The following is a 143374-nucleotide window of genomic DNA, read 5'->3' on the forward strand; positions in this document are numbered from 1 at the left end:
AGATGCCCAGACCACCCTCATGCAGACCCTCTACCGCCTAGAGGTGGAAACTGAGAAGGACCAGAGAGAGGGACCAGTCCAAGGTCACAGCAAGTACAGAGCAGAGCCAGAGTTTGAATCCAGGTGCAGTTGCATGCACTTTCCACTAAGCTGTGCAGCATCCTACACTGGACACCTTGGTCTGCCCCCAAGAAGCACAGTGAGGTGAGGACTGGAGCATGACTGATATTTATCTAGAGGCTTTCTGTATGATGTCACAATTCATCCTCATCATAATCTTGAAAAGTAAAGATCCTCATACCCATGTTATAGAAAAAGAAACTGAGGCTTAGGAGGAGTAATTAAATCACCGAATGTCCCGCAGTAAGGAGAGAAAGAAGTAGAACCCAGTTACACCCTGTCTTAGGGTCAGATTCCCCAGGAAACAGACTCTGAGGTTTGCATGGGAAGTCTCTTGGGAACACCTGTGACAGGTGAGGAGTGCAGGATCGGGCAGGGGGAGGAGATGAACGGAAATGCAGTTACAACAAAGGCCTCAGTAAATCCCAGGGGAAGCTCTGGAGCTGGGATGGCCCTTTTATTTATTTATTTATTTTTCCGGTACGTGAGCCTCTCACCGCCGCGGCCTCTCCCGTTGCGGAGCACAGGCTCTGGACGCACAGCCTCAGTGGCCATGGCTCACGGGCCCAGCCGCTCCGCGGCATGTGGGATCTTCCCGGACCGGGGCACGAACCCGTGTCCCCCGCATCGGCAGGCGGACTCCCAACCACTGTGCCACCAGGGAAGCCCGGGATGGCCCATTTGTTCTGAACTGGACAAGGAGGCCAGCCCTTGGGGCTGCACATCAATCAATTACTAGACACAGGCTGCCCCTGGGAAGAAGCGTCACCTTGGGTGAGGCATCTCCCTTTGGCTGAGAGCAAGTCTTAACAGGTACCCGGCTGTGAACTGTCAGCAGCCAGTGCCCTTGGCAGCTGGAGACGTAAGTGCCTCAGTCCTGAAGCGAGGCTGAGGCTGGAGAAGCTGGCAGAAACCAGAGCACGCTGGGCCTTTTGGACCTCCACTCTTCCCTGAGGCACCTCTTCATGCTGCCCCACCCTCCTCACCCTCCACTCCTCAGCTGGCAACGCAGCCCCAGCGTGGTCCCCTTCCTTCGCACACCCTCTAGTTCAGGAGGGCCAGTGGGGTTAAGAGCCCTGGGTTCCACGCTGGAGCGACCTTGCTGTGAGGCCTTGTGCTGTCCCTTCCCCAGGATGACACTCTTTGTCTCGCAGTTCCTTTAGCTCCAGTAGGCCACGTGGCTGGAGCTGAAGTTTAGAGGTCTGCGGAGACCAGCTCCCCAGTGGCCTTGAATGCCAGGCTCAGAGTCGAGCGTTCGTCCCAAGAGCCACGGAAAGCCACGGAAGGGAAAGAACACTATTGCTTTGGCATTTTAGAAATATCACTGCAGCTGCAACTTGCAAGCCGGACTGTAAGGGTCTTAGAGTGGATGCAGAGAGACCAGGGAGAAGGCTGGTGTGATTTTCCAGGTGAGCGGTGGGAGTGACATAGGCAGAGGGTACAGAGAGGGGATGGCATCAGAAAATATAACTGAGGCAGAATCGCTGTGGCTGTCATAGTTGGGGTTCCTCAGAAGCATGACCAAGATAAAGATTCAAGTGCAAGTACTTTTATTTGGGAACAGGCAGCACGGTGTGGGAGGGGGGAGATAAGGCAGGGAAGGGAGGCGGCCAATGGAGGGAACATTATCAGGCGAGTGATCTCTGTGCATAACTGGGGCTCCATCCCACTGAGGACTGTAGAGCCCACTCCTCAGTTGTCCCACCCAAGGGGGGAAGATCTGGGGTATTTATACACAAACTCCCCAACAGTCAGTGGCTGAGAGCTGCAGCCTGATGGCATGGGGCAGGTGGGTAGGGTGGGTAATTCTCTGGCAGTTCCTGCCAGCCACGTGTGAGCAGAGCACACTCCAGCTGCTACAGAAGGCACCCCTCCCTCCGGCAGGGATGCAGATGGTGACAGTTGGAAGTCAGCCTGTTGGGCCCTGCAGTGATGAGGCCACAGGAGATATGGGTGGGGTACCCACAGCCACTGCTGTCGTGACCAATTGGACATGAGGTCTGTATCACGCTCGTGTTGAAAGACACAGAAACCGAACTCAGACTTAAGCAAAAAGTCTCTTAACTCTCATGTCGGAGACGTCAGGCAAGATCTTGACAGAGGCAGATAGCAGCCCTAACAGGAAGGAGGGCACTTTTTTCCCAAGAGTTCAGCCATAATCCCAGGGCCGACCCTCATTGGCTAACAAGGATCCTGTTCCCACCTCTGAGCCAGTCAGTACTCAGGAATGCAGGGCTCTGATTGGCCAGGCCTGGGTCATATGTCTACCCCTGGGGCTCTGGCATAGGACTGGCTCCACCTGGACCACAGGAGCTGAGCCTGAATCATTTTCCAGGCACAGTGGGAGCTGTTACGAGGGGAAAGACAAGGAAGGTCAGGAGAGGGAAGAATTCATGGAGGTGCCAAGGTGTCTGGCTTGAGCCCCTACTGGGCGACATTGAAGCATTTTACTGATAGGGGGATACTATGGGCCTTCTCAGAGCCCTGGGACGCACCGGTATTTAAGGTGGGGTAGAAGGATAGACACGCAGGGCCCCAGAAGTCAGAGACTATTTTAACAATGAGGATCCAGTCCCAGGAAGAAAAGCGGGGTCGTGTGAGGTCATTAAAGTTTCTAGCTGGTATCTAGAGGTCTCCCTGAGGCTGGCAGCCCCCACTCGCCCTCCTTTAATCCCAGAGGCACCTCCAAGGCAGGGGCCTGTCTAACTCTTCCCCCCACACGCCAGGCAAGGGACCTCATCATCAAGACCACCAGGACTGAGGGCAGGGTTTGTCCCCCAGGGAATGAGGATGTGCCAGCACTTCACAGTTCACCAAGCACTTTCCTACCCCCTTCCTCACTTCCTCCTTTGGCCCCAGTTGGCAGATGCATAGCCTGAGGCTCAGGGCCCAGGTTCCCATGGTCCTCCTGGGTCAGCTCTGGATTCCTGAGGTCGGCAGTGCCTGGCATATGAAATTGAAGCCAGCTTCTCCCTGGGGGGGCTGGAGAAGGTGCCCCGGTCTGGGAGGAGAAGTGTTGTGTGCACTTCTGGGGCAGGGCTCTGCAGCTATCTTCTGCTCCTGGGGACCAGCCCTCTCCACCTCTGGTATTTCTAGGGAGTCAGGCCCCTGCCAAGTCAGCGAGCCAGAGGGCTGTGTTTGCAAACTCTTCTGAGTTTTCAGTATCATTGGCCTTACTTGAGTGGGCATCAAGGACATATTGCTGCACACACAGTTCTCCAGCTGGAGAGCCAAGGAGGCTGGCCTCTGAGTCCAGGGACATGGCAGCCCTGAGGGGATGCAAGGAGGCCAAGAAAAGGCCAGGAGCAGGAGGGATATGAGGGTGGTTTTGCATTTGCCTGAACTTGTCTTCAAGAAGAGGTTTGCCCAGAGGGAGCTGCTGCGGGCTGGAGTGGAGGAGGATACTTGACAGTCTGGGACACTGACGGGGTGGCTGAAGTCTGAGTTACCTATTTCACCTTGGCTAGAACTGCTTCTCTCAGGCTCAGTTTCCCCATCTGTAAAATGGAGATAATGGTCCCCCACCACGTGTGGCTGTTGTAATGAAGATAAAAATGTGAGTCGGCAGAATCCCTCTCCAGGCTGGGGATAAATACTCTGACAAGTCACCTGGTGGAAGCAGAGATGCTTTCGATGTGGCTGTTCAGCTACAAGGACCATTGCTAAAATGCTCTGGACTTCAGGAGTAGGGTCCATCAGGCTCCCAGGGGCAGGGAGAGGCTCTGGCAGAGAAGAGGGAGAATTCCAGCCAGTGGACTCTGCAGAAGTCTCAGGGCTTAGGAAGCCTTGGGGCACATTTGGTCATGAAAATGTCTAGGTCCAAGGAAGTAATTCTCAGATCCCTGAGGGTCTTAGGGCCAGCAAGCTCCAGGTGACAGTTGCAAGGCAGCTGTGCAGAGGGATAGGAAGAGCTGTGGGTCTCAGCCCTGCCTCAGCTACTGAACCCACTATGTGATCTTGGGTAAGTTCATTCCCTCAGAGGGCCTCAGTTTCCCCATCTATAACATGGGGGTTTCACCTAGGCCAGTGTTTTTTATGCAGTGTTTGGTGGGGTCTGGGCTTTGCCTTAAGAGCTGCCCTGTGGGGTGGGAGGGTGTCTCGGACACCTAAACTTATGCTTGGTGTATGAGTTTCCTATTGCTGCTGTAACAAATTACCACAAACTTAGTGGCTTAAAACACACAGGTTTATTATCTTACAGTTCTAGAGATCAGAAGTCTAAAATGGGTCGCAGGGCTGCATTCCTTCTGGAGGCTCTAGGGGAGAATCTGACTCCTTGCCTCTGCGGCTTCTAAAGGCTGCCCGCGTTCCTTGGCTCATGACCCCACATCACTCTGACCTCTGCTTCCGTCATCACATCTCCCTCTTTGACTCTGACCCTCATGCCTCCCTCTGACGAGGACCCATGTGATTAGGTTGTGCCCCTCCAGATAATCTAGGAAATCTCCCCATCTCAAGATCCTTAACCATATCTGCAGTGTCCCGTTTAACATGTAATGTATCATAATCACAGGTTCTGAGGATTAGGACTGGGCATCTTGGGAGCCATCATTCTGCCTCCCATACCTGGCTTCAGCCAGAGCCCGTCCACTCTGGCCCAGCCCCTCTGAGATATCCTCTGCCCCCAGTGCCCTTGGCCTCACTTGCTCTGTTCCAGCCATACCACCAACTCCTTGCAGATCCTCAGCACACCAGGCACACAGGCCAGACCAATCCTTGGGACTCCTCCAAGCATGAGTAGTGGGGTCCAGGGCTAAGAAAGCTTGCTGACCTCCCCCTCTGCCCCATGGTACAGATGGAAAGACTGAGGCCCAGAAAGGAAAGGGACTTGCCCAAGTTTGAGACTGGCATTTCCAGGATGGTTCTGGCTGGAAGGCCCATTTTACAATAGAGAAACTGAGGCACAATGGCTCCACCTACACGCCATCCTGAGGATATGCTCCTGCTATTGACTTGCTGGGAACTCTGTCGCAGGCCAGGTGTCATTGATTCATCCCAGTGGGAAAGGATGGGCTGATGGGCTTGTTGGCCTGTCTGATGGCTGCAGCCCCCAGCCTCTAGCCCAGGGGTCACACTCAGTAGACTTTTGTTGAGGACAGAGTGGGTTTTTACAGAGGGTTTACATCTGACGTAAGGATTCTTCTGCTAAAATAGAGTTGGACAGTACTGCCCTCAGACCTGGGGAAGAGGGGCCCCGGCCCCAGGCCCCACTCTTTAGAAGGCCTCTCTGGCCCTCTCTCAACCTTGTTGTTCCCCACGAGGCAAGGAATGTTCAGAGGCCAAGGGAATATGCCCACCCAGAGCCTACATCCCCCTTTCGGCCACACTGTGCACCCTGGGCAGACCCCAGCCTGGAATTCCCTGCCCCAAAGACCCCAGGCCTGCTTCCAGGGCCAGCACAGATCCTCCCATGGTGGCCTACACTGCCAGTGGGACCAGCCCTAGGGCTGAGGGGTGGCTGTTTGGGGGGCATGTGGAGTGAGCTGGGGGTGCACACATGGGTGGGGCTTCTCGTGGTGAGGAACAGAGACAGGAGGAAAATGGAGGGCAGGCAGCTTCCCCGTGACCACGTGCTGCCATGGAATTCGGAGGAGACCAAGAAGTCTGAGTTCGAACCTGACTTTCCAGGTTATTGTGAAAATATGATCGTCAAGGTAGGAGAGTAGAACATACTTTGTTTAAAGTCTCGCTAGCCTGAAATGTTGCTTTTATTTATCCGTATGGTACGTGGGTCTCCATTTGTACTCGTGATTCCCGACCCACAGTGTTAAGGGCAGGCCAGGAGTCTTCAGAAATCCTTCCAACCTTGAGATCTGCGGGGGTCTGGCTGACCTTCCCAGCATCCTATCCCTTTCAAATCCAGCTGACGCCTGTCTGTCTTCTCTCCCCAGATTAGCTGCTGCCCGGGAGAGGAGACCCGGGCAACGCGCTAGGGCGACGGCCCCTGCCCCGAGGGCCGGGATCATGAAAGGCCTCGGTGACAGCCGCCCCCGCCACCTGTCCGACAGCCTGGACCCACCACACGAGCCCCTGTTCGCAGGGCCTGATCGCAACCCCTACCTGCTATCGCCCACGGAGGCCTTTGCCCGCGAGGCTCGCTTCCCCGGGCAGAATGCTCTGCCAGGGGACGGGCTTTTCCCGCTCAACAACCAGCTGCCACCACCGAGCAGCACCTTCCCCCGCATCCACTACAACTCCCACTTCGAGGTGCCAGAGGAGAGCCCCTTCCCCAGCCACGCCCAGGCCACCAAGATCAACCGGCTGCCCGCCAACCTCCTGGACCAGTTTGAGAAGCAGCTGCCTATCCACCGCGATGGCTTCAGCACTCTCCAGTTCCCCCGCGGGGAGGCCAAGGCCCGGGGCGAGAGTCCTGGCCGCATCCGCCACCTGGTCCACTCAGTCCAGCGGCTCTTCTTCACCAAGGCGCCCTCCCTGGAGGGCACGGCAGGCAAGGTCGGAGGCAATGGTGGCAAGAAAGGTGGCCTGGAGGACGGCAAGGGCCGGAGGGCCAAGAGCAAGGAGCGGGCCAAGGCTGGGGAGCCCAAGCGGCGCAGCCGTTCCAACATCTCGGGCTGGTGGAGCTCCGACGACAACTTGGATGGTGAGGGTGGCGCCTTTCGCAGCGGTGGCCCAGCCTCTGGACTGATGACACTAGGCCGCCAGACAGAACGCAGCCAGCCACGCTACTTCACGCACGCCTACAACACCATCAGTGGGCACATGCTCAGAGCCACCAAGAACAACACCGCCGAGCTGACCGCCCCACCACCTCCGCCGGCACCCCCGGTCACCTGCCCCAGCCTTGGGGTGGGCGCTGACACCAACTATGTCAAGCGGGGCTCCTGGTCCACTCTGACCCTCAGCCACGCCCATGAGGTCTGCCAGAAGACCTCAGCCACCTTGGATAAGAGCCTGCTAAAGTCCAAATCCTGCCACCAGGGTCTTGCCTACCATTACCTGCAGGTGGGTCCCTGCCAGGGTCAGGGTAGGGTGAGGGATGGTGGGGAAGGCAGCAGTTTGAGGCCCAGCTCTGTCACAGATTAACTTGGAAAGTTGTTTCACTCAGGCCTCTGTTGACTCGCCTAGGAAATGGGTGACTGGTGGTGTCTTGCTAGTAAGAGGATTCCTTCCACTGGTCATGCTCTCAGCAGACCGGCCCTGAGTAGGGACCAAAACACGTCCCTTCCCTTTAGAAGAAAAATATGGAAGCTGTGCCTTCTATTCCCTCCGAGGACCAATTGCATGGCATTCTGCTTGCCAGCCTCCTGCCTGGTACTGCCCCCAGACTGGGGGCTCCTTGAGGATAGGGACCATATCTGGTGCAGCTCTGTGTCCCCAGGGCCCAAGACAGGGTCTGTCATACAGGAAGTGCTCAAGAAACATGAGAGGAGAGAGGGGTAGATGAACAGATGGACCCTTGAATGAATAGAGTGAGAAATAAATAAGACATAGTCCCGATTATCAGGATGCTGGGAGAGAAAGACACATGAGCAGACATTCCTGTCAGCATGAGCGGAATGTGATGGAGATGAGCAGGGGGACTGCAGGAGCCCCGAGGCCCTAAATCGGTTTGGGGGACTAGCTTTTTTCTTTCAAACACTAATGTTTATTGAGGCACTTATTATGCACCAAGGCTGCACTCCTGGAAAGTGGCAGAAGGCTCAGAGACATCTCTGCTGCTACACTTGTGCTGGGTCTCTCAAGGGCAGGGTGAGTGGCTGAGAACTGGATGGCTCCCGGGACCAGAGCCCAAGCTGTGGGTGAAAGTTACAGGAAGTAGATTTCGGTTCACCTGCAGATGGAAGGGGCTGCTTCAGTAGGTAGTGAGTCCCTCATCCTGGAGGGCGTGTCAGCACAGGCCTGGCCAGCCTTTGGGAACACATGAGATGCATTTTTTTTTTTTTTTTTTTTGGTACACGGGCCTCTCACTGTTGTGGCCTCTCCCGTTGCGGAGCACAGGCTCCGGATGCGCAGGCTCAGCGGCCATGGCTCACGGGCCCAGCCGCTCCGCGGCATGTGGGATCTTCCTGGACCAGGGCACGAACCTGTGTCCCCTGCATCGGCAGGCGGACTCTCAACCACTGCGCCACCAGAGAAGCCCCATTAGATGCATTTTGAACCGGATGAACATCAAAGTCTGACCTGAGTTCTTGTCATTCCATATAAAATTCCAAAGACAGTGAGACTATGGGGGGAGAAGGCTGTTTTTTTCAATAGGAGGGAAATGAAATCTAGGCAGTGTTTTATATATTTAAGGCTTTTGTGGCTCTCAATCTACTTCCTTAGCTTAGAAACATCAGAGCGGGTGGGGTGTGACCTAGCTCCCTCTCAAATGATATGGTTTAGGGCTTCCCTGGTGGCGCAGTGGTTGAGAGTCCGCCTGCCGATGCAGGGGACATGGGTTCGTGCCCCGGTCTGGGAGGATCCCACATGCCGCGGAGCGGCTGGGCCCCTGAGCCATGGCCGCTGAGTGGGCACGTCCGGAGCCTGTGCTCCGCAGCGGGAGAGGCCACAGCGGTGAGAGGCCCGCATACCACAAAAAAAAAAAAAAAAAAAAAAAAATGATATGGTTTGGTTTGATCACGTGAAAATGCTTCAGAAACACGGTGAAACGGTGGCCCTGCAGGCCCTGGAGTGGTGCTGCCTGCTTGCTCAACAGGAAGTAGGTGGGTAAGGGCTGGGGAAGCAACAGATGTTGAGCAGGGATATACAAAGCCACCTTCCCAAGGGACAGGTGGAGGTAGGAAGGATGGACTAGCAAATGGTTTGGGGTGGAATGTGCAGGTCCTGGTGACTGGCTGGGCAGTCAGTTGGGGAGGAAGGTGTTAATGGGAAAGCTGCAGGCGGGGGGAACCTGGGATGGGAATCCCAGGCAGGGACCCTCCCTCAGCCAAGAATCAGCCACTGGCAACGTGGGAACTGAGAAGAACGTGGTCTCTCTGCAGGCGTGGTGATTTGGGGAGTGTAGTGTGCATGGCGAAGAATGGGTGTGCTGTGTACACTGAGAAACGTGTGCCTGGGTGTCCACGGTGACATATAGACCCAGTGAAGGTGTGTGCTCTGTATGTGTTGAGGCGGGGACACGGTGAGGAGGGGCAAGTTGAGACGTGTCCGCGGCGCAGTGGTGGCTGGTGTGCACGTGAGGAGGTGTGTACGCTCTGTGTTCACATCGTGCACTCACTGAGGGGCGGGCACATGATGAAGTGGCTGGGGTGCATCCCTGGGGACAGGGGTGTGTCCTTGGGGAGAGGGGTGTGCGGGGAAAGGGTATGCTTGCTCTCTGAGGTGCATGTACATGGCACAGCGTGTTCACCCTGTGCTTGGGCTGAGGTACGTGTGAGTGCTGAGATGAGCATACTCCATAAGGAGGTGAATATCCACTGTGTGGACACATCGGTGGGTATCAAGTGAACAAGAGTGTAGACAGTGTGTGTTGCCCCGGAGCAGCTGGCAGAGCCTGGCCTCAGAAGGGCAGGGGAGGTCCCCTCCGTTGGTCTCTGCCACTGTAACCACTGAGGACCAGGGCTGCCCTCACAGCTGTGACCTTACTTACCCTTATCACAGCCCCCTTCCACAGATGGGGTCCCTGGAGTTCAGATGGGAACACTGAGCCCTTTTTCCAGCTCACCACATGGCTGCCAGACCCCACAAAGCCCTAGTGCTCTCTGTATCTCAGTTTACCCACCTGTAGGATGAGGAATATTGTTTGGCCCCAAAGACCTCACCTCCGTACTGGTGTGCTAGGGTCCCCTGACTCATCCTCCCCCACCATCCTAGGGTCCAGGGACCTCTCTCAAGCCTGCTGTTCTTATCTGGGCAGTGGGATCATAAGCCATCCACTGAGATAGCAGGGGAAGTAATGGGAACACAGGGGTTGCTCAGAAGGGTAGCTGCAGTGGAAGCCATTGTGATCATTCTGCCTGGGCGGTTTTGCTGGGGCACACTCAGCCTGGGATCCACGGAGATCTGAGGCTGGAGAAGGCCACATAGTGAAGCTGTGGCAGAACTGGCTCTGGAACCCAGGTATCCTTCCCAGCCCCGGCTCTGCCCTGCTGATGGGTGCCTTTAGTGGCAGTACCCAGCACCGAAGGCCGAATTCCCTGAAGTGGGCAGCGAGGGAGCTTCAGGGTCCTGGAGATGGGGGTTCTAGCGTGCAGCTCACTCCCCAGGTGATGAGCCTGAGGCTGGATGGCCGGCGGCGTGCTGGGGGTGTGCGCTGCCCCCCGAGCCACCCTTGCTGATAGCTGTCCGCCCATCCCCAGGTGCCCGGAGGCGGCGGCGAATGGACCACCTCGCTGCTGTCCCCGCGCGAGGCGGACTCCACGGGCGAGGGCCCCATCCCGTGCAGGCGAATGCGCAGCGGCAGCTACATCAAGGCCATGGGCGACGAGGACAGTGACGAGTCCGCCGGCAGCCCCAAGCCCTCCCCCAAGACGGCGGCGCGGCGCCAGAGCTACCTGAGGGCCACGCAGCAGTCGCTGGGAGAGCAGAGCAATCCCCGCAGGTGAGCGCACAGTCCCGCCCCCTAGAGTCGCGCCCGCAGGCCAGCCCTGCCCCCAGAAGCCCCACCGTGGGAGAGCCTCTCCGAAGTCCAAGTCCCGCCCCAGGAAGCCTCTGCTCACCAGTGAGTCCTGCCCTCTGGGAACCCCGCACCAGAAGCCCTGGTCACCTGTGAGTTGTGCTCCCTAAGGGGACCACTCCCTTAAAATGAGCCACGCCCGCAGGCTTACCCAGCTCCACTGGGGCCCCGCCCACTTGTGAGCGCTCCTCTGGGAAAGCCTCTTTACACTCGTACCGCCCTGGCTCACAGGCAAGCTTTGCCCTCTAGGTGAGCCCCTCACAGGTATGTCCCACCCCTGGGAACCTCGCCTTCCTCCTCTTCAGCCGCCCGCCCGGAGATCCCAGCCCCACAGATGAATCCTGCCCTCCAGCCTCAGACCCAGGTGAAGCCCCGCCCCCAATGATCCAGGCCCCCTAGGTGAACCCTCCTTCCGGTTAGCCCCCTTCCTGAGATCTTCGTACTTAGGTTGGCCCCTGCACTTTGATGAGTTGACTCCGGAGAGCCCCGCCATTTGGTGAACCCACCCCATAAGCCCCCCACAGCTAAGTCCTGACCACAGGTGAGCCTTATCCTTTGGTAAATCATAAGGGGAGTCTCTCCGGAGTGATTGGCCCAGGTAAACCCCGCCCACGGGAGCTACATCCCCAGATGATTTCCACTCGTACAGGGGAACTGCCCCAGGAGACCCTCTTCTTCAGGTTAGAGAACCCTGCCCTTAGTGAGCCCACCCCTTGTGCCAGCACTGCCCAGGGAAGGCCAGAGCCCCCTCTGCCAGTGCCCCTGTAATTGACCCCTGAGTTGAGCTGAGTTGGGATGAGGGAGGATCCAGAAGTCAAAGGGAGATAGACAGCCTTCACCTGTCCCATCACCCGGCCCGGCATTCCACCAATGGAGCCCCATCCTGTTGCTTTAAGACTGGGAAGAGTTAGTGAAAGTGTGGAAAATGAAACACATGCACACAGGAAGCAACAATTAACATGTTAGAGAGAGAAGTGAGCCTTTCACATGCAGAAGTCACCGTGGGGATTAGAACAGAAAAGAATGAGTGTAAAACAGGTGAAAGTTGGTATAGGTGATGCAGAACCCACTGAGGAAGAGAAACAAAAGCAAGTCAGAAACAGACAAAGGACTTGGAAGAGTTAAAGGAAACCGGCTTAGTCCTAGTTCTTCTACTCCTGGGGGGCAAGAGCCAAAGCTTCACTGGAGGAGGTAGCCTGGGAGGACTGCAGCAGAGGGAATAGAGCAGGGCAGGTGACAGTAGGCTGAGGCAGGGAGTCTCACTGGCTGGGACAGAGGCAGGGAATGGCCTCCAGGTGGGAATTCAGGACACCACCAGCCATTCCTAGGTCTCACCCTCTCTGAGCCTCAGTTTCCCTAGCTTTAAGTGAAGGGGGCTGAGCTAGATGATCTCTAAGACCCCTTCTCCTCCTGAGATCCTGCAATTCCTTGAATGACCTGTGGGCATGGAGGTGGGAGAGGTGGGCAGGACCAGGGCCCAGGCCTTGAATGAGAGGGAATTGATAATAGTAGTACAGGCATACCTCAGACCACCGCAATAAAGTGGATATGGCAATAAAGTGAGTCACACGAAATGTTTTTGTTTTCCAGTGCATGTAAAAGTTATGTTTACACTATAGTCTAAGTGTGCAATAACATTATGTCTTTTAAAAAGTACATACCTTAATTTTAAAATGCTTTATTGCTGAAAGAATATCTGCAGAACGCAGCAAAGTGAAGTGCAATAAAAGGAGTATTCCTGTAGTAACAGTAATGGGGGCCATCTGTTAGCCGTTGCTGCACTCTGGGCTCTCTGCCTGCCCCAGTGCCCTTGAATCTGCATCACTGAAACCTCCTTACAGCCCCAGCAGGCAGGCACAGTGACATCTCCCACTTTATAGGTGAGGAAACTGAGACTTAAGGGGTGACGACTTGCCCAGGGTCACCCAGTGAGGAAGCTGGATTCCAATCCAAGTTTGTCTATGTCAAGACCCTGAGCTATTGGAGGCTTGGACCTTATTTCCAGAGCGGGGGAGTTGGGGAGGGGGAGGCCCAGGGTCAGGTAGATGTGAGAAAGATTGAAGAGCCAGGGCTATGGGGAGAAGTGGTGAGTCTTCAAGGGCCTGGTGGAGGCTACCTGGACATTGTGTCAAAACTGATGACCTTTGGGCAGCCCTGGCCGGAGGTCAAGGCTGTGGGCCTTGACCCATCTCCTCTGTCCAGCCCCTGGAATTGCCCCAGGCCTGCAGAGAAGGGGGCTGTAGAATTGAGCTGGTGTGGCCCACCCCTGGTTTGAAACAGTCAATAGCAAGCTTGTGCTGCCACCTCACGGTTGCAGTGGACATAACAGGTGAGGGCCACTGGCACCCTCCAGACTCACAAGGCCTCCAAAAGCTGGGAGCAGCTCTCCCCTTGCCCATCACCCCCTCTACTACCCGGGATGGCAGTGACTTCCATTTTACCCTCTGCCGCTGGATAACCTTGGCCCATTTTTCCCCCTCTGGGCCTCAGTTTCCCATGCTGAACAAAGGGTGGGCTGAGCCCCATCTGCTCCCCATCCCCACCAGGAGTCTGGACCACCTGGATTCAGTGGACATGCTGCTGCCTTCCAAGTGTCCGAGCTGGGAGGAGGACTACAACCCCGTCAGCGACAGCCTCAACGACTCCAGTTGCATCAGCCAGGTAAGGGTGGCAGGCAGCCAGAAGGTCAGTGGGCTTGGGAGAGCCGCAACTCCCACCCAGGAAAAGGACAGACGTCCAGGTCCAGCCTCTGTTGAGTGGTCCCTGAATATCTGCCCTGTGCTTCTGTTCGGTCTTTGGTCCTGAAGCTGCCTGTGTGTGTCTCTTCCCCACTGACTGTCCTGCGGCTGGAGAACAGTCACAGGGCCTCACGTTGATGGCCTAAGCTGTGGGCCCAGAGGAAGGGGCCATACCACTGCCTTAGACCCAGGAGCCCTGAGGATAGGGTACTGGGGACCTGGGTTTGAGCCCCAGTCTTATCACTGACAGTATGAACCCAGGACAAAACACCCCCTCCCTGAGCCTCAGTTTCCTGATTTACCACCAGAGGGTGATAATTCCTGTTTCAAAGGGTTGTGAGGAATCAATGAGATAATAAACATAATGTGCTCAGCAAAGGGTGGCTCCCTTGATGGTTAGCATTGTCATCTTGCTGTGTGACTTCGGGCAAGTTGCTTCTCCACTCTGGACCTCCATGTCCCACCTGATCAGTGGATAGTTGGACTTCCAGTGCCCAGCCAGCTCTGCCACTAACAGCAGTAAACTTGCTGTGCTATACTATTAATTCTCTCAACCATCAGCTAGCTCCTTGATCCCTCACAGCCACCCCCAGAGGGGGCCTTATCATCCATATCCCCATTTCGTAGATGAGGAAACTGAGGCCCAGATAGGTGGGGTCACAACAGCTAGGAAGAGGCAAAGCTAGGCAACAGCTAGGAAGAGGCAAAGCTGGGCAGAGATCTAGGGCTGTCAGACCCAGACCTAGACCTCAGCCCCTACCGTGTTGTGCACAGTACTTTACAGTTTGCAAAGGGACGACCAGTCAAGGCTTGAGAGCTCCCCCCATAGTGTGGATGGGGAGACGAGGCCCAGAGAGGGCAGACATCTGCCAATAGTAGCACAGTGAGGCAGTAGAGGCAGCCAGGTGCAGACCCAGCCACCTCTCTGGGCAGGAACAGACCCCAGGTCCCACCGTCTGCAGCCCCATGGCCTGGGCTAATGGACTGCTTAAAACTTTCGGATCCCAGCTCCTCACCACCCCATATTCCTGGCCCGGCCAAGCCCCCACACCCCAGCCCCCATCCTCAGCACTGTCGTTCCCACGCTCCAAGGAGATTGACCTCAGATGTGGGGAGAAGGAGAGCCCCCCACCCCCGGCCAGGGGACCCTCCGCCCCACCATCCTCATCCAGGCCCCACCAAGTCTCACCTGTACCGTTGTCCTGGCCTCCGTGCCTGCCACCCCCCAATCTCTTCTCAGCGGCCAGAGGGAGCTTGTAAAAGACAGAAGTCAAATCACGTCACCTGCTCCGAAGCCTCCCATGGCTCCCGCCTCACCCTAGTGAAAGCCAGACCTGTGAAGCCCGGCCTCCCTCTCAGATGTGCTCCCCGACTTGCTCTGTCACTCACTCTGCTCCAGCCACTCTGGCCCCCTTTTGCCCCTCACACACCTCATTCCTGCCCCAGGCCCCCTGCATTTGCTCCTGCCTCTCCCAGGAGCATCTTCTCTCAGATCTTTGCACAGCTGGTTCTTCTCCATGTCCCAGGTCTTGGCTCAAATGTCACCTCAGAGGGACCTGCCCTATCACTTGCCTCAGGGGGTCCCTGGGGCCCTGTTTCCTTACTCTGCTTAATTTTCTTGACAGCACTTCTCACTATCTGGAATTATACTTGTTAGTTGATGTCTGTCTCACTCTTAAGACTGGGAGTTCCCTACAGACGGGGACCTTGCTGTCTTGTCCCCACAGAGTCCCCAGCACATGGCACAGGGCACGTAGGTTTGCTGAATGGACGGCGTCCCTCCCTGTCTCTCCCATCCTGCTTGTTCTCTCATCCCTCAGTCTCCCTGTCGGTCTGTGTCTGTCTCCCTCTGTTTTGCTCTCCCCTCATTCACATTTTTCTCTGACTCTCTCCAGTGTGTCTCATTTCCATGTTTCTCTCTGGGTCTGTCTGTCTCTCTCACACCCACTGTCTCTATCCCCTGCCTGGCCCTGGCACCTGGAATAATTTTGTCCTTTGGCTACACGAAAAGGTACACGGAATCAGCCAGGCTGGGGACCCCAGCAGGTCTCTCCCACTACCCCCTGCCCAGCCCCAGCTCTCCCCTAGCCCAGGGTCCTCTGAACCCCCAAACCCTCATCCCATGAAGCTTGAGTGACCTGAGCCACATATGTCGCCCCAAAGTCAGAGATGTCCAGCTCTGTCTGTGTCTCTGAGGCCTCAACTCCTGCCAGAAGAAACCCCGCTCCCACCAGGCACTGGACTGTGTAAGCCCTGACCAGGGAAGAGAAGTCTCTGGGCTCTGTCCCTAATCTGTACATCCTGGGAGCTGCCTGCCCAGGTGAGAGGCAGCAGACAGGACATCCATGGTCCCAGAAGCCAACCCAGGAGAAAGACTTATAAACAGCAGATTATAAGTCTGCAAGAACACCCAGCCCCAGAAGGAGTGAGCCTCCCACCCCTGGAGGAAGCCAAGACCTCCCAGCAACTGGGCCTCAGCCAGTCTGGGGAGGAGGTTAGACCAGACAGCCACAAGTTCTCTTGCAGCCGGGCCTGAATACCCAACCCTAGCCCCCAGCCTCGGTCTCCCCATAACCCTCCCCCATCTCTTTCCTGCAGATTTTTGGACAGGCCTCCCTGATCCCCCAGTTGTTTGGCCACGAGCAGCAGGTCAGTATGTTTGCCATTCTCTTGTCCCCCAATCCCAGAGGCCAGGGCTGTGTCTCAGGCACCTCAGTGGTGCTGGCCCCTGAGCTGGGCAGGTGCAAGCAGAGCCAGCACCAGGAAAGCCCCCTGCAGTGAAGATGGTGTCAGGGATCACGTTGGTGCCTGGACCTTCCACTCTTTGGCCCTATCGCTTCACTTCTCTGTGCCTCAGTTTCCTCTTCTCAAAAATGGAAAAGAATGGGCTAGGATCTAGGGATGGGGCAAGAATAACCCCAGGATATTGGCATAACATTGTAAATCAACTATACTTGAATTAAAAAAATGTTTTTTTAAATAATAACCCCAAGATAAAGGAAGGTGTACCCTGAGAGCTTCTAGCTCCCTCCTTCCTCTCATCCCCCAAAGCCTGGGAAAGGCCTGGGGAGACTGTTCCATTTGGACAGATCAGGGGCTGGGGGCATTGGCCTTCACATCCCAGCCCCCAGATCCCCTGACTTATCTCCTTTCTTGGGTTCCAATAAGACCTTTAAGGATGTTAGGGTTCTGGAATGAATGCAGAGACTTTTCAAGCTTACCAAAGGTGGTGAAGATGACGCCAGTCCTGGCACTGTCTGCCTGTCCTAAGGGTGCCCCATCCCACGCACACCCATCCTGCCCCTGGAGGTGGTCCTCTCCTCCCCCCCAGGCCCCAGCCCCGAGGCCAGATAGAGAGGCAGGGAAGGTGCTCTGGGCCCAAGTCCTCATTGTGGCCAGGAGTGGCAAGGGACTGATCCAAGGCCACACGGCCTACAGGGCAGAACTGTGACTGGCTCCACATCTCCTGATTCCAGCCACGGATGCCTCATGTGCCTCCCACCTTCATATCATAATTTTTCTTGAGCACATTGTTGCAGAGGGTCTTTGGGGAGCCCACAGTGGGCCTGGTGACCTCTTCCTTCCTTCAGCAGCCTCATGATAAGGGTGTGATATGTTCACATGTAAAACCCCCAGGGCAGTTCCCTGCGCATAGTACGTCCTCAATGATATACATACCAACAGCACTAACCAGCTGGCCTCTCCCTGGGAGCTTGGGAGCATATTAACTGACACTGACAAATCTTTGCACTTGCCCCATAAAGTTGCCTGTAATAACAGGTACAGGTTATCAGGTGCTTAGTGATTAAGCATGTGATTATGAATGATCTCATTTCATCTTGATCACAGTCCTGTGAAATCTGGTCTCTAATTAGCCCCCATTTTACAGATAGGGAAACTGAGGCACAGAGCAGTTAAGTGACTTGCCCATATTCCTCTTGTGAGAAAATGATGGAGCTGGAAATGAAACTCTGGCAGTGTAGCTCCAGAGGTGGGCCATTACCGTGCAGTCCCTAATCAAGGCCTCATCGCCCTTGGCAATCACAGGGGCCTCTCAATATACCTCAGGTTGCAGCTTTGGAGGATAAACACCTATCTTTTTAATACCCTCTCCAAGTGAATTTTGGGTATGTCACATGGCCTACGTTTTAATTTATCAGTGCTGTCTGATAGAATTTTCTGTGATGATTGGAAGTGTTCTATAATCCATGCTGTCCAATAAGGTAACATGAGCAAGTGAAATGTGGCTAGTGTGACTAAGGAACTGAATTTTGTTTTATTTTAATTAATTTAAACCTAAATAGCCACACATGGTTAGTTGCTACCATATTGAACAGAGCAAATTTAGACCTTTCCAAACATATACTCCAAATTGGGTGATGATCAGGAATTCCCTGGCAGTCCAGTGTTCAGAACTCTGCGCTCTCACTGCCGAGGGCCCGGGGTTCAATCCCTGCTCGGAGAACTAAGATACCACAAGCTGTGCGGTGCAGCCAGAAAAAAAATTGGGTGATGATCCATTCAGTCATTTTACCTGATGCAGTGCCAGACGAGTCCACAGGCATTCTATTCCATTTAGATAGGGAAACACTGATCCAGGGGATAGTGCTTGCCTGCCTGAGGTCACACAGCCAGGTCCAGGGCACAGTGGCCCCATATCCAGCTTCATCTTTTCCTCCACATGGTGCTCAGTCAACTTTTGCCCCATCCCGTGTAGCCCAGGTGTCTTCCCGGACCCCCACCCAGTGTCCATCTTTAGCCAGCTGACTCCTCAGCTTATACTCTGTGATCCCCAGGTACCAAGATGGCCTGAGACATGGGTCAGACAGACCCTTCCAGAACCATTGGAGAGTGTATGTATGGTGAGCCCCCTCTACACTCACACCCCCAGCTGCAGATTTGTAGGATCTTGTTTCTAGAGGGACACTTAGAAACCATCCAGATGAGGTTGAACTAGACGTGAGATGGCAAATAGCATATATACCTCCATTCTCCATACTGTCCATGGCAGATGTGAGTAATCAATCCTCACAGCCACTACCCTCATTCCAGTATTATTTTCTCTCACCAGACTATTGCATCAGCTTCATCTCTGGCCTCTGCCTCCATTCCAGACCCTATATCCCACATCCATTCTGTACACCAGGGCTAGATTAATCTTCCTTAAATATACATTTGGAGTATTGATTCTGCTACTTCCTCACTGGGTACAACTGGCAAGTATCTTCCCCTCAGTAGCCCTCAGTTTCTTTGCTTGTAAAAATGAAGGAATTGGACCATAAGATGGTAAATATGTAACACACCTACTGCCACCTCCCCATTCCAACCTTCAGGGCAGACGTTACTGATTATAGCCTTCTTTCTGGCTGAATTCAGATATGACCTCAAAATCTATTAGTTAATCATTCTGGACACACAAGATATAACCTAGCTAACATCCTAGAAAGTATGTTTACTAGTTTCTCCTCCATTGTAGAGATGGGAAAATTGAGGCCCAAAGAGGTGAGAGAGTCTGTATATTTCTTAAGGGCTCCATCTGCCCATCCCGTGTCCTGAGTGAGACGGGAGCAGGAGGGTGGGCCGAGGTGAGGCCCCACAGACTCCAGCTCTGCAGCTGAGCCGACCACCAAGCACCCCATCCCTCCCCAGTGGGCACAGCCGGCCCCTGATGCCTGCTTTTGCCCTGACAGGTACGGGAGGCAGATCTGAGCGACCAGTATGAGGCAGCCTGCGAGTCGGCCTGCAGTGAAGCAGAGTCGACCGCGGCGGAGGCTCTAGACTTGCCGCTGCCCAGCTACTTCCGCTCCCGCAGCCACAGCTACCTGCGCGCCATCCAGGCGGGCTGCTCACAGGAGGAGGACAGTGTTTCCCTGCAGTCCCTTTCCCCCCCTCCCAGCACCGGCAGCCTCAGCAATAGTCGCACGCTTCCGAGTGAGTACCGAGATGGGGGACCCCTGGGACCGTTCCTGGTGGACCGGAGGTGGGGAGGAATCCATGGTTGGTGAGCCAGGATTGGAGGGGTGGCTAGCAAAAGTAGGAGGCCTTGGGGCTGGACTTCCCACCAACTGGTGAACTGGAGCTCAAATGGCAGCAGTGGGGTGGGGTGGGGGCTGTCACAGAGGCAGATGTCAACACTAGGGGTGAGGTGAGGGGGTCGTGAGGGCTGGAGCTTGTGAGATACTTGGTTGCCCCTGACTCTCTAGACCCTGGCTCTTACTGAAGCCCTACTTACCTGTTAGGATTAGTTCAGGTAGGCAAACCTGTGGGGAGGGTGGGCCCCTGCAGGGAAGAGGATGGGATCTGCATTGAGCCTTCTCAAAGGGGTGGGTTTGCAGGTTTCTCTCATATTCACAGTCAGGGACAACCTATCCTTTCTGATACTTGTTCTAAGTTCTCTGACAATAACCCAGGCATGATGAGAGAAAAAGGGGACCCTGTGTCCCAGAGCAAGCCATGACCATCAAGACCCAGGAAGATCATAGCACAATTTCTGGCTTAATAGAACCTTGATCTCACTCTGACTAAAGAGTTTTCCTCCCTGAGCCTCAGTTTCCCCATGTGTAAATTGAGGCATAAGCCAGACCCCAGAGAGCTCTTGGGGGAGATGAAATAAGGCTGTGCCTGGAGAGGTTTAGGTGGGCCCTTGCACATGGTAGGAGCTGACAAGTGTAGCTGTTATTACTGGTTCTCAGACTTGACTCTGAGCCTCCTGACAATCAAAGGCATTGAGGTTGGATTATTGTAGGAAAACCACGTGTTTCAAGCGCTCAGTTGGTGTTTGATATAAATAAATGAGCCTGAATCTTATGGATATTCTATACACAAGAAACCAGCTTGTTGACTGAATGAACTGCAGAGGCAGGGGGCAGAGGAAGAAACCACTTTGTTTCACTATTGCCTTTCAAATCGTGGCTGATATCTGGGCAGATCCCCGAGCTTTTCCAGTCATTTTGAGACCTTAAGGAACAGTCTCATTTTCAGGTATTGAGAGTCTGGTCTCATTTCAAAACATCAGTCTCATCTACTTCAGACCTCACGCACCTGCAGCTAGGGCCTGACTGGGCTCAGAAGCCCACAGTGGGGAGCTGGGCGTGGTGGTCAGTGTCTTCTCTGTCCCTTGTTCATCAGTGGCCATTTCTGGTTCCTCACGTGGGAGGGGAAGGTCGCTATGTTGTCTGGCATCAGGAGTATCTGTGTGACAGATGCCACTTGCTAGCTCTTTCTCTTAGGTGGTGCTTTCAGAGTTTCTCCTATCTTGCAGGGCCCTTGTGGTGTCTTCTTTCCTAGCATGGGCAATCCCCCTCCAGGCCACTGCTGCTTATTCTGCCTCAGCTTCTCCAACCAGTGGTCCCCCTCCTCCGCACTCAGCCTCTGTTTGCCAGGGGACCTGGCCCTGCCAGGCAGGCATCTTGGGCAGACTCCTCTGATGACGACTCCAGCCCTACTGTCTCCCTCAGCTCCCGCTTCACCCATGTGAAAATGAGGCCTGTGCCTTGCAGAACTCTGAAAGTATAGGCTGGTCTGCTACAGTCTTCCTTCTAGACCTGCTGTCACAGCTAAGCCTGCCAGCCTCTCCACATTAGAAGTCTCCAAAGCAGGTGTCGGGATCCAGTTTCTTTGGCCTCCAAATCCAGGGTATCCCTGCCAGGCTCTCCCAGGCACTCTGTTACAGTCTTATAAGAGTCTCAGGTAAAGGATCAGATTCCCCACATCATCAGGCCCAAGGAAAGTTCTCTAAGCAGGAGGTGGACCTGGGGAATCAGATAGCACATCAACAATTTTCTTCAAATAAACCTTCACTCACCAATCTCCCCCGACCCCAATCACTCATGAATGGACTGAAGATGGGTGATGGGCTACACGTCCCAGAACTGTCTGGGTCCCTGTATTGGTCAGCTATTGCTACAATAGTGCTACAAAGCAAACAACAACAAAATCAATGTAATACAACAAGTAACGTTTATTTCTTGCTCCCAAGTTTGTGGATCAGCTGGAATGGCTCTGCTCTACGTGTTTCTCACCCTCCTCCTGGGACCAAAGTGTCCTCCTGGGAGCCGTGGCTTTAGCAGGGCATGTTCTTCTCACGTTGATGGCAGAAGCACAGAGAGCAAGCCTAACTACACAGGCACATTTCAAGGTCCCTGCTTGCATAATATCTGCTAAAATCCTATTAGTTAGAGGAAGTCATAGCTCAAAAACAAGGGATGGAGAACTCTCCTCCCACCGTGTGGACAGAGGAAGGGGTGAAGAATCAGGGTCAGTAATTCAGTTTACTGTGGTCCACGTTCTTGGCCACATTGATTCGTGTCCCTCTCACAGAAAATACCCTTATCCCAAAGATCATGAAAAGACTCATCAATCATAACATCAGGATCTCATGGTACACCTGAAACGAATATAATATTGTAAGTCAACTCTCCTTGAGTAATAAATAAATACATGCATACATACATACATACATACATTTTTTAAAAAGGAAAAAAATATCTCATGATCTGTGTCAGATAGGGATGTGGCTCCTCTTGATCAAGCAACCTAAAATCTAAAATTAAAAAAAAAAAGATATCTACCTCCCACCTCCCAACCCCCCCCCACACACCCAGCATACATTGGTAAAATAGGGACAGGATGACTGCAGTCCACACTCCAGTTCAGAAAGAGGGAGAAGGGGTTCAGAGACTTACTGATCCATGGCCATTCTGAAGTCCTTCTGGGCAGATGTTGGGCAAATACTCTGGGAAAGGGAATGTCTCTTGACTAGGCCCAAGCTCTACGCTCTGGGGTCGATTCCCTAAGCCATGGTTTTCCGTAGCTCTTGGCTCTGCTCTCTGAAAGCCCTTCCTTTTCCATTAGCCTTGTTGGCCACGTCTAAAGAAAGCATTGGAGAATAGGCCTTTGGGCAGCCAAAGAGCCTTCTTTGTCTGCTTCCTGCCTGAAGAAAGTTAGGGACCCAGTGGTCTTTTTACATCTTGAGTGGTCTCAGTCCCTTGAGCCTAAGCTGATCATAGTTTTGGCCACACACCTCCCTCAAACACTTTATGGGTTTTCTATGTATTTGATTCCACTTAACCCCATGTACCAAAAAGCACACCCACAATTATTTTTGAGTCACGTCAGTCTCTCTCAACTCAATTATGATGACTTTGGGTGCATCAGGCTTCTGTGGGGCCATGCTCTTAAGCTTTCTAGAAGCTCTTTTGAGCAGCTGAGAGCATCTACTGAATGGTACCTTATTATTTTAGAGTATTAATAAAAGATGCTGTAACCACATCCTCGAGTTGATCTGACCCACACGCTGTATCTTAAGGCCATGACCTTGGTCTGATCTTTGTCCCCAGGCTGTATATTAATTTGAAACTGATTTACTGGCTGGAGAAGCTGGAGTTGACTGATCTCTTGTCCATGTCAGCGAGTTCTGGGCTCTCTGTATTCCCTCTAAACACTCCCTGTGACACTCCCTGTTTCTTTTATGAATTCCTCTTTCTTCTAAGTCCTTATCAAATTCAGCCCAAAGGAGCCAGCTCTTGCTTTCAACATTTTACCTGGAAACTCTCTTGCCCAAATCCATTGGTTCTCTTCAAGTTACTGTAGATTGACAGTTTTACCAAGCACTTTGTCTCTGCAGAGTATGGGTAACCTTTTTTCAAGCCTCCTCTAACAGTTTGCTCACTGCTCAGCACTTGGTCCCAGAGCCAATGCTACATATTTTTGTTTTTGTTGCTTATACACGCCACTCTTGGTACCAATTTCTGTATCTATCAACTATTATCACAATAATGCCGTGTAACAAACAAGCACATCTAATTTCAGAGGCACACAATAATGCGCATTTGTTCCCATTCATGAGTTTTTTCGTTGGCTGGTTCTGCTCTGCATGTCCTATATTCTCCTCCTGGAACCAAAGCGCACTCCTGGAATCAGTGCCCTAGCCAAGGCATGTACTTCTCATGGTGGTGGCAGAAGTATAAGAGGGCAAATCCCATGGTACAAGCTCATTTCAAGTCTCTGTGTCACACCTGTGAACATCTGGTTGGTCAAAGCAAGTCACATGAACCCAAAGCCAAGGTCCAGGGAAATACACTCAGCCTTTTGTGGGAGAAACTGCAGTTACATTTCAAAGGGCATGAACACAGGGAAGGGTTGAGAATTGAGGCCAAAAATTCGATCACGGCCCCTTCAGCACATCCTGTATGAATAATCCAGCATTTCTGGCTTTAAATGTAGGGATGTGGGGCTCCAATTATTCTCAGTTTGGGGGCTTAAGCCCAAATCAGGATACTCAAGAAAGTACTGGTAGCAACATCTGACACCTACCCAGACATGTGTGCACATATATACCTACTTATGGACATATATAAGGTTCTGTACCCTTAGACCTTTCTCTCTGAAAACATATAAAAACACATGCACACTGATATTCTCACATGCACAAACATACACCTAATCTCTACATACAGTTGCACATGCTCTCATGTATGTGTGTGTCTCCTTCAAGGCTCATGCCACCTCCACACCTGTGAGGAAATCATGCCCCTAACAGATTGGAGCCACCAAAACAATCCCCCCTACCCCGTGTTTCCCCACTCAGCCCTCCCTCCAGGTCTCCATAGTGACCACTACATACGTGCTGCTCTCTCCTCCAACCCCTGATCCCCTCATGCTCAGCAGGTAAACTCACCTGCCTTGCAGGGAAAACCAAAGCCACCAGATTTTTCAGACCTGTGCCCAGAGCTGCAGTTGGTCCCTACAGTACCTTAGTGCTGGGTTAGGAAAGACACTTAACTGTCATCTATTGGAAAATTATCATGATGCACAATTTTTATTAGAATAATGTCCTTTACTGCCATCTGCCGCAGATGTGTCATAATAAATATACAATTCGATTATGTCTGTGTTGTGAACAGCACCCCCCTTATACGTGGCACCCTTCATCAGTGTAAAGCTTGTGCCACCATCCATGGCATTCTGGCCTGTAACCACCTCCCTCCTCACGGATACACCCCACCACCCACAGGTACACCCTCCCTCAGACACTGTCTCCCTGCAGGGGTCGCCCCTGCTCAGAAGGCTGCCCCCTGTCCTCAGCATATGTCTCCAAGAAGTGAGCAGTCCGGGGCCTGTCCCCCACCTAGGGCTGTTCTGAGCCCCCAGTCGCTGAGGGGCATGAAAGCTCTTTGTCACCCTCACACGGGCACATATGCTCTCAGGCCATATGCCAGCAGGTGGGTGGATGCGGAGGCCACTTACTGAGATGGTGAGAGCCTGGGAGGGGCGGGCCCCTCCGGAGTGGCCCTGGGCAGGGCACGGAGCTTGCCCACCCCCCACCCCCACCCCCCGCTTGCTGGGGGCTGGCCAGCTTCCCAGCTGTCAGCACCCCCTCTGTCCCTCCCCTTCTCTGACCCAGATTCCACATTCCAGAAATAGCTCTGGCAGGTGACTGGCAGGCAGGGTCGGCCCCAGCCGGGATGGTGGGGGAAACAGAAGCTTCGCTACATACACATGCCCCTCCCCAGCCAAAGGACCTACCTGGGAGGGCCCACGGGGGTGTCATTACCCCCTCAGTCTGCCCCATCCTGCCCCCTCTCTCTCCACTTCTGAGAAAGAAAAGAAAGAACAGAGAACGCGCTCGTCCCACTCCTCCCTTCTCCGACGCTGCCCATCCCCCATTAGCGCTCATTCTCCTCTTCTCCCTCCCTTCCTCCATCCCTTCCTTCCAGCTTCCCCTCCCCTCCATCATCTTAGCCTTCTGTCTGCCTGTCACCCTCAGCCCCGTTTCTCCCCCCCCCAGCCTCTCTCCCTTTCTTCTCAATTTCTGGCCCTTCTCCCTCCCCAGCCTCCCTTTCTGTGTCTCTCCCACTCACTCTGACTCACAAGGGAGGCTGTGACAACACCTAGGAGCGGTGGCTGCTGGGTGGTACCTGCCACCTACCCCTGCCCCGCACCAACTGCATTCCCCGCAGCTGCACATGGGTACACGTGTGTACACGCGCACATGTGCAAACGTGCACATGTGCACACACGCACATGTGCACACACCTGGAGTCACTCTCTGGCAGTGCTTGGGATAGGTTTCTGGACTGGGAAACACCCTTGCTCCTTGCTCAGGGGCCCTGAGTTCTAGATTCAGCTGCGCTGTGTCACTCTGGGTGGGTCCTGACCCCTCCCTGCGCCTCAAATTCTCCATCTATGTTGTGAGGCTTGGGTTTGGGGACCCCCAAACACCTCCTATCTGAGTCACAGAATGCTCTGTTCTCCCTTCTTTGTCCCCTCTCCCCTCCCCCAGAACTCTCCCAGTTTCTTCTCTGATTTACTCTCTCCTCCATAGACACAGGAAGGGAGGCTGACAAAATTCCAGTAAGCAGCCAACCTTCCAGGCAGCCTTGTCCCCCAAGCCCTTTCCCAGGCCTAACCCTCCACAGTCTCCGGTTATTACACTACAGGTTCCTTTCAGGTTGGACACTCCAATCCCCAGAATATCAGGGCTGAGAGGAACCTGAAAGACTATCATGTCCAGAGATGCAAATAGACTTCAACTCACATGTCATCTCTGATCCCTGGAGCTCAGGACTGAGATTGGGTTAAGCAGAGAGAAATGTGCCACCATCGATTAGTGATGGCTGCTTTGTCCAGGAATGTTGCACTTATCTGACGTTCCTTATTTAGCCCAGTTAACCACACACACACACACACACACACACCCGTTTACAGATATTTTACAAAGAAACTGTAGCCTAGAGGAGGTGAGTGTCAAGTCAGGGTCACCCAGTTAGAAGGTCAAGGAGCTGTTTCCCACCTCGGTCTGCCTGGCTTGAGTTCCCCATTATCCTGTGTTGGGGAGGCCATCCAAGGTCCTGGTAAAGAGATGCAGTGTGGTCACAGGAGTTTCAGGGAGAATTATCTGGCCACATGGGCAAGATGGATTGGAAGCTGTGCAGTGGTCCAGGCAAGGCACAGTGAGGCCTGGGCAGGGGCCATAGAGTCAGAGAGTAATGGGAGGGTCCAGGAGGCCTTCCTAGAGTGAGTGATGAGGAGCCAGAATTCCCACCTCCTGAAATAGGCACCTCTCCACAGAGGGCACTGGGCAGAAGGTGGGCTTCCTCCCACAGCCCCACCCAGCCGTGGACCAGGAAGTTCCTGGTTAACTGAGTTACTCTCCTAAGTCCCATTTTTAGGCAGACCCACTGAGCCTTCTGGGGGAAATAGTGATTGGGCTTAAGAACTGGTGGGCAGGCTGGGAACCCCAGCTTTGAGATTCTTGAACAAGAATAATTCCTTACTCCCTTAGGGGTAGAGAGGTCAGGCCAAAGGAGGAGAGACTAAGGTGCTTAAGTTGAATCTCGGAGGCCCTGAGGCCATGGTTAAGGGCAAGAGCCTTGCAGTGAGGCAGCCCTTTCATTGAATAGATGCTTACTGATCACTTCAGTGGGCCAGGCTCTGCTCTAGGCACCAGGGACACATCAGTGAACAAAAGGGAAACCTCTGCCTTCATAGAGACTACATACTTTTGGGGGGGGCATATGGGGGGAGGCAGACAAAACAATAAGCATAAATAACTCAAATAAGTGTATGGTTTATTGGCAAGTAGTGTAGGGCAAGGAGTACTGGGAGTGCCAGCAGCAGGAGAAGGGTGCTGCAGCATCAACAGGGTACCACGATAGAACTCATTGAGACAGATGTTTGAGCAAGCACTTGAAGGAAGTGAGGGAAGGAGTAGGCTGGGGAGGTACTTCAGGCAGGGAGAAGAGTGGTACAAAGGCCCTGAGGCAGGAGGGTGCCTAGTGCTTTGGAGGAGGAGCAGGGCTGGTGTGGTTGGGATGGAGCAAGACAGAGTCAGGCATGTGCTTTGGGGCTTCCTGAATTTTCCTAAGTAATCAATCTAAAGATAAAGACTAAGTGAATGGTATAGGTGTAGCATAGTGACTGTGAGAAGGGCAAAGTAAGCTAATATTTTCAAAGTGCTTAGTACAGTGCCTGGCATCAAAAAAAGGCTCAATAGCCCTCAGTTGCTTTTGTTACTATTATACCTTTATGCAAGACAGTGGCATTGGAAAGACTGTATCATCTTCTTGAGTAAGATGCTTTTTTAAAAAAATTAATTTTGTAATTTATATTTTTGGTTGCGTTGGGTCTTCGTTGCTGCACGTGGGCTAGAGAAACTAATTGTGGCGAGTGGGGGCTACTCTTCGTTGCGGTGTGCGGGCTTCTCATTGTGGCGGCTTCTCTTGTTGTGGAGCACGGGCTCTAGGAGCATGGGCTTCAGTAGATGGGGCACGCGGGCTCAGTAGTTGTTGCACATGGGCTTAGTTGCTCCGCGGCATGTGGGATCTTCCCCAACCAGGGATTGAACCCGTGTTCCCTGCACTGGCAGGCAGATCGTTAACCACTGCGCCACCAGGGAAGTCCCTTGAGTAAGATTCTTTTCTCCACTTTACATTTGGAAAAGAGCTGCACAGAGAAGGGAAGGGACTTGCCTAGGTCACCCAGCAAGGCAGGTGGGGGAGCAGAAGCTGGATCTGCAGGTAGGCGCAGATGAGGGATGAGACCCCAAGGACCAGGACTGTGAGTAAGGGGACTCGCAGGGGAGAAGTGGGGAACTGGGAAGGCCATGAGCCGTGAAGGGAGTGACTTATGAATTTAGGCAGCTCCTACTGCACTTGGCTCTCCAAGGCATCCTGGATGTGATGGTTTTTACTACGGAGGAAACGAAGGCTTAGGAGGTTGAATGAGTATCTTGTCCAAGGTCACACAGCCCTCCGGAGGCTGAGCAGGGATTCTAACCCAACCCGGAGGACCTCAGGTGAGCACAGCAAAGCGAGGATGGAGTAGAGGGGACAACCAGAAACACTTAGGACGCACAGTCGATAGTACCCGGGGGGCTAATTTGACCACACAGAGATGAGAAGACCACCTCAGACTGCTTGTTCTGAGCCTCAGTTTCTCCCGGGAACAGCGAGGTGACGCCACGGTAAACTGGTGCAGATTCTCCTGGTCCCTCTCTCGTCAGGGAGCATGCGTCTGGTTCCAGCTGGAACCGGTTTGGTGGGGGCGGCTAGAGGGGCGGAGTCCCCCGTGCCTAGGCATGCGCGTGCTGACGTGGGCGCGCGCTCCCTCTCGGGGTCGGGCGGCCTGGGCGTAGGCTGGACTGAGCGCCCCGCGCGCTTACGCACCCGCCCCTCCGCGCGCGCGCTACGGCCACGTGCCGAGAGGGCTGCGCGCGCCCCCGCTCGTCCCGGGAGTCCCGAGCGACGAGCGCGCGCGTGACGTGAGGGGCGGGGAGGGGCGGGGCCGGCGTGGGGCTTTAACCCAGAGGCCCCGCCCCTCGGGCTTACAAAACCGGAGCCTCGGGCCGGGCCGCGTGAGGGAGGAGGGTGAGTGCCCGCCGCTGGCCGCAGCTGCCGCCAGCCCGTCCGTCACTTCGTCGGTCTGTCCGGTCCACGTCGTCGCCGCCGCCTCCTCAGCCCGGACGCCTGGGGCCCGCCCAGCGCCGCCCGGAGCAGCCGCGGCCCCGCGAGGAGACGGGCGCCGCCCCCGCCCGGCCCTGCCCTGCCCCCGCCCTCCTCCCCTTCTGTCCGTCCGTCCGTCCGTCCGTTCCCCCGCCCGCTCGCGCTTCCGTCCTTCTGTCCGGCCACCAGCCCTCGGGCCCGTAGCCCCGCTCCGCCCGCTTTGTCTCTCCCTGGCTCGCTGTCTCTTTGTCTCTGCCCTCGCGCTGCCTCCCAGCCCCTCCCTCGCTCTCCGATCTTGGGTCCCCCTCAAGGCGCTCGTCTCATCCCTCAGAGCCTCCCCCCCTCTGAGCGCCCCTCATCTTTGGGGACCTTTTTATCAGAACACCTTCCACACTCCCCCAAGGCTCTCCTCTGAGCTTCCCGCACATCCCTTGAGGGTCCTCCCTTGCATCTGTCCCCCCAAATCCCAGGGGTCTTGCCTCCTCTTAGCCCTCATTTCTTCAGGGTTTTCCCTCTTTTGGTGTCCCCCGTATACGCTGATACCTCCTAGATCCCTTGGGGTCTCTCCTTGGGACCCCCAAAGCTCCCCAGCTCCCAGACTTCAGCGCCCCTCCCTGCCTTCCCTTGGTTTGTCCCCTGTCGCTGTCTCTCCTTGTTCTCTCTCGGGCCTCCGCGCTCCTCATTCCTCTGGGTCGGGGGCCCCTGCTTTGCTCTCCCTGCCTCACTCTGCCCCCGCATCTGTCTTGCTGGTGTCACCACTCGATGTCTCTTGCGCTGCAGACCCCCTTTTAAGGCGACTCCTTTGCCAGGGCTCTTGCCGCTCCCCCTTGCTTTCTCTGCCCCGGTCCCCTGTCTCCCCTTCTCTCTGCTCCTGTGTCTCTCCCTCTCCCCTTTTCTGTCTTTGCCGGTCTCTGGGTCTCTGACCCCCATCCGGCCCTCATGGCTTTGTGTCTGGAGCTCTTGAAGCAATGTGAGTGGTGGGGTGTCCGGGTCTGGCTGGAGTCCGCCCGCAGGCTGGCCGCGGCCGAGGCTCCATGGGGTTGGCGCTGGGGCGAGGGCTGGCGCTGGGGCAGGAGGCTCTGGGGCCTCCCCACAAAGGGGGCAAGGAGGGAGGGGCCAGGCTGTCTGGCAGAGGTGGGAGTGGGGAGCCTTCCTGCTCTGAGGCTTCTGCTTTAGTTGCTTGTGTGTGTGGACGGTGCCACGGGCTGGGCATCCCTGCCCGCTTGGCCCTGCATGGCCTGGCATTTTGTGATTGCTTGTGGGCAGGCCTGGGCTATTTTGGAGCCAGCAGGATGTGATATCACTTGGGCGTTTATTTAGACCCGATTGGGGGTGGGGACTGCGTTCTTGCCAACTTGAGTAATCAAATTTTGCAGGGGGGGGGGTGCGGCCTCCTAGGCAGCTGGGCTGTAAGGTTTGTGGCCAGAACTTTGCCAGCCACCAGACTGGGCAGGTGAACCAGGGTGTGTGCTGCCTTGGTCTTGCTGAGGCTGTCAATCAGGGTGAGCGGAGAGGGGGGTTGTTTTTAACCTGACCACCCTTGAGGATTGGGTTTGGTGGTCTAAGACCTCTGCGGCCAGCCTCAAGCTGTGTGACCTTGAATGAGACCTTCAACCTTTCCAAGTCTCAGTTTCTCCATCTGTAAAAAGGGAATAATTATGGCAGCCTCACAAGGTTGTCGTGACAATCAAATGAAATATCTGTTAAGACACTTCGGGAACTGTCAGCCTGTCCTTAAACTGAGCCCCACAGAGGGAAAGCAGCTTGCCCGGGGCACACAGGCTAGTTCATGGCAGAGTTGGGACAGGGATTCAGGCCTGGGACTCCCCAGCCCAGAGTTCTTTACCCTCCCCCCCACTCCATTGCCACCTGGTTGTTCAGCAATGCACCTGCCCTTCCAATAGGGCAGGGGGCAGGCTGCCCCTTTTTATGCCCCCATTCCTGGTTGATCTTTGCCAGTTTGTAAAGATAGGTGGGTGTGCCCAGCTGGATGTCTGTGCGGGAGACAGTTGGATTTTCCATGTTCCATCCCATTGTTGTTTAAGGGTGGGCCCTGCTTGGCCAGTGGCACTTGGGAATAAAGTCTGTCAGTTCGTAGTTGTGAGCCCCACCTGCTTTTCCAGCTTCCTGTAGAGTGGGGGAACAAAGGCTCCAGCTGAGAGATGCTCCACAGACAGCTGGGGTCTGCTGTCAAGGAGCCTCAGATGTCCCAGAACTTTGGAGCAGGAGATAAGATCAGCTATTGTAGCCCCCTCGTCTTACAGACAGGGTCCAGAGAGACCAGGGACCCACAGAGGATTTCAGCCAGGACTCCTGTGTCCTCTGCCGTAGCACTGCCTCTGAGGAGGTTGCTCTCTGGCTGGTGTCACCTGCCCACTGGTGTATAATGACAATTTCCAACATCCGTTGACCTTTTACTGTGGGCCCTGAGCTTGACACGCTACACAGACTACTTGCAGCAGGGAGGAGAAAGGGCTTGGTCTCTGGCCTGAAAGTGGAGGGAATCAGGGTTGTGGTCCCCACATCTTACCTCTCAGGGAGGCTGCTTTCGCCTGGGCTTCAGCTTCCTTATCTGTAAAGTGGGAATGATAATCCTTGTCCTAAGGCTGATTCTGAAATCATGGAATCCCTAAAGAAATTCTGTGAGGCAGAATGCCAAGGTTCTATTCTCGGCTCTGATGCTAAGATGCTGTGTGGCTTCAGACAAGTGTCTTCCTCTGTCTGTATTTTTCCTTCAAAAAAATGAGGAAGCTGGTTGTTGTGCTCTCTTAGGTGCTTCCGGCCCTGACATTTGAGGATTTTAAGGTAACTGAAATGCCACCTATTTGCACCTACATCTCATCTCACCTGTTAAAAGTGTGCTTGATCACAAAATAAGAGGCAGAATGTGTTGAGTGCTGCCAGATGTGTGCTGATAATGTGCTGTGGGGTTTCATCGGAGACATATCTTGTCCGGGCAAAGGGATCAAAAAGGCTTCCAGAAGGAGGCAGTGCTTGAGCTGGGCCCCTATACCAGACATGTTCTGCCTCTTATACAAACTGTTCCAGAGAAAGAGTTCGGGTTTTCGGGCCGCAGACACCTGGTCTTGGTTGGTCTGCATCACTCGCTGCCTGTGTAATCTTGGGCTAGTTACTTTCTTTGAGCTTCAGTTTCCTCGTCTGGACGCAAGATAATCATAATTACACTGCAGGGCTGTGGTGAGGATTAAGTGAGATTCTACATTAAAAAATAACTGGTACACAGTAGGCGTTTAATAAATGTGAACTTTCACCTCCAGATAATATCTGGATCCCTTTTTGCTTTGTGGGAACAAGGCAGAGGCCCAGCCTCTCCCTCTACCCGCTGTGGCTGGGGTTCAGGTAGCAAGAAAAGCACCTCCTGGCTGTTCTAATATGTAACAGCAGTGATCCTCTAACCTCTCGCTTGCTGTGTGGGACATTGTGTAATCTGCCAGGCTCTTTCCTTTCATAATCTGCCAGGCTCTTTCCTTTCCATTGTTCCTCCCAACAGCCTTGGGAGGAAGTCAGAAGCCTGTGGAGTTCTCCCTGTTTCACGGGTGAATGAAGAATAGGGGCCCAGGGAGGGCTTGCGCCCAGGCCTCTTGACTTGGCTCCCCCTGCAACCCACAGTGTTGCTCCACATTTATTGCTGCTGCCCGGTAGCCTACCGCTCGGGCTGCCTTCTCTGGATCCGGCGTCTGTTCTGCAAGGAGGGTTTGTTTGGCATTTCCCCAGCCTCTGAGCTCATCTCAAATTTAAATGGGACTAGCTTGAGGTTGGGTGGGGACTGAGTCACCACCTTCCCTGGCTTTCTCATCCTGAGCAGCAGCCAGACACACCCAGAGGGCCACTGCCGTAGACCTGCAGGTTGTAGACCCTGCACACAACAGGCTTTCCTCCCAGAAGCTCGGATGGCTCAGGAATGTCTCCCTCTGGGCTCTCAGGGGAAGGCGGCAGTGGTGGCTCCATATGTATTTCTTCACCTCAGGGATCTGGAAGCACAAGCCACACTGAGCTGTTGTTGCCTGGCCTCTCCTGCTCCAAGCCTTTATTTGTGCTGTACTCTCCCCCATGGTGCCGTCTCGTCCCTTTGAGGCCCACATTGTCAAATGCCACCTCTTCCAGGAAGTCTCTGATTGCTGCCTCTGGAGTCAGACTGTGAATTCGGTCCCAGGTCCATACTTGCTGCAAGTGTGACCTTGGTTGGAGATCACTTTACCTCTCTGTGCCTCAGTTTCCTCATGTATAAAAATTAGGCTCCTCATCTTTACAAAGTTCAGGTTCCTGAGCTCTATCCCCAAAGATTCTCATTTGGCAGGTCTGGGGGCAGGAATCAGCTTTTTAAACCAGCCCTCTGGAGGAGTCTGATGCTGAAAGCCTGTGGGCCGCACTCTGGGTAAAGCTGAACTGAGAGTTTCTTGGGTTGGTGTCACAGTTTGGCTTGTCCCTGCTGTGTGACCTTGGATTGATCGACTTTCTGCGCCTCAGTTTTTTTCCCTGTCAGACTGGGATGGAAATGCCTTCCTCACAGATTGCTCTGAGGATGCAGACTCGTGTCGTAAAGGCCCCTCAAGAATTGGGAACCTGTCTGCTACACTGCCATTCACTGGGTGTCGGGGACTGTGCTAAGCACTTTCTGGCATTATCCTACTGCATTATTGCAACAATCCTATGATACAGGTCCCAATATTATCCCCATTTTACAGGTGAGGAGACTGGCCCCTCATCATGGTCTTTGTTTCAGGCAGGATTGGTTGTTTCCAGAAGCAGATTACCCTTCCCCTGCGCAGTCCCAGCAGCAGACACTGTCAGACCTGGCCAGGGTGAGGGCTGTGGAATTGAACATCTGGGCAGGAATGCAATCCAGTCGTCAACAGGAATTTAATGAGGCTATCGAGGTGTGCTGTGTGAGTGCCTCTCAGGTTCCCAGGTTTCCTCGTCCTGGCTGTGGCTGCCTCACCTCCCTCAGCCTGTGTTGGAATCAGCTGATTCCTCACCCACCCACTCCTGGGAACCAGGGCTACCTTAAAGACAAATAAAATCCATATTCTAGAGCTAAAAGGTTATTGTTTCTTGTCTCACTGTAAGAAGCGTGCTAAGGGAGGAAAAGGGACAGGGATGTGCCTCGGATCCCAGAAGAAGACCATGTCAGGGCCAGGTGAGAGCCATAGCGCTGTCTCCCCACCCAGGTCTCCCTCATTTCTCTGTCCCGGGCCTGGGTCACCCTGGGGAGAGCTGGTGCATGGAGGTCTGGTTTGGCCAGTGAATAGGACAAAAGCAAGAAAAGTGGTCCCAAGTGGTTGGAGCTGGACTTGGCTCAGCTTGGAGCTGAACTGGGCTTGGAAAACACTTTCTGTCCAGGGGCCTGCCCTCCCAGCCCTGGGCCAGGCTCCGAGAGGATGGGAGAGATCAGACAGACAGGGCCTCTGCCCCTGGGAACTTAGGATCTGACAAGGGAGACAAGGCCTACAATTATGAGAGACTGTGTGACAGTCTGTAATTAAGCATCTGCTGAAGGAAAGCATCGTCTGAGAAGGAAGAAGTGAGCATGAGCCAGAGGAAACAAGAGCCCTTTTGAGGGGGGCTGGATTCACAGAGGCCGACATTGGGGCTGATGTTCCTGGGAATGGTTTCTGCAGAGGCACAGGTGTGGGGGCTTGACAGGGTAAGTGCATATTATGGAAGCTGAGTAGACTAGTTTTGCTGATGCATCAGGGCTCGGGGAGGAGCCAGGAGATTGTAGGCAGCATAGAACGTGAGCTGAAGAGCAGAGGCTTTGGAGAGCCATGGAAGGTTTTAGAGCCGGGATGGCACAGCTGGAGGATTTTTTCAAGATGAGTCAGGCTGGGTGAATTGGAATGAATGAAAGTGACAACAGGGAGGAGCTTTGTAGGCAACTCGGAGAAGGGAGAGGGCAGGGTTCGGGTGGGGCCCGTGCGAGTGGGAAGGGCCAGTTGGGGTAGCAGAGGATGTTGTGTTCCCTGAGGAGAGCCTGACTAGGGGGCCTGATGGGCCATCGGGAAAGATGTTGGGTGTTGCTACTTGGAGCAGGAAGTAACAGTCTGAGCACACTGCTCGCACACCTGCTCTATGCCAGGCTCTGTGCCAGGGCCTCCATGGATGCTCTCATGAAATCCTTACAGCGAGCCCGAGGCAGGTGGACTTAACCGTCCCCATTTTACAGATAAGGAACATGTGGCTCAGACCCAAAGCTGACTGTCTGCAAATGCTGGCTCTTCCCACAGTTCAGCTCTGCTTCTTGGAAAGGAACCTCCTACTGTTAGGATCCCAGGAATCTGAGCCTTCTTGCCCCTTGGATTGGGGGCACCTAATACATCCCCTAAAGGCCAGAACCCCCTACTTTCTAAAGACCTGGAAGATTGGGGCTGGGTACCAGCTCAGAATTTCTTCAAGGTGGGAGAGTCAGGGAATTGAGGGGCCTTCACATCAGCAGTTTTACTCACCAGGCTGTGAGCAGCCTCCAGAGCTGGGCCTCGTGTGTGTCTAGTGCAACAGTGGGCATGTCCATGACTGGGCCCACTGGGATTCTCAGCCAGCCCCCACCGGAGAGGGTGGGCCCTGGCCCAGCCACAGAGGCAGGGAGGGACTTGTCTGAGGTACTCTCAGCACAGGAGAGCCAGGTGATGAAGCCTATTTCCCAGGCTGCAGCCAGGGATAGCCACTGGGCAGAGGGAAGGGGAAGGGGACTGGTGCTTAAGAGCGGCTAGCGGGGGAGGCAGCAATGGTTGGCGGCGGTGTGCAGCTAGGAAACTGGTGGCCAGTCATTCTCGGTGTGCCGCCCTGAGCAGGGCCTTGTCCTGGGGTCGTGAGGCCACATGACAGGCACAGCCTCTGTGTTCCACTCACCCCACTCCTCCCTTGTCTCCAATAAACACCCCCAGGATCCTTCTGCCAGTCTGCTTTGGCAAATTCATACCAAAATCAGGACAAAGGTTTTGATGAGGGATTTTTGTGCTCCTTTGGAACAGACACAGCCTGAGAAATGTTCGGCTATTGGAACAGTGAACTAGACTGACCTGTGCTGTGCCTTTCAATTGTAGCTATTCACTTGATTAATGCTTTACCGTTTGCCAGGTGCTTTCTTGTAAATGTGATCATTCTCATATGTATTCATTCTTTTCATTTCGTTTTTAGCACATTGTTTCTGGATCCTTAATATTTGTGTAGCCTGTTTTTTAATTTCAAAGCACTTACATCTACTTTATCTCAGTAGGTTCTTATACAACCCTAAGAGGATTGCTATTCTTGTCATCATCATTTTCCAGAAAGTGACTCGCCCAGGGTCACTCTGGGATTCACTGGCTGAGCTGTTGTTCACTTATTCAACAAATATTTATTAAGTGCCTGCTGTGTGCCAGGCGATGAGCTGGCCCTGGGGATACAGTGGCAAGCAGAGCTGTCTTAGAGACTTAGCTTCTGACCTCCCAGAGTCCACAGAATCATCAAGGTCTAGCCAGGATCCACCCTAGCTCTCCTGACCCCCATCTTGGGCTCTTTCCACTGCAGACCCCTGGAGTTTGGGCCTGAGGCTTAGATCTAGACTGTTGTAGCCTGTGAGTCTTCAGCCTGGAGCATCACGGTAAAGCAAGCCAAGGCAGCAAGTGTCTGCAAACTGAACTTCAAAAGTGACAGAAGAGGTCTTCGGTAATGACTTAATTATTAACGAGAAGGTGAGGAAGGGCATCTCTACAGAAGGCCATCTGCTCCTCCCCAGGGGGGAGGAAGTCGCGCAAGGGCTGCTGTACCTAAGATCCGGGCCTGAATTTTCTGCAGCCTCCAAATATTTGATTACAGTCTGCACAGGTGTGGAGCCCTGTGGCCATGTGCTAAGCTGGGGACCCTCCTTGCTTCCTTTAATATTAAATGAGATGAAATAAAGGCATATCTTAGGATATCAGTCTGGAAAGGACTCTCCCAGCCCCCTCACTTCCCATGAGTGGGAACCAAGTATTGGAGGGGACGGGATCCCATACTGAGAGAGACATTATTCTTTCCCTTCCCCTGTCTTACCAGCCTGACTTAATTTCCCCAGTCCTTCCTGTAGGAACCCTCCCTGCTCAGCTGTACCTACTGAGCATTCAAAGCCCTCTTGAAATCCTTCTTATGCCTTAAGGCCAAGTTTTTCTGAGTCTTCCCTGCTACTTTCTGCCCTGCCCAGAGGCCTGTGCTGTCCAGGCTGCCTCCATCTACTGTCAGAGGCTGACCACCTGTTCTGCAAGACTAGACCAGCAGCCCTTGAGGAGACTTCAAAATCCAGGTGTCTGGGCCTTGCCTCCAGGGAGTCTGATGCCTGAGACCTAGAGGGAAGCTTCTTTGGGTACATTTTGCTGGAGTTATTTTTTTATGTGCAGAAATTATGCTTTTATTGAGAAAGCAATACATGTATGTGGTTAAACATTTCAAACTTTGTAGGAGAAAAAAGGGGTCCAGTGAAAAATTAGTCTCTCTCCCACCTAGGCTCCTAGATAATGACTGTGAACAGTCTTGATGTTTCCTTCCAGAAATACTCTGCATACACGGGCAGCTGTGTCAGTACATCCCTTTTTATTACCTACTGCCTGTTGTTCTGTACCTTGTCTTCTTCATACAAGGATGTCTCTGTTGTCGGTATTCCCTGTGGGCACACACATGACTGTGTGGCAGTCCACTGACAGATGGACCACCCGTTGTTTGTCCAGTCCTCTGCTCAGGGACATTTAGGTCGTTCCCAGCCTTGCTGCTACGAGCAGCGCTGTAGCCAGCACCCTTCCCACCTGGCTGTATACATGTGGGCAAGCATCACTGTAGGAGCCATTCCTTTCTGCAAGTGAAATTGCTCTTTTGAAGAATCTGTGCACCTAAAAGTTTGTTACCTTCTTTTGCATTCTGAAAATCTATATATATATATTTTAACATCTTTATTGGAGTATAATTGCTTTACAATGGTATGTTAGTTTCTGCTTTATAACAAAGTGAATCAGCTATGCATATACATATATCCCCATATCTCTTCCTTCTCGCATCTCCCTCCCTCCCACCCTCCCTCCCTACCCCACCCCTCTAGGTGGTCACAAAGCACCGAGCTGATCTCCCTGTGCTATGCAGCTGCTTCCCACTAGCCATCCATTTTACATTTGGTAGTGTATACATGTCCACGCCACTCTCTCACTTCGTCCCAGCTTACCCTTCCTCCTCCCCATGTCCTCAAGTCCATTCTCTACGTCTGCGTCTTTATTCCTGTCCTGCCCCTAGGTTCTGAAGAACCTTTTTTTTTTTTTCAGATTCCATATATATGTGTTAGCGTACGGTATTTGTTTTTCTCTTTCTGACTTCACTCTGTATTGACAGACTCTAGATCCATTCACCTCACTACAAATAACTCAATTTCATTTCTTTTTATGGCTGAGTAATATTCCATTGTATATATGTGCCACATCTTCTTTATTCATTCATCTGTCGATGGACACTTAGGTTGCTTCCATGTCCTGGCTATTGTAAATAGAGCTGCAGTGAACATTGTGGTACATGACTCTTTTTGAATTATGGTTTTCTCAGGGTATATGCCCAGTAGTGGGATTGCTGGGTCGTATGGTAGTTGTATTTTTAGTTTTTTAAGGAACCCCCATACTGTTCTCCGTAGTGGCTGTATCAATTTACATTCCCACCAGCAGTGCAAGAGGGTTCCCTTTTCTCCACACCCTCTCCAGCATTTACTGTTTCTAGATTTTTTGATGATGGCCATTGTGACTGGTGTGAGGTGATATCTCATTGTAGTTTTGATTTGCATTTCTCTAATGATTAGCGATGTTGAGCATCCTTTCATGTGTTTGTTGACAATCTCTATATCTTCTTTGGAGAAATGTCTATTTAGGTCTTCTGCCCATTTTTGGATTGGGTTGTTTTTTCTTTTGATATTGAGCTGCATGAGCTGCTTGTAAATTTTGGAGATTAATCCTTTGTCAGTTGCTTCACTTGCAAATATTTTCTCCGATTCTGAAGGTTGTCTTTTTGTCTTGTTTGTGGTTTCCTTTGCTGTGCAAAAGCTTTTAAGTTTCATTAGGTCCCATTTGTTTATTTTTGTTCTTATTTCCATTTCTCTAGGAGGTGGGTCCAAAAGGATCTTGCTGTGATTTATGTCATAGAGTGTTCTGCCTATGTTTTCCTCTAAGAGTTTGATAGTGTCTGGCCTTACATTTAGGTCTTTAATCCATTTTGAGTTTATTTTTGTGTATGGTGTTAGGGACTGTTCTAATTTCATTCTTTTACATGTAGCTGTCCAGTTTTCCCAGCACCACTTATTGAAGAGGCTGTGTTTTCTCCATTGTATATTCTTGCCTCCTTTATCAGAAATAAGGTGTAGGGCTTCCCTGGTGGCACAGTGGTTGAGAGTCCGCCTGCTGATGCAGGGACACGGGTTCGTGCCCCGGTCTGGGAAGATCCCACATGCCGCGGAGCGGCTGGGCCTGTGAGCCATGGCCGCTGAGCTTGCGCGTCCGGAGCCTGTGCTCTGCAACGGGAGAGGCCACAATGGTGAGAGGCCCGCGTACCACAAAAAAAAAAAAAAAAAAAAAAAAAAAGGTGTATATTTTTTTTTCAGGGCTACTGATTTTTTTTTTAATTTTTAAAAAATTTTATTTATTCATTTTTGGCTGTGTTGGGTCTTCATTGCTGCACAAGGGCTTTTCTCTAGTTGCGACGAGCGGGGACTACTCTTCGTTGCAGTGCGTGGGCTTCTCACCGCGGTGGCTCCTCTTGTTGCAGAGCACAGGCTCTAGGCACACGGGCTTCAGTAGTTGTGGCACACGGGCTCAGTAGTTGTGGCTCACGGGCTCTAGAGTGCAGGCTCAGTAGGTGTGGCACACGGGCTTAGTTGCTCCGTGGCATGTGGGATCTTCCCCGACCAGGGCTGGAACCCATGTCCCCTGCATTGGCAGGTGGACTCTTAACCACTGTTCCACCAGGGAAGCCCAAGGTGTATATATTTTTAAAAGCACCTTGCCCCCACCCCTGGATTCAAATTCCTTTCCTTGGTTAAGTACTGACAGTACTAATACAGCCCAGCTGAGAGAGGGGAAGGAGGCTGGCCAGTCTTCGCTCAGAAGCCCTCAGCCAATGAGATCTCTCCAGAGTAAGGTGCAGATGGGAGGAAGTGAGGGATGAAGGGAAGAAATGGGCTGGAGGGACATCAGGAGTGGAGCCAGGACTGGGGGGAGGGGATTCTGTTACAGGTACCTGGGGACCTGTTTGTGACTTGGTCTCCAGGGAGGGATGCCCCCCCACACACACACACACATACACTGTGTCCTCCTTCCTGTGCTTCTCAGGTGTGCCGCACCTGCTTGGCAACGGCTGGGCCATTGAGCTTATTCATCCAGCAAATATTTACTGAGCTCCTGAACCCAGTGCTGGCTTGGCCACAATGTCCCTGTGCCTTTCCGAGCCTCAGTTTTCCTCATCTGAGAGGTGGGGAGGCTCATCCCTGCCTCTCTCATGTCACCAGCCTAGAGGAGAGATTTGGTAAACCAGCCAGTGGGAAAACACCATAAAACAGATTACAGTGGTCTTAGCTAGACTGTGCCAGGCACCCTGGGGTCAGCAGAGAGTGAAGTTTGGACCAGTCCCAGGTGGGATGCTGCCTTAGTCCTGGGTCTTAGCAGATGGCCTGGTCGGCCCTCAGGCGGGGAGTTTTCAGGCAGCTGTTGGTGGCTCCTCTTGCTGTGCTAAGACCAGGTCAAGCTCATCCCTGGGGTCTTCCTGAATTTGCTCTGCCCCAGGGGCTGCTCAGGATAAAGGAGTTGAGTTGACAGGCTGGGGAGAGGTAGTCAGAGAGACCAGGAAGGTCTCCACACAGCGGCCAGAGTTTGCCTCGTCCTCCAAGCCAACAGGAAGGCCCTTTTGGGTCCCCCTCTGGTCATTTCTGCAGCTCCTTTTTAGTCCTCAGTGGTGGCAGGGATGAGGAAGGGGACGTTCCATCATTTTTCTAATTTAAAATGACACTTTAAAGCACTAGCCGAATTCCTCCCTCCTATTTTATCAATGGAGAGACCGAGGCAGGGGGTTGAGGGCCTCCTCCCACGTTTCCCAGCGAATCAACAGCCTCACTGGGATGAGAAGCCAGGTGTTCAGGCCTTAACTCTCACCATCTTTCCCACATCGTCCCAGTCTTTAGTTTCACTTTGGGGTTAAAAACCAAAGTGAAAGAAAAAGGTAAAGCAGGAAGCAGCCGCTTCAGACCCAGCCCAGGCTGGGGTGGGCCCCGGGGACCTCACTAGGCCTCACTAGGAGAGGAGCAGGCCTCTTCCCCACCGGCTCCCACCCTTGTTCTGGAGGCCTGGCTGGGGTCGGGGCCGGGTGGGACCCCGCAGGGAGAGGCGCCAGGCTGCAGACCGGCGGTGGCCTTCTGGCTCGGCCTGCCCCTGTGTGGGAGACAGCCAGTTCCACGGGTTCCCCGGTAAAGTCAGCCTCACCTGGGTGTGGCCCCAGGTGGGGAGCTACTGCCTTTGAAATTCCTGTCCTTCTGGGGCAGGGCTGGGCTGGAGGTGGACCTGTGTTGGCCTGGGACATCAACCCTGGCTTCCCGAATCCAGCTTTCAGAGAACAGTTCCACTCTCCCTGAAGGTAAGAGCTAACGTCCTGTCTCCACTGAGAAAACTTTTAAACTTTCTGTCACTGTAGGCACTTACCTCACCCCCTGGCAGTTTCTTCTTAAGGACGCAGATGGCCTGAAAGTCTTCTGTCCTGGTTGCAGTCCCAGGGACTTGGAGAGCACAGGGCGTAAGGGAACCGGAGCCGTGCTTCTCCAGTTGATAGGTGGCCTCCGACAAGCCCCTTCCCGGCTCTGGACCTCAATCCCCATTTGTTTCTTGGCAGGAGCTCTAGCTCCTTCTAGCTCTGCTGTTCAGCCGAATAGACTTTGGTCCCCCAGTGAGACCAAAATCATAACACACGTTTGGTTCGCCTGTGTACTTCAAAGACTAGCCGTTGCCTAACTAGCGGGAGTCTCAAGTTCCTGTTTCTCTGTGCTTTTTCTAAGGAAATTCTCAGCCTTGCCAAAGCAGATAATGGTAGCAATTTTGTTGCTTCAATGAATAGGATTTTCGTCTATCTCTCCTCTGCTCTGCATAATCCCAAGGTCCCCAGGCGCAGAGCTGTGTTCGTTCAAGTCCACTCCCTGACGGCACATGCTGAACACACAGTAGGTGATCTGGAAGTTGTGGCTGAGTGACTGCACTGATGATCCACACCTAGCCATGCTGCTCCCCTGGGGGGCAGAACCTGGCACTTACAAAGCCCGACTGTGTACGAAAGCCCACACACCAATGGTCAGGCAGCCCCGTAGTTAAGAGTATAGCCCTGCAGTCATGCTGCCGGGGTTCAGATCCTGAGCTGCCACCTGGAGCTGTGAGGCTTTAGCAAGTTGCTTAACCTCTCTGGGCCTCCGTTTCTTCACCTGCAAAATAGAGGTGATGATATTACCTGAGTCACTGTGCGAGGACAAGAGAGAGAATGTGTGTGTGTAAAGCACTCAGGACAGTGCCAGGCACAGAGGAAGCACTTAAGAAATGTTTGCCCCTGCTCTTCTTGATATCCAAGGGGAGACAGAAGACTTGAAATATTTAAAGACTGTGCATGTCCCATGTCTGGCAAGATGCAGGTGCACTTGGTATTTGGAGAGGAGTTAATCATTCGCTGGCTCTTTGTTGAGTGTGGGGCTCTGATGGGGAAGATGCAGCGAATCAAGGCAGGCTTTAGAGAGGAGGTGACCTTCAGGACCTCAAAAGCTGGGTAGGCTCCAAGTGGATGGAGATTTTTAGGGGAGGCTTCCCTGGAGACAGGAGGGGAGGCAGGGGCTGGTTGTCCAGGGGCCTGGGGAGCTGAGATCAGGCTAGAGAAGCCTGCCCAGGGCCGTCAGAGTCCACCAGGCACTCAGAGTCAGGGTTTATCTCGGCAGGGTCATCACTACCTTGGGCAGTATCCTGCTGGGGACTGCAGTGAAGAGTCCGCTCTTGAGTGTGTTGTGAATACAGTAATAGTTCAAGGCTCTCCTGGAACTTTCTTGCCTTCCCAAGCTTCATGACGTGCCTGTTGGCCCTGCACAGAGCATGGTAGCAGTCAGGAGGTGTTTGCCTGTGGGGTAGGGGGAGCGGGGCTTGTCTGACAGCACCTATAAAGGCAGGGCTGCCACTGCTACTGCTGCCCCAGCAGTCTTCTCAAAGGGGGTGCACGCAGCAGTGCGTGGGAACAGCCCAGGGGAAGAGGACTTGGGTTCATCAGCCAGCTCATCCCCACCCCGCCTCCACTTTCTTCCCAAACAATCAGCCATTCATCCCCGGTGCTGAGCCAGGGGAAGGAGAGGGAACAAGACAAACCTGGTCTCTTTCCTCATGGAGCTTGGAGACTTCATCCAGCTTGGAGACCCCATTCAAGCAGGTACAGACGCACAGCATACTGTCTAATTGGGATGAGTCCTGGAGGAAACGTAGTTGCCGAGAGGGACTTTATTCGGAGAAGATGGGGAAGGCATCTCAGGGAAGGTGGGGTGGGGGATGGGAAGGAGGCAGTTAAGGCAGACTGGGAACAGCAGGGGGCAAGACCCTGAGGTATAAAGTGTTTGGTGTATTTAGGGAACTGGGAGAGGTTCGGGTTATGTCTGGAAGGGTCTGCAAGGTCAGGCAGGGCCTGGCTGGGCTTGGCGAGCCTGGGTAGGTCTGAGGCCAACAGCTTTGCTCACCCAGAGGTGTGATAACGAAAGTGTTACAAGTGATTTTTGTTTTAAAATTAACATCAGAGCTTCTGGATACTTAACATCATCATCATTATTATTATTATCATCATCATCATCATCAGGTTTTCATACTGATCATTAGTCATCAAGAAAAGGCTTATTCGCACTCCCTACTTATTGCTAATGCCCTTTCACATACTACTTCACAATTCACAAAGCCCTGTTGCTTCTGTTGCTGAGGGAGGCGAGTTGCAGTTATTACTGCTGTTTTTAGAAATGATGGAACAGAGAGGTAAAGTGACTTGTCCAGAGTCACACAGCTTAATCAAGATTTGAAGTCCTGATTCACTACTCTTTCTGTTATACCAACTGCTTTTGTTTAAGAACGCCAATGCAGAAGTTGCTATTTCTTTTTAGCCAGATTGCCATTCCAAAATGATGACAGTTTAAAAGTTTGGGTATAGAATGATGTAACAGTAATTGTGTTAGGGCAGTGGGATTAAAATCACTTTTTAACTGTTTTCTATAATGTTATACAATATATTTATAGTTCTTTTTCAAGTTTTAATTTTTTTAACCTCCACACAATCTCCCATCCAACTCCTTTCCAAGGTTCTAACACATCCATTTCTACCCTTGTAGACCTCCAGTCTTTTTGATTTTCTATTTGAATTCTTTCTTTTTCTTTTATTTCTATTCCCTGAATCTCAGGAAAGAGATTGTAGCAGATTATGAATCAGCCCCTGCTCACAAATACATTTAAGTCAAACCAGAAATCAAAAAATTCATGCTTAAAGTAGCTTTCAATATTTTATTTTGTGACTTCTGGATTTGGGGTGAAAAATCAGTTTAATAGCTGGGGCTCGTTTGTAGAGAGTTCCTCAGTAGACTCCGCACTAGCCCATTTTTTAAAACACCGTGTTAAAGTGCACATAAAAATTTACCACATGGACTTCCCTGGTTGTCCAGTAGTAAAGGATCCGCTTTCCACTGCAGGGTTCGATCCCTGGTTGGGGAAGTAAGATCCCGCATGTTGCATGGCATGGCCCCCCAAAAAATTACCACTTATACTATTTTTAAGTGTGCAGTTCAGTGGTATTAAGTACACTCACATTGTTTTACAACTATCACCACCCTCCATCTCCAGAACTCTTTTCATCTTGCAAAACTGAAACTCTGTATCTATTAAACAACTTCCCATTCCCTCCTCCCCCACCCCCTGGAAACCACCCTTCTACTTTCTGTCTGTATGAATGTAACTACTCCAGGTAACTCATTCATTAGTCCATTTTAAGGAGGTATATTTGAAAGGGAGAGTAGGTTTCATCTGTAAATAATGAACTCTTGGTTAACTCTCCAAGTTAATGCACACTGCAACTCTCAGCTTTATGTGGCTGTGTTCCAGCAGTTTTTAAAAGGCTGCTCATCTCCCAGGAGGGCTTTTCCCACAGGGGCAGTGTTGGTTCCAGCACCCGTGGTGGCTGCGTGGAGCCTGGACACAGCTTCAGGATCCTTCTTTTTTTTTTTTTCTTTTTTTTCAGGATCCTTCTTAACACAGGCAGGTACTACCAATTAACCGGAAGTAGCACACCTGTTGGAACCTGTGCCGTCCACAACCTAGTGCAGTGCCCAACTTTTACAGATGGGTATCAGTCCTAGGAGGGGAAGGGACCATTTGAGGGGCAAGTGATGTCACAGGTCTCTTTGTGAGAGAGGAAAAGGGCCTGGTAGGACAGCCCGAAGCCTGGGGAGGTGATTAGTATGCTTATAAAAACATCAGGGCAGGGCTTCCCTGGTGGCGCAGTGGTTGAGAGCCCGCCTGCCGATGCAAGGGACACGGGTTCATGCCCCAGTCCGGGAGGATCCCGCGTGCCGCGGAGCGGCTGGGCCCGTGAGCCATGGCCGTTGGGCCTGCGCGTCCAGAGCCTGTGCTCCACAACGGGAGAGGCCACAACAGCGCGAGGCCCACATACCGCAAAAAAAAAAAAACAAAAAAAAAAACATCAGGGCAGAGCAGCTCCCAGAGGAGTAGAAGTTGTCAAGGTAAAGTCCGCTTTCTTCAGATGCTCTTTGGGATGCTGGCTTGGGCTTGAGGTCTTTGTAAAAGTGTATTCTAGGGCTTCCCTGGTGGCGCAGTGGTTGAGAGTCCGCCTGCCGATGCAGGGGACACGGGTTCGTGCCCCAGTCCGGGAAGATCCCACATGCCACGGAGCGGCTGGGCCCGTGAGCCATGGCCGCTGAGCCTGCACATCCGGAGCCTGTGCTCCGCAACGGGAGAGGCCACAACAGTGAGAGGCCCGCGTACCGCAAAAAAAAAAAAAAAAAAAGTGTATTCTAGTCAGAGTCTGCCAGCAGAAGGGAGAGACCAAATTTGTCTTTCTATGGTGATTTCTAAGCTTTGTAGGAATGTGTGTGTCAGCCTCCTTGTCAGCCAACTTGTATTTTTGTTGTGAGACCGGATGCTGTGAAGGTTGGGTTCTGGAGACTGAAACCTGGAAGGTTTGCACTCACTTAGCAGATAGAACACTTGCTGTGTGACGCTGAACAAATCCCTCAAACTCTCTGAGCCTCCATTTCCTCAGCAGCACAAGGGGCGATGGTGAAAACATCTCCTTGTGGGGATCAAATATAAGGACCTCGGACAGTGACTGGGCCAGGTCAGTAGCCAGCGATGCCTGAGCAGGCAATAAACACCGGTAACTATGACGATTAGTCGCTAATATTCAGCGAGTCCTTACAGTTGCAGGGTGCTGGTGACTTTCCCTTGGGGAGGTCTTCTTTTAAAAAGATCTTCCCAAATGTCACCATGTTGTGCTTTTAGAGGTGGTTGGGAGAAAACTCGAGTATGGAGGGTATGGAGGGGTGAGGGGTAGGCCTATAGTCCCCGCTTGTCCCTGCACCTCTGTCTTTTGCTTGCCAGGTCGCCCCTCACAGACTTCCCTACTGCTGCATTCTCAAGTCTTCCAGGGGAAGGCCCTGCAGACCTGTCTCACTTTTGGGGTGAAGTCAGAGACAGGGTCCCACGTCGTAAGTGGCAGGAGGCATTTGCCTGGGCACCCCTTCTGGGTGCCACAGGCATGGGAACCTTGCAGTCACTGCCTTCAGGGGACTCAGGGTCTAAACGGAGAAGGAGAAGAGTAAACAGACCTGTAAAACAGTGTGACGGCAGGGGCCTGTGGTACCTCTAAACCTGGGGCGTGACCCAGTGAGGGGTGCCTGGCAGGTGCGGAAGGACAGTCAGGGAAGGCTTGGAGGGAGTAATGCTGGAACGGAGACCCGGGAGAGGCGGTGGGATTAGGGAGGAGGAGGGGCATTGCAGGCAGGGAGCAGCCTTGCAAAGACCCGGGCGCTGGGAACATGGGGCGTTGCCATAGATAGGGTGGCACAGAGAAGTTAGAGGGGTGCTTGGCAAGGCAGGGACACCAGAGGTCACTACCCTAAAATATTAGAATAGTGATACAGATGCGGCATGGGGTGGGGGTCAGCTGCGGTCCTCAGGGCACTGAACTTTCCTGACCTGCCCCAGGCCAGAAACCCCCAGCTTCTGGCGCGTGGAGTCCTTGGAAGGCCTAGAATTAGGCAGCTGCTCTGTGCACCCCTTGCTCAGATATTTGGGCCCCTCAAGTGATTGTAATGATAGTTCCTCACCTGCCAAGCCCTTTCCCGCCTGTCTTCCCAAGAGAGTCTCACAGCAGCCCTAGGGCAGTGAACAGGGTGAGTCAGTATTGTTCCCATCTTACAGATGGGTGAGAGTGAGGCCCAGGGAGCCTTAGTCATACAGTGAGTGAGTGCAGGAACAGTGCTCACTCTCAGGGCCTCCTGACCTACAGGCCACTTGTGTAACTCAGCAGCAGGTACGGCGGGGGGCGGGGCAGAAGGGAAGCCAGTGTCGGCTGGTCTCTTGTTCTCAGGATGGGTTTATCATCTCAGGTGGGAGCTCTGTGCTGCCTGACTGTCCAGAGGAAGGTGTGTCAAGCCCTGACCGTGCTGCCTTCGACCTTAGAGTTAGTCCTCCCGTCATTTCCCCGGTAGCTAGGCCGTTTGAACCTCCTCCTCCCTCTCCTCTGCTAGTTGGTAACGATTCTCTGGAGGCAAAAAAAAAAAAAAAAAAGAAAGAAATTGAACTGTGAATGTCACACACACAAAAATGATGTCTGATGTCACCTCCATTACTGAGTGTGAAGTAGGAAGGCAGAGAAAGAGCAAACATCTCAGGCCTGGAAGGAATCTTAAAGGTCACCCGCGGGGGCTTGAGTCCCTCCCTGCATCCGCTGTGCCTGTGTCTAGCCTAGCTGATCGCCTCCTAGGCAGCTCTGCCCCTTAGAAACTGCCTCCTTATAATGAGGCAAAACCTGCTCCCCCTTAACCCCCACTTTCCTGTCCCCCCTCTGGTTGTGCTGTAATGACCTGGACCACATGGACAATGTATGTGACAGTCTCCTAGGTATTTGAAGACAGTAGCCATGCCCTTCTGAATCCCCTCTTTTCCAGGCTACTACTCCAGTCTCTCTAAGCACCTCCTCCCTTGTGTTAGACTAGGCACGGCTCATGGCGCATGCGTGTCACACCCCATCTGTGGCAAATCTGTGACAGACGTCACCAATCAGTCGCAGCACTCTTGTTCAGTCAGTCCCAGGCTTTCTCCTGCAGTAGTCTATGCGGCTATGCCCAGTCGGTGGAGTTTTACTTTATTGTGAGTTTCTTGAGGTCTGAGGACTACGAACACTGGGTGGGTCCCTAGTGCCCACCCAGAGCCCAGTGTGTGGCCTACTTGTCGTAGTGGGAGGATGGATTAGAGACTTCTCCCTGTGCGACTGCCCCTTGTCATCGGGCTCCAGTTTGGCAGTGTCCCTTGTCCAGAATCGCCAACAGTACCCACATCATTGTCCAGAGTTCAGCGGGGCTGCCCCGTCCCTGGTCCTGCACCTTCTCTGTCAGTGTAGCCTCAGACCGTGTCTGTGATCAACTAGAGTCGCTAAGACATTTTCCCACGTGTCTGTTTTCTGTGTAGTTGTCCAAGTTGGGATCCTGAACTCAAAATCTTAATATAATCTCTGAGGACGGGGCCCTTGTCCCTGTCCCCAGGCCTGGCACCAGGGAAGGCGGCCTGTCCTGGGCTGACCTGAGCTGAACTCACGGCTTTCCCCATTCACTTCTGCTCTGTTCATTTCAAACCATCTCTTGGCCGCGCAGGGTTCTTGGCTCTGGGTTCTGACACCTGATATGCCACCTGTCACTGCAGGCACAGTGAATGAGCCTGTTAACACCGTCTTTCTATTCTGGGATCCGCTTGGTCATTCACAACAATGAAAGAGGCCAGCAATCGAGGTGCACAGGGCCTGGCAGTGTCTGGATGTGGGCCCCTGTGACAGCTTGTAAAAAGCCAGGCTTTTGTGACCCATTACTAGGGTTTGACATCAGCCCTCCAGAAGTGAGGGTGGTTTTTGAGGCTCTTTCTTCGAAGTAGTGCTTCCCAGGCTGGGCTCCTGGCACCTTAGGGCTTTGGAAAGACCACAACAAGGTCCACATGCTAGAGCCAGTATTTGAAAAGCCAAATCTTGGATTCTCCACCCCCGCCCCCCACTCCTCCACCAGGCCAGACAGGGGCTGTACACGTCAAGTTTTTGTGCTGGATTGGAACCACCGTAACAACCCTGTAACTCTGGCCATCTTCTCCTCATCAGCTCTCCTTAGTAGTGTTTATAGCTTTAATGTACGAGAAAATCATGATTCAGGAACTGCTGCTTGGAAGCTGGCGTCTCTTTCAAGCTTGGACTCCCAGGGGTTGTGGTACTAAGGTATCCTGAGGGGTAGGGTAGGGGCCTCAGCAGAGCTGCCTGCAGAGCCAACTCTGCCGGCAAGTCTCTGGGGATAAGTAAAAGGACATTTGCAGCAGATTCCAGCACAGGACGGGCGGCGAGGGGTGAATGTTGTCTGACAGGTTGCTTACTGGATATGGTTGCAGTATTCGTGGAAATGTTTTTTGAGAAACAGCATGCCGTCTGGGGTCCCCGGTCAGGGGCTGGAGGAGGTGGGGCTCAGCCACAGGTGGGTGCCTCCCTGAACGCCTGGAGCTGGTGGTCTCCAGGCTGGGAGTCAGGGGGGCAGAGGGAACACACCCACACTCAGAGCCCCAGGCAAGGTCCCTGCTCTGCCACCTGATCCTCAGGGAGTACATTTGCCTTTCTGATCCTCAGTTTCCTCATTTGTACTATGAGGAGGTTGAATTAGTCTGGTGGATCCCAAAATACCATATGGAGGGAAAAAAAGAAAATGGAGGTGCTCTGAGGGCCCTGGCGGGGAGTAGGAGTCAAAAAGCCTCCCCAGGCCCTCTTGAGGGCCCCCCAAACCTGGTTTGAAAGTCACTGGAATTACTATCTCCTCGGACCCTAGAATTCGGAGGTTTTCACATCCTCGTTCCAGTCCCAGTATGCCATCAGCCAGCTGTGTGACCTGGGACAAGTGGCCTCACCTCTTTGGGCTCTGCCTTGAGGCTGCAGTGAGATTTAGCCAAACTGGGGAAGTCCTGAGTTACTGGGAAACCACGTAGGGGTTCTGGTGTTTCTGGTGGAGGGTCAGAGTGTCCAGGACTGCACATCCAGAAGAGAAGGGCCTGAGGAAGGGCGGTGGGTGGCAGTGATCACAGGCAGGGCGGGCCGCCTTTTTCTTCCACGTGCTGGGGTTCTGGTCCAAGGGCACCAGGCCTCTGACCCCATGGCCAGCAGAGCCAGAGGCAGCCACCATCTAACCCACTCAGAGGATATCGCCAAACCCTGCATGAGGACCCAAGATTAGGGTCCTGACTGGGGAACTGGCCTGGCCAGAATCTCAGCCAGGCCCTGCTAAGTGCATCTAACTCCAGCCCTGGTCAGTGTGGTGAAGCAGCAGCTACAAGTGCTGGCCCTGGAATCAGAAAGCCTGAGCTCAAATCCTGGCTGTGTGACCTGGGGCTGTTCACTTCTCTCTGGGCCTCACTTTTTTCCTCTTTGAAGTGGGAGTGATAGGCCTGGTGAAGAGTTGATGAGCCAACACAGTTCAAGCTTTTCATGGTAGGCCATTTCACGGCCAGCCCTCAGTCAGGGGAGATGCCCGGGAGCTTGTGAAGTCTCCTGACCAGCAGCTTCCTGTCCTCAGAGAATCAGCTGACCTGAACTGTGGGTCTGGAGGGCATTGCTTAACCCCGTCCCAGCACCTCTGGCCTGAACGTGTCAGGACAGAGCCACCTCATACCTTTGACCCCAACTGGTGTGTGAACAGGGCTTCTAAGGAGCAGCTGTCTCTGGAGGGGGTGAAGGGTGTTGTCCCAGCAGCCAAGCTGGTCCCTCTCAGGCAGCTGCTCCAGGCCCATGAAGGGGGGCGGCCATCTGTGCTCTGGATGGGGCTCTCCCACCACCTGCGCCCTGGTGCCAAGAGCCTGCAAGCAGAACTGGCCTGCCGACCAGAAGGGGCTTCTCTGCTTTTGCCCAACAGACCTGAGACACCACCAGAAGGGCCTCCTGCTACCTCGATTTCAAGGTTCCCAAGGGTCTCCTGCCTTTCCAAGGGGGAGGTTCTTGTGGACCGGCTTCCTGGGGAGCAGGGGGAGAGGGTCTGGAGCTTCAGAAGGAGCAAGGAGGTCTGAGGACAGCTGTTCCAGCAGTCACAAACCTGTGTGCCATGGGCCACGTTAACAGGCAGGCACGTACCTGCCCAGTGTTTTTTAAAACTTAGAATTAACTAACTCCACTTTTAAATTTAGAGGTTTTATTTATTTATTTTTAAGGGGCCAGATTTCTGGCTTCTCTCACCCAGGTCTCCACATGACAGCTGCGGGCCAGAGGAGTTAGATGCGTGGTCTCCTGTAGACATTTAAACTCGTGACGCCCATTCAAGGCCAACCCACTTAGCTGGGGAAACTAAGACCCAGAAAGGATTAGACCCTGTGCAAGGTACACAGTCGACCACAGCCTCACAGAGCACGGCCACTGTTAAAAGCTAAAAGCCTGTTCTCTCATCTATAAAACATCAGTGATGATTATCTCCCCTCCCAGGCCTGTGTCTGGAATAAAGTAGTACCTGGCCCAGGACTCACTCAGTCATGATTCCTTTAAATCTGTACATATGATATGCCTTGCCTGGAAGATGTTGCCGGAAGCACTGCTTACTTTCTTTCTCGGCCACCTTTCAGAAATGGTTATTTTTCAAATTGTTTCTGATGCCCAGTGCTTAGGGTTTATTGAGCTCTCGTTCCCACAGCTTCATTGCTGAACTTCAAGCAGAGCTGCTCCAAGCTCTACCTCCTACCGGATTATGCTCCTATAGAGTGTGTGTGTGTGTGTGTGTGTGTGTGTGTGTGTGTGTGGTGTGTGTGTGTGTGTGTGTGTGTGTGTGTGTGTCCTGAGGGAGCTTTTCAAAGCGCCATTAGATTCCGACTCAGAGTCAGGAGTAAATCATTCTTTCCTGAGCTTCAGTCTACCCAACTGTCAAATAGGGGGTTGTTCATTAATTCAATAAATACTTACTGAGCCCAGCCATGTATCGGGCCTGGTGCTGGGAAAGCATCTTAATTCTATAAGGTATTCAGGATCCCCACCCTCAGGAATCTATATTAGATACTCAGGATCTCTGTCTGGTAGGGGAGAGAGACAAAAGACAAGTGAACCAGTAAGTTGATCAGTGCTCGATGAAATAAACAGGATCCTCAAAGGAAGAACAGCAACTTTAGACAGGGTGGTCTGGGAGGCCCTCATTGAGGACATGACCCCTGAGCCGAGACCTGAGTGGGAAGCAGAGATGAGAGCAGGATGGGAAGGAGTAGGTGTCAGAGGTGGGGGTGGGGATCATCTCAGACAGGGAAACAGCAGGTTCAAAGGCCCTGAGGTCTGCGCATGCTTGGAGTGTTTGAGGAATAGCAGTGTGACTGGAATGGAATCAACAAGGGGAAAGTGCAGGAACTGAGAGGCTGGAGAAGGGGGCAGTGCCTGTAGTAGGCCAAGGTGGGCAACTTCATGGAGTGGGGAGCCTTTGAAAAGCTTTAGAAAAGGGAAGCATTAATCCAATTTGTACTTTTAAAAAACTCCTCCGGCTGCTTTCTGGAGAGTGATTGTGGGTGAGTTGGGTCACCGACAAAGCAGGGAGGCCAGAGGGTAGAGAGTGGAAACCTAGACCAGGGTGGTGGGGTAGAGAGAAGCCCGGCTCTGTGACATGCGCTTTTGTGGGGGAGGGGCAAAGCCTTACAGATGGGGGAGGCCTGGGAAGCAGGGGGCAGGACTCCCCAGGCTTCTGGAGTGTGTAATGGAGTGCATGGGGATCCCCTCTCTAGGAGAGCAAGGCCGACGGCGGGGAGGAGAGGCTCAGATTCATTCTGGACACACTGAGCTTGAGATGGCCTTGGCACTTCACGCAGAGCTGCCTGGTGTGCTGGGCTATTGAGAAAGGAGGCGATACGCCCTTCCAGCTGCAGTCAGGTCTGCGCGCTGTAAATCCTCTGACTGCAGGCCAGTTTGGAGGGACTTTGTGAGGGATGCTGTGGGCAGGAAGAAGATACCACCGTTCCCGGTGTCCAAGCGGCCCCAGGAAGCCACGGACCCTGTCCGAGAGGAGGCAGCCCTCTCTCAGGCCTCCCTGGCTTCCCTTCACGAGCTAAATTACCTAAATGGCCACTTTGCCGAGCCATGCCCTGCTCAAATCTGTCCTCCCGTGCCTTGGGCTGTGCTGCCTTGCTCCTTTGCTCGGAGCGTCCCTCCACTTGAAAGCCCTGCAGTTCCTTGCCCCTCAGTGACTCTGGTCCATCCTGCTGGACCCAGTCAACCTTCATGTCTTCCAGAAAGGTCCCTAGCTGTCCCCCAAAAGGTGATCACTCTCTCCTTCATCGAGAAACCGTGGTAAATGGAATCATAGGGGCCACCCCAGGATTACAAACATCTTCATGTCTGCCATCTCTTTGAATTCTACTCAGAGCACATTGGGAGTCACACCCCATTTTCTGGGTGAAACAGTTGACATGTTCAAGGCTGGTGCCTCTACATGACCCTTATGGAGTTGGCACAGTGGGTGGGGCATAGGGTAGGGGTCAGGCTTCAGGCAGCCTGGGTTCAAGCCCTGGCCCCAACACTGCCTGGCTAGAAGGTGAGCTTGGGCGAGTCTCCCCACCTCTCTGAGCCTCATCTGGAAAACAGGGCAATGAGAAACCTACCTCACATATCTGTTCTGAGGGTTCATTTGGCCAAAGTACAATCCATTCTCGTTATTCATGGTGCTTACATCCATAATGTCTCACAGACACTGAATTAGTGAATACTGAACCATTGCTCCTATGGGAAATGCAGAGTCCCTGCGTTTCCACCCGCTACCAGCACAAACCACCAAGGTTTCTGTTAAAGATACCTTATTTAATATATTGTTGATTTATTAACACTGATCTAGGCACTGTAACTCAAGCCCGAGCAAAGCTTATCTGACACACGTGTTTTCTCCATAAGGCACATCACAACCTTCTTGCACTTAGGAACACTGGACAACACTTCAGCACTATACTTGGGGGCCATTTCAAGCAGAGAAGTCACCACCAACAAAAAAACACACAAAAATGTGAAAGCACAGCACTAAATAGACCAGGAAAAGGGTGCTTGTTTACAGTATGAGCTGAAACAAGAAGGCAGTGTTGCCTTGTTCAGCCTCAGCTGGGAACCTGTGTGTTGGGAAACTCAGATTTTCAGGTTCTGCTCATGTCTGCAAGTGGCCGCAAAAAAAGCCCCATGAGTATGAGTCTTAGTAAGTAGGCAAATTCGCAGATACAGAATCATGAAGAATGAGGGCTGAGTGTAGCTGGAGTGCTTGCTCAGTAGCACTGTTAACTTTGGCACTGATACCAACAGGAGGGCATCCCGAGGGCACCCCTTCTGGGCAGGGCTCCAAGGGTGTGGCCGGACTCCCTGAGCTTTGTGGCTCTGTCTTTCCCAGACACCTTTGTAACCTCTTGGCTCCTATGGACTTCGGGGTCTGAGGCAGGTGCAGATTCTGGAAGCCCTGAGTGCCCCCACTGAAGGGCTTGTTCCACTTCCACTGGGTGGGTGGTGGCACCATCGGAAGGTTTCAGTGCAGTGGCATGATTGGATTCCTCAAGTGGCCCATTGGCCAGGGTGGAAGAGGGACAGGAAAGGTAAGATAGGAGAGTGAGGGGCCAGGGAGCAGCGGTGTGGGGTGTCTAGGGGAGGCTGGCTCTAGAGGAGGGGAGAAGGGAAGGATGGGGAGGCAGGTAGGGAGCCCCTGGTTGTGGGCAGTGGGGAGGAGCCCCAGGAGGATGCTGGGGTAAGAGGTGCTGCCAGTCTCTCTTGCTGGCGTTTGAAATTGAAGTTTGATGTTGTTACTCTTTTTTTCCATAATTTTCTTTTTATTTATTTATTTATTTGTTTGTTTTTATTTATGGCTGTGTTGGGTCTTGGTTTCTGTGTGAGGGCTTTCTCTAGCTGTGGCAAGCGGGGGCCACTCTTCATCGCGGTGCGCGGGCCTCTCACTATCACGGCCTCTCTTGTTGCGTAGCACAGGCTCCAGACGCGCAGGCTCAGTAATTGTGGCTCACGGGCCCAGTTGCTCTGCGGCATGTGGGATCTTCCCAGACCAGGGCTCGAACCCGTGTCCCCTGCATTGGCAGGCAGATTCTCAACCACTGCACCACCAGGGAAGCCCCCTGATGTTGTTACTCTTAAGGTACAGTGAGGGGGGTGGGTTCCAGGCTGGCAGAGGGGGAAAGTAGAGGGCACATGGGCCGTCAGCAGGAAAGTGGCTCTGAGAGGTCAGTCTGTCCCCGATCCTGACTTAGCTGCTTGGAATTCTCTCCCAGCTTCCCCTGCTTTGGGGGAAGAAACAGGGAAGGAAGGAGGAATTTGAGGCTAGGTGGGCGGGAGCCGTGAGTTCTGCTTTAACCGTAGCACACAAGTGAGCTCCCCGATTTAGCTGCGTGGTTTGACAGGTTACTTGTCGGGTGAGAGAAGGAGGGCTCTTATAGGCTCTCAGCCCTTCCTCCGACAAGCCGGGCAGAGCCAGCAAAGGAGTTTAGGGGGTTCTGGCTCTGAGGCCAGCTCCATTCACGTGGGGTCTTGCATGGGTCCGCTGCCTCTTTTGTAAAGCCTGCAGCCATGGCTCATACACTGTTTAGGCTGCTTCTCCTTCAGCACCCCTGCCAAGCTCGGGCCCTTGGGAGCCAGCAGACATGAGGACTGGGCTGGGCCTCCAAGGCACTTGCAGGAGGCTAGCACGCTGGGGCTGCTGGGGAAGTGGAGCCACAGCCAGTACTCTGAGCACCTGAAGCTCTGATTGGCCATCTTATACACCTTGACATTAAAAAAACAAGATGTGGAAACCAATGCATTCTGACCTGAAAAATAGAGTTTGCAGGATAAAATCTAGGGCAGAAGGCGGAAATGAGACAAAGGGAGCTTCTACTTAGAAGAAGCAAGGACTTGTGCACAGTGGGGCAGGGAGGCTGGGCTGGATGTCTGGGGCTGGGGGCAGGTGGCATCACACAACCAGCTTCTGTCTGAGCCTTGGCGTGAGGGACCGGCATGGCCAAGGTGAGGGCAGGGAAGCACGCGGCCCCCGGGCACAGCTGTGCAGTGTGCAGACAATGCTTTGTCTCAGCGATGTTTCACTCAGGATCTTTAAAAATATGCACAAGGACCAGCTGGAGGAGGCAGTCACCCTGGAGTGACTGTCACCCCCAAGCTTCCTGGGCAAATCCGAAAGTTTTCCAAGAGTGAATGGACAAAGAGTTGGACCCATATGCCATTTTGGTGTAAATTGTGGCACATAGAATGTCTCCCCAGGGCAGGGAGGACCGCAGTTACATCCTGGCCGGGCCAAAATCTTGGGTCTTGGGGGCACTTGCTTCCCTCTAAGGTTTAATTGGAAAATGATGGTTGTGCACCCTCCAGACTGGGGACCGGCTGCTGACCTGCATGGGACACACGCTCGGTCGGAGACCTGGCCACAGCCCTGAGTGCTCCAGAGGAGAGGGTCAGACTCTGCCTGGGCCAGAAAGGGCTGAGAGTGGAGGGACTGGCCGGAGGACGGGAAGCATGAAGGATGCGCAGAGGGGTTCTGGCAGGAACGGTGCATGTGCAAAGGCTTTGGCGCCTGAAGAGTGTGGTGTGTTTGCACAGGGTGTGTGGGTTCTGTGAAGCTGGAAGGGGCATGCTGAGCGGGTGGGAGGGCAGGAGGTGAGGCTATAGGGATGGGTGGGTGGGACCAAGCAGAAAGGGCTCCACATTTGAGATGGGACTAGAACCTTGGGTTCTAAAGTGCTGGGAGCCTTCACTATGGCTAAATCTTGATTTTTGGCAACCGAGGGGTTTTTGTAACAATGATGAGGTTCTTCTTCTTATTCAACAGATATTTATTGAGAGCTTTCTATTCTTGAGATATTACCCTGGGCCCGGGACACGACCTGCTGTGCCAAGACAGACAGAGCCCCCAGCCGCCTCAGGCCTGTAACCGTCAGCAAGTAAACGCCTCGCTGAGCTGATGACAAATGTGATGGGCGCTCTGATGGAGATCCTGGGTGATGGGAGAGTAGGGAGCAGTCAGGGGAGGCCTCCTAGAGGAAGTGACACTTGAAACATGTGAGGTGCTGAGAGAAGCCTTCCAGGCAGAAAGAACAGCTTGGGTAAAGGCCCCGAGGTGGGAGGAAGTGTGGTGGGCGTGAGGAACACAGACTGCCTGGATTGCCACGTTGGAAGGGGCTGGGGGAGGTGTTGGCCTATATTTCTTGGCATTTCATGCCTGTGAAATGAGAGCTGTCCTGTAGATTTGGGCCCCATCCCCCTGCCCTGGGGGGGACAGTGCTTACAGCTGAGAGATGCCCCGAAATCCTCTCCATTAGTCACACCACTTGTCTGGCTGTCACCTGTGCCCCAGGAGACATAGAGAACCCAAGATGAGTTCACTTTTTCTTCTTTCACATCTGGCCATCTGGCCAGGCCTCCCTCTAGTTCACTTTCTCTCTAATGAGTGGCTGCGTCAGCAGGACTCTGGCCTACACAACCCTGAGAGAGAGGCTGGAGGGTCAGTCCTCTGTCCAGGCCCTTGGACAGTCCCATTATCTCCTTGGTGGGGCAGGTCCCTGCACAGACTGACTCCTCCAGGCCAGTGTTAGCCCCACCACAGGTGGGGACAAGGGCCCTGACTGGGGTCACACGGCCTCCACCAGGCTTAGAGCCCAATTCTGGGTCCTCATGCTCACTGCCACCCCCTTTAGGGGCATATTCCCCCACTTAAACATTTTGAGCAGATTAGGACTTCACTTTTCTAATCTGGGGCAGAAGACTCCACTGAAGCTTTCTTGGGATATTTAGGCCAAACAAACAAATCCTGAAATCCCCAATGAGTCGTGTCTCTGCTGGGCTCTGGTGGTCATGGGCTTCAATGGGCTGCTCTACGTGTCCAGCTCTTGGGGGAGACTGCCCCTGGCTGGTCAGAGAACCAGTCCAGCCTCCCCACCAGTGGCTGGGGAGTGGTAAAATTTTGGCTCACCCCCTGTTCTCCAGGCCTGTCTCCCTCTGTACCAGAAACTAGTCAGAGCCATGCCAGCACTGGGCTGTCTGAGCCTTGACCTCTGTGATGTAGCCTATGTAATCACTCCCTGTGGCCACACAACTGGTATATGACAGAGCTGGGGTCTAAACTCAGGCTTGTCTGGTTCTCTGCTGCCTTCTGGCTTTTGGATCCTCACTACCAAAGGAATAACTCTCAAATGGTAGAATTTCAAGCAATGGGGAGGAGGGATTCCTAGCAGGAGTCTCCCTTTCAGTCACAGTGAGGGGAGCCTCCATACTTATCCTTAAATGAGAGCATAAATGGGAAAATGCTTTGAGTTAGTCAAGAGCTATGTGAATACAGTGTGCTGTTAGAACTCCTCCACCCCCACTGAACAGATAAAGGTACTAAAAAGTTCACTGGGGGACAGGGACTTCGGTGAGGCATTGTCGGGGCCTGGAAGCCAGGCCTCTGCCTTTAGTCTAGGCCTCTCCTCCTCCAGCAGTCAGGCCTCAGCTTGGATGTGCCCCTGCACACTGGCACCAGAGTCCAGCAGGATGCTGAGGGGCACAGTGGTCAGTGAAAGCCTCAGACACCTGCAGCCCCAGCCCAGCAAGGGAGCGGGCCTGAGGCCTGGGGAGTGGAGTGTGGTGGGCTGTGCAGCCGAACAGATGTGGTTGTCACTTGCTGTTAGCAACTCTGGGCAAGTTATCTAACTTTCTGAGCCTCGCGTGCCACATCTTTAAAATGGGCACAATCATATCCCCACCTCACAGAGTCACCGTGGGGTGTAAATTACAAAGCCATAAAGCTGCTGAGCACAGCTCAGTAAGCCGCCCAGCTTTCGGCTGTCAGCCTGTGCCTTACAACCAGTTGAACACAGGAGCTCATCTTCCAGAGCAGGCCTGTCCCTTTCCACGGGGCAGGGCCCTGGAGGGTCCTCCCACAGACCGAAGCCCCGCCTCCTGCCCCTGCACCACCCTTCTTCGGTTGGGGAGTCAGAGACTGTGGGTGTGTCTGTCTGGGGGGATCCCTGAGCAGAACTGGGAAATTTTGAACAGAGGAAGAACAGTGCTCTGAGCTCCCAGAGCAGTTAGTCACCTAGACTAGGTCAAGCACAAGACACGGCTCCCAGCTCCTGGGCTTTTTCTACTGTGGCCTCTATTGCTGTTGAAGTAGTTGTGTCACGGCTGTTCCTCTGCTGATGGGGGCTCCTAGCTTTCCTGGACCCCAGTACAGGGCCTGGCTTAATACATGTCTATCAGGTGAACAGACAGATGGATGGGCTTTTTATATTACATTTTTTATTGTTAGGTAATTGTATATAATTTACATACAGTTGTAGGAAGTAATACAGAGGGATCCTGTGTACCGTTTACCCAGTTTCCCTCAATGGTAAAATCTTGCAAAACTGTAGTATAATTATCATAACCCGAATATTGACATAGGTACAACCCACCAATCTTACTCAGATTTCACCATTTTCACTTGTATCACCTTGTGGTTTTTTAGTTTGATGCAGTTTCACTGCATGTGTAGGTTCATGAATCCACCACCACAGTCAAGATATAGAACTCCCATCACTTTGTACACACTGGGGTCCTCCCTGTCGCCCCTGTATAACCAAGTCCCTCCAGCCTCCCCATCACTCTCTCCCCTAGTCTCCCCACCAACCACTAATATGTTTCCATCTCTATAATTAGGTCATTTCAAGAATGCTTTATAAATAGAATCATGTGGTTTGTAACTTTTTGAGATTGCTTTTTCCCTCCTCGTAATTCACTTGAGATTCATCCAAGTAGTTGCTTGTATCAGTGGTTCATTTCTTTTTGTTTCTGAGTGGTGTTCAGTGGTCTGGGCGCACCACAGCCATTCACCCATTGAGTGGTAGGTCTCTCGGTGAGCTTGTTTCCACTTTCGGCTTATATCAAATAAAGGTGCCATGAACATTCCTGTATAAGTTTTTTGTGAATGTGTTATCATTTCTATGGGATAAATGCCCAAGGTGCACTTGTTGGGTTGTATGGTAATTGCACGTTTAGTTTTCCATGGTTGTATCATTGTATATTCCCACCAGCCATGAATGAGTGATTCCATTTTTCCACATCCTCGCCAACATTTGGTGTTGTCACCGGTTTTTATTTTGGTCATTCTGATGTTTGTGTAGTGATATCTCACAGGAGCAGATGAATGGATTCTGCTGTGCCTTGTCACTGCCCCTGTGGCACTGGGCCTCATTTTGAGGGTTTCCATTGAGCCATCACCGTCACCGTGATTGGCAGTCCCTTGAAGGCAAGGCTTAAAGCCACTCCTCTGGCTCCTCTTCAGGCCCGGGCCTCAGCCGGGGAGAGGCTCGTTTCAGTCCTCACTGGGGAAAGGGCAGTTGGGGTTAAGATGCTGAGAAAAGCCGCTGGATGTGACCCAGCCCCTCACAGCAAGTAGCTACTGCTGTTTGAAAAGCACCTCCTGTTTCAGAACAAAAAGTTCAGCGTTTACGAAGCCAGCTTTGAGCCAGCCCTGGGCCAGATTCAGAATGGGACTCTGAGACACCAACTCCCACCTGTGGCGGGTCCTGGTTCCCTGAATCGTGGTGGAGAACAGAGAGTCTGACTGGGCGTGATGGAGTCTTGGGGGAGGTAGACTGGTGTGTGGGGTTTTCACATAACAAGGTGAGGGGTGGGGTGGGAATGGCAAGATGTGGGGAAGGACAGCTGAGCCCTGAAGGATGTGTTGGTCTCTGACCAGACAGGGAGAGGGCATCCAGGCAGAGGAAACAAGGGTGGAGGGAAGGTAGGGTAGGAGGAAAAGACCTGGGCAGGGGAGTGGTAGGTCTCTCGGTGAGCTTGAGGACAAGTGAGGTTAACCATTCCTTAGCTGTCCTGACCATCACTCTGCTGTCACCATCCAGCCCATGCCCCGGATGGATAAGACCTTTGTGTGGGACTCAGGTGGAGGGTGGTGGGCATCCCCCACTAGACTTGGCCTTGGCTCAGCATGAAGGTGGGCAGGGCCTGTGTCTGTCTGTCTTGGTCATTGCTGTGTCTGACCCCCATTCTCCTGCTCCAGAAATCCTCACCGACACCTAGGCCAGAGCTAGGGTCGGGTCAGGTAGGGCCTCAGCCCTGAAAGGGGCTCGAGAGGGCTGGGGCCTCACCTTCTCCCCTGCCCTCCTCTCACCCATCTGCAGGTTCATCATGCCTAGTGGCGTATAAGAAGACCCCGCCACCGGTCCCTCCACGCACCACATCGAAGCCGTTCATCTCCGTCACGGTCCAGAGCAGCACCGAGTCTGCCCAGGACACCTACCTGGACAGCCAGGACCACAAGAGCGAAGTGACGAGCCAGTCCGGCCTGAGCAACTCGTCAGACAGCCTGGACAGCAGTACCCGACCGCCCAGTGTGACACGGGGCGGAGTCACCCCAGCCCCCGAGGCCCCTGAGCCACCCCCAAAACATGCAGCTTTGAAGAGCGAACAAGGGACGCTGACCAGCTCCGAATCCCACCCTGAGGCCATTCCCAAAAGGAAACTGTCATCTATAGGAATACAAGTAGGGGCCCCTTTCGCACTCTGTCCTCGGCCCACGCCGTGCACCTGCCTGCGTGTAATTACATCTGGTGGAGGCCCACTAGGTCTCTTGGGCAAAGGTGGTTTGTCTATTTTGGGGGGTCGGCCCCAAGTGGCCAGACCAAATTCCACCCGTAGTCACGTCTTCCTCACGTTTGCCCAAATATGCTGTGGGCTCTGCAGCTGCGGGCAGGTGTCCCTGCTCCAACGATGGGTTGTCCCAGTGAATGTAGTTACACTCAGCCAGCCATCTCCTGTCCACTGTTTGCCTGTCCACTGTCTGTCTGTTCACTCCACCCTTTGCCCTGGCAGCCGATGCATGGGAGGCGGGACTGGCCTAACAGTTCTCTGATCCAAGGTCAGCTCCGGTGCGGAGGCCACAGCCCCGCCTGGCGGTGGGAGCAGCATGGAGCGTAGACGCCGAGGGCCAGGGGCCCAGGACTCAGGGCCCTGGAGCCTTGGGGGTTGCTCAAGGGGAACTTTGCCCAGAGCCCTCTCGGGCCTTGGGGACAGGTAGGTTGCTTGAGGTGCCAGGCCCATGTCAAATTGAGAAGTGGGATGTCGGTCCCAATGCATCCCTCTGTGAGAAAGGATCCAGGCAGATAATTCCCTGGGACCAAGTGGCCAAAGCCAGCAGACCCTTCAGGAAGCCAGGCTCACTGTGCGCCCATGGCCGGGGCACACAGCAGGGCAGGGTGCGCCAGCTTCCCCTCCACTGCTTCACTGCACCTCCTGCATGCCCTTACCCTCAGTAATCTGTCTGCTGTTAGCTGAGCGGGGAGAACTTGGGCCCTGCCTTGCAGCTTTCAGGAGTTGCTCTAAATCCAGACTAAAGTGGAGCATACTCAGGGCAGGGAGGGAGGGCAGCTACAGTGAGCTAAGAGCTTGGGGGAGGCAGAGCCCCTCCAAACCCAGAGGGCGATCAAGGAGGTCCAGGTGGTGTGCATTGTGGCTTAGATCGGACAGGATCTCCGTTTCCCCAGCCACCCCTGCGCAGTTGGGCATGGCTGAGTACATGACAAAACACCAAAATTACAGAAGGAACATGGGACTCAAAGGGGGGCAGAATGGACCAGAGATGGCTCACTGGCCGATTTCTTGCACTTGCCTCTTGGAGAGGAAAAATTTTGGCACATATACAAGAAGAAAGTCGGCCAGGAGACTATTCTGTTTTCTGGGCTCCTTCATAAGGGGTCCAGCCCCTGTCCTGTACAGCTCTCAGGAGAGATTCTAAGGAATACAGAAAATAGTCTAGTCTCAAGGTCTTTGTTTGGGCAGCCCCACCCTCTCCTTGGCCAAACCAGATGTTCTTATCTTTCCAGAAGACCTGAGAGAGAGTTAGACTCACCCTGATCCTTTCACTCAGAAGTTCACACGGGGCTGAGTACTCTGGCTCTTGGGCCCATCCAGGCTTCTCCCCCGGGTTCACCCCACCCCCACTCCATGCTCTCCAGGCAGCTTCTTGAGATCCGGTGATGCTATATCCTCTGAGCTGGGTCTTGCTGAAGGACAGATGCAGCTGCACCCCCATGGCAAGGAGGAGCCTGGTGCTGAGTTCCTACCGGGGAAAGCCTCCCTGGCCTCTGTGAAGCCAAGAGACGAGAGTCTCCTATTTCCAAGGACACCCCTACAACTCTCGTCCCACCCCTTGGTGCCTCGAGCCCTGGGTCAAGTGTGTGTTCTCCCTCATTCATGAGTGGTGGCGGAGGGGCTGACCTGGCTGCTCCGTGGCCACGTACCTCTGTCCCGGAAAAGGAAGATAGGCCCAGGGCATCACTGGTATAGAGAAAGAGTGCCAGCTTTGCACGTGGCTCCCCTGGCCCACCCAGCGCTGAAGGTAACCTCAGCCAAGTGTGATCGAGGCCCAGGGCTGGCATCCCATAGGGCCCAGGGACTTGGCCGGCTCTTGCCTTGGTTGCAGCTTTCACATCCAGAACTGCTGTCCAAGGTTTGCCCGTAGTGCAGGCGCCTCCAGCCTGCCCTTCACCTGCAGGGTTGGGGGAGTGACCTTTGCCTCGAGACAGCCCCGCTTCAACTACACCAGATAACGGCTGTGGCTTTGTGTGTGTGTGTTTTCTTTCTCTTTCGTTGTCCTTTTTTTTTTTCTTCTCTCTGATGCGTGTGAAGGAGAGGACTAGAAGGAACGATTCCCACCTCTCGGAGGACAACGGACCCAAAGCGATCGATGTGATGGCACCCTCCTCAGAGTAGGGAAAGCCAGTCATCTCCACCCCATCCCACCTCCCACCCACCTGCCCGCCCGCCTCCGCGCGAATGAGCAGTGCCCGGCTTAACCTGGTCCGGCCTCGGGCCCACGTGCAGTGTCCGCATGCCTCGTGTGTGTCTGTCCACACGTCCGTTTGCGTCGTCCCACTAATGTGAATTTCAGCAGCAAGTGTGGTGTTTGTTCTTTATTTTTGTCTTTGTCTCCGTGCCGTTGCTGTCGTTGTCCTTCAATAAGGTTGACTGCATTCAGCCAGTGCCAAAAGAGGAGCCCAGTCCCGCTACCAAATTCCAGTCCATCGGGGTTCAGGTAGAGGACGACTGGCGGTAAGTGGCACCGAGGTGTTGGCTGCCTCTCCCCTCTCCTCTCCCTCCCTCTGCTCTCCCCTCTCCTGCGCCTTCTCCTCCTGCTCTCCCTAACCCACTTCTCCTTGCTGGATTTCTAGTAACCGAGCTGGGTTTGGGGTGCGGGCACTGGCCCAGGTGTGGGAGGCTGGGCGGGCGGGCGTGCTCAACGAGCGCTTGCTCTGTGAGATTAATCAGCCGCGGGGGCCGAGGCCGGGTGGAGACATGGCCTGGCACCCCGACGTTGGTGGGCGTCCTGGCCCCAGTGCAGTAAACAGGCAACCTTATGACCTTGTCTGTGTGTGCGTGTGCGTGTGGGCGGGGCGGGGGCTGAGCAGAGAATGAGACGGGGGCTGTGGGACCCGCTTCAGGCGCATGGTGAGCAGATGATGCATCCGTTTCTCTGTCTCCCGTGTGTCCGGGTCGGGGTGGCTTCTGGTCTCTGGCCCTCTGGGTGACTCACCCCTTACTGTCCCCACCCCACTCCACCCCGCACCCACAGAAGCAGCGCCCCCTCTCACAGCATGTCCTCCCGACGGGACACCGACTCAGATACCCAGGATGCCAACGACTCGAGCTGTAAGTCATCTGAGAGGAGCCTCCCGGACTGCACCCCACACCCCGACTCCATCAGCATCGATGCCGGCCCCCGGCAGACCCCCAGGATTGCCCAGATCAAGCGCAACCTCTCCTATGGAGACGACAGCGACCCTGCCTTAGAGGCATCCTCGCTGCCCCCGCCCGACCCCTGGCTGGAGACGTCCTCCAGCTCCCCCGCGGAGCCAGCACAGCCAGGGGCCTGCCGCCGGGATGGCTACTGGTTCTTGAAGCTGCTTCAGGCAGAAACGGAGCGGCTGGAAGGCTGGTGCTGCCAGATGGACAAGGAGACCAAAGAGAATAGCCTCTCTGAAGAAGGTGGGCACTGTGAGGCCGGCCCCGGGGGCAGGGCGGGAGGGGCGCGGGTGCCAGCCCCAGCCCCCGAGGTGGGGGTGGGGGGTTCTTAGGTTCTCTTCCTGGGTCGGTTGTGATTCCACCCCTTACTCTCATTCTTTCCTTTCTTCCATCCATGCACCGACCTAACCAAACCTTTTTCCAGAAAGGATTTACGGCAGCAGCTGCTAGTTGCACTGGCTGTGGGGTCAGCAGCCCCCGGGTTTGAATCCCAGCTCTTCCCTTACTAGTGAAGTGACCTTGGGCAGGTTCCTTGAGCCTCAGTTTCCTTACCTGTAACGTGGAGACAATCCTACCCTCTGATGCGGCGGTGCATGTTCAGGGCCCGACGAAGTGCCAGACACACAAAGTTGGCACCATAATTATGCCTTTGGCGGCTCCTTATTGAGCATCTACTGTGTGCCAAGCACCAGGGATCTTAACTGTGAACCTCAGCAGGGTGTGAAGAACTATGAATGGGTTAGAAGTCATCTACTTTCCCACTTAGGCTCCCTGTTTCCAAAAATTCCCCCAAGAAATTAGAGAATAGTTCTAGAAAGAGCTAGAAATATGTAGGGAGCCTAGATTCACAGGTGTTTGATACAGGGGAGGGGTGGTTTGGAGGCAGGCCCCTGGGAAGCTCCGGCCCCTAGATGGCTCCCCTTCACAGACCGTGCAGGAAGGACAGGTCTCCGGAGTATCCAGAAGGGATGGAGCCAGCATCCCACCGACCCCTGGTGGGGCAGGGCCTGAGGAAACCACCCCTTGATGACTCAGAGGCCCTGTTTTCACTCTCTCTAGGCCAGTCCCCAGCTTTGATGTCACACCCACTGGTGTGCAGGGCACTGTTGTGAGGTATATACCTAATAACCTTTTACAATACTAGTATTTACAAAATCAGAACAGAGGCAAGGATCAGAGAGAGCACTAAATGGCTTCTAACAGAAACCATCCAGCCCTCTGCCTTTCTTCAGCCTTCCCCACTTGCAGCTCTCATCAACTGTGTATTCTGGTATTTACCTTCATGTTTCTTTTTCATTTTTAAATGGGATTACCTTTTATTTCCTCTCAAATTAATCATCACTATGTATTGATCTCTACTATAATAGCTCAGTATTTAGCTCTGTCACCTCCACTTCCTGTGCCCCACCCTCCGTATATTACATCAGTTTGGGGTTAAAAAACAACCAACATTTCTGTTTGCTATGAGTATGTAAATGATGTTCACTGCAGAGCCTTGTAGTATATTAATGATTTCATTTTCTTATACATTTTGTTTTTCCTAGAATGAATGGTTGCCTCATTTTTTTTATACACTTTATTTTCTAAGCCCTTATTTGTAATTTTTTTCACATGCTCCACCAGATCGGCCAGCCCCTCATCAATATTATTTTCCAGGTGTGCAAACGTATCAGATAATCTCATGATCTCCTATTTTTCCTGGTGCCCTCTGTCCTCTGCCCTGATCTGGCCAGCTTGCTTTCTGGGCCTGCTGCCAGGCTGCTGTCCAGAGACTTCCCTTTTCGTCACCTGGGACTGCCCTTGGCTACTTTACTGTGATGGACACCCTGCTTTTTTGGACAACATGGTCTTCCGCTTTCCTGGTTTTAGCCCCTCACTTTACGGGAGCACACCTTCAGTTGGAGATAAATTTTTGGAAACTGTATGTCTTTATTCAGACCTCATATAGTTTGGCTGGGTGTAAAGTTGAAAATAGTAAATACAAATTATTTTTCTATATAAATATAGATATAATTTATATATAAATATTAAAATAAAGTTGAAAGTAACTTTCCCTCAGAATCTTAAAGAGGCCGTATTATGTTTAGCTTCCATTACTTGTGCTGAAAAGTTTGAGGCCATTCTAGGTCTCAGTCCTTTGTATTATTTTATCTCTGGAAGCTGTTAGGATCTGTTAGGATCTTCACTTTACCTCTCTTACGAAATTTCTCAGTGATGTGCCCTGGAATGGGTCTTTGTGCCAGTAGTTAATAGGCCACTTTTATGTGGAGACTCAGGTCTTTTGTTTCTTGCAGAAATAGTCTTGCATTAATTTTTAAAAATAATTTCCTCACTGCCACTTGTTCTGTTTTCTCTCTCTGAAATTCCTGTCACTCACATGTTGGATCTGCTGAGTTAATCCTGTCTCTGATCTTTTCTTTCTCTTATCTTTTTGTTGTCTCTCTTTCTGGAAGGCTTTCTTTCTTTTTTTTTTTTTTTTTTTTTTTGATCCTGTCTCTGATCTTTTCTTTCTCTTATCTTTTTGTTGTCTCTCTTTCTGGAAGGCTTTCTTTCTTTCTTTTTTTTTTTTTCTTTTCTTTTTTTTCCACGCTATAACAACTTTATTGAGATATAATTCACATGCCATAAAATTTACCCTTTTAAAGTGTACAGTTCCGTGGCAGTTCATACACTCATAATGTTGTGCAGCCATCACTGTTATCTAAATTCAGAACATTTTCATCACTCCAAAAAGAAACCCCATGACCATAAGCAGTCACTCCTCATCCCCTCCTCCCCACTAGCTCTTAGCAACCACTAATTCTGTCTCCGTGGATTTGCCTATTCTGGACATTTATGTAAATGGAGTCATACAGTGTGATTGTATGACAGGTCTTTTGTGTCTGGCTTCTTTTGCTGCATGTTTTTAAGGTTCATCCATATTGTAGCATGTATCAGTTCTTCATTCCTTATTGTGGAGTAATATTCCATTTTATGGATAATACTACATTTTATTTATACATTTATCTGTTGATGGACATTTGAATTGTTTCCACTTTGGGGCTAGTATGAATAATGCTGCTGTGCACATTTGTGTACAAGTTTTTGTGTGGATCTATGTTCATTTCCTTTGGGTATATAAGTAGGAGTGGAATTGCTGGGTCATGTGATAATTCTGTGTTTAACTTTTTGAGGAACCTGCTAAACTCTTCCACAGTGGCTGCACCATTTAACATTCCCACCAGCAGCACACAAGGGTTCTGATTTCTCCACATCCTCACCAACACTTGTAATTATTGCTCTTTTTGATTATAGCCATCATGGTGGGTATAGTAGTACCTCACTGTGGTTTTTTTTTGTTTGTTTGTTTTTTGCGGTACGCGGGCCTCACCGTTGTTGCCTCTCCTGTTGCGGAGCACAGGCTCCAGACGCGCAGGCTCAGCGGCCGTGGCTCACGGGCCCAGGGGCTCCGCGGCATGTGGGGTCCTCCTGGACCGGGGCACAAACCCGCCTGCCCTGCATCGGCAGGCGGACTCTCAACCACTGCGCCACCAGGGAAGCCCCTCACTGTGGTTTTGATTTGAGTTTCCATGGTGGCTAATAAAGTATAGCATCTTTGCAAGTGCTATTTGTGTATCTTTTTTTTTTGGAGAAATCTGTTGAGTTTGAGAGGTTTTCTTGACTTTACCTCTAAACACTGTACATCAAATGTTTACTACAGCTATTCGTATAAGAGCTCTTTCTTACTCTGTTCCTTCTTTCATAATATTTTGTCCTTGTTTTATGGATAGAGTATCTTCTCCTACCTTTCTAAGATTTACATATATATTTAAGTTTTCATGTGTCTCTGTGTTGTCTCTATTTCCTTTAGGCTCCGTTTTTCGATGTGTCTTTTTGGGTTGGAGTCTTTCCTGGAATGTCCAGTGATCTTTAGTTATTTATTCATATTAAAAGTGAGGAACTAACTCAGGGGTAGGAAGGGATGGAGTAGAAGGTTTCTGGTTTTGTTGTAAGCCTAGTAGTCCCACTTTCTGTTTTTTAATTTTATGATTTAATTTAAAATAAAACTTTGGAATTCCCTGGCAGTCCAGTGGTTAGGACTTGGCGCTTTCGCTGCTATGGCGCAGGTTCAATCCCTGGTTGGGGAACTAAGATCCCGCAAGCTGTGCGGCACAGCCAAAAAATTAAAATTAAAATTAAATAAAGGACTTACCTGGTGGTGCAGTGGTTAAGAATCCGCCTGCCAATGCAGGGGACATGGGTTCGAGCCCTAGTCTGGGAAGATCCCACATGCTGTGGAGCAGCTAAGCCCGTGTGCCACAACTACTGAGCCCACATGCCACAGCTACTACAGCCCGTGCTGTGCAACAAGAGAAGCCACTGCAATGAGAAGCCCACGCACCACAACGAAGAGTAACCCCCACTCACCGCAACTAGAGAAAGCCCACGTGCAGCAGCAAAGACCCAAAGCAGCCAAAAATAAATAAATAAAATAAATTTATAAATTGCATGTTATGTTCTTTTGAAAAAAATTAAATATAATAAAATAAAACTTAATTTTAGAGTTAGCAAAAGCAAACTGTATAATATAAAAATAGCAAAAGTCATGGTAATATACTGGTATGTTGATAATATATGGTAATAACATCAAAGATGAAGAAATAATTATTTAGCTATCATGATAAAAACTTTTTGGGACTTCCCTGGTGGCGCAGTGGTGAAGAACCTGCCTGCTAATGCAGGGGACACGGGTTCGAGCCCTGGTCCGGGAAGATCCCACATGCTGTGGAGCAACTAAGCCCGTGTGCCACAACTACTGAGCCTGCGCTCTACAGGCTGTGAGCCACAACTACTGAAGCCCACACGCCTAGAGTCTGTGCTCCGTAACAAGAGAAGCCACCACAATGAGAAGTCCGCGCACCTCAACGAAGAGCAGCCCCCGCTCACCTCAACTAGAGGAAGCCTGCGCAGAGCAACGAAGACCCAATGCAGCCAAAAATAAATAAATAAATAAATAAATAAATAAATAAATAAAATTTATAAGGAAAAAAAGAATAGCATTATTTTAAAAAAAACCTTTAATAGCAGAATAAAACTCATAATGTACAAGATTTTGTTTGAATACCTCTGTTCAAGTCTTTCGAGTATATACGTAGGAGTGGAATTGCTGGATCATGTGGTAATTCTATGTTTAACTTTTTTCCATTTTTTTATTGTGGTAAAATATATATAACATAAAATTTGCCATTCTAATCACTTTTAAGTGCATAATTCAGTGGCATTACTTATATTCACAATGTTGTATGTTACCAGCATCTATTTCCAAAACTTTTTTTATCACCCCAAATTGAGATTCTGTACCCGTTAAGCAATAATTCCCCATTCCCTTCTCCACCCAGTCCCTGGTAACCTCTAATCTACTTTCTGTCTCTATGAATTTCCCTATTGTAGATCTTTCATGTAAGTGGGAAGATACAGTGTTTGTCCTTTTGTGTCTGGCATGTTTTCAAGGTACATCCATGTTGTAGCATATCAGAACTTTATTCCTTTTCATAGCTGAATAATATTCCATTGTATGTAAATACCACATTTGTTTGGTCCATTCATCTGTTGATGGACACTTGGGTTATTTCCACCTTTCAGCTACTGTGAATAATGCTACAGTGAACACGATATGAGAATCTGTTTCAGTCCTATTTTCAGTTATTTTGGGTTTAAACCTAAGAATGGAATTGCTGGGTCACATGGTAATTAATTCTATGTCTAGCTTTTTGAGGAATTGCCAATGTTTTCCACAGCAGATGCACCATTTTACATTCCCACCGGCAATGCATAAGGGTTCCCATTTCTGTATATCTTTGCTAACACTTGTTATTTTCTGTCTTTTAAAAAAAATTATAGCCATCCTAGTAGGTATAAAATGGTATCTCATTGTCATTTTTAAAAAATATTTTATTTATTTTTAAATTATTATTTTTTTACGGCTGCGTCGGGTCTTAGTTGTGGCATGCGGGATCTTTCATTGCAGCACACGGGCTGTTCGTTGCAGTGTGCGGGCTTCTCTCTAGTTGTTTCTTGCGGGTTTTTTCTTCTCTAGTTGTGATGTGTGGGCTCTGTAGTTTGCGGCGTGTGGGCTCTAGTTGAGGTGCTGGAGCTCAGTAGTTGTGGCACGGGATTAGTTGCCCTTCAGCGTGTGGGATCTTAGTTCCCCGACCAGGGATTGAACCCACATCCCCTGCATTGGAAGGTGGATTCTTAACCACTGGACCACCAGGGAAGTCCCCATTGTCATTTTGATTTGCATTTCCCTAATGACTGATGCTGAGCCTCTTTTCATGTTCTTATTGGTCATTTGTATATCTTCGGAGAAATATCTATTCAGTCTATTTAACTGAGTTGTTTGTCTTTTTGTTGTGGAGTTTAGGAGTTCTTTACATATTCTTGATAATAGGCCCTTGTCAGATATATGATTTGTAAATATTTTCTCCCATTCTGTAGGTTGTCTTTTTACTTTCTTCATAGTGTCCTTTGATGTGCAAGTCTTTAATTTCGATAAAGTCCAATTTATCTATTTTTCATTTATTGCTGTGCTTCCATTTATTTTTAAAACTATGAGTATATATTAATTTAATAAAAATTAAAATTAGGACAAAAAAACAGTTGAAGCAATGAGAGACTAACTGGCAGCTCTGTGGGCAGGGCCCGTTGAAAGGTAGGCTTCTGTAGACACCTTTTCAGAATACTGGTTTTAAATAACATACAGTAAAAATTATACCCAGGGCTTCTCTGGTGGCGCAGTGGTTAAGAATCTGCCTGCCAATGCAGGGGACACAGGTTCGAGCCCTGGTCCGGGCAGATCCCACATGCCGCAGAGCAACTAAGCCCGTGCACCACAACTACTGAGCCTGTGCTCTAGAGCCCACAAGCCACAACTACTGAGCCCACGCACCACAACTACTGAAGCCCACACGCCTAGAGCCTGTGCTCTGCAACAAGAGAAGCCACCCAACGAGAAGCCCACGCATCGTAACGAAGAGTAGCCCCCACTTGCCACAACTAGAGAAAAGCCCGCGTGCAGCAACAAAGACCCAACACAGCCAAAAATAAAAATAATTAATTAAAAAAAATTATATCAGGGATTCCCTGGTGGCGCAGTGGTTAAGAATCCGCCTGCCAATGCAGGGGACACGGGTTCGAGCCCTGGGCCGGGAGGATCCCACATGCCACGGGGCAACTAAGCCCATGTACCACACTACTGAGCCTGAGCTCTAGAACCCATGTGCCACAGCTGCTGAAGCCCGCCCGCCTAGAGCCCTGTGCTCCTCAACAAGAGAAGTCACCACAATGAGAAGCCCACGCACCGCAATGAAGACCCAATGCAGCCAAAAATTAATTAATTAATTAATTTTAAAAAATTATATCAAGATAACAAAGGGAACCAATTACATTAATATACAGTTTCTAAAATAGTGAATAAATTTGTGATATGGTAATACTATATATACTTCTTTGTTAAGGCATTAAGTAATACAGTCTAGCAGTCAGTCTAAAATTACTCTGCTGACATTGAACTGAAGTGGTTTGTTGCCCATCTAAGTTTAAGGCTGTCCTGCTTTAGGGTGATTGGGTGACAAACTGGCCTTTGCCTTAGAAGATCTTGAAATGTCAGTATCTTTTCTCTAGAATCCTTCAGAATCTTCTTCAGAAAAGAATCCTCTAGTTTCTTTGGGGGCATGTGTCTGGTTGCTGGCATTCCAGGTGCAGGGTACAGGGAGGGAGCTCGCAGACTATCATTCACTCTATGCAGTCTGCCATTGACCCTGCCTGGTGGCCTAGGGTCAGAGCATCTAGAGCAGCGCTATTTGGTAAAAATATAATGCAAGCCATGTGCTTTAAATGTTCTAGGAGCTGCATTTAAAAAGCAAAAAGAAATAGGTGAAATTAATTTTTGTAAGTTATCTTACACAGTATGTCCAAAATAGTAGTGTTTCAACATACAGAATTATTGAGGTGTTACATTCCTTTTCATGCTAAGTACTTAAAATTCAGTGTATATTTTACTTTATCGTACATCTCAATCCAGACAAACAACATTGCCAGTGCTCGCTTGCTGCAAATGGCCGGGGGCCGTTGTATTGGACGGCACAGATGAGGAGAATAAGCCTGGGTGGGCGTGCGCGGATACCTTAGTGATTCAGTGTTGGTGCAGCAGGTTAAACTTTCCTGGACTACACTTAATTCTAATTCTTTCTGGATTGAGAAGATGCTTACCTGCTAAGCATATGTCACGCCAAACAGTATTGGTGTTACCTTCCTGTAATATTATGGGGGGAGGGGTGCTCTTTCAAATGATGACATTTCTTAATAAGCAGCCCTCAGCCCCTGCTGTTGAACCCAACCTCTGGATGGAGCCCTTTCCACAGCCCTACATCAGTGACTATAACTTATAGATGTAGTCACGTTGCTCTGTCCCTTAGATTCAAGATAAATACTCTGACTGCTCAGGTGAATCAGTAACGCCCATGCAGGTGGCTGCGTCTCTTGAGTGGATTTTGTGTTATACCACCATCCATCTCCAGAACTTTTCATCTTCCCAGACTGACACTCTGTACCTATTAAATGCTAACTCCCCATTCTCCCTCTCCCAGCCCCTGGCAACCACCATTCTACTTTCTGTCTCTGAATTTGACTACTCTGGGTCCCTCATATAAGTGGAATCATACGGTCTTTGTCCTTCTGTGACTGACTTGTTTCACTTAGCATAATATCCTCAAGATTCATTCATGTTACAGCTTGTATCAGAATTCCGTTCCTTTTTAAGGCTGAGTAATATTCTATCGTATGGAGAGACCACATTTTGCTTATCCATTCATGTGTCCGTGGATGCTTGGATTGCTTCCATCTTTTGTCATTTGTGAATAATGACATTTCCTACCTCTTAGGACCACAGTTCTTCATTGACACCACCATGCTTTCTGATCAAATTGTGTACGTCCACTCAAGGCCCTGTCTGACTTATGGCCACAAGTTCTAATGTCACTGTTCTTACATATGTGGAAGAGCTTCACCAAGGAGGTGCCTCAAGGAGACCATGATACCTTCATATTGTGCAGAAGCTTGGAGGATATTTACAGGCAGGGGGAGAGGACAGGAATTCCAGATGGAGGGAGTAGCACGTGCAAAGGCACAGAAGCAGGAAGGGCAGGGCAGGTCCAGGGATTACAACTGAAAAGAAAGGGGTGTGGGGCTTCCCTGGTGGCGCAGTGGTTGAGAGTCCGCCTGCCGATGCAGGGGAAACGGGTTCGTGCCCTGGTCTGGGAAGATCCCACATGCCGCGGAGCGGCTGGGCCCGTGAGCCATGGCCGCTGGGCCTGTGCGTCCGGAGCCTGTGCTCCGCAACGGGAGAGGCCACAACAGTGAGAGGCCCACACACCACAAAAAAAAAAAAAAAAAAAAAAGAAAGGGGTGTGAAGAGGGGGATGGTGGGTCACAAGAGGAGGAAGCTGACTGAGAAGGGCCTCAAATATCAGATCAAAGTATTGGGCCTTACCCTCCAGGCAGGGGAGAGCAGCAAGGGGATCTGAAGCAACAGTGAGGTGGTCAGATTTTCTTTTTAGAAAGATCACCCTTGATTGCTGTGCGGAAAAAGCTTTGGAAACAGGGAGACCAGGGCGGTGGGGTGGAAGAGGAAGGAATGGATAAACAAATTTTCTGAATGTTCTAAATGGACAGGCTAAAGGGGCACAGGGTCCTCCAGCTTCCCTGGTTTGGGCCACAGGTGGATGGAGAGGTCATTAACTTGAAAGAGGGAGGCAAGAGGCAGGGCGTGCTTGGCTGGATAAGGAGGGGCTCTTGGGGAAGCAAGATTACAGAGGTCAAGTTGTGCAGCTGTCTTTCTTGCTGTTGAAGGAGATGCAGATGAAATGAACGCTTCAACGTAGTCTGTGGGAACTCCTGTGGCCAGGGGGGTGGTCAGGATCGTTCCAGAGGGAGTGGAGAATCAGAGAGCCTTGAACGCTGGGCGGCCTACCATGAGCCAGCACTCGGCATTCATGTCTTGTTTACTCCCGGCTATCCAGTGAGGTTGGAGCTATTAGAATCGTGCCTTGAAGAAGAAACAAACAAATGGAGGTGAAGGGCTCTGCCACTCAACAGCTGTGTGACCTTGGGCACATCTGAGCCTGCTTCCCCCCATTGTTCAGTGGCAATAATGACCCCACCCTCAGCCTATGGTGGGGGTAAGATGAGACCCTGTGTATGCAGAGTGCTTGGTGGTGAATGGCAGCAGCCGTGCCTGCTGCACCTGCTGTCACCATCATCCTAACTTGTGGATAGACGCAGCCCAGGCCAGGAGCTGAAAAGGCCACACCTCTAGCCTCACTGCTGGGAGATGAGAGGTGAACAAGGGTAGACATAGAGCTAGCAGCCTGAGGGAAGGGGCCTGCCATCCTATTTCCCCAGCTCTGGCGAGGAAGGAAACTAAGAGACCTTGGGTGAGTCACCTCAGTTCTCCAGGCCTCCACTTCCTCACCTGTGAATTGGGTGGACCAATACCAACCCCACAGGACTGTGTATTAATGTAAGATTAGAAACGCAAAGCCCTTGGCAAGAACCCAAGAGGTGGTAGCATTTATTACAGTTGTTGTCGTTAATGTTGATATTAGTATTACTAGAAGCAGGCATTGTAGCCTCCTCCACTTTCACCAGTGGGCAGTTCTGAGTGCAGGTCTCCTTTTTAGGACCTCCCCTAAAGAACTAGTTTGTGTGTAGAGGCGTATACAAGGATGTCTTTGCTGTATTATTTGTAATAAAGCAGGCCCCTCACTGCCTATCACTAAGCGTTCAGTTACCTTTGTTGCATAAAAAGTGATCTCAAACTTAGTGACGTAAAACAACCAGCATTTTATTATGGTTATGGCTATAACAGTAGGTCAGCAATTCAGCAGAAGCATGGCAAGAACATCTCATCTCTACTCCAAGATGTCTGGGGCCTCAGCTGGGATGACTCAGGGCCTGATATCCGAGGGAAGGAATTACCTGAAGGTAGTTCACTCACATGCCTGGTGCCTAGACCAGAGTGACCTAAAGACCAGGACTGCTTGCCGGGGCCCCTGTGTATGTCTTCTCCACGGGACTTTGCTCCCTCACAGGCAGCCTCGGGGCAGTCAGACTTCTTACCTGTTGGCTCCGGGCTCCAGGCTAACAAGGCTGCCTTGCCTTTGATGACCTCGCCTCAGAAGTCACCTGGGATCTCTACCACTGTATTTTACTGGCTACAAGAAGTCACAAGCCCACCCAGATTCAAGGATGGGGAGAATTAGACCCCGCCTCTTGATAGGGGAGTGTCAGGGTTCTAGAAGAACTCGAGAGACAGGAGACACTGCTGGGGTCATCTTTGGAAAGTACAGTCTGCCACAACACAGAACCAGTTCAATCTAATATGCAGCAGTTACAAAGAGCGCTTTTACTGCTGAACAGTATGTTGTGAAGTTCTGTCTAGTTTGACACATACAGATCTGCTTCAGTTTGGTTAAATTCTGTGAAGTGTTCAGTGAGACACATGAAGTACTGCATTTTCTTTGCCCACGTTCCTGATGATGGGTGTTTAGGTGTTTTCAGGGTTTTATCAGCATCTTGGCACACGTCTTTCTTGGCATCATATGTGAGAGAATCTCTCTAGGATACTTACCTTGGACAGAATTGCTGGATGGATGGAAACACATTTTGTATTTTAATCAGTTCGGCCTGATCGCTCTCCAAAGAGGTTATACCAGTGTATCCTTACACCAACAGTGTTGGAAAATTTCCATTTCTCTGATCCTCACTGATGCTTGATCCTGTCAGACTCTAAATTAAGTATTTGGTAAGTGGAAAAGTATATCTGGTTGATTTATTTTGTATTTACTTTGTTATTAGAGAAGCTATGCATATTTTCATTAATTTATTGGCTCTTTCAACTTTTTCTCCTGTGAATTGCCCAGATAGTTCATTTTTCTATTATTGCATTGTCAGTGTTTTTAAAATTGATTTGTAGTTCTTTATATATGTGGATACTTAATACTATGTCATATATATATTGTTTTATTTTATATATTTACATATATATGTATATGCATGCTTGTGGAATCTTAGTTCCCCAACCATGGACTGAACCTGGGCCCCCTGCAGTGAAAGCACCGAGTCCTAACCACTGGACCATCAGGGAATTCCTAAAATTAATGATGTCTTTATCACTTTTTTTTACTTGTTTTTTTGGCCATGCCACGCAGCTTGCGGGATCTTAGTTCCCTGACCAGGGATCAAAACCTGGCCCCCTGCAGTGGACCACCAGTAAATTCCCGAAATTAATGATGTTTTTATCACTATTATTTTTAATTTTAAGTTCATATCTTTAAATCTTCTGCACTTTTGATTTTTTTTGTCGTAAAATTTATCATCTTAACCATTTTTAAGTGTCCAGTTCAGTGGTATTAAGTGCATTCACATTGTTGGACAGCCATCACCACTATCCATCTCCATAACTCTTTTCATCTTGTAAAACTGAAACTCTATACCCACTACACTATAACTCCCTATTCTCCCCTCCACCCCCGACAACCACCATTATACTTTGTCTTTATGATTTCGACTTATAAAAATAGTATCATATTTGTCTTTTTGTGATTGGTTTATTTCACTTGGCGTAATGTCCTCAAGGTTATTCCATGTTATACCATATATCAGAACTTCATTCCTTTTTATGGCTGAATAATATTCCATTGCATGTATATACCACATTTTGCTTATCCTTCATCCATCAGTGGGCATTTGGGTTGCTTCCACATTTCAGCTACTACTGTGAATAATGAACATGGTCCACAAATATCTCTTTGGGTCCCTGCTTTTAATTCTTTTGGGTATGTACCCAGAAGTGGAATTGCTGGATCATATGGTAATTCTATTTTTAGTTTTTTGAGGAACCACCATACTGTTTTCCACAGCAGCTGTGCTATTTTACATTCCTGCCAATAGTGCACAAGAATTCCAGTTTCTCCACATCCCTGCCAACACTTGCTGTTTTTTTTTTTTTTTTTTGATAGTGGCCTTCCTAATGCGTATGAGGTGGTATCTCATCGTAGTTTTATTTTTAATTTTTATTGGAGTATAGTTTATTTACAATGTTGTGTTTCAGGTGTACAGCAACGTGAATCAGTTTTACATATACATATATCCACTTTTTTAATATTCTTTTCCCATATAGGTCATTACAGAGTATTGGGTAGAGTTCCCTGTGCTATACAGTAGGTCCTATTAGTTAGCTATTTTATATACAGTAGTGTATGTCAATCCCAATCTCCCAATTTATCCCTTCCCCCCTTCCCCCCTGGTAACCATAGGTTTGTTTTCTACATCTGTGACTCTATTTCTGTTTCGTAAATAAGCTCATTTGTACCATTTTTTTAGATTCCACATATAAGGGATACCGTATGATATTTGTCTTTGTCTGACTACTTCACTCAGTGTGACAATCTCTAGGTCCATCCATGTTGCTGCAAACGGCATTATTTCATTCTTTTTTATGGCTGAGTAATATTCCATTGTATATATATACCACATCTTCTTTATCCACTCCTCTGTCAGTGGACATTTATGTTGTTTCCATGTCTTGACTATTGTAAATAGCACTGTAATGAACATTGGGGTGCATGTATCTGCATTATGGTTTTCTCCAATATATGCCCAAGGAGTGGGATTGCTGAATCAAAGGGCAACTCTATTTATAGTTTTTTAAGGAAAAAATTTACATTCCCACCAACAGTGTAGGAGGGTTGCCTTTTGTCCACACCCTCTCCAGCATTTATTGTTTGTAGAATTTTTGATGATAGCCATTCTGACCGGTGTGAGGTGATACCTCATTGTAGTTTTGATTTGCATTTCTCTAATAATTATTCACGTTGAGCATCTTGTCATATGTTTGTTGGCCATTTGATTTTTTTTTTTTGGAGAAATGTGTGTTGAAGTCATTTGTCCATTTTTGAATCAGGTTGGGGGTTTTTTGGTTGTTGTTTAAGTTTTAGGAGTTCTCTATATATTCTGAATATTAATCCCTCATCCAGATATATGACTTGCAAATATTTTCTTCTGTTCTGTGAGTTACCCTTTTACTCTGTACATAATGACTTTTAATGAACAAAATTTTTAAATTTTCAAGAAGTCCAGTTTTTCTATTTTTTCATTGTTTCCCTGTGCCTTTGGTGTTAGAGCTAAGAAATTGTTCCCAAATCCAATGTCCTGAAGCTTTTGTCCTATATTTTCTTACAAGAATTTTGTTGTTTTAGGTTTTAAATTTAGGTTCTTGATCCATTTTGAGTTATGATATCACATAACAATCTAACTTCACTTTTTTGCATGTGGATATCCAGTTTTCTCCACACCATTTGTTGAAAATATTGTTCTTTCCCCATTGAATGGGCTTGGTACCCTTGTCAAAAATCATTTGATCATGTTTGCAAAGGTTTACTTCAGGGCGGCTATTTTATTCCATTGATCTATATGTCTGTCTTTAGGCCAAGGCCAGTACCATGCTGATTTGATTATTGTGGCTTTGTAGTAAGTTCTGAAATGAGGATGTGTGAATCCTCCTGTTTTATTCTTTTTTAAGATTGTTTTTAATGTTTGGGATGCCCTGAGATTCCATATGAATTTTGAGATGGATTTTTCTATTTCTGCAAAAAACATTATTGGAATTTTGATAGGAATTGTATTGAATCTGAATATTGCTTTGGGTAGTATTGACTTTTTTTTTTTTTTTTGCGGTACGCGGGCCTCTCACTGTTATGGCCTCTCCCACTGCGGAGCACAGGCTCCGGACGTGCAGGCTCAGCGGCCATGGCTCACGGGCCCAGCCGCTCTGTGGCATGTGGGATCTTCCCAGACAGGGGCACAAACCTATGTCCCCTGCATCGGCAGGCGGACCCTCAACCACTGCACCACCCGGGAAGCCCAGTATTGACTTTTTTTTTTTTTTTTTTTTTTTTTTTTTTTTGCGGTACGCGGGCCTCTCACTGTTGTGGCCTCTCCCGTTGCGGAGCACAGGCTCCGGACGCACAGGCTCAGCGGCCATGGCTCACGGGCCCAGCCGCTCCGCGGCATATGGGATCCTCCCGGATCGGGGCACGAACCCGTATCCCCTGCATCGGCAGGCGGACTCTCAACCACTGCGCCACCAGGGAGGCCCCAGTATTGACTTTTTAACAGTATTAAGTCTTACAGTTCATGAACATGGGACTTGTTTCCATTTATCATATCTTAATAACTACAAAACAGCAGTGTTTTGTAGTTTTCATTGTGTAAGTCTGTCGCCTCCTTAATTAGTTAATTCCTAAATATTTTATTCTTTCTGATGCTATTGTAAATGGAATCGTTTTTGTAATTTCCTTTTCAGGTTGTTTATTGTTAGTATTAGAAATGCAACTGATTTTTGTGTGTTGACTTTGTATTCTGCCTACTTTGCTGAATTCATTTATTAGTTCTATCGGGGGTTTTTTGGTGGAATCTTTTAGGTTTTCTACGTATAAGATCGTCTCATCTACAGAGCTAATTTTACTTCTTCCTTTCCAATTTGGATGCCTTTTATTTCTTTTTCTTGACTAACTGCTCTGGCTAGAACTTCCAGTCCTATGTTGAGGTGAAGTGATGAATGTGGGCATCCTTGCTTATCCTCGATCTTAGAGAAAACACCCTGGAGTATGATGTTCGCTGTGGGTTTTTCATGTATGGCTTTTATTTTGTTGAGGTAGTTTCATTCTGTTCCTGGTTTGTTGAGTGTTTTTCTCATGAAAGAGTGTTGAATTTTGTCAGATGCTTTTCCTGCATCAACTGAGATTTTTGTGTGGTTTTTCCCCTTCATTTTGTTGATGTGGCATATTACACTGATCAGCTTTCATATGTTGAACCATCCTTATAATAAATCCCACTTGGTCATATGTATAATCCTTTTAATATACTGCTGAATCCTGTTTGCTAATATTTTGTTGAGGATTTTTGCATCAGTGTACATAAGGGATAATGGTCTCTAGTTTTCTTGTAGTGTTTTTTTCTAGCTTTGGTATCAAGGTAATGCTGGATTCATAGAATGAGTTAGGAAGTGTTTCCTCCTCTTCAGTTTTTTGGAAAAATTTGAGAAGGAGTGGTGTTAGTCATCTTTAAATGTTTGGTAGAATTCAGCAGTGAAACCACTGGGTCCAGAGCTTTTCTTTGTTGGGAAATTTTTGATTACTGATTCAAAACTATTCAGATTTTCTATCTTTTCATGATTTAGTCTTGGTAGGCTTTGTGTTTCTATGAATTTGTCCATTTCATCTAGGTTATCCAATTTGTTGGTGTACAGTTGTTCTAGTACTCCCTTATAATCTTTTTTATTTCTGTAGAATTGGTAGTAATGTCCCCACTTTCATTTTTTATTTTAGTATTTGAGTCTTTTCTTTTTTTCTTAGTCTATCTAGTTAAAGTTTTGTCAGTTTTGTTGATCTTTTTGAAGAACCAACTTTTGTTTTTTTGATTTTTCTCTGTTTCCCTAGTCTCTATTTCATTTAGCTCTGTTCTAATCTTTATTATTTCCTTCCTTCTGCTAGCATTGGGATAGTTTGTTCTTTTTCAGTTTCTTAGGTTGTAAAGTTAGGTTGTTGATTTGAGATCTTTCCTAAGTTTTTTTTTTTTAAAGGGTACATAGTGGTGACTTTTTTTTTTTTTTTTTAAGCTGCATTGCGTTTTCATTGCTGCGTGCAGGCCTTTTCTAGTTACAGCTAGCAGGGGCTACTCTTTGTTGTGGTGTGCGGGCTTCTCCTTGCGGTGGCTTTTCTTTGTTGTGGAGCACAGGCTCTCGGCACGTGGGCTTCAGTAGTTGTGGCATGCAGGCTCAGTAGTTGTAGCTTGCGGGCTCAAGAGCGCAGGATCAGTAGTTGTGGCACACAGACCTAGTTGCTCCACGGCATGTGGGATGCTCCCGGACCAGGGCTCACTGAAGAGACGTTTTGAAGTCTCTGCTTTCCTCACTGATTAGTGATGCCAGTCAGTCATAACCACTGCCAGATAACTACACACACAGGGTTGTGTTTCTCAGTTCTATTCTGTTCTGCTGCCCTTTTGTCTATCTCTGTGTTAATACAACTTTTAATTGCCATAGCTTTTTAACATGCCTTGGCATCTGATAGGGCGGATCCCCTTCCTTATTCTTTTTGTTCAGAAAGAAAAAGTCTATATCTTCATTTTTCCAATACCAATTTTAGAATTAGTATATCAAGTTCCTCAGAAGAATTTTCCTGGGTCGCTGACTAGAAATAGAGTTTATAGATTACTTTGGGAAAAACTGATACCTGAGAAATATTGAGTCTTCTTAGCTATGAATGAAGTTTATCTCTCCATTTATTCAGATCTCCATTTTATATCCTTCTATTCAAGTTTGATTAATATATCTAGGAAGGCCTTATGTATTTTTATTAGATTTATTCCTTGGTACTTTCTAGTTTTTGTTTTGGTAGTAAAATGAATTTTTATATTTGCATACTCTAATTAGTTATGTTGAGACTTCTATATTGATCTTGCGTCCAGCAACCTTGTACAACTCTCAGTCCTCTTAGATTCACATCATAAATGATCATATTATTTGCTCTAGTGGCAATTTTATGTCTTTTTAAAGATTTATTTATTTTATTTTATTTTTGGCTGCATTGGGTCTTTGTTGCTGCACGCAGGCTTTGTCTAGTTGCAGCAAGTGGGGGCTACTCTTCATTGCGGTGCGTGGGCTTCTCATTGCGGTGGCCTCTCGTTGTGGAGCTTGGGCTCTAGGCACGCAGGCTTCAGTAGTTGTGGTGCGTGGGCTCAGCAGTTGTGGCTTGCGGGCTCTAGAGCACAGGCTCAGTAGTTGTGGCACACAGGCTTAGTTGCTCCGCAGCATGTGGGATCTTCCTGAACCAGGGCTCGAACCCATGTCCCCTGCATTAGCAGGTGGATTCTTAACCACTGCGCCACCAGGGAAGCCCTGTGTTTCTCTTTCTAATCTTACTGTGTCTCATGCATATCTAACTGCAAGAGTGTCAGGATGCTGTGCGATAGTGGGAAGAAAGCAGCATCCCTCCCTTGGTCCTGACCTTCATTCGCTCAGTGAGTATTTACTGAGTGACTACCGTATACAGGCACTATTCTAGCTTCTGGGGATGTAGCAGAACAACACAAGGTCCCTGCCCTCATGGAGCTTACATTCTCATGGGGAGAGACAGAAAATAACCAACTAAACATATAATATGCAAGATGGTTAGACATGCAACAGAGAAAACAAAGCACAGTAAGAGCAGGATGAAGAGTGCTGCCTGGCTGGGGGCAGTGTTGCTGTCCCACATAGTGTGGTCAGCGAAGGCCTCCCAGATAAGGTGACCTTGGAGCAGAAACCTGAAGGAAGGAAGAGAGAAGTCTTAGAGCTCTGGAGATCAGAGAACTCCAGTGGTGGGCAAGCGCTTGACGTGTTCTAGGGCTGGGGAAGGTGGCCAGTGTAGCTGCAGGAGTGAGCAGCGAGAGGTGGGGGGTGGAGTCCGTGTGGTGGGGCCTCAGAGGTGTCAAAGGCTTGGCTTTGACTCCCAAAAGAGAATGTGTTGGAGAGTGCAATGTGACATTCTTTTTTACAAGATTAATCTAGTTTCTCTGTTCAGAAGAGAGTGGGGGGAGGGGCACAAGTGGAAGCTGGGAAATGAGTTAGGAGGAAGTAACGTAATCTGGGAAAGAGAAGATGGTGGTGGCCATGGAGCATTTAAGGGAGGGGTCAGATTCTGGGTATACTTGGAAGGCAGAGCAGGATTTCCTGATGGATTGGATATGGAGTAAGAGTGAAAGGAGTCCAAAATGGTTTGGAGTCTGAGTGACAGAAAGGATGGCATTGCCACTGCGATAGGGAAGACTAGTGTAGATGTTAGGAGAAATGTCAGGAGTTCAGTTTTGGACATGTTTAATTTGATACACATTATTAGGTATCAGAGTGGAGAAGTGAAGCAGGCAGTTGGTATATGAGTCTGGGGAGAGGTCCAGGTTGCAGATCATATTTGGGAGTCATCAAAGTATAGGCAGTCCAAAATGAGATGAGAATTCTCAAGAAGAGAGAATCAGCTGTGTCAAATGCTTTTCTGAAGGACACAGCAGGTCAGACTTAGACATGCAAGGTCATTACAGACTTGAAGAGCTGGTCTGCTTTGGAGATGGTGGGGAGCAGAGGGAGGGACAGCCTGATTGGAGAAGGGTTAAGAGAAAATAGGAGTGACTGGGAGACCACAAGTATAGACAACTCCATTGATGAATTTTTCTGTATGGGAGCACAGAAATGAAGGGATATACAGGGCAAAGGGGGAGGGCTGGAGTTTTTGTTGTTCTTTTTATTTTTTTATTTTTTTTTATTTTTTTATTTTTTTTTTTTGCGGTACGCGGGCCTCTCACCGCTGTGGCCTCTCCCGCTGCGGAGCACAGGCTCCGGACGCGCAGGCCCAGCAGCCATGGCTCACGGGCCCAGCCGCTCCGCGGCATGTGGGATCCTCCCGGACCGGGGCACGAACCCGCGTCCCCTGCATCGGCAGGCGGACTCTCAACCACCGCGCCACCAGGGAAGCCCTGTTCTTTTTATTTTTAAATGGAATGATACAAGCATGTTTCTGTATTGTTGAGAATGAACTTGTAGGGAAGGGGAAATTCATCATGCAGTAGAGAAAGGGGATAACTGTTGCGTGATATTCTTAGGTAGGTGAGAAGGAACCGAATTAATGCCCAAGTAGAGAATACATAGTTCCTCCATAGTGATAGGAGGAAGGTGTTTGGGGAGGACTCTAGCGGGAGAGCAGAGTTATCACCGCAGAGTGAGAAAGTGGGAGGGAGCATTGGGAGGTTTGAGGAGTGTCTGAAACGGTCGTCTAGGAGACAGTCATCTAGGAGAGCGCAGAGGCCACTGGGATGAGGCTATAGAGGGAGAACTGGGCAGGGGAGTGTTAATCCAAAAGATTAGCTTGTTTTTATTTTGTCGTCAATGTAATTGTGTTGTATTTAGGGAATGTGTATCACAGCACTTTCTGTAAAATGGTGAATTTGTCCATATCTCCTTAAAATTCTGTCACATTTTGCTTTATATTATTTTGAAGATATCTTAGACGCATCAAGTCTAGAATGTAATATTCCTGGTGAATGTTTAGTGATCCACTCTCCCTATTTTTCTGGATGTCTGTTTGTGTTTTGCCTCAAAGTCTTATTTTATGTGTTGTAAGTATTGCTGTACCAGCTTTCCTTTGGTTAGTGTTCATCTGGTATACCGCTTTCCATCCTTTTACTTTCAATTTTCATGTGCGTCATAATGTCTCTTATAATCAGCATATACCTGGATTTTGTGTTTTGTTCAGTGTGTTGATTTTTATTTCAGAAGTAGAAAATGTCATCCATTTACAATGGGATTTCACTCTCTGGATTTATTCCTACCATGTTATTTTGTGCTCTTCATTCTACTTTTTTTGTTTAATTTATTATTATTTTTTGGCTGCATTGAGTCTTTGTTGCTGTGCGCAGGCTTCCTCTAGTTGCGGCAAGCGGGGGCTATTCTTCGTTGCGGTGCGCGGGCTCCTCATTGTGGTGGCTTCTCTTGTGGAGCACGGGCTTTAGGTGCGTGGGCTTCAGTAGTTGTGGCACGCAGGCTCAGTAGCCGTGGCTTGTGGGCTCTAGAGTGCAGGTTCAGTAGTCGTGGTGCACAAGCTTAGTTGCTCTGCGGCATGTGGGATCTTCCCAGACCAGGGCTCGAACCTGTGTCCCCTGCATTGGCAGGCGGGTTCTTAACCACTGTGCCACCAGGGAAGACCCATTCTACTTCTTTGAGGTTTCTATTTTTCCTCTCTCTTTTCTTGCTTTCTTCTGCATTAACACACCTCTCTCTCCATTCCCTTTGCTATTTTGAGGCTGTGTTAATTGGGATTAGGTTTGCCTATAAATAACATTTAAAAAAAAAAGAAAAAAGTGGTTTGAATAAGACTATTTATTTCTCTCACATTCAAGAATGTCTGAGATAGTAATGCTGGAGCCCCAGGCTTCTTTCTTCTTGAGGTTTGATGTCATAATTGGCTTCCATTCACAAGATCTTTTCATTTTTCCAAGTGGCTGCTGGATTCCAGAACCCCAGGTGCATTCCAGCAGCAAAGGAACCAGTTGCAAAAAAGAGCAAGCCGGCCCTGCACACCACTTCCACTTTCCCCCCTTTGACCAAGCTACTCCCAGCTTGTTGCAAGGGTAGCCTAGGAAATGCCTGAGTTCGGGCTGCCATGTGCCCAAGTTAAAAACCACAGGTCCCCACAGATCACTTGTTTTCAGATGCCTGTGCAGTGCTTGGTAGACAGAGTGTGCACATTATAGAGATATGACATCACACTAACAGCAGAAGTCCTTATTCCAGTCCTGATGCTAGTGTTAACTTGTTCTGTGACTCTAATACTTTGCATACCATACCTCATATTTTCCATTTGACAATACTTTGTCCTGGAAAATTCACAGTATGCCTGAGAAATTTCTGTGTTTTATTTCATCTGAAAAAAGTTGCTATTTGACACGAAGAAAATAAAAGGTTCTACTTCTGAGGGAGAAGGAGAAACAAACACTGGGGACAACTAGCCATATCTGCCACAGAAGTTGCACACTGTATTTCTGTTCTTTGAACCCTTAAAACTTTAAGTTACTCAACATCTTTACCTTTCTCCCAAACAACACAAGAACCTTAAAATATAATTTATCTAATTGTTTTCTTATGGTTTAAAAGCTCACAAATTATTATATAATTTTCAATTATATAATTACAGATAAATCTAAATAAATACATGTATAAATAATAATTATCATATTTTTATCATTTTCTTTGCTCACCCTTTCTTATCTCAGATCTTCCTTCTTGGATCATTTTCTTCTTTGCTGAGTTCATCCTTTACAACTTTATTTAGTGAGAACCTGATTAACTCTGTTTTTATTTATCTGAAAATCTTTATTTTGCTCTCATTCTTCTTCTTAACCTTTATTTTCATTGTGAAATATACATGCAAAGAGTCAACAGAGTAAAGAAAAATAATAAAAGAACACTCCTGTACCCACCAACTAGTTTACAAAATGGAATATTACCAGTGTCTTTGAACCCAGTGAGACATCACCTTCTTTCTGCCATGGCAGAATGCACTATCCTGAATTTTGTGTTAATTATACCCTTGCCTTTTTTTATACTTGTACCACATATATGTGTGACCCTAAGGAATATGCTGTTTAGTTTTGCCTGTTTTTGAAATTTATATTAATAGAAGCACAGTGTATGTATTCTTCTGAGGCTTGCCTTTTTTGATTCAGCCTTGTTTTTGAGATCCATCCATATTAATGCATGTACCTGTAGTTCATTCTTTTCATTGATATGTCACATTCCACTGTATGAATATACCATTGCTTATCCATTCCATTGATGAACACTTGAGTTGTTTCTAGTTTTTGGTTGTGAATAATTTTTTATAACAGTATTGAGCTGTAATTTATATACCATAAAATTCACCCCTTTAAAGTATACAAAACAGCTAAAGTGGTTTTTAGCACATCCACAGAGTTGTGCAACCATCCTTGCTACCTAATTTTAGAACATTTTCGTCACCCCAAAAAGAAACCTTGTACCCATTTAGCCATCATGCTGTATCCGTCTAAAACACTAATCTGCTTTATTCGCTATAGATTTGCCCATTCTGAACATTTCATATACATGGAATCATACAATATGTGGTCTTTTATGTATGGATTCTTTCACTTTGCATAATGTTTTTGAAGTTTATCCATGTTGTAGCATGTTTCAGCACTTCACTCCTTTTTATTGCTGAATAATACTCCGTTGTATGGATATATTGCATTTTGCTTATCCATTCATCAGTTGTTTCCACTTCTTGGCTATTATGTATTCTTTGAAACACAGCAGTTTAATTTTAGTGAAGTTCAATTGTTTTTTTTTCTTTTGTTGCTTGTCATTTGGTGTCAATTCTAAGAAGCCATTGCTAATCCAGTATTGTAAAGATTTACTCCTGTTTGCCTTCAAGAGTTTTATAGCTTTAGCTGTTACATTTAGGTCTGTGATCCATTTTGAGTTAATTTTTGTATACGGTGTGAGGTATTGGTCCACCTTCATTCTTTTACATTTGGATATCCAGTCGTCCCAGCACCATTTGTTAGGGAGACTGTTCTTTCCCCATTGAATGGTCTTGGTACCCTTGTCAAAAATCAGTTGACCAGGGCTTCCCTGGTGGCACAGTGGTTGAGAGTCTGCCTGCCGATGCAGGGGACATGGGTTCGTGCCCCGGTCCGGGAAGATCCCACATGCCGCGGAGCAACTGGGCCCGTGAGCCATGGCCACTGAGCCTGCGTGTCCGGAGCCTGTGCTCCGCATCGGGAGAGGCCACAACAGTGAGAGGCCCGCATACCGCGAAAAAAAAAAAAAAAAATCAGTTGACCATAAATGTAAGGGTTTATTTATGGTCAACTGATTTATTTAAGGGTTTATTTCTGGACGCAGTTCTATTCCATTGTATTGATGTACATGTGTATACTTATGCCAGTACCACACTGTCGTAATTACTGTAGCTTTGTAATAAGCTTTGAAATTGGAAAGTGTGAGTCCTCCAGCTTTACTTTTTCAATAAAAATAAAAGAAGTTTATTGCCAGCTCTCAGGTTCTCACTAAAGGAAGTTCTAAAGTTCATATTTCGTTCTTGCATTTCCATATGAATTTTAGAATCAGCTTGTCGGTTTCCACAAAAAAGGCAGCTGGGATTTTAATAGGGATTGTGTTAAATCAGTAATTCAATTTGATGAGTGTTGCCATCTTACTTTAAAGTCTTCTGATCCATGAACATGGGCTATCTTTCCATTTACTTAGGTTTTTGACATTTTCTTTCAATAATGTTTTGTAATTTTCAGTGGACAAGTCCTACATTTCTTTTGTTAAATTTATTCCTAAGTATTTTATTCTGTCTGATGGCATTGCAAATGAAATTGTTTTCTTAATTTCATTTTTAGATGTTTATTGTTACTATATAGAAATACAATTGACTTCTGTATGTTGATCTTGTATGCTGCAACCTCACTGTTTTTTGGGGAATTCTTCAGAATTTTTTATATACAAGAGCATTTAATCTGAGAATAGAGATTGTTTTACTTTTTTCTTTCCAGCCTGGATTGCTTTTATTTTGTTTTTTGCCTAATGGCCCTGGCTCCAACACAAAGTTGAATAGATGTGGCAAGAGCAGGGGCATCCTTGTTTTTGTCTCATTCCTGATCTCAGGGATAAATTATTCAGTCTCACACCATTAAGTTGATATAAACTGTGGGTTATTATGAACATATTTGACCACGTCTCCTCTACAAGAGTTGTCTAAGGTATGTACTGGGAAACGTTTGGGTCACAGAGTATGCCTGTGTTCAGATTTATAAGAAATGCCAAATTGTTCTCCACAGTGATTACACCAGTTTATTAGTCCCTCAGCACTGTGTGAAAGTACCCATTGCTCTACATCTTTGCTTACACTTAGTATGTAATAGGTTTTTTCTTTCCCCTAATCCACAGTTATAAAATAGTGGTTATAATTTGCATTTCATTGGTTACTAATGGCATTGAGCATCTTTTCACATATTAGCCATTTATGTTTCCTCCTCTGTGAAATGCCTGTTCATATGTTTTGCTCATTTTTCTATTAAGTGGTCTTTTTCTTATTGCCTCATCGGTGATCATTACATATCTAGATTCTGGAACCTTTGTCAGTTATATGTATTGTAAATGTCTTCTCCCAGTTTGCAACTCATCTTTTCATTTTCTTTATGGTATCTTTTGAATGAATGGATACTTTTAATTTTAATGTAAATTTATCAATCTTTTCCTTTATGGTTTATACTTTTTTGTATGTTAAGAAATCCACCCTTCTCCCAAAGTCAAAAAGATATTTTACTGTTTACTTGTAACAGTTTTCGAGTTGTCTTCCACGTTTAAGTCCTTGATCCCTTGGAATTAATTTGTCTGCATGGAGTGAGATAAGGCTCTATGTTAATTTTTTCTCATTGGATAATAATGTATTAAAATGTTCATCCTTATCCTGTTGATATGCAGTACAGCCCTGACAAATATCAGGTTTCCTATATGTGTTGATCTATTTCTGAGCTTTCTAGTCTGTTCATTAGTCTATCCCTAGGCCCAAATCTAACTATCTTCATTGTTACAACTGTCTAATGAATCTTGATAACTGGAAAGACAAGTTCCCCCAACCTATTCTTCAGGAGTATCTGGCATACGCTCTTTGCTTTTCCATATAAATTGTAAGACTCAGCTTTTCAAGTTCCATATTGAGGTTTTGATTGGAATTATATTAAATGTGTAGATCAGTTTGGTGGGAAGTTGACATGTTTATGAATAATTCTTTTCTACCCAAAAACATGATTATGTCTCTCCATTTATTTAGGTCTTCTTTAGTGTCTTTCATTTAAATTTTATATTTTCCACATAAAAGTTTTACATATTTTTTGAAGATTTGTTAGATTAGTATTTTAATTTTGGAGGGATGTAAGTGGTATTTTTTGTTACTGTATTTTCTGTTTATTGTTGATGAAATGCTCTTGGCCTTTCTATTGATCTTATATCTAGAAATCTTGCTGTATTCTTACTTTATTTGTAAATAAGGATTTGCTTTTAACCTTGTACCATTGAGTATGATGTTTACTATAGGTCTGTTGTAGATACGCTTATTCTGGTTAAGAAAATTGTTGAATTTAATGAAATTTAGTATATCTATTTAGATAATTTTTAATCTGTAATGTGGTAAATTTCATTGATAGTTTTTTCTCCTTTCTTGCTTTCTTTTTGGATTAATCAAGTATTTATTTCCACTTTTTTCATGTTAGCTTATTATTCTTTTAACAGTTACTCTAAAGATTACAACCTGCATCCCTGACTTTGTAAAGACTAAATTAGTACCTTTACCACTTCACAGATGATGCAAGGACCTTAGATCACTTTTATCCCCCTCCTAACCTGTGTACTATTGCTGTTAAGTATTTCAGTTCTATATATATGTTCTAAATGCCACAAGACATTATTTTTTGTTTTATACAATCAGTATTTACTTACCCACATATTTACTCTTTCTGGTACTCTTCTCTCCTTTATTTCTTTGCTTCTAGTTAGGATCATTTTCCTTCTGCCTGAAGAACTCCCTTTAATATTTATTTTAATGCAGTATTTGTCTCAAAATGTCTGTATTTTTCCTTTTTTTTCTTTTTGCAGTATGCGGGCCTCTCACTGTTGTGGCCTCTCCCGTTGCGGAGCACAGGCTCCGGACGCGCAGGCTCAGCAGCCATGGCTCACGGGCCCAGCCGCTCTGCGGCATGTGGGATCTTCCCAGACCGGGGCATGAACCCGTGTCCCATGCATCGGCAGGCAGATTCTCAACCACTGCGCCACCAGGGAAGCCCTCCCTCTTTTTTTTGAACAGTATTTTTTTAAAACTGTCCTCCAGGAGGCAGGCTTTTGTTTGTTATTATTTTTAAATTTATTTTATTTACTCTTTTGGCCGCACCACGTGGCATGTGGGATCTTAGTTCCCTGACCAGGGATCAAACCCGTGTGCCCCCTGCAGTGGAAGTGCAGAGTCTTTAACAATTGGACTGCCAGGGAAGTCCCTGAACAGTATTTTTGCTAAGTATAGAATAATAAGTACGTATTGATCTTCTTTCAATACTTTATAAATATGTCTTTATGTCCTGGTTTCCAGCCTTTCTATTGAAAAGTCAACTGTCAGTCTTCCTGCTGCTTCTTTGAAGAAGAATTTGTTTCTCCCCTTTGTCTTCTTTTAAGATTTTTTTCTCCTGTGTTTGAGTTTTATCCATTTTACTGTGATACCTAGGTATGGTTTTCTTTGTATTTTTCCAGCTTGATGCTCACAGGGTTTCTTGAATCTGTGGCCTTAATAACTCTCATCAGTTTCAGAAAAGTCTTGGCCATCATTTCCTCAAATTTCTGCTCCATGTTATTTCTTCTCTACTTGTGGACTCCAATTACACATATTTTAGACTGCCACATCTTGTGCTTCTTCATTCTCTCTTCTGTATTTTCCCTTTTTTTTTTTTCCTTCCTCTGGACCTCAGTCTGGATATTTTCTACTGGATTATTTTATAGTTCATCTATAACCAATCTATTAAACCTATCTATTGCAGTCTTAATTTCAGTTACTCTATTTTTTAGTTCTAGAATTTCCATTTGATTCTTTTTGATAGATTTCTGGTTCTTTGCTGAAATTCCTCATCATGTCATATATTTTCTGGGACATATTCACAGTCATTTTAAAGCCCTGGTCCAATACCTCTAGTACCTACATCCCCTATAGTTCTTTTACGTTTTGCTGATTTTTCTCTTTTGGTGTGCAGTCATTTGGTCCTACCTCGTGGCATGCTTGGTAATTTTTATTCAATGCCAGAAACTGTATACGAAAACTACAGAGAGAACTTGAAGCTCAGGATGATTTTTTTTTCTTCTTTTTTTTGAAGACAATTTTCTATTCTTTGGGAACGAATTTACTTTTGCTTCTTGCAGACAGTTAGAGTAGGGCCAGACTAACTTAATCTAATTTTGGATTGAGCTGATTCAGAGCTGGGTTTTGTGACAGCCTGCAGTATTTCCAAGCCCTTCCTCCTTGGCAGACACTGAGCTCCAATTTTTGTTTCTCCCCCATCTTAAGACTGCTGGAAGCTCTGCTCAGCTTGATGTGCTTTCCCCCAAGTCCTGTCTGCTCTGGTAGCTCCGAATTCCAGTTTTGGTCTCTCTGTCCCCATGGAACTGCCACAAGTTCTGCTTAGCTTCTCAGACTCTGAACCACCACTTTCTGCTTGGCTTCTTAGCCCCTCAGCCTTGTGCTGCTTATAAACTGGGAGATGCCTTGGGGTAGAAGGCAGTACAGAATATCAGACTTGGCTGAATATAGTTTCTGTTCTCACTGACATCTTAGCCTCTCAAATTCTGGTTGCTTTGGTAATTTTTTAATAGCCTGAGATTTTTTTGTTGTTTTTGGTATTTTATTTAGGTGGGTTTTTTTTTAATTTTTCTTGGTGGGGAGGGTTCAGTTTGTCTGATAGTAACTGGTTTTTCATAGCCAGAATCAGAAGTCATTAGAATTTTCTAATGTTGAATCAGTCTTGTATTACCAGAATAAACCCAGCTGAGTTATATTATTTTAGTACAGTGTTGTACTTTTGTTAATATCTGTTTTAATAATTTTGCCTTTCTTCAAAGGCAGAATTACTTGGCTGGTAATTTTCCTTTCTCATCCTTGTCCTGTTTTAGTATCAAGGTTATCTAGCTTCATAAAATGAGTTTGGGATGGTTCGTTTATTCATATTCTGAATCATCTCTCTGAATAAATTTCTTTTCTTTCATTCTCTCTCTGTCCTTTTAGAGCTCTGATAGATGTATTTTAAGTCTCCCTCTCTCCTCCATGTCTCTCAGTCACTTTTTTAAAAATAGTCTCATCTTTTTAATACATCTAGTTGCTTCTTTTATTTCTTAAAAAATAAGGTACCTAAGTGCAGTCTTATGGTTAGGAATTCTCAGGAGAGACTTTTCCTTTTATTCCCATCCTACTTTTTTTTTTAATTAATTTATTTTATTTTTGGCTGCATCGGGTCTTTGTTGCTGTGCGTGGGCTTTTCTCTAGTTGCAGTGAGCAGAGGCTAGTCTTGATTGCCATGCGCTGGCTTCTCATTGCTGTGGCTTCTCTTGTTGCAGAGCACAGCCTCTAGGTGCGCAGGTTCCAGTAGTTGTGGCACACGGGCTTCAGTAGTTGTGGCTCACGGGCTCTAGAGCACAGGCTCAGTGGTTGTGGCACACGGGCCTAGTTGCTTCGCGGCATGTGGGGTCCTCCCAGACCAGGGCTCAAACCCATATCCCCTGCATTGGCAGGTGGATTCTTAACCACTGCACCACCAGGGAAGCCCTCCCATCCTACTTTAGACCAAGCCAGGCACATATACCCACTACCTTCTGCGGGTGGGGGGTCATTTTATCCCCAGCAGCTTAGCTATTCATTTAAGACGTCTTGTTAATCTAGCAGTGTAAGTGTTTTGTGCCAGGAGCTTTTTCACTCCTGTCCTCCTTGTCCTTATTGGTTTTCATCAGGGTTTATCCTTAGTGCTGTGTCCACCATGGCCCTTGTTTCTGTGATGCCTGATTTTTCTCTTGCACTAGTTCCAGAGCTCATGTTTTATCCCCTTCCAATGTCTTGCATCTCTTTTCGGAGCACCTTCTCTCTGCTTTGAACTATTGTTTAAATATTTGTGGCTAACTGTCACACTTTTCATCTGTTCTCTGGCAACAACTTTCTGGTGAATGTTCATCTGCCACTTTACTGCTCCTATAACATGTTTAGCTCCTGTGTTGGTTCCTTTTTAATAACTAATTTCTGAATGAGGTGAAATTCCTCCTTCATGAGCTGCTGTAAGTAGACCACTGTGGGAGAGGAGCCAGGACTGTGTCCCAGGCTGGCAGGAATTCCTCAGGCATGGTGATGGGTGCAGGGTGCGTTCTTCAGCCTGGTCTTCTCCCCAGGCAACTAGAGGGCGGTTACCATGCAGTGTCGTCCTCGTCCCCCTGCCCCCCACCTTTGGTGCTGAACCAAGTTCAGGAACGCTCCTGCTGCAGTCCACACCCCCTTTTTATTTCAAATAAGAGATTATTGGCTTCTCCTCTCAAGTTATGCTACTTTTGAGAACTCAGAACTGCCACCTTTATCTGAGCCTTTCAACCCCAAGAATCCTCCTTGTGTGGCTATCACTGCATGTGGCAGCCTTCCTCATATACTACGTTCGAGAGTTCTGTCAGGAGACAGTTTGCATTTTGATTTCTTGTTTATACTGTTTTGCTTTTCAGTGATTTCTAAGGGGGTTAGGAGGTAGTACCGTCTTCCTGCCACCACTTTAAAACTGGAAATCACACTAAAAGATTTCAACCTTGTATTCCTGGGCTAGACACTTCATGGTGAACTCTTCTGTTGGATTCTCTTTGCTTTAAGACTTTTATGTTCATAATGAAAGTGCCCTATTCTTGGCATGTCCTGTGTTCTCTCAGGGCTCCTGAAATTTGCTGTCATTTTCTGTTTATTTACTCTCAGGAAGAATTTGAATGTATAAAACAGGGATTATCTATTCCCGAAAGGTTTTGTAAAACCTCACCTGTAAAACTACGTAGGCCTGGTTCTTTTTTCTGGGGAAGATTTTTAACTCCTGCTTCAGTTTTTTAAAACAGTTATTGGCCTAATCAGATTTTCTATTTCTTCTTGAGTCTATGATAGTAATTTATGTTTTCCTGAAAATTTTTTCCATTTAAACTTAGTTTTTAAATTTATTGCCATAAAATGTCCTTAGCAACTAGGGGATGGGGCTTACTTTATGTGTCTGGTTTGCATTTTTCACAATGAGAGTGGGTTAATGTGTAAATAAAATGAAGACTGACTGCCATCACCAAGTAATGATTGGTATCCTAAGGCGGGGAGGCGAGGTGAAAGCCATGACCCTGATCCTGTGTTCCACCCCAGCAGACCTTGTGCTCTGCTCAGTCTTTTTCCACCTTCTCTTTCTCAGTCTTAGGGAAAGTCCTCAGTGCTGTGGGCAGTGCCCAGCTACTGATGTCGCAGAAATTCCAGCAGTTCCGGGGCCTCTGTGAGCAAAACTTGGTGAGTGTGATTCTTCTTCCTCCACAGTGGGTCTTCTAGCCAGATCCCCCAGCTGGATTAGCCTCTAAGCCTCTGTGACCTCCTCTCTAACATGGAGAAGGTGCTGCTTCCTCATGGCATTGGAAAGATGACAGTGGTGCATGTCAGTGCCTAGCACAGGAAAAGGGCCAGGAATGGTCCTTTCAGATCTCTACTACCTTCTGAAATAGAAAAGTGAACTCTATGTAAAAACAGCCACATGAAAGTTAAAAATCAGTTACCACTGATTTATTTATATACAACATACGCTATATCTAAGAAGACAGTCAAGGTAAGAACTAAAGAAATAACCACCATGAGGCTTGGTGGGTTTCCCTCTCCTTTACCCTCGCCGCTAGGCAGCAGCTTTTCCTGTGGAAGCCTCTCTCCATCTGGCAGGGGTGGTGTACCCCCAGGGGTGGAGGACAGTGGCGAGTGTTTGTCTCTCGGACCCACAGGGGTTTGGGCGTTCACTGGGGAAGTCCTGATGAGGAATGTGCTGTCAGAGAACAGAATGATGGGCTAGAAACCACACAGATTCTGGAATCACACCCACCTGGGAGTGATCCTGCCTCCTCCCTGTAAAATGAGACGAGTTGCCTGCCTGGCACACGCTGAGGCCATGAGGGCCTTCCTCACTGTAGCCCTACAGTGGTGGCAAAGGCCTCAGTCCCCATGTGTGTGCAGGACCCACTCTCGTGATAGGACTGTCTCTCCCTCCCAAAGCTCTCCACCATCAGGGCCAGCAGTGATCAGGAACTGGGTTCATTCGCTCATACAGATACTGACCCGACCCTGGGAACAGGAGAGTAAGACCAGGCCTCAAGAGAACCCAGCCAGGGCTGGCAGAGCTAGGAGACAGTACTTGGGATGGGGTGCAGGACAAGCCTCTGCCTTGCTTGCCCCACTGATCCCCATCTGTCCCACAGAACCCTGATGCCAACCCACGTCCAACAGCCCAGGACCTGGCAGGGTTCTGGGACCTGCTGCAGCTGTCCATTGAGGACATCAGCATGAAGTTCGATGAGCTCTACCACCTCAAGGCCAACAGCTGGCAGCTGGCGGAGACCCCCGAGAAGAGGAAGGTGAGCATGGAGCAGTGCGGAGGGGAAGTCCAGGGACAAATTCCTGGTCGGCAATAACGCTGGCCACATCGGTCAGTGCTGCTTGGCTCCCTTCTCTGTGTGTCGTCTTTGAGCTGGGGGCTCACGTCCATCAGTGTGCGGGGTCCATGCTTGGCGCTCGTCCAGCATGCCACTCGCTCTGTGTAGTTGAGGCTGCCACCCCCCCCCGAAGCATGCCTTCCTGCCCTGCATGTTCAGAAAGTGGGAGACACATGCCCACAGCCCAGAGCACTAGCGTAGACACGGCCGTTGGAACCCTGGAGGTAGAAAAATGGTCCTTCTCCTAGGACCATGCTGCCAGGAGTACAGGGGTCTGGACCCGATTCTGCCTCCTGGGCCAGCCTCTTCCCTGAGGCTCAGGCTTCCATCTGTAAAACAGTGGCACCCAGTGACCCCTTTGGTTATTGGTTACCGGACTGTGGCCCTTGTGAGTTCTGATCCCCTAGAATAGCATGTGAAATGTGACCTGGGAGTCGGAGGCCCTGAATTTAAATCCCATCTCTGGCTATATGATTCCTGTGTGAATTTCAGGCCCTCAGTGGTTCAAAGCAGGGGTGGGAAGAGGTGATCTGTCTGTCCCTTCCTTCTAGAACATCCTAGGATTGTAAGCTTGCTTTTTGCTCCTATGCCTTGTGCTATTCCCACCATCATCGCTTCTTGTGGCTTTCTGATTCCAAATGTGTGTTGCTTTGTGCCTGATGCGGGGAAGCTGGGGTGGAGGCTCCAGCTGCCAGCATACGGTGGGTGGTAGCGCCACACAAAAGGTGGCACCTCTATTTTATTTTTCTTCTCTCCTCACTGTCTCACTAAAGGAAGAGAAGAAACTACCCCCTCCGGTCCCAAAGAAGCCAGCCAAATCCAAGCCGGCAGTGAGCCGCGACAAGGCCTCTGATGCTGGGGACAAGCAGCGTCAGGAGGCCCGCAAGAGGCTCCTGGCGGCCAAGCGGGCAGCTTCCGTGCGGCAGAACTCAGCCACGGAGAGCGCGGACAGCATCGAGATTTATGTCCCTGAGGCCCAGACCCGGCTCTGAGACCAGGAAGCAGGAAGCAAACAATTTTAAGTCATTAAAAAAAGAAACCTACAAACTAAATGCGAAAGGAACAAAATTTTCTCAACCTTTAGTATGGTTATTCTGTCTAGAGACCCTGAGCCAACTTTCAAATTGACGCATACAAGGGCTCACAATTTGGCTTTTTTGGGTCCCTCCCAGCTTTAGGTTATGAAGACTTCACACAAAAAAATCAACAGAAACACAAAACTATAAAACTTTTTTTTCCTCTTGCTGGCCGTGGTGGACTAGATAGATGGACTTCGGCAACGCCCCCGGCCCAGCCTCCAGACTACGGTCTTTTTACTTGCTCTATCTAATGAGAACTTAAACTAGCTTGTTTACAAGATGACGACAGCCCAAGGGCAGCCTTGGGCACCTGCCATGTCCTTCCTCCTTTTCCTGGCTACCCCAGCTCTGACCTTGGAGTTTTCATTCTTATGTTTTTCTCTTTTCCCTTAAGAGCTCACACAGGGGTCACCATCCTGACTATCGGCTTTCTGGTTCTCAGCCCTTTTTGTGGGTGAGCCCAGAGGACAGAGAGATGGACACGTGTCCCCTCCCCCACCGAGTGCTCACACACGCGCGTGCACGCGCGCGCGCGCACACACGCAGATATAGGTTCCTCTCAGCAGAAGCAGCCCTCCCACTGTGATCTGCCAGCCCTAGGCAGCGTCAGGTGGGTGACTCGCCTCTCTGAGAACATGAGGAGGGCTGAAGTCTTTGGGGGGGGAGGGTGGGAATGGGATAAAAACCACAGCTTACCACACTCCAGACTCCCGCCTTTTTCTTCTCTCCAGCCCCTTCTTCCTTCAGCAAAATGTATGACCTAGAGTGACTTGCAGGGGCCACTCAAGAGAGGGACCCCATTTTCCAGGGGTCATGTGTCCTTGGCCGAGCCTGTGTACAGTACCCGAGGGGCGGGCGGCTGTGTCTGTACGTATGTGTACATATGCACATAGACCTTAGAGTGTATATTTAACAAACGCCCCTCTGCTCACCCATGCCCACCAGCGCCACCGCTGGCTCTCGGGGGCACCTGGCAGGAGGCGGGTGTGTGAATAGCATATATTTTTACATGTACTATATCTAGGTGTGTGTACAAGTGTGTGTAAAAATATATACCTTGTGTGTAAGCAGCCCCCCCTTTTTTTGTCTCTCACCTGGCCCCCCCGCTCCCCGGCCATGGGCCCATCTGCCTGGCCTCTGAGTTTTCTATTTTTTTACCCCGGTCATCCTCCTCTCTCCCCTGCCCCCCAGCCCCACTCCCAGGGTGTCATGAGCCCTGAGCTGCAATGGCCCAGGCCTGCAGGGTGAGGTGGGGGGCAGGGAGGGAGAGGGAGAGGGCGAGGCCAGGCCCGCAGCAAGCTCCGTGCACGACGGCTGTTCTCCTGTGGCCACGGCTGCGGCACTGGAGACGTCCTCGTGTCCAGCACCTGCCACAGGGGCCCCGGGTGAACTGCGGGCCTGCTCTAGGGTCCGTTCCAGCTTGGCCACCGTCTGTGACCTTGGGCAAGTCACTTGACCTCTGTGTGCCTCAACTTCCTCCTCTGTAAAATGGGGACAGACCCCGCCCCTCCCTACCTCACAGGCATGTTGTGAGAATAAATGAGGTAACGTGCACCACGGGCTCATGGTGTTATTGCAGCGGGACGGGCCAGGCTGGATGAGGCGGGTGGAGTAGATGCCCCAGAAGACAGCCAGACCCCTTCCAAGTGGCAGCTCCTTGGTGACAGGCTGACGAGTGCAAACTGTAATGCCAGCGCTCTCATGCACCAGCTCTGTGACCCCCGGCAAGAAAACTAAGCTCTCGGTTCCCTTCCCGAAAGATGAGTGTGCAACATCTGCCTGACCAGCTTCCTCCAGAGAAATAAATGCTTCATCGTTGCTCTATGGGAGCTGAGATGGGCTGCCCACGCTGACAACTCACGCCCCCTCTGTAGACCCCGACTCTGCATGTGCTTCACCCAGGACGGGGCACTCGGTACCCCAGCAGCTGCCTGCACCCTGACAGTTACATGCACTGGATGCACTTCCTGAGCACCTACCCTGCTCATAGAGCTCACGCCCCGGTGGGGGAGACACGGAACATGCCATAGGTGAGTTCCAGTCTGCAGCAGATGGTAGAGAAAGAGATGCAGCACAGGGAGGCTGTGGGAACCCATGACAGCTCCGCCAAAGCCAGGTCAAGGCTGAAGGCCGGTGGGTATTAACCAGCTTCAGGAGATGGGGATGGGATGCAGGGGAGAGCAGGAGGAACAGCAGGTGCCCACGTCTGGTGGTAAGAACATGGGTTTCAGAAAGTTCTTGGGCCCAGCCGATCTGCAGGCACCTGGTCTCCTCCCTTGGCACAACGCAGCGGAGGTGCTGGTGACCTCAAGCCCAGGGGCACTACCTTCCCAGGAACTTTGTTCGGGCTGCCCTGCCTTCCCCAGAGGGGCCGCTCGTGAGCTCATCTGAAGCCTGCGGGCCGGACCCCCTGCGCTAGGAGTGCTGTGCCCTCACGTCTAGATCCTGGTAGTGGTGGCTGAGCGTCCAGTGACCATGGATGGCTCAGATTAACTCCTGGGGCTGCCACCTTGCTGGACCTACCCCTGCCCTGAGACATGGCTGAGGGTGACTCGAAGGTAAGTGAACGTGTTTCAAGTTGCCTGGGCACTGAGCCAGATACTCAGAGGTGTGAGTGAACACGGGAGGCAGTCACGCTGGACTTGACCAGCGAGCAGCCCAGCTCTACTGACGGGCCTCGGGGAACTGGGTGGACCCTTACCCCTTCAGAGCCTGAGTGTTTCTGCGGCAGCAGGGGAGGGGCCTTGAGGGTTAGATCAGGGTCTCAGGGAGGGTCCTGCACTCCCTGTACCACAGTACCTGGGCCCCTTCTCCCCGCCCTGCTGGTGCAGCAGAGGAGAGGCCCACCCTCCCCATGTTGAAAGAACAATGTCCTTTACCCAGAATCACCAACTGTCAAGATTTTGCCATATTTGCATTGCTCCTCCCAGGGACATACACAAACATCCCCCTCACCTTGAGCCATTTAAAAATAAGCTGCACATACCGTGCTGCTTCACCCCCAAATACACCAGGCGACACCTAAGAATAAGGACATTCCTACATGAGCACAATACCACTATTACTCCAATTTAACAAACGAGTGACCCTCGAGCACCTCCCTTACCCAGGACGGCACTTAGTGCCCAGACATTAATACCAGCTAAAGCAGGGCCATACTCCAAGTGCCCAAGCAATGTCCTCCATGGCTTTTACTTTGTATCCATCCAGGATCCAGTGAAGGATCATTGGCTGCTTTCAGTTATCATGTCTCCTTAGTCTCGCTGAATCAGAAACAGTTTCCCCACTTTTTTTTTCATGACATTGACATTTTTTTAAAGTATCCAAGCATCTTAGAGAATGTTACATAACCTGGATTTCTGTTTTCTCATGACTCAGATTAAACAGTCTGAACAAGAAGATGGCTTAAATGATGTCCCATCTCCTGTACTCTGTTCTATCAGGGAGGCATTTGTCATTTCAGGGAAAGGCCGACAGCAGCTTCCTTGAGAAGCTGGGAGTGAGTCCTCAGTTTCTGCATTTCCAAAGCACAATCCTTGAGGGAACAGGGCCAAACAGAGACAGAAAGCACCCTCCTGAAGGCTGCAGGGTGCTGGGGAAGAGGAAAGGGAGCAGAGAAGGAGACTGTTCACCATCCCTGGGTCCCTGAGAACCACCCAGAGGCTGCAGGTCAGAGAGCAGGGAGGCCCAGGCTCCCCTGTAAACCTCCTGCTCCCCAAAAGTTTGTGGGTCCCCAAGCATTTTGGAGTCCCCACCCCATATCCTGAGAGCAGAGAAAGAAGGCTCAGCCATAGCCAGGAGCAGCACAGGGCTCAGGGTCCTTGTGGTCAGGCCAGCAGGACAAAGCCATTGTCACCAGTGGCCTGAGATCCAGAGACCATGAGGACCCCCAGACCAACTGAGGTGAAGTTCCTACCACCAGCATTGGAATGGGGTTTAGAAAAGAAACTTAAAATGAAGTTGTATCAGGACTTCTCTGGTGGTCCAGTGGGTAAGACTCTGCACTCCCAATGCAGGGGACCCAGTTTCGATCCCTGGTTGGGGAACTAGGTGCTGCACACATGCCACAACTAAGAGTCCACATGTCACAACTAAGAAGTCTGCATACCGCAACTGAGAGATGCCATGCCACATCTAAGACCTGGCACTAAATAAATAAATAAATAAAAATCTAAACAAAAAAATGAAGTTGTATCTCCTACTGATATGAATCTGGCTGATGTGAAAAATCAATGTGGTCCACACTGCCTCTTCCTTTCCAGAGGGACTCCTCGAAAATCCCCCTCTGCTCAGGACCCTTTGAAGCCTTCCCAGTACCAGCAAGAGAAAATCCAGCCTCCCCACCTTGGCCTTGGAGGCCTATGCCCACCTATCTAGGTACATCTCCCATGGGAGCCCATCCCCTGCTCTCTGCCTTCCAGCCTCACCTCAGGCCTTGCACAGGGAGCCATGGCTCCCCCACCAATGCATCTGTTCTTTCCCCTCAGCTCTCAGGCCAACTGGCATTTCTGCAGTGAAACCTTCCCAAAGCACCTCAGCCAGGCCAGGTTGGTGCAAACTCCCTGCTCTAACTCTTGGAGCTGGACAGTCACTTCACTTACCTTGCTTTGTTGCTGTCACTGATGCTTAGATCTGTGAGATTACTTATGAATATCTGTCTCCACCAGGAAACAATGGGCTCCCTGAGGGCAGGAATAGAGTTTTTTTTTTTTACTAGTCTCTGCCTAGCACAGAGGAGAGCCTCAAGAACTGTTTTCTAAATGAATGACCTGGTTGCGGGGAGTAGAGGTGGGACTTCACAGAGAAGGTAACGTTTGAGCTGGGCTTTGAAGGATGAGCAGGAGTTCCCCCCCAGCTGTGGCAGTGAAGGGCACAGCAAGCAGAGGCAGAAGTGTAAGACTGTGCTGCTGCTCAGGGAAGGGGTGGTGCTGGACAAGCCTTGAATGCCAGGTTAAGCAGTAAGGGCTTTTACCAGCTTTGAACAGAGCAAGGACACTTCCTTCCACAGAACCCAGCTTCCCATAAGACAGGAGCCCCCAGTCCCAGCCTCCATGGAGCCATGGTACTCTGGTGACCCAGTCAGCACCAGGGTTTGTCTCTAAAACATGTCAGCAGACCCCAGGCCTGGTGAAGCCCTGTGACCAACAGGGGACATGGGCCCTTGGAGACCCTCAACTGCTAATGGCTTTAACCTTCTACAGACTGACAACTCCTACATCTAAATCTACAACCTGTACCTTTCCTTGAACTTTGCATTTCCCACTCACCACCTCCACTTAGACGTCTAACAGGTAATCTCAAAGTTAACACGTCCACCAACCAGTAAAAGGAAGTGAGAATGGTTAGAAAAATCACCCACTTGACAACCATCATAGTAACAACTGGATCATCAGTGCGTGTTAAAAGCCATGGGTAAGTTTGATGAGGAACTGAATATTTAGTCTCAAAGGAGCACCCACAGATTACCTATTAATGAACATATTAATTACAAAAGGGAAAAATAGTAATTTTCTGATGAATAAATCTGGCAGACACTAGATGGCCACAGTTAATGTTTCCCATCACTGGTAATAATAACATCATACGTGTTTCCTGATAAGATGCACTGGGAAGAATACAGCATCACTTCTGTGATATTCCTGTCAAAAATCCATACCCTGGGGCTTCCCTGGTGGCGCAGTGGTTGAGAGTCCGCCTGCCGACGCAGGGGACACGGGTTCGTGCCCCTGTCTGGGAAGATCCCACATGCCGCGGAGCGGCTGGGCTTGTGAGCCATGGCCGCTGAGCCTGCGCGTCCGGAGCACAGATGCCACAACAGTGAGAGGCCCGTGTACCGCAAAAAAAAAAAAAAATCCATAGCCTGAAGCTAATCATGAGGGAGCACCAAGAAACTGGCTGGGACTCTCCACAAATGTCAGTGCATGAAAGACATAGAAAAGCTGAAGGACAGTTCTAAGGGACAGAGATTAAAGACATTTCAATAGATGCAGAATGAACATTTGATAAAACCCAACACCCTTTCATGATAAAAACGCTCAACAAATTAGAACATCCTCAAGCTGATAATGGATATCCAAAAAAAAAAAAAATCCACAGCTAACGTGTTTAATGGTGAAAGACTGAAAGCTTTCCCCTCAAGATAAGGAACAAGATGAAGAGGTTGACTCTTGCCACTCCTACTCAATATCGTACAGTAGGCTCCAGCCAGGGCCTTCAGGCAAGAATAAATAAATGAATGAATGGAAGGCTTCTAAATTGGAAAGAAAGAAGTTAAACTACCTGTCTTTGCAGATAACATGATCTTTCATATAGAAAACCCTAAGGTATCCACAAAAAAATTATCAGAGTTAATAAATTAGTTCAGCAGTGTTCCTGGAAGCAAGATCAATATACAAAAACCAATCGTGGGCTTCCCTGGTGGCACAGTGGTTGAGAGTCTGCCTGCCGATGCAGGGGATGCGGGTTCGTGCCCCGGTCTGGGAAGATCCCACATGCCACGGAGCGGCTGGGCCCGTGAGCCATGGCCGCTGAGCCTGCGCATCCGGAGCCTGTGCTCTGCAACAGGAGAGGCCACAACAGTGAGAGGCCCACGTACCGCAAAAAAAAAAAACAAAAAACCAATCGTATCTCTACTGTGATATAATAAATAATAAATATTTGGTCTTTGTCCCTAGTTCCTGGTACACAGCTCCTGAAACCCTTGGACTCTCTGGAGTGATGAGAATCTTTTGTATGCTAATGGCAGGACTGGTGGCTGGGGGCCCCTAGATAGCTTCAGGATGGGGACTGGTTGCTAGAAAGACCAAGGCATGTTTAGACGGTTAGAAATTTCAGCCTCATTCCCCAACTTCCGAGGGAAGAAGGGCTGGAGATTAAGTCAGTCATAATGGCCAAAGATTTAATCATGCCTCTGTAATGAAACCTCCGTAAAAACCCCTACACAACAGAGTTTGGAGTGCTTCCAGGCTGGTGAACACTTCAAGGTGCTGAGAAGATGGCATCCCTGGAGAGGGCATGGAAGCTCCCCCCTTCCCCTGCCCCCACTTTATCCTGTGCATCTCTTCCATTTGGCTGTTCCTGAGTTGTATCCTTTATAGTAAACTGATAATAGTAATTAAACTGCTTTCCTGAGTTCTATGAGCAGTTCTAAGAAATCATTTATCCTGGTGTTTGCAGGAAGGAGGCCCCTTCCAGGGCCCGAGAGCAGGCTCTTGTCTGACACTCAGAGATGAACTGTCCAAGGAGACACACGTGCTGACAAAGCAAAAGAATTTATTGGGAAGGGGCGCCCAGGCAGAGAGCGGTAGGGTAAGGGAACCCAGGAGAACTGCTCTGCCACATGGCTCAAAGTCTCGGTTTATGGTAATGGGATTAGTTTCCGGGTTGTCTCTGGCCAGTCATCTTGCTTGGACCATAGTCTCACTCGGGATCCTTCCTGGTGGCATGCTCATCTCTCAGCCAAGATGGATTCCAGTCCTTATCGGGACTTCCTGTTGTGAGACAACTCAGGCAAGCGAGCCTGGCTAAGGCTGGTGGTTTTGGTCAACAGTTCCCTAACACTGGCAGGGAGGGATGTGTAGTAATCCGCAATTTGTAGTCAAGTTGGACAAAAGTAGGGGTAACCTGGGTCTGATGTGAGGGAAATCTTGTGGGACTGAGCCCTTAAACCTGTGGAGTCTGACACTAACTCCAGGTAATTAGGGTTAGAATTGAACCAAATAGTAGGACATCCAATTGGTGTCCAGAGAGTTGGAGAATTGACTGGTGTGAGGAAAATACCCACATATTTGGTGTCAGAAGTATCGTGAGTAAAAACAGTTCAACTACCAGACTTTTCAGACTTGTAAACTGAAAACTACAAAACATCATTAAGAGAAATTTTAAAAGATCTAAGTAAAAGGAAAGGCACTTCATGTTCATGGATCAGAAGACTTAATATTATTAAGATGGCAATACTCCCCCAAATTAACCTACAGGTTCAGCACAATCTCTATCAAAATCCCAGCTGCCTTTTCTGTAGAAATTGACAGGCTGATCTTAATTGATATGGAAATGCAAGAGACTGAATAGCCAAGCAATAGTGAAAAAGAAGAACAAAGTTGGATGAAACACTTCCTGATTACAAAACTAAAGTAATCAAGATTGTGTGGTACTGCCATAAGGGTAGACATATGTATCAATGAAGTAGAATTGAGAGTCCAGAAATAACCCATACATTTATGGACAACTGATTTTCAACAAGAGAGCCAAGAAAATTCAATGAAGAAAGAATAGTCTTTTCAGCAAATGGTGCTGCGACAACTGGATATCCACATGCAAAAGAAGGAAGTTAGACCCTTACCTCACTCCATATACAAAATTAACTTAAAGTGAATTAGAGACCTAAATTGAAGAGCTAAAACTACAAAACTCTTAGGATAAAACATAGGTATAAGTATTTACAACCTTGGATTAGGCAATGGTTTCATGGATATGATAAAAAAAGGCACAAGAAACCAAAGAAAAAATAAACTTCATCAAAGTTAAAAACATTTATGCATCTTTAAACAAACCAAAAAATGAAAAGATAACCCACAGAATGGGAGAGAAGATTTGAAAATCATATACCTGGTAAGGGTGTAATAGCTAGACTATACAAAGCACCTTTGCAACCCAACAACAAAAAAAGAAATTTTAAAATGGACAAAATATCTGAATAATCATTTCTTCAAAGAAGATATACAAATGTCCAATCAGCACCTGAAGAGGTGTTCAAGATAACAAGTCTTTAGGGAAATGCTAATCAAAACCACAATGAGATACCACTTCACACGCAATAGGATGACTAGAAGACTAGTGTTAGTGAGGATGTGGAGAAACTGGAACCCTCACACATTTTTGGTGGTAATGTAAAACAACGCAGCACTGAGGAAAACAGTTTGTTAGTCCCTCAAAAGTTTAAACACAGAGTTAACAGATGACCCAGCAATTCCACTCTTAGATATATATCCAAAAAATCCACACATAAACTTATACACCAATATTCATAGTAGCATTATGTATAATAGTCAAAAAGTGGAAACAACCCAAATATCCATCAACTGATAAATATATAAACAAAATGTGGTATAGCAATAGAATGGAATACTATTCAGCAATAAAAAGAATGAAGTACTGATACATGTTATAACATAGATGGACCTTGAAAACATTATGCTAAGTGAAAGAAGGCAGTCACAAAAGGCCACATATTATATGATTCCATTTACATTAAATTTCCAGAGTAAACAAATCCGGAGACAGAAGGTAGATTAGTGTTTGCCAGGGGATGAGGGGAAGGGGAAGTGGGGAGTGACTGCTAATGAGTATGTTGATTCTTGGGGGATGATAAAATGTTCTGGAATTACATGGTGGTGATGGTTGTATAACTCTGTGAGTATTCTAAAACCACTGAATTGTACACTTGAAAAGGGTGAATTTTATGGTATATAAAAATTATATAAATTTTAAAAATTATTTTAAACAGAGAAGTCCACAGAATGGAAGAAAATTTTTGCAAATCATATTATCTGATAAGGGATTAATATCCAGAATATACAAAAAAACCTCTTACAACTCAACAACAAAAAAACAACCTGATTTTTTTCTGGGGGGGGGGGTCATGTCATGTGGCATGCGGGATCCTAGTTCCCTGACCAGGGATCGAACCCGTGCCCCCTGCAGTGGAAGCATGGAGTCTTAACCACTGGACCACCAGGCAAGTCCAACAACCTGATTTTTTAAATGGGCAAAGAATTTGAATAGACATTTCTCCAAAGAAGATACACAAATGGTCAATAAGCACATGAAAAGATACTTAACATTAGTTATTATGGAAATACAAATCAAAACCACAACGAGGTATCACTTCACACCCATTAGGATGACTATTATTAAAAAGAAAGGAAGGAAGGAAAGAAGGAAGGGAGGAAGAAAGAAGAACAGAAAATAACAAGTGTTGGCGAGGATGTAGAGAAATTACACCCCTTGCGCACTGTTGGTGGGAATGTAAAATGGTACAGCTTCTGTGGAAAACAGTATGGCGGTTCCTCAAAAAAATTAAAAACAGAATTACCATATAATCCTGCAATTTTGCTTCTGGATATATACCCCCAAGGAATAAAAAGCAGGGACATGAAAAGATATTTGTACTACACCCATGTTAACAGCAGCATTATTCACAACAGCCAAAAGATGGAAAGAACCACATGTCTGGTGACAGATGAATGGATAAGCAATGTGGTCTCCCCACACACTGGAATATTATTTAGCCTTAAAAAGGAAAACAGGGTTTCCCTGGTGGCGCAGTGGTTGAGAGTCCGCCTGCCAATGCAGGGGACACGGGTTCGTGCCCCGGTCCGGGAAGATCCCACATGCCGCGGAGCGGCTGCGCCCGTGAGCCATGGCTGATGAGCCTGTGCGTCTGGAGCCTGTGCTCCGCAACGGGAGAGGCCACAACAGTGAGAGGCCCGCGTACCTCAAAAAAAAAAAAAAAAAAAAAAAAATTGTGAATCACTATATTGTACACACCTGTAACTTATAACACTGTACATCAACTATATTTCAATAAAAAATTTTTTCCTGATTTTAATCACTGTATTATGGATATGTAATATAATCTCCTTTTTAGGAGATACTCACTTAAGTATTTCGGGGTAAAAGGGCTTGATGTGTGCAACTTACTCTCAAATGGTTGGGGAGGAGGATACACACACACACACGGAAGACAGTATAATAAAGCCAAATGTTAACGATTAGAGAACCTGGGTGAAGGTATATAGGAGCTCTTTGTACAGTTCTTATAACTTTACTGTAAGTTTGAAACTATTTCAAAGTAAAGTTTTTAAAATTTAATATGTCCAAAACAGAACTTCTGATCTCTCACCAAACCTTCTCCTTCCATAAGAGACTCATTTTAGAAAATGTTAGCTCTTTCTTTCCAGCTGCTCAGACCAGAACCCTTGGAGTCTTCAAGTCTTCCTTGACCCTCACACACATACCAATCTATGCGAAAATCCTACTGGATTCAACTTCAAAATATGTCCAGATGGGAATTCCCTGGTGATCCAGTGGTTAAGACTCCACGCTTTCACTGCCGAGGGCCCAGGTTTGATCCCTGGTCGGGGAAATAAGATCCTACAAGCCGCACTGCATGGCCACCCTCCCTCCCGAGCCAAAACAATATGTCCAGAATCCCATCACTTCTCCCACTGCCACCACACTAGTCTGAACACCTCATCCTGTTGAATAGCTCCTCACTGGTCTCCCTGCTTCCCCCTCCCCAACCCCAAAGGGGATTCAGTTAGAACATAAGCCGGATCATGCCACCCTTCTGCTCAGAACTCTCTGATGTCTTACAGCGGCCTACGAGTGTAAGCAGGTAAATTAAGGGGTCCCTGGAGAAAGAGAACCAGGAATGGCTTTCTTGACATAAGAGAAGCCATTTTGGCCTAAGTCATTTTGTGATCAAAGCCTGACCACAATGCTTGCCCTTGAACAGGTCTCAGTAATTAATGATCTTAAGAGAACGAAGCAATGCAAGAACAGAGAAAAGGCAGTCAAACAACAGTGCACTGATAAAGCAGAGTCCTAGTTCCTCCTCAAGGGATAGACATAATAACTTGTCTTTGCGCTCTGCAGGGACTAAGACCCCCACCCCAGGTGGAGGACAGAATGATGATGCTGACCCTCCTGACTTCCGCTAAAGCTTGGACCTTGGCCCCTGGCCCCATTTCCATGCGGATTTCTCCTCTGCTCAAGCCCCTTCATGAATATGCATGTACCCTTAGCTTAAAACTTCCCCAGTTTTGCTGTTCAGGGAAACACTGCTTTGGGAAAGATCACCAGTAAGATTCTCCTTACTGGCTGCAAGTAATAATAAATCCTTCCTTCTCCTGATCTTTGGCTTGTTAGTGTCTATTGGCTTGACACCCACCAAGAGGCAAACCCAGTTTTTGGGTAACACAAGGATCCCCGGGCTAGGTCCCTAGTGCTTCTCAGACCTCCTCTCCCACCCCACTCCCCTCAGTCACACTGACCTCCCGCTGCTCCTTGACCGTGACCTGGGCAAGCTCCCCCTACAGGGCTTCTGCCTCAGAGGCTCACTGGGCTGGCTCACTCCCTCACATCCTTCAGCACTGCCCAAATGTCACTTCCTGGGAGGCAGCCCCACCTCCTGCTACTCTCTCTCCCCTCACCTAGTTTTATTCTCCCTCAAGGCATTTATTTCTACCCTCCAAGCCATGGAGCTACTTGTTCACGGTATTTCCCTCCACAAGAACAAATGTTTCCTGAGTGCAATTACTTGAGTATTTACCCCAGCACCCAAGCACAGTGCCTGGCAGGTAGCAGGTGTCAGTTAATATTTACAGAGCAAGTAACTGGGCGTTGAAAAGTTCCCTTGGGAACGTCCGTGTTGGATCAAAGGGGAGAGAGAGCAGGGCGGGAGTCCAGGTAGGGGCTGATGGGTAAGGTGTTCCTTCGCGGGTCAAAATGATGGACCTGATGCCCGATGGCAGAGCGGATGGGTCTGTCCTTCCAGACTCCATCCTCCAACTCAGGCCAACAAGAGGGGGATAGGGGGTGCAGCCCCTTTGACAAGGATGCTCCGGGGGTCCGCTAGCCCCTGCTCCTCTCGCTGGCTCCCCAGGGTCTACGTGGGTCTTTCTGGCCACTCTTTCACTGAATTCTCACCACCACACTCCCATTTTACAGGTAAGGAAACTGAGGGCACCTAGAGAGAAGAATGACTTGGCTGAGGTGGGCTGTCCCCAGTGCGGTCCTAACCAACTTTCATGTGCGCCCCACACCCCAGGAGGCTGACTGCTGGCTCGGTATGAGGATAGTGGGCTCTCTCTGACACGCCTCTTCTCTGGGACTGGAAAAAAGCTATACTTGGCCTGGTGGAAGGAGGCCCTCCCCCGGGAATGGGCCGGGCAGCGCGCCTTTGGGGGAAAGATGGGGGTAGGGTCTGAGGACTAGAGGCCCCTCTGGATGTTCTGCCGGCCCAGATAAACCCCCTTCCCCGGGCAGTCCAGGCCCCCTACTCACCCCCGTCACCTCCCCAGTCCACGATGGGGAAGGCCCTGGCAGCCTGGGGGTTCACCCGGGAACACCCCATCTCCTGGGCCCGTGGGTCAAGGCCAAATAAGGCCGGGCTGCCGCGGCCCCGCCCCCGGCCCGCCGCCGCCGCACATTCTTCTGCCTTGTAAGGCCCGGCGCCGCGCCCCGCCCCGCGCCCCCGCCGCGCCCAGCCCGGACCCCACCGACGGCCCGCCAGCCCCGGCTCCGCACCCGCTCCGCGCACCGAGCCAGCGCCTTCTCCGCACCAGGTGGGAGCCCGGCGGCCCGGGTGGTCTAGCGTGGGCGGTGTGACGGCCGCGGCCCGAACTTGGGGACGCAGGGAGGTGTCAGAGGGCCTCTGGGCAGGGACAGCTCGTGGGCCTGGCTGGGGCTGCAAGGTTGCTCGGTCTGACGGGGATTCTGGCTGGGTCTGGGCAGCAGGGAGACTGTTCCCGGCTCTGGGAACCAGTGGGCCTGTGGCCAGGGAAGACTGTCCGGGCCCTGCCCCTTTGCTGTGCAGTTAGAGGTGCCAAGCCCAGGACTCGGGATGCCCGGGAGGACGGGAGGGCGTTGTGGCTGCCGGTGTTCCCTGCCCTAGGGGACCCATGTGTGTCCTCCAGAGCGTCCGTGTCCCATCCCCCATCTCCTGGGGCAGGAGAGAGGGATGGAGACCGGAGTAACCCCCGCCCACACTCACGGAGGCTGTGTGCCGCGCCCTGGGGCTTGCCCACTCTGAGCCATCTGCCCACCTGGGCCTGCCGGGTGGGGAAGTTGCGCCAGGGGCCCTCTGCGGGCTCACCCCGCCCCCCGGCTGGACAAGGACCTGGGCTTCAGGACCTGGTCCCTGCTCCTCCCCAGCCCTCCAGCTGCTCTGGCTACTCTCAGGAAAGGGTCAGATAACTGCCTCAGATGAGGTGAGTTTACCAGCAAGGCATCTGGCACTGCCAGCCATAGGGACCATGAGGTAATGGGGGACACGGGCCTTGTCTTTGCTGTTACGGTGGGATTTCGGGCACCAGAAAGGGGGAGGTGGCACCTAGTTGCAGCAGGCCAAGTACCCGCTATATCGGATCGCTGGTGCCTAGAGTCCCCAGGAGGAGGAGGGGACGGCTCCAGGGCTAAGAGGCCGGCCTGTCTCTGACCCCAGTCCCTCAGCCAAGACTGGAAACTGCCTCTGGTCACAAAGAGTCCTCAGCCCCTCAGGAGCCATCCGCCCACCGTGAAAGGCCATTTGCCACTCCCAGACCCACCCCTAGCCCAGGGGTCCTGGCTTCCAGTTGAACTCTATCCCTCTCATGGACACACCACTTCTCGGGCCTCAGTTCTTTTAATTGCACAGTGAGGGCCGCCCCACTCTCCCCACCCTGCTTCCCAAGACTGCTGGGATGGACAAACTGTACAGTTCAGTGCTCCAAGCCCTGTCACGGCCCCTCAGCACAAGAGGGCGGGGATGGGGTGGCCAGGGAGCCCAGCTAGTATCAGAGCAGTGGGTGAGCTCTTGGCTGCTCCCGCCTCCGGTCGTGGCTTTCTCCCTCATCCTGCCATGTCTGCCCTAGAACTTTACAGGGGGCGGGGGGGAGGAGAGTGACAGTGATGATAACCATCACAGCCTCTGCTGGGCCCAGTGGACTTCTCCTCGGCCGCCTTCTGTGGGTGCCATGAGTCAAAGTTCCCAGAGAACACCTGGCTCAGGGAAGGAATGGGCCCCTTGAAGCACTAAGCACAGGACAGCACCATCGCACTCCCACCCAGGTCAAGGGTGGGAAAGGCTTTTGTCAGGAGAAACGCTGAGGGCCAGGTGTGTCAGTCCAGTGGGACCCAGTGGGACAGTCTATAACTATAGGCAGCTGTGGCTCTGGGGAAGGGCTGGGGCTGGTCAGTGTCCCAGCTCAGGGTTTAAGATCTCAAAGGCCAAAGACGGCAAATGGCTTGAACAGGGTCATGAGATAAAGGCCTGGCGACAGATCGAGGAGCACTTAAGGCTTCCTGCAGATCCTCGACAAAGGGACTCAGGGCAGAGGAAAGAGGGAGGCGAGCAGTCTTGGGGCCTCGGCCAGGCCCACAACTGCCCCAGCTGAGGGGCACATGGCCCTAGGTCTTCAGGGGCACAGTCCCCACTAGCCATGACAAGGGTTCAGGGAAAGAGCCCTTGCTGGGCCTCAGTTTCCCCATCTGTACAGTGGGGCCAGCAGACTGGCTGCAGTTGCCTTCACAGTCATTCATTAAACAAGCATCTATGAGCACCACCGTGGGCTTAGGTTTAAATCGGGGGACTTACACCAGCCCTGATTGATTGTGAGGGAGAGAGACCTTTAAGTGCTTACTGTCAAAGCCAGGGTGGGGGGACTGCTCCCCAAGGGCTGTCTGAAGAACTGGGCTGGAGAAGGAAGGGCATTCCAGGGGGAAGGACCAAGAAGGAAAGTCGGGTGGGGGGGGTGTCTGGGGAGCAGACATAGCTGGCAGGAGGGACGCCACGAGGGATGCCATGGCCAGTCAGAGAGCAGGGCAGGAGGGGTTCACACAAGGCCTTTGATGCCAGGCTGAGGGGCCAAGACTTGCTAGGGGAGGGGAGGGGATGGCAGGAACCCTCAAGGGTTTCAAGGTGAAGTGTCTGGGTCTGTATGCAATGGGTGAGACAGGCTGGAGGTTCGGAGACCAGGTCTAAACAAGGGTGACAGGAAGCTGGGGTTCTGAGCCCTGGGGGGAGCTTTATGCTCCTATACGCACTGAGGAGTGAGAACAAGGAGCAGGGCCCAAATCAGGTCTATCTGCCACCCTAAGGGGCTGGTCAAGTGTGGACAGGTGGGGGGAAGGGAGACTGCCCAGAGCACTGGCCTTCCAGAACCTCCAGAGGAGGGAGGGCAGGGGGATGGGGAGGAGGAGAGGATGAGGAATGTCAGGAATGCGGGGCCACTGACCCAGCTCCTTCCTGCTGGTGGGGGCAGGGAGCCTCAGAGCCTCTTACGAGGCAACCCACCTTGTAAGCTGGAGAGACATGGACAGTGTAAATGCTATTAAGGCTTAAAGGAGATAAAGCACGGAAATGGTTGGCACCGAACCCAGTCCTAAGTGTCTTACCCAAACAGTCACAGCAAAAATAGCTTCCTCTGTGCCGGGCACCATGCCAGGGGCTTCTTGGGCACTAAGTCAATTAATCCCTTCGGCTGGGCACTCCTATCCCATTCCCAGATGAGTATACTCAGAGAGGTAGAGGAAGTTGTTTCAGATCACACAGGCCAGCGCTGTATGCTTCTGTGATGAGCTGGGTGGCAGGAGCCCCAGGCCTATGGGAGCACGAAGACCGGCCCAGGCGCTGACAGCCGAGCAGGGGCAGGCCAGAAGATTCTCTGGCCCGGGGTCACAGGCTCTCCCACTTACACCCACTGCCTACAGGAAAGCCCCACACATCCGCAGCCAAGATGTCCAGTAAACGGGCCAAGGCCAAGACCACCAAGAAGCGGCCACAGCGGGCCACATCCAACGTCTTTGCGATGTTTGACCAGTCCCAGATCCAGGAGTTTAAGGAGGCCTTCAACATGATTGACCAGAACCGAGATGGCTTCATTGACAAGGAGGACTTGCATGACATGCTGGCCTCGCTGGGTGAGCAGGGGCGGGGTGTGGGAGTCCAAGTGGGCCCAGCAAGGGCTGCAGCTGGAGCAGGCGGTGGGGCTGCTCATCCCTTACGGGACACTTCCTGTGCACTGACATGAGGCACCCACCCTGGAGAGTAGCTGCCATCACTTTCTCCATTTAGCAGGTAGGGAAACTGAGGCACAGAGCAGTTCGCCACTAGACTTGAACCCACACAGGCCCACTCCAGGGCAGGACTGCCTCAGGCAGATTTGTGGATTGGGCTGCCGGGTACCATTTCATTTAAAGAAAGGGATCAGCAACTACAAGCAAGTTTGAACTGCATGGACTTTCCATTGTACAATGGGGAAACTGAGGCTTTAGAAGGGAGGCCAGGGTATCTGCCCCCCTCCTTTAGAGGTCACCTGTGTCAGGCTCTGAGAGGCTGACTCCAGCGATTTCCCCAGAATCAGAATCAGAGCTGAAAGGCTCAGGAATCTAGGGCATCTCACCATTGCTCAGATGGGGAAACTGAGGCCCAGAGGCCAGGCCTCCAGACACCAGCCCCCAGCCTGTGGCTCTGCTTCCACATCCCTCCCCATGTGCTAGCCACAGACAACCACCCTCGACCGAAGTTCCTGGTGCCCCCTTCATCCAGGTGAGAGCACCTCAGCCAGACACTGGCTGGGGGAAGGGGTGGTCTCTGGCAGTAGAGGCGGCAGCCTATGGCCAGATAGGCCTGAGTCAGTCCCTGGCATTGCCCCTCAAAGCTGGGCAGTCCCGCTCTGTGCCTGTTTCCCCTCCTGTGCAATGGTGACCCTTGTGTGCACCCCAGGGTGTCTGGTGGGAGGAGCAAGCAGTGTAGAGGGAGCAGAAGGGCTGCCATCACACACTGCCCCCACCCTCGGCACCGCACCCCTCCCAGCTTCAGGCCAGACCCACCTGAAGGCTCCCTCCCTGAGGAGGTCACCAGCAGGAAGGAGGACTGAGGCCTGGCGAGGGGAGGAGCTGTGAGTCCCAATGTCACAGCTCTTCAGGCATCGGCCATCCCATGGGGACAGAGCAGAGTGTGTGAGGCTCAGAGGAGACAGGGACACGAAGACTCCCTTCCATTTATGAGGCAGCGCCTGCACCCAGGGCCCTCAACCCCAGAGACTTGATGACAGTCCTGGGCATCTACCCAGAAAAATCCTCACTCCTGTTTGTAGCTCGTGTCAGTGAGTCCACAGATCAATCACGGCCTCTGGTTAAGAACATCATCCTCTGGGAATTCCCTGGCAGTCCAGTGGTTAGGACTCCACAATTCCACTGCAGGGGGCATGGGTTGGATCCCTGGTCGGGGAACTCAGATCCTGCATGCCGCACCGGCATGCCCAAAAACAACAAAAAAAGGAACATCATCCTCAGGTTAAAAAACAAGAGCAGCAAATAATAAAATAATAACAAGAAGCAGCTCTGCAGGTATTATCTTAAATCTCAAAGCAATCCTATTAGGTAGGTGTGATTATCATTCCCACTTTATAAATGAGGAAACAAGAGGCTCAGAGAAGTTAAGTAATCTGCCCAAGGTCACACAGCTACTAAGTGGTAGGGTTGGGATTTGAACCAGCAGTCGATTCAAATCCATAGGGCCAATGCCAATCATCGTTTTGCCCATTTTACAGCCATTGCCTTCTTCACCTTCACAATCCTCCTCAGAGGCAGGGGAAACAGGCATAGAGCTGGGATTCAAACCCTGGCCTGTGTGGCACCAAAGCTCACTGGTTTAACTACTTTCAAAACTGTGCCTGGGACCTGGGGTCTGGCTGCCTGGCTTCAAATGCTGGCTCTGCTCCTTACCCGCTGTATGACTAAGGACACGTCCTAACCTCTGGGCCTCAGGTCCCACCCCTGTGAAGGGGGATAAGAATGCTGACCTCACCGGTGGTGAAAGTTAAAGCGATAAGGCACATGGAGCATGGGACGCAGTCAGCGGTCAGCAGATGGGGGCCCTTATACTTCAGTGAGCATTACCCATGGCAGACATCCAGACCCCAGACCTGAGGAGGAAAGTGGTCAAGGCCACCTGCCAGGAGAGCGGGGAGGGAGCAGTCAGAGAGCCAGCCGTCCCAGAGAGATGCTTTACAGTTTACAAAACGTACTGTCTCCTGTCTGTGGGGCCATGAAGGGAGGGGACAGGGAGGAGGGAGGGGACAGGGAGGTGACAGCAGGCACAAATGGCCCTCCCACCACAGGGAAGAACCCCACGGACGAGTACCTGGAGGGCATGATGAGCGAGGCCCCGGGGCCCATCAACTTCACCATGTTCCTCACCATGTTTGGGGAGAAGCTGAACGGCACGGACCCCGAGGACGTGATCCGCAACGCCTTCGCCTGCTTCGACGAGGAGGCCTCAGGTCGGCAGCCTCTGGATGGAGGCCTGGACAGGGCTGGGCCTGCACACCTCCCCCAGGGCACCCCCACCCGGCCACGCTGGGACTTCAGGGACCCTTGCCCCCAAAGGCCAGAACAGAAATCACCCATTTCTGTGGCCAGAACTATAAAAGCTATGCTACTTTCTGGTTTTCTCCCCCAAATGCGAGACTAAAACAGCCCACATCCACCAAGCTTTCCCATTTCCTAGTTCACCTGTTGGCCCAACGCACTAGGCCTCTGCTTTCTACCCTTCCAGACACCAAACCATTTCAGGCCCTCTGGCCAACGAGGTACAGAAACCAGCCCCCATCCTCAAATCTTCCAAAGGGCTTCTATGTCACAGCTGGTTTCTCCCAGGGACAGGCCAGAGCGACGTTGGCAGTAGTTGTTTCAGCAGTTTCTCAGGGGTCACAGGCACACCACTGGCCTAAGCATGTTCGAACACTTTCCTGACTGCCATCACAGTCCCCTACCAGGTTGGCATATTTTCATCCCCATTTCCCAGATCAAACAGGCAAAGAGAGGTTAAGTAACTTGCCCAAGGTCACACAGCTAGAAAGAAGTGGGGGATCAGCATTCAAACTCAGGCAGTGGAACTCTGGGGCTCAGGCTCTTAAAGCAGGACATAGCCAGCACCACCCCACAGCCCCAGGTCCCCTGCAGAAACACCTCCGACAGTTCCATGGGGGAACTCTTCCCTATGGGCCCTAGCGACCTTGAACTGAACAGAGACCAGGGCTGTGGCTTTTCCTGGCCCCTCCGGGGTCTGAAAGGGCTGGTGGGGGCCCCGGGGATAGAGGGTGTTAGGTGTGTCCTGGCCCCAGTCCCTGTCTCATGGCCCTGGCCCTGCCCTGCAGGTTTCATCCACGAGGACCACCTCCGGGAGCTGCTCACCACCATGGGCGACCGCTTCACAGACGAGGAAGTGGATGAGATGTACCGCGAGGCGCCCATCGATAAGAAAGGCAACTTCAACTACGTGGAGTTCACCCGCATCCTCAAACATGGCGCCAAAGACAAAGATGACTAGGCCAGCCCAGCCCCCCTGTGCCCAGGCCCGCGTCCCAGTCACCCGCTCCCTCAGACACTGTCTGCACCGGCTCTGCCCACAAACCCGCGAGCCCACAGGCCCCTCTCAGAGGATCCTCCCTCTGAGGGGTTAGGGTCCCAGCTTCCAGTGGAGGAAACGGGCTGAGAGAGTGCAGTGCCAGGCAGGGGGCAGAGCGAACGTGAGACGGGGGCTCCCCCCGTGACCCTCCAAGGAAACCCCATCTTCTTGGGAACTGGGCCAGAGGCTGGACCTGGAGGCACCAGGGGAAGGCCCCTCAAGAGAGCCCAGGCCTCGGCTGTCGCCCACCCACTCCCAGGCTGCTCCCCACGGGCAGGGCCCTGCGTCCCGGTCTGGGACACCACTGCACGTGCAAGCCTGTGCAGGGCATGAAAGCCCTTCCCCAGCCACTGCCACGAGCACGCGAACCTCACCCAGGCCCCCTCTCAGAGGACAGGATGCCAGTCCGGTCCTCTACACCCTGCCCAGCCACCAGAACACACGCCACCCCGCCGGGAGTGCGCTCCAGATGAATGTAGGGTGGGCGTTTGTCTCGGCGAGACAGAATGTCTAATAGAAGGCTGAGCACTGCCTTGAGTCTGTGTGTCTGTGACTGGGGTGAAATAAAGGAGCCCCTATGCCCCAAACACCCTCCCACCCTCTCCTTCCATCCCCCAGGGCTGCCCCGATCTCTCCAACCCGGCCCCTGGCCCAGGGGAGGCTCAGCTGAGACCAGACCAGCAGTGGGGAGCAGACAGGTGCTGAGGGGAAAAGTCCTCCTGGCAGAGAGAGGGCAGCGTGGGGAGGACCCACAGGAATCACCACAGCAAGTCCCAGGGGGGGTCTGGGCCTCTGAGGGGGCACCGGTCAAGGTCACAGCGTTCAGGACCAGAGCCTGGATCTCCAGGGTCACCTCAATGCTCCTGGAAAGTCAGGTGGTCCTGGAAGAACAGGGAGGCTTTGGGAACAGTGAGAAGGGCTCATCCCATTAGCTCAGGATGGAGATGAGAATGAACGGATTTCTCGCGGGCAGCTCCAGGCAGCTACCAGGTGTGTTCTGAGCTGCACCCGCCACAGCTGGAGGGTCAGTTCAGCCACATGACCAGCAGCACAGCAAGCCAGAGCTTTTCACATCCCACACGTGCAAGAGATGGGCAGGACGGGATCCCTGTTACATCTGAACGATGGGGACACTGACCGCGGTGCCTGGAGCATAAGGGGAGGGGAAATAATGCCTGAATGAACAGAGAGTCAATAGCGACAGGGACTGCCTGAGGTCACCCAGTGGGTCCGGGACAGAAAGAGCTGGACCTTGGCCTCTGGACCTTCCATGGGGCTCAGGCCAGGGGTGGACACATCCCACCCGACCCCAGCAGGGAGCAGGTGCTGGGCCCCTCTTGGTCCCGCTGCCTTCCCTAAGGGTCACCCAGAGCCAGCCAGCCACAGTGTACGACAAAGGTCTGAGATCAGAGCCAAGGGAGCACTGAGCACTAAGGCGATCCTGCACTGGCCCAGGAGGCCTAACCTCCCACAGGTCTCTGGCCCTATCGGGGCTCCAGGCCCCTTCCAGCCGAGCCCTGGTCAGAGCCCCATGAAACCCCTCCTCTTGCCTCCAAATTGAGCCCCCCAAGTCCTTGATCTCAACTTTAGATGGAGCCAGCCCCAACCAGGCACAAACACTCCCCAGACTCAGTCCCAACCACACCGCACCCTTGACCCTGACCCCAGACTGTGGGCCCCGAGCGACCCTCGCCCCAACCCCACGCTGAGTCTGGCCACCCAGTCACTGCAGCCAGCTCCCAGGACTCCCAGAGCACTGGCCACGCATGCCAGACACCAGGGTGACAGATCACTCGGCGGGGCCACTGTGGCACCAAAGGCCTTCCTGGAAGAAGGCAGGGACGTGCGGTCAGAAACAAACCTCCTCGATCCCAACCCCCAGTTTTGTCACAAGCCTACTCCCCCTCCACCCCAGAGAGAGAAGGCTTCACACCCAGGTGTGGGTGGGACAGAACCAGTGCAGCCTCCCTGGTTCCAGAGCTGGCCTGGGGCTCACGGGACCCAGCGGATGGGAAAGGGGAAGTGTTCTGTGTGGAAGGGCAGGCCAGCAGGCCAGGGGGAATCTGCAGGAGGCGCTAAGAGGGAAGGGGTGCTGCAGGGAATGGAAATGGCCTGAACAAAAGTCTGGGAGCAGGAGTGCATGTGGTACATACTCAGGAGCCAGGGGGAAGGCAGTTTTTCACTCATTAATTTATTAACATCTCACAGCAGCTTTTTAGGAAAGAAGCAGCAGCAGCTAATGTTTTATTTCTCACAGGCAACATTTAGAGGTAACAGTGAAGCACCCCCAGAACTTTCAAAGTCTGGCACAAAACTCAGAAGACACACACACACACACACACACACACACACACCAGTGGATTTAAATGCATGAAGACTAAATGCTTCTGTAGGGCTAAAGAAACCATAAGCAAAGTTAAAACCAAATACAGATGGGGAGAAAATATTTGTAGCGTGATTAATAAAAAATGTCAATGACACTATCCTATAAAAAGAGCTTCAACCATTCAATATGAAAAAGGCAGGGAGTCCCCTGGCAGTCCAGTGGTTAGGACCCGGTCAGGGCAGCCAAAAAAGAAAAGACAATGGTAGGAAAAAATGGGCAAATAATATGAAAAGAGAATCTCAGAAGAAATATAAACACTTAATAAACATGTTTTATTTTATTTTTTGGCCATGCCACACGGCTTGTGGGATCTCAGTTCCCTGACCAGGGATTGAACCCAGGCCATGGCAGTGAAAGGCAGGAATCCTAAACACTAGGCCATCAGGGAACTCCCTTTTTTTCTTTTTTTCAAATAAGCATTTTTTAAGTGTTCAATATCATCATATAATTGTAAAAATATTCCATTTTTCCTTGTTTTTTCTAGTTTTAATTCTTATACTTAGATCTTTGATGAAAGTGCCTGGGTTTTTGACAATTATATTCCCAGGAACAATAGTTCTATCTGGAAAAAGTTGTGTGACCTCAGACAACTCACATGATTGTATTACTTTTTGTTTGTTTGTTTTTTTCTTAATTAAAAAAGTTTTTAATTGTGATAAAATACACACAACGTAGAATTTGCCATCTCAGCCATTTTTACATGTCAAGTATATTCACATTATTGTGTAACCATCACCACCATCTCCAGAACATTTTCATCTTCCCCAACTGACACGCTATTCCCATTAAACGCTGAGTCCACATTCCCCATCCCCTCAGGTCCTGGCAACCACCAGTCTACTGTCTGTCTCTATGACTTTGACTACTCTAGGTACCTCATTTAAGTGGAATCATAGAGTATCTGTCCTTGTGTGCCTGGCTTACTTCACTTAGCATAATGTCCTCAAGGTTCATCCATGTTGTAGCAGGTGTCAGAATGCCCTTCCTTTTTAAGGGTGAATAATATTCTATTGTGTGTATATACCACATTTTGCTTTTCCATTCATCTGCCCATGAATGTTTGGGTTGTTTCCACCTTCTGGCTATTGTGAATGATGCTGCTATGAACATGGGTGTTGATTAGGTTTTTAATATATGTAGAGCACCTACTATGTGCCAGGCACATAATAAGCACTGGAGCTCTCAAATGGACAAATCACAGTTCTGATATTAAAGGAGTTCACAGGGTCATGGGGAGACTGTCCAGAAACCAGAGAGCACTGAGTAGTTCAGTGTGACAGGATCACAGAACAGGGATGCCCTCAGGTGGGAAAGCAGGCAAGGATCCAGGAGAAGGTGAGAAGTGAGGCATAAATCAGGCCAGGTTCCCTCAGGCAGAGGAAATCACTGATGCAGAAGGCTGAGGTCACAGCTAAAGGGCCTCTAGCACAGAACAAGGAGAAAGAGCCAGGCTGTGGCTCCCTTCACCACCAACCCAGAGACTCCAAGCAAGCCAGAGGGAGGTTAAGGGAACTGTCAACACCACCCCAAAACAAAGAGTCCTGTGGGACCATGGTTGGGCTGCAATGGATGAGGTGGGGATGTGTAAGAGAAGAAGGGTAAAGAGCAGCCCAAAGCAGAACGGGGATTCTGGGAGGGGTGGAAGTCTCTGGGCTGCGATTTTTTTGCCTCCACCATTTATCCCGAGCGTCAGGGTAACCTTGGGACAAAGACTGGAGACCACCCAAGTCCCTAGGCTTTCCTCTTGTTCCCATGAAGAAGACAGCACTTGAAAAAGAACTGCGCCAGGGTGGAGCTAAGACTAACACCGAGGCAAAGAAGAATTAATGAACCAAGACCAAGAATTTATTCGTATTGTTAACAACTATAGTACAAGCCAACAATTCTTTTTAAAATATTTATTTATTTATTTTGGCTGCACCAGTCTTAGTTGCGGCATGCAGGCTCTTAGTTGCGGCATGCGGGATCTAGTTCCCTGACCAGGGATTGAACCCAGGGCCCCTGAATTGGGAGTGAGAAGTCTTAACCACTGGACCACTAGGGAAGTCCCTCCATGCCAACAATTTTGAAAACCTAAACAAGTGAACAAATTCCTAGAACAGAGCCTTAGAAATGGCTCAGAAAGAAATAAGAGTTATAATAAAACATTTAAAAATAGGAAAAAAGTTAAAAGAGAGCCTGAGTTTTCTTCTAAGTATTGGTAAAATAGAAGCAGTGGTTAAAAATCTTCCCACAGCAACTAAGAACCGACACAGCCAAAATAAGAAAAGAAAAAGAAAGAAAGAAAAGGAACATTAAATTGAATTAAAACAAAATCTTCCCACAAAGATGACATTGGGCCCAGATAATGTTATAGGCATGTTCTGCCAAACTCAAGGAACAGATCATCCTGACTGTTCTAGCATAACTACGACACCAAAAGCAGAAAAAATATTATCAGAAGAGAAAATAACAGATCGAAGAAAAAAAATAAATAAAATGAATTAAGAAAAAATTGTTTTTGATTTTTTAAAAAATGTTTTAAGAACAAAAAACAGATCAGTTTCATTCACAAATATAGATGTAAAACTCTCATACAAAATATTAGCAAGCCAAATGTAACCATGTATTTTTTAAAAAGATAATAAATAATGACTTAGTTGAATTTATTCCAGGTATTCAAGGATGGTAATGTAATTCACATTAACAGATTAGAAGAAAATAAAAACACATATGATTATTCAAGGATGGTAATGTAATTCATATTAACAGATTAGAAGAAAATAAAAATACATATGATTCTTTTTAGAGTGTAATTAGGTGTTTACTTATTTTTTTAATTGGAGTTGATTTACAATGCTATGCCAATCTCTGCTGTACAGCAAAGTGACTCAGTTACACACATACATACAATCTTTAAAAACACATATGATTATAGCAATAAATGAAAAAAAAAAACCCTGATTTTAAATGATTTTTTAAAAATCAACTCCTATTCACGTTAAAATTTCTTAGTAAATTAGAATAGAGGAGAATATCCTTAACTGGATTAAGAATATCTATGAAAAACAAGCTGGATCAGGGGCTTCCCTCGTGGTGCAGTGGTTAGGAATCCGCCTGCCAATGCAGGGGACACAGGTTCGAGCCCTGGTCCGGGAAGATCCCACATGCCGCAGAGCAACTAAGCCCGTGTGCCACAACTACTGAGCCTGTGCTCTAGAGCCCGCAAGCCACAACTCCTGAAGCCCGGGTGCCTAAACCCCATGCTCTGCAACAAGAGAAGCCACCGCAATGAGAAGCCCATGCATCGCAACAAAGAGTAGCCCCCCCTCGCCGCAACTAGAGAAAGCCCTCATGCAGCAACGAAGACCCAACGCAGCCAAAAATTAAAAAAAAAAAAAAAAAAAAAACTTTATCAAGATGATTCTAAAATTTATATGGAAGAATAAAGGGCCACAAATTACCAGATAATTGTGAAAAAGAAGAGTGAAGAAAAGCTGTGCCTTCTAGATTTCAGGGCTTAGTATGAAGCTATAGTAAACATGATGGTGTGATATTGGTGGAGGGATAGACAAAATGATCAATGGAATAGAATAGAGAGCCCAGGAACAGACCCACACATTCATGAAACTTGTTATATGACATAGGTGGCAGATCAGTGGGGAAGGGAGGGACTCAATAAATGGAGCTGACACTCATCAAAGGGGCTACAATGAAAAAAACTCTCAATACTACACATAGATGACGGTAAGAACGGGGAGCAACTAGAGTTCTCACAAAGTACAGGAGAGAGTGTAACAGGTATAATCTCTTTGGAAAACTGTCTGGCAGCATCTATTAAAGCTGAACAGGGCTTCCCTGGTGGCGCAGTGGTTGAGAGTCCGCCTGTCGATGCAGGGGACACGGGTTCGTGCCCCGGTCCGGGAAGATCCCACATGCCGTGGAGCGGCTGGGCCTGTGAGCCATGGCCGCTGAGCCTGCGCGTCGGAGCCTGTGCTCCACAACGGGAGAGGCCACAACAGTGAGAGGCCCGCGTACCGCAAAAAAAATAAAAAAAACAAAAAAGCTGAACATACATCTGCCCCATGACTCAGCAATTCCACTCCTAGGTATGTTCATATCCAACAGAAATGTGGGCACTTGTTCACCAAAAGAGAGATGCAAGAATGTTCACAGCAGCACCACTGTAATAGCCCCATACTAGAAACAACCCAATCTGCCCACAAACAAAATGGACAAAGAAATGACAATGAACTACAGCTACATGCATCAATGTGGATAAATCTCACAAATATCAAGTCAAGCCAAAAAAAAAAAAAGAAAACAGACACAAAGGGGTACACATTTGTATCAGTCAGGATTCAGTCAGGGGGACAGAAACCACACTGGTTATTTCAACAGAGATTATTTGATACAAATAATTGTTAACTAGGTATAAAGTTTAATTAAGTAACTGAAAGGCTGAAAAGAGAACTCAAGAAATTTGAAAATATGGGTGAATTTTTTTTCTGAGGAAGTACAAGAAAGAACAGAAAATTTGAATAGAGTGATTCATATCAAGAAAATGAAAATAAGGGAATTCCCTGGTGGTCCAGTGGTTAGGACTCTGCGCTTCCACTGCAGGGGGCGTGGGTTTGATCCCTGGTTAGGGAAATAAGATCCCACATAAAAAAAAAAAAGAAAACGAAAATAAAACAGAGAAAATACCTGCAAATCATATATCTGATAAGAGACTTGTATATAAAGAATTCTCACAACTTAATAAAAAGATAACAATCCAATTGTAAAATGGGCAAAATATGAATAGACATTTCTCCAAAAAAGATATGCACAGTCAATAAACAGATATAAAGATGCTCAACATCATTAGGGAAATGGACTGTAATAATAATAATAAAAACAAACAATAACAAGAGTTGGAGAGGAGGCAGATGTAGAGGAATTAGAACCTTCATTCACTCCTGGAGGAAACGGAAACTAATGCAGCTGCTCTGGAAAATAGTCTGGTAGTTCCTCAAAAGGTTAAAGACAGGTACCACATGACCCAGCAGTTCCACTCCTAGTATATACTGAAGACAATGAAAACATCCACACAAAAACTTGAACACAAATCTTCATAGCAGCATTATTCAAAAGAGTTAAAAAACTGTAACAACCAAGATGTCCATCAGCTGATGAATGGATAAATAAATGTGGTATATCCATGCACTGGAATTTTTTTAAAACATCTTTATTGGAGTATACAATGTTGTATTAGCTTCTACTGTATAACAAAGTGAATCAGCTATATGTATACATATATCCCCATATCTCCTCCCTCTTGCGTCTCCCTCCCATCCTCCCTATCCCACCCATCTAGGTGGTCACAAAGCACCGAGCTGATCTCCCTGTGCTATGTGGCTGCTTCCCACTAGCTATGTTTTACATTTGGTAGTGTATATATGTCCATGCCACTCTCTCACTTCGTCCCAGCTTACCCTTCCCCCTCCCCGTGTCCTCAAGTCCATTCTCTACGTCTGTGTCTTTATTCCTGTCCTGCCCCTAGGTTCTTCAGAACTATTTTTTTTAGATTCCATATATATGTGTTAGCATACGGTATTTGTTTTTCTCTTTCTGACTTCACTCTGTATGACAGACTCTAGGTCCATCTACCTCACTACAAATAACTCAATTTCTTTTCTTTTTATGGCCATGCACTGGGATATTATTCAGCAATAAAAAGAATGAAGTACTGATTCATGCTACAACATGGATACACCTCAAAAAAATCACACAAAATGAAACAAGTCCATAACAAAAGACCACATATTGCATGATTCTATTTACGTGAAATGTCCAAAATAGGCAAATCTACAGAGAATAAGGTAGATTAGTGTCAGCCTAGGGCTGGGGTAAGGAGGGTGCAGAAGGAGAGTGAAATTACAGATTATGCTGATGGTTGTACAACTCTCTAAATCTACTAAAATTAATTGAGCTGTATGCTTTAAATGGGTGAATTTTATGATATGTAAATTATATAGCAATAAAGCTGTTAAAACAAATAACTAGTCCAAAAAACCCTCTTAAGGTAACATTTTTGTAAAGCTTAGTTGTTGTCGTTTTTTTCTCTTCAAAGGCTAGCATATTTAAACTGCTAAACTTCCATTTCTTTATTTTCTTGAAATGTTTGTATTTCCTTATATTTATGTAAGCCCCATTAGCTCTGATAAACCTTCTTAAATTTAAGAGGTATAATTTGACTTATTAATTAACATTCTGTGGAGGTAATAAAATATTTCAGACTCATAGAGAAACACTGAAAACTTTCAGCTTCAGTTCAACAACCTCAGCCATGTGCCAAAATAAACCAAAAAAACACAAAAACTCACTGGCCTGTATCTCAGTGGGCTGCTCCTTTCAATGCTTTCTATTTCTCTCAATATTTTCTTAACCGATTTGAGCTCACAAATAATAAGCAAACTATCAAAACAAAAAAAAAGAAAGAAGACTAACAAATCAGATTCTCCCTCTTTTCCCACTGGATAGAGAATATACCCCCAGTGTCCTGACAGAGATCAACAAACAGACCATAAAACCAACTGTCAATCATTGCTGGCCACCATGAGAATAGCCTGAACTAAAATAAAACACAGAGTCAGAAAAAAAGCAACCAAGAAAAAAGAAAGTTAAAAAAAAAAAAGAGATGGTATGAGGGGAGAAACAGAGAGTCAGTGAAGGTAAAGTTTTATTGACACTTAAAATTCACTCCAGGCTCCAGAAAAAAAGGTGTGCCTTAAACAATCCAGGAAACCCCCTTCACAGACAACAGCTTAATTGGCTCTGGCAGGTAAGTTAAGTCCACAGAGCATCACAGTGGGAGGCCCTGCAAAACTCAAAGCATAGTGTTCAAGAAGTTAGACATTTCGCAGAATACCTGATCAGGACTACTCAAAACTGTCAAGGTCATCAAAATCAAACTGACACATTTGGAAACAATCCAAATATCCTTTAAACAATAATCGAGGACTTCCCTGGTGGTGCAGTGGTTAAGAATCCGCCTGCCAATGCAGGGGACATGGGTTCAATCCCTGGTCCAGGAAGATCCCACATGCCACAGAGTAACTAAGCCCATGAGCCACAACTACTGAGCCTGCACGCCTAGAGCCAGTGATCCACAACAAGAGAAGCCACCGCAATGAGAAGCCCGCTCACCACAACTAGAGAAAGCCCGCACGCAGCAACGAAGACCCAAGGCAGCCAAAAATTTAAAAATAAATAAAACAATAATCGGATAAACAAAATGTAGGTTGTTCATCCAATGTAAAGCTTTTCATCAATAAGAAGGAACAAACTGCCTACTGATACACACACAACAGAGAGATGAACCTCAGATGTATTATGCTCAAAGGAAGAAGCAGATTCAAAAGGCTATATCTTAGACTTCCCTGGTGGTCCAGTGGTTAAGACTCAGCGCTCCCAATGCAGGGGGCCCTGGTTTGATCCCTGGTCAGGGAACTAGATCCCACATGCCGCAATTAAGACCTGGCACAGCCAAAAAAAAAAAAAAAATTCTTTTAAAGGCTATATACTATATGATTCCACTTGTACGACAGTCTGAATGTGACAAAACTATAAGACAGAAAACAGCTTAGCGATTGCCAGAAGCTAGGGGTGGAAAGAGAGATACTGTAAAAGGGACGTCAGGGAATTCTGGAGGTGGGGCGGGGGTGGGGACAATGGAACTGTTCTCTGTCTTGATTATGGTGGTGATTATATGATTGTTTATGTTTGTTAAAACTCATTTTTTAACTAACACAACATTGTAAATCAACTATACTCCATTAAAAATTAATTTTAGGGCTTCCCTGGTGGCGCAGTGGTTGAGAGTCCGCCTGCCGATGCAGGGGACACGGGTTCGTGCCCCGATCCGGGAAGATCCCACATGCCGCAGAGCGGCTGGGCCCGTGAGCCATGGCTGCTGAGCCTGCGTGTCCAGAGCCTGTGCTCCGCAACGGGAGAGGCCACAACAGTGAGAGGCCCGTGTACCGCAAAAAAAAAAATAATAATAATTTAAAAAAACTCTTTTATTTTTACATTTTTCTTAATTTTTATTTTATATTGGACTATAGTTGATTTATCAATACAATGTTGTGTTAGTAAAACTCATTTTTTAGAATGGGTGAATTTTTACTATATTAAAATGAAACAAGGAATTAATATCTAAAATATTACAAGAAAAAGTTATAGAATCTAATAGGTGAATGAGCAAAGTGTATAAACAGGAGATTCCAAAAGGGGAATTTCAACTAACAAGAACAATATATCAATCTCACTGGTGTCCAGAAAGCAAAAGCAAGAGACCACTTTATAGTCATCAGATCGCCAATCAGAGAGATGGATAACACTGAACATTGGCAAAGATGGAGACAAAGGGGAATTCTCCTACGCTGGGTGATCAGGGATGGGCTGGTCCCCCATGCGGGACAGCACTTGCCAGTACTTGTGAACAAGTAAAGCCCCTCCGGCTCAGCAACTCCACACCTGGAAACATCTCCCAGGGAAACAGGGCAAGCCCAGAAGAGGCAGGACAACATGTCCACTGACAGCAGCACTGATGGTAGCAGGGTGTTGGAGGGAACCCCCATGCCTGTCACAGGAGAATGAGTAAGTGAAATGTGAGGATGCATGCTGTGGGATACCATGCAGCACTCTGATGCAATGAACTCAGTGTTCCTGCATCAACATAAACAGATATTAAAAACAATGTGAGGCGGTGGGGGAGAAACAGAATGAGAGCTATCGCCTAACAACTTAAATGTAATTTTAAAACGTGCACAAGATTTTAAAACCAGCATAGGATTGTTCAAGGGACTGTTTGGACATTACCCAAGGACCCAAAGAAAACATTTTAGAGGGGATTTGTAGGGTGGGGGCGGGGCACAGGAGACAGGGAGGAAAAGGAGGTGGGAGTCACCTGGATTGGGGAAAGAGAAACAGAGTGAGACAGAAAAGAGCACCTGAAATTAACAGGGTGCTCCCTGATGGATAAATGATAAATCTCCACAAGGACAGGCATGCAATGATATGTACAGAAGAAACGAGTGAGGTTAATCTGAAGTTCAGAAGGAAGCTTGGTCAACTTAACTGAGAAATAAAGCAAGTCAAACAGGGGAAGTGACTTTGCCCACAGTATCAGTGCTGGAGTGTGAGGCAGGGTGGGGAGAAAGACGCAGAGCCAGACCTGAAAGGACCTGAATGTGAGGTGAGAGCGTTTGGTTTTTCCTCCTGCCCCCAGAGCACCAAGGAGTCTTTGATGCATCTGAAGCAGGACAGAGCTTGATCAGATTTGCCCAAGAAAGACCAATGTGGATGTAGGTGAGGGGCCTCTAGTGGAGATTGGATACCAGGTACAACAAGCATCTACTTAGAGCCTATTATGGGAGGTTGCAGGTGCTGGGAGATTCCACAGTGAACAAAACAGTTTACCGTTGAGCAGGGGAGAAAGAGAGACAATAAACAACAAAACTAACCATCACCAACTAGGTTAAGTGTGATGTAGGAAAGAGATTAATGGGGGGAAGGGAGTCCTGAGTGGTCAGGGACAGCCTTCCTGAGGAGATGACACTGAAGCTGAAATCAGAGGAAACAACAAGAGGTTAAAAACAAAATAAAACAAAACAAAAAACAAACAAGGGACTTCCCTGGTGGTCCAGTGGTTAAGAATCCGCCCTCCAATGCAGGGGACGCGGGTTTGATCCCTGGTCGGGGAACCAAAATCCCACATGTCACAGAGCAACTAAGCCCACGCACCACAACTACAGAGCCCGCACGCTGTGGAGCCCACGTGCCACAACTAGAGAGGAGCTCACGTGCCGCAACAAAGAGCCCGCGTGCCGCAACGAAAGATCCTGCACGCCACAACTAAGACCTGATGCAGCCAAAAATAAATAAATAAAAATAAATTTTTTTTAAAAGAATAGTCTTGATATTCAAAAAAAAAAACCCACTGTATACATATGAACTTGGCATAAAGTAAGTGGGGTTGAGGCTGGTATGAGAGAAGGGGCCAAGATGGCAGGGGCCAAGTGATGAATTCAGAGTCTTCTAGGACCCCGCAGGAGTTTGGATAGGACTATAAATGCCACGGGAACCACTGGAAGGTTTCAAGCAAGGACAGACTTTCATTTTTATTGGACACTTACTATGGGCCATGTGGCAAGCTCTACATTTTACATGGACAATCACATTTTATTCTGTACAACTCCCCCATAAAGACGGGCTGTTATTAACCCAATCCACACCCAGGAAACTGAGGCAGGAAAAAGTTAAGTGACCTATACAAGTCAAGGTCACACAACCAGTAAGACCCACACTCAATCACTGTATAAGATGTTGCTTAATAAAATAATGGCCGGGCTTCCCTGGTGGCGTAGTGATTAAGAATCCGCCTGCCAGTGCAGGGATCATGGGTTCGAGCCCTGGTCTGGGAAGTTCCCACATGCCGTGGAGCAACTAAGCCCGTGTGCCACAACTACTGAGCCCACATGCCACAACTACTGAAGCCCACGCGCCTAGAGCCCATGCTTCACACAAGAGAAGCCACCAAAATGAGAAGCCCATGCACCACAACCAAGAGTAGCCCCCGCTTGCTGCAATTAGAGAAAGCCCGCGCAGCAACAAAGACCCAATGCAGCCAAAAATAAATAAATAAATAAATAAATAAATAAATAAATTTATTTATTTAAAAAACAAAAAATTCTGAGTAAAAGCAACATGTGAACAAAATAACTTTAAAAATAATGGCCCACACTTAATGAGCAATTACTATATTTAGGTAGTCTGATTTCAGGGGTGAAAGGGATCTTTTTAAGAATTCCTCTGGCTGTAAAATTATATGGGCAAATCCCTGTCCCTCTCTGGGCCTCAGCATCCTCACACATAAAATGGAAATGCTGGACTTGTATCATGGAACACCATAGCTAGATGGACCTCCAGTATCCCAGCTGTGGCCCAGAGTAGGGCGGAGGCAAGCACAAGGTTGCCCAGATAATTTGGGACAAAGAACTTGGAATTCAAGCAATAATACTCCAATAAAGATGTTAAGAAAAAAAAAAAGAACTTGGAATTCCCAGCCTAGTCTGCTATCCTGATGTTAGCTGCCTCTAAAGGACCTCCAAGGTCCCTCCAGTTCTAACATGTTCGGATCCCACCTCAATGAGCCAGCAGTCTAGGCCCATGGAGCCCGCAAGAGCCTCTGGCTGGCTCTTGGACACTCAGGCTGAATAGTCCCTTTCTTCAAAGCTAGCACTCAAGGTGGGGCAGCAGTGGCCACAGGCAATGACTATAGCAGCAACCAGAAAGGACATCACAAGGACTAGAGTCTCTCCCACCCATAGCCTGGCCTGATTTCCACTCACGTTCATGAGTCACCTGGGAAAAACCATTGACTCCCTTTCCCACCACATCTGCCAAATACAGGAAAACAAGAGAACCAGCTGCATCAGTCATTGTGAAGTTAGGAATTACTTTATATCACCTCTTAAGGTGGGACTTAATTCTAATAAGGAATTACCATAGAAAGAAATTACCATAGAAATTATCAGCAATTTTCCCCTGGCTAGAAGTTAACTTCCAGGAGAGGTAAGGTGGGGATGTTCATTAGAGCTAGTCTTCCCTTCATCCCCAGGACATTTATGGGAGGACCACTTGTGTGTAAAATCCTGTTCTAGGCTTGGGGGCGGTATATGCCAGACCTTCTTTGTGCATCAAAATGGATCTGAGGGGGCTTCCCTGGTGGTGCAGTGGTTGAGAATCTGCCTGCCAATGCAGGGGAGACGGGTTCGAGCCCTGGTCTGGGAAGATCTCACATGCTGCGGAGCAACTAGGTCCGTGAGCCACAACTACTGAGCCTGCGCGTCTGGAGCTTGTGCTCCGCAACAAGAGAGGCCACGATAGTGAGAGGCCCGCGCACCGCGATAAAGAGTGGTCCCCGCTTGCCACAACTAGGGGAAGCCCTCGCACAGAAACGAAGACCCAACACAGCAAAAATAAATAATTAATAAACTCCTACCCCCAACATCTTCTTTAAAAAAAAAAAAAATGGATCCGAGGAAGGAAATATAAGTGTAAATAAATCAAACCTTAAAACAACTCATATAATTCTTCACATGCCCACCCCCATTTTACAGATGAGGCCTAGGGGACTTGGGGTCACTATGAAGAGGAACTGAGGCTCAGACTTGAGGTTAAGTTGGGTTAAGTCCAGCTGTTAGTACCATCTTTATTGGTTTATAAGATACACAAGTACATAAGATGCATCCCAATTTTACATGGAAAGCTTTGCAGAAATAATTTTGAGGTCACAGGTAACACAGGAGAATAATTAAGAGAACAAAATTAGGTTGCAATCCTGGTTCTGCCATTTATTAGCAGCATGAACTTGAGCCCGTAATTTAACCTCTCTGAGGCTCAGTTTCTCAACTATTAAGAGGATAATAACATTCACCCTCATAGAGTTATTATGAGGATTAAATAAGTTTATAGTTATAAAGTACACAGAACAGTGCCTGGTAAGCAGAAAGTGCTACTTTTTAAAAAAGTTATTACATAAAATGAATTTTTAAATACATGCATTGAATGTGATCTTAAAATGGTTTTATAGGAGAAAACACTTTTGTTATGTAAATACAGTTCAGAGGATCCTAGTAGGAATTCACAAGCTCTGAAAAGGACAAAAATCCCAAAAGCTAAGGAAAAAATGACATCAGTAACAAGGTATACTAGATTTGCCAGTAAACGAAAGGCCCTTCCATACATACATTGGTGTAACTGAGAACACAGGGCTGAATCCAAGTGAATAAAAAGCAAGCCACAATGCAAAAATACACTGATGGAATTTCTACCTGGGACTTGCAGCAAAAGCATGTATTTTCAGCAAAATCTGGTACAAAGCTGCAAAACCCATCCTTGCAGGCATGTTGTGTGTTGTCACACTTCTCCACTAGGGGTCGCCCAAGGTCACCCAGAGAGTTCCAGAGAGAGAAGTCAATTCCCAGCCCCCTCTGCTTTCCGACATGCCTGCTGCCTTCCCAGAGCTGCCTTCTGTTCTAAGACGCTCAAGGGACTGGTGGCTCCAGGCCCATGGTGCCCTCAGGAGCTTAAAGGAATTCTTCACCCAGGTAACCGAGAACCACCCTTTGCACCATCCCCGTCCATCTAAAATATGAGCACATTACAAGGCAACAGGGAAATTGCAAATTGCATTTTCCTGGGGAAAACGGAGCAAAAGTCATATGCGAGCAAATAAGGTATTATCCCCATTTTACAAGTGAGGAAACTGAGGCTCAAAAATGTTAAGCAACCTGTCCAGGGTCACACAGCTAGGGAACTTCAGAACTAGAATTCACACCCAGGTGGGTCAGACCCTTGTCACTTGGTTACTAATCCCCCACCCTCAGATCTGGGAGGCAAACAGATAAGGAGGGTGTATGAAGGAGGGGTCATAAAGGGACGTCTACTTCCTCCCCCAAAGTCCCTCCATGCCTTCCCCAACCGGCCCAAGAAGGCTGTCCCCTTTCCCCACTGAGCCATGACACTCGAGGATGGGGTCTAGGTCTTCTCTCGGCTCCATCCTAGCAGAATCCGAGAGCTACAAAGTAAGTTTATTCACTCAGCCAGGGCCCCTGAGACCCGCTCAGAAATGCTCATCTTCAGTGCTCAAATATGACCTGGGTTCCTCCTGGTCCCCCATTCCTCCCCCAGTGCTTTCTCTCAGTTTCCCAACCTCTCCTCAAACCCTGTCAGTTCTACAATCAGAATCCCACTCCAGTCCCTAGACTTGTCCCACTGCTCTCAGACTGGCCTGGAGCCCCTTTCTCTGGCCACTGGACTTCATGTGGACTATTGCAACAGTCTTTTGTTCTCATTTTTTTAAAAACTGAATATATAATTTATATATAGAAAAATGCATACATTTGAAGCGTACGGCTCCATGAACTGTCCCAGCCTCTTAAGCGGCCTTCCTGATTCTCCCCCCACATGCCTCTCATCCATCCTCCACAGGGCAGTTTCCAGTTGCTCTTTCCAAGTATATGGGACCAGGTCACTGCCCTGACTGAAACCCGCCAGCACGTCCCCCCTGCTCTAAGGATAGAGACCTACAGAAACAGAATATAAGTGTTCCTCACCTCTAAGAAAGAAAAATATGAAGTCAGATATAAGTCCTCCCTTAAGAAAGAAATTCACCTCAGCTAAAGGGAAACTGTCAGGGACAAGGTATTTGGATCTTAAAGGATTTTGTTTATCCAGAGGCTGAGCTGTAAAATGTCCCCAACTGGGATGATGAGAAAGTAAATTTACAACCAAGTGAACAAAGAGCATGTATGTAAGCTGTTGATCAACTTAAATTTATTTATTTATTTTTTGGCTGAGCCACACAGCTTATAGGATCTTAGTTTCCAGACCTGGGATCAAACCCACATCCTCAGCAGTGAAAGCACGGAGTCCCAACCACTGGATCGCCAGGGAATTCCCAACTTAAAATGTTTTTTTTAAATATTTATTTATTTACTTGACTGTGCTGGGTCTTAGTTGTGGCATGCGGGATCTTTACTTGTGGCATGAGGGATCTTTACTTGTGGCATGCGAACTCTTAGTTGCAGCATGTGGGATCTTCGCTGTGGCATGCGGGATCTTTAGTTGTGGCATGCGAACTCTTAGTTGCAGCATGTGGGATCTAGTTCCCTGACCAGGGATCGAACCAGGCCCCCTGCATTGGGAGCTCAGAGTCTTAGCCACTGGACTGCCAGGGAAGTCCCCCAACTTAAATTTAATGTATGATTAAATTTAAACGTTTGTTGTTGTTGCATTTGTTTCTCTTTACTATTGCTTTGTCTGTGTTCCATTCATTTTTTTTTTTTTTGGTTTTAAATAAAACTTATCCACTTTAAATGCAAAATGAAATTCGCTTTGGCAAATGTTTGTTCATTCCCTTTTTGGTTGAGCCCTTCTTCCTATCTCTCAGTTCATGCAACCACTGATCTACCTTTTATAGATTTCTCTGCCTTTTCTAGAAGTTTAAATGAGTAGGTCATACAATACTTACTCTTTTGTGTCTGGCTCCTTTCACTTGGCATAATTTTTTTTTTTTTTTTTTTTTTTCCCGGTACGCAGGCCTCTCACTATTGTGGCCTCTCCCGTTGGTTGTGGAGCACAGGCTCCGGACGCGCAGGCTCAACGGCCATGGCTCACGGGCCCAGCCGCTCCACGGCATGTGGGATCTTCCCGGACCAGGGCACGAACCCGTATCCCCTGCATCGGCAGGCGGACTCTCAACCACCGCGCCACCAGGGAAGTCCCACTTGGCATATTTTTGAGATTCATTTCTGTTACTGCATGTACCTGTGGTTCCTTTTCAATGCTGAGTAGTATTCCATTGTAAGGATATAACACAATTTATCCTTTCACCAGTTGATAAACATTTGGGTTGCCTACAATTTGGGGCTATTATGAATAAGGTTGCCATGAACATTCATGAACAAATTTTTGTGTGGACATATACTTTGCTCTTTACCAAAAATAACAGCTTTCTCTGTAGTGCTTCCTGCTATTCTGTGCAAAAAGTAAGTATTCTCTTGCTATGGATTTACTGCAGAAGCCTGTCTTGCCCATATGAAACACATACACACTGATTTGTGAAACAGATTAGAAAATTGTCAGAAGTCACAGAATGTAACTAAGTGAAGATTTTTTGTGTAACTTTCCCTTGCTATTTGCCAAGCATTAGGCAGAGCATGGCATAAGCATTTTGTCATTATCTCTCACAATAGTCTTGGGACGAGACAGTGCTCTTATTCCCATTTCCCATATGGGAAGTTGGGCTCAGGGATGGGAAGGGAATGACCCAAGGTACATCCAGCATCAAGGTCCACCAGGGTCAAGTTACATCCCAGGGCTGGGGCTTGAGGACTGGCTCCACCACTAACTTGCTGTAGGTGCTCCCTGGGCCTCAGACTGATGATTCACTCAGCATCACAGATCTCGAGACTCTTCTGAAAACTCCTGGCTTCAAATATTCTGCTCCCACAAATAATCAAAATGTCCAGGAAATGCCAACATTTCACCCAACCACAGCAGAAAGGTAGGACAATAAACCCAGCAAAGCCAGGTGGAAAGTTTTCTTATCTAACTGCTGGTCCCACAATACTCTTTTTTTAAAAAATATATATATATATATTTTTTCTTTTTTAATTTATTTATTTAGCTAGCTGCACCGGGTCTTAGTTGCAGCGTGTGAACTCTTTGTTGCGGCATATGGGATCTAGATCCCTGACCAGGGATTGAACCCAGGCCCCCTGCATTGGAAGCATGGAGTCTTATCCACTGGACCACCAGGGAGGTCCCTCCCACTACTCTTAAGTTAGTCTGGGTTTAGGGAAATTCCTTAAGGGGCTCGACCAAAGCAGACAAAGCCTGACCCTTGAGAATCCAAAGAAACAAAAACAACAAAAGCACCCATTAAGTCACTCTGCAGAAAGCAGAGAGGGAAATTTGTTTTTGCTACAGAGAGGAAGTGGGTGAGGGGAGAGAGAAGAAGGACCTCGAAACAGAAGGGAGAGGAGACCAGAGCCTGGGGCAGGTGATGGAAGGCGGGATACTGCTGGGTCATGACAAATCTTCCAGAAGCTGAGGCACCAGAGGATGCCCGTGGATGGAGAACATGGAAATGGAAGTCCTCTGTGTTTCTGTAAAGTACGCCTTCCCTCTCACCCTCCTACAGTAAATGGCTTACTCCACCTGTGTAAGCAAGGTTTGGTGAGGGATGGGGAGACTGAGGGGAGACACCGGGAGAGGTGAAGGCGAAAGTGATTGAACTGTGAAGACTCTACAGAACCAGGGCATGCTCATGGGCAAGCAGGCTCCAGGGCCCAAGATGAAGAGTGAAAACGTCTAGTAATCTGCAGGCATCCTGGGAAGGGTTTGGGACTTGTCCAGAGTACAGAATGGAATTTCAGCTGTCTTATTAAGACCCAGGGCAGGAAGATCCAGCTGACATAGAACACTTGGGTGAGTCTGGAATGACTGAGAACACAAGAGCTGGAGGAATAGCTGAAGATGCACCTTCCAGAAGCAGGACAATTGGTATGAGGTTAGGAACATGGGCTTGAGAATCACACTGACTGGGTTTAAGATACTATCCCCTAGGGAACTCCCTGGCGGTCCAGTGGTTAGGACTCCATGCTTTCACTGCCGAGGGCCTGGGTTCAATCCCTGGTCAGGGAACTAAGATTCCATAAGCTGCATGGCTAGGCCAAAAAAAAAAAAAAAAGAAGCATATTATCCTCTACTAGTGATAAAGAAGGACATTTTATAATGATAAAAGGGTCAATCCATCAGGGAGATATAAGAATTTTAAACATATATGTACCTGACAACAGAGCACCAAAATACATGAAGCAAAAACTGACAGAAATGAGGGAAAAGAAGACAATAAAAGTTGGGCACTTCAATACCCAACTTTCAATAATGGATGGAGGGAATTCCCTGGCAGTCCAGTGGTTAAAACTCCACACTTCCACTGCAGGGGGCATAGGTTCAATCCCTGGTCAGGGAACTAAGATCCTACAAGCCATGTGGCACAGCCAAAAAGAAAAAAAAGAGGATGGAATAGTTAGGCAAAAGATCAACAAGGAAACAGAAGACTTGCACAATACCATAAACCACCTAGACCTGATAGACATCTATAGAACTCTCCATCCAACATCACGATACACATTCTTCTCTTGTGCACATGGAACATTCTCCAGGATAGACTACATGCTTGGCCATAAAACAAACCTCAATAGATTTAAAAGTGCTGAAATAGGGCTTCCCTGGTGGCGCAGTGGTTGAGAGTCTGCCTGCCGATGCAGGGGACGCGGGTTCGTGCCCCGGTCTGGGAAGATCCCACGTGCCGCGGAGCAACTGGGCCCGTGAGCCAAAAATTACTGAGCCTGCGCGTCTGGAGCCTGTGCTCCGCAACGAGAGAGGCCGCGATAGTGAGAGGCCCGCGCACCGCGATGAAGAGTGGCCCCCGCTCTCCACAACTAGAGAAAGCCCTCGCACAGAAACGAAGACCCAACACAGCCAAAAATAAATAAATAGATAAAGCAAACTGTCAACAAGTAAAAATAAACACTATTAAAAAAAAAAAAAAAAAAAAAAAAAAAGTGCTGAAATAACACAAAGTATGTTCTCTGAGCACAATGCAATGAAATTAGAAAACAATAACAAAAAGAAATTTGGGAAAATCACAAATATATGGAAACCAAACATATTCCTAAATAACCAATAAATGAGGGACTTCCCTGGTGGTCCAGTGGTTAAGCCTCCGTGTTCCCAATGCAGGGGGCCCGGATTTGATCCCTGGTCACGGAACTAGATCCTGCATGCCGCAACTAAAGATCCTGCGTGCAGCAACAAAGATCCTGCATGTTGCAACTAAGACCTGGTGCAGCCAAATAAATAATTATTTTTTAAAATAACCAATAAATGATGCAAAGAAGAAATAACAAGGGAAATTAGAAAATACTATGAAATGAACGAAAATATCAAAACTTATGGGATGTAGCTAAAGCACTGCTTGAATGGAAATTCATAGCTGTAAAGGCTTATTTTTTGAAAAAGAAGAAAGATTTCAAATCAAAAACCTAACCTTCGAGAGAGTGGCATGGACATATATACACTACCAAATGTAAAACCGATAGCTAGTAGGAAGCAGCCACATAGCACAGGGAGATCAGCTCGGTGCTTTGTGACCACCTAGAGGGGTGGGATAGGGAGGGTGGGAGGGAAGGAGACACAAGAGGGGAGAGGTATGGGGATATATGTATATGTATAGCTGATTCACTTTGTTATAAAGCAGAAACTAACACACCATTGTAAAGCAATTATACTCCAATAAAGATGTTAAAAAAAAAAAAAAACCTAACCTTCTACCTTAAGACACTAGAAAAGAGGAAAGAGGAGAAAATTAAACCCAAATCAAACAGGAGGAAATAAATAAAGATTAGAGCAGAAATTAATGAAATAGAGGACAGAAAAACATTAGAGAAAATTAACAAAACCAAAAGTGGGTTCTTTGAAAAGCTTGTAAAAACTGACAAATCCTCAGCTAGACTGACCAAGACAAAAAGGGAGAAGACTCAATTACTACAATCAGAAAGAGAAGGGACATTACTACTGACCTTACAGAAATAAAATCCTATCTCCTCCAATGACCAGAGTATAGTCACAGGCAGGTTACTTAAACTATCTGTATCTCCTTTCCCTCTACTCTTCAAAAAGGTACCATTTGTCTCAAAGGGTTATTTTGTTTATTTATTTTTGGCTGCGTTGGGTCTTTGCTGCTGCGCGCGGGCTTTCTCTAGTTGCAGCGAGCAGGGGCTACTCTTTGTTGTGATGAGCGGGCTTCTCATTGCGGTGGCTTCTCTTGTTGTAGAGCTCGGGCTCTAGGTGCGCAGGCTTCAGTAGTTATGGCACGCGGGTTCAGTAGTTGTGGCGCACAGGTTTAGTTGCTCTGCAGCATGTGGGATATTCCCGGACCAGGGCTCGAACCCGTGTCCCCTGCATTGGCATGTGGATTCTTAACCACTGTGCCACCAGGGAAGCCCCTCTCAAAGGGTTATGAAGAGTAAACGAAAGGATTTGTGTTGAGCACCTAGTCAAGCTCAATCACTGCAGCTCCGCTAGTTGATAAGGTCAATCTTTTCCTTTCCACCCATATCCAGTCCTTCAGCCCACCTGTTCTGTTGGCTCTAGCTTCAGAATATATTCCAGAACCAATAGCTTCTCACCTGTCCACCCCACCTCCCGTTAGTCCAAGGCACCTCTGTCTCAGCAGGTTAGGACAATAGCCCAACTGTTGCCACTCCTGCCTCCTCCCCGAAGTCTGTTCTCTGCACAACCACCACAGCCTTGTTTTTAACATGTAATGATGCTTATGTCTCCATTCTGTTCTCAACACTAAAATGACTTCCCGTTGTGTGTGGAATAAAATACACACTTTTGGCCACAGCCTACCAGGCCCTGCAAAATCTGGCCCCAGGTACCACTTCCCCCTTTGCCTGCAGGGCTCCAGCCACGACTGTTCTTGTTATTCCTCAAACTCACCCAGCTCATTTCTTTTTCTTTTTTTCCTTTTTTGGCCACATGGCATGCGTGATCTTAGTTCCCCGAGCAGGGATTGAACCCACGCCCCCTGCAGTGGAAGCGTGGAGTCTTAACCACTGGACCGCCAGGGAAGTCCCTCACCCAGCTCATTTCTGTCTCAGGGTCTTTGCTCTGGGTATTTCCTCTGCTCTCCTCTGCTGGTATCTACAGTAGCTCAACCTCTCACTCTCTATGTCTTACTCTATTTTTCTTCCTAGTACTTACCATTACCTGACATTATTTATTGCCTGTCTCCCTTCACTAGAATGTAATCTCCAGGAGGCGGAGGTTGCACTTTATACACTGCTTTTATCTCCAGTGCCTAGATCACAGCCTGGCCTAGATCAGAGTCTGGCACATAGAATATGCTCAATAAAGACCTGTTGAAACAGAAGACAAAGCTCAGTAATAGGATCCACAGACAAATGGGACCTGCTATTTGGTGTAGGATAGGGCTGGCATCTCAACCCAGAGGGAGAAAGGTAGACTACTCAACACAAGGGTGTTGGGACCATTGGGAAGCCATGTGGGAAAAAAATTAAGTTGAAGATGGTAGATGTATCACAGGTATGTAACGTGGCTCCCTTTTGTAACTCTACTTTCAAAATGCATAAACCCACAAGAAAGAGGAGAATGGGAGAGGGGAGCACTACAGAACTGTTGAGGGTAGAAAGTAAATGGACAAGGGGACTTCCCTGGTGGACCAGTGGTTAAGAAGCCGCCTTCCAATGCAGGGAACACGGGTTCGATCCCTGGTTGGGGAACTAAGATCCCACATGCCTCGGGGCAACTAAGCCCACGCGCTACAGCTACTGAGCTCACACACCTCAACTAAAGAAACTGCGTGCTGCAAACTACAGAGCCCACGTGCTCTGGAGCCCCCGCGCCACAACTAGAGAAGAGGAAAACCCCCGCGCCACAACTAGAGAGAAGCCCATGCGTGTGCTGCAGTTAAGAGCCCGCAGGCTGCAATGAAAGATCTCACATGCCACAACAAAGATCCCGCGTGCCACAACCAAGACCGGATGCAGCCAAAAATAAATAAATAAATAAAATTAAAAAAAAAAGAATATGGTCTCTGCTTAAAAAAAAAAGTACATGGACAAGTACTATCAGATGGCAAAACCAAGCAGGCAATAAGGAAAGGTGAAAATTTAACCTGATTTATACCACAGAATCCTCAAAAAACTCAGAAATCAGTGGCACCTCTAGAAGGGGGCATGAAGGTGAGGTTGGGGGAGGGGCTGCTATAGCAAGGACGATGGGCAGAAGAGGGCTTAAAAAGCTGCCTAAATATAAAATAATATGGCTTCCCTGGCGGCGCAGTGGTTAATGCAGGGGACACGGGTTCGAGCCCTGGTCCAGGAGGATCCCACACACTGCGGAGAAACTAAGCCCTTGCGCCACAACTACTGAGCCTGTGCCCTAGAGCGTGTGAGCCACAACTACTGAAGCTCGCGTGCCTAGAGCCTGTGCTCTACAACAAGAGAAGCCACCGCGATGAGAAGCCTGCACACAGCAATGAAAAGTAGCCCCCGCTCGCCACAACTAGAGAAAGCCCTCATGCAGCAACAAAGACCCAATGCAGCCATAAATAAATAAATAAATAAATAAAAATACTTTCAAAAATATATACATATAAAATAACAGACTCTTAGATCCCTTTCCTTACATTACTCCCCACCCACCATGGCTGCAACCCAGACCCTGGCAGATCAGAAGTTTATTTTTAGGAGAAGGTAGAAGAACGTCCCTGGACAAGTACCCACCAGGCACAGGAGACAGAGAAGATACCAACAAGGGGATTATACGAAAGTTCATGTAGTAACTCTTGAAGATGTCCAGACCCTCAGCCCTCTTCCTCCGCTCAGCTCTGGGAACACTGCCAGTGAGGCACAGAGCTCATAATACTAAATGGTGAGACCCTCCCACCCCCCACCCCTGGCTTTCACCCCACTCTTGACTCCCAGAACTCTCAGCAATAGGGGAAAAAACAGACTCATATCAGGACATATCATCAAGAAATTCCAGTTCAATAAGGATTCGAGAACATTCTAGAAATTTCTAGAGAAGAAAAAGTAGGTCATATACAAAGTATCAGTATTCAGAATGACTTGGGATTTCCCAACTGCAATACTAAAAGCTGAGAGACAGCAGAGTAACGCCTTCAAAATCTGATGAAACTTCTGGGTATCTACCCAAAAGCACTGAAAACAGGAACTCAATGGATTTCTGCACATCCATGTTCATAGGAGCTATTCCCAATAGCCAAAAGGTGGAAACAACCCAAGCTTCCAAGGACAGATGAATGGATAAGCAAAACATGGTATGCATATACAGCAAAATATCATTCAGCCTTAAAAAAAAAAAAAGGACATTCTGACACAGGCTCCAACATGGATGCACCTTGAGGACATTACTCTAAGTGAAATAAGTGAGACACAAAAAGACAAATACTGTATGATTACACTTTTATGAGGTATCTAGAGTAATCAAATTTATGGATACAAAAAGTAAAATGATGGTTGCTGGGGGCTAGGGAAAGTGGGGAATAGGGAGTTACTATTTATGGTACAGGGTTTCAGTTGGAGAAGATGAAGAAATTCTGGAGATGGACGGTGGTGATGGTTGTACAACAGTGTGAATGTACTTAATACCACTGGACTGTACACCTGAAAATTGTTAAAATGGTAAGTTTTATGTTATGTATATTTTTCCACAATAAAAAAATCTGAAGAAAAA

General features: G+C 49.1%; 2 protein-coding genes across 7 annotated transcripts; both read left to right on the plus strand.

Annotated features, from left to right (window-relative positions):
- Positions 1-6084: 6084 nt before the first annotated feature.
- Positions 6085-97885, plus strand: DLGAP4 (DLG associated protein 4; the record flags this gene model as incomplete). 5 transcript variants are annotated; one of them, XM_079719857.1, is made up of 11 exons in its annotated part: positions 6085-7083; positions 10383-10624; positions 13246-13360; positions 16036-16086; positions 19128-19368; positions 61304-61665; positions 63810-63889; positions 64753-65165; positions 95574-95665; positions 96613-96768; positions 97620-97885. In XM_079719857.1, the coding sequence occupies 11 exons, from the start codon at positions 6085-6087 to the stop codon at positions 97836-97838; spliced, it is 2970 nt and encodes a 989-aa protein (XP_079575983.1). In that variant the 3' UTR covers positions 97839-97885. The 5 variants fall into 5 exon arrangements, with proteins under 5 accessions (XP_079575983.1, XP_079575982.1, XP_079575984.1 ...); XM_079719856.1 differs by lacking the exon at positions 63810-63889 and adding an exon at positions 64144-64232; XM_079719858.1 differs by lacking the exons at positions 16036-16086; positions 63810-63889 and adding an exon at positions 64144-64232.
- A 16539-nt stretch (positions 97886-114424) lies between these two features.
- Positions 114425-118582, plus strand: MYL9 (myosin light chain 9; the record flags this gene model as incomplete). Of its 2 annotated transcripts, XM_079719220.1 has the most annotated exons (3): positions 114425-114608; positions 116813-116974; positions 117851-118582. In XM_079719220.1, 3 exons carry the CDS (start codon positions 114425-114427, stop codon positions 118021-118023), a joined length of 519 nt encoding a protein of 172 aa, XP_079575346.1. In that variant the 3' UTR covers positions 118024-118582. The 2 variants fall into 2 exon arrangements, with proteins under 2 accessions (XP_079575346.1, XP_079575347.1); XM_079719221.1 differs by lacking the exon at positions 116813-116974.
- Positions 118583-143374: the final 24792 nt, after the last annotated feature.

This window comes from Hyperoodon ampullatus, assembly GCF_949752795.1.
Source record: "Hyperoodon ampullatus genome assembly, chromosome: 14".
In the NCBI taxonomy this organism is placed as follows: Eukaryota; Metazoa; Chordata; class Mammalia; order Artiodactyla; family Ziphiidae; genus Hyperoodon; species Hyperoodon ampullatus.